This window comes from Argopecten irradians, chromosome 4 (genome assembly GCF_041381155.1).
Source record: "Argopecten irradians isolate NY chromosome 4, Ai_NY, whole genome shotgun sequence".
Classification (NCBI taxonomy): domain Eukaryota; kingdom Metazoa; phylum Mollusca; class Bivalvia; order Pectinida; family Pectinidae; genus Argopecten; species Argopecten irradians.
In genome coordinates, this window is record NC_091137.1 from 33,080,359 (window position 1) to 33,214,742 (window position 134,384).

At 34.8% G+C, this 134,384-nt stretch overlaps 7 protein-coding genes and 1 long non-coding RNA gene across 9 annotated transcripts; 4 read left to right on the plus strand and 4 right to left on the minus strand.

Moving 5' to 3' along the window:
- Positions 1-2,313: 2,313 nt before the first annotated feature.
- Positions 2,314-19,554, minus strand: LOC138322245 (snRNA-activating protein complex subunit 4-like). The gene is made up of 17 exons (XM_069266289.1): positions 19,329-19,554; positions 18,149-18,204; positions 17,128-17,313; positions 14,927-15,052; positions 14,417-14,495; positions 13,323-13,404; positions 12,816-12,929; positions 12,044-12,119; positions 11,476-11,640; positions 10,849-10,916; positions 10,318-10,400; positions 9,814-9,917; positions 9,470-9,668; positions 8,981-9,105; positions 8,247-8,303; positions 6,265-6,364; positions 2,314-2,426 (listed from the first exon to the last, which is right to left on the minus strand). The coding sequence occupies exons 1-17, from the start codon at positions 19,477-19,479 to the stop codon at positions 2,314-2,316; spliced, it is 1,884 nt and encodes a 627-aa protein (XP_069122390.1). The 5' UTR covers positions 19,480-19,554.
- A 238-nt stretch (positions 19,555-19,792) lies between these two features.
- Positions 19,793-42,853, plus strand: LOC138321356 (hamartin-like). 2 transcript variants are annotated; one of them, XM_069264999.1, is made up of 23 exons: positions 19,793-19,919; positions 23,366-23,508; positions 23,866-23,969; positions 26,545-26,697; positions 27,186-27,330; positions 27,691-27,845; positions 28,227-28,300; positions 28,908-29,071; positions 29,241-29,411; positions 30,296-30,378; positions 31,067-31,275; positions 31,809-31,972; positions 32,437-33,063; positions 33,605-33,745; positions 35,579-35,745; positions 35,942-36,072; positions 36,615-36,711; positions 37,033-37,128; positions 38,484-38,625; positions 38,933-39,021; positions 39,661-39,729; positions 40,269-40,401; positions 40,848-42,853. In XM_069264999.1, exons 2-23 carry the CDS (start codon positions 23,385-23,387, stop codon positions 41,270-41,272), a joined length of 3,663 nt encoding a protein of 1,220 aa, XP_069121100.1. In that variant the 5' UTR covers positions 19,793-19,919; positions 23,366-23,384; the 3' UTR covers positions 41,273-42,853. The 2 variants fall into 2 exon arrangements, with proteins under 2 accessions (XP_069121100.1, XP_069121098.1); XM_069264997.1 differs by having other exon boundaries at positions 27,186-27,329; positions 27,681-27,845.
- Positions 42,854-43,000: 147 nt separating this feature from the next.
- Positions 43,001-47,040, minus strand: LOC138321357 (uncharacterized). The gene is made up of 4 exons (XM_069265000.1): positions 46,828-47,040; positions 46,156-46,328; positions 45,525-45,709; positions 43,001-44,424 (listed from the first exon to the last, which is right to left on the minus strand). Exons 1-4 carry the CDS (start codon positions 47,035-47,037, stop codon positions 44,363-44,365), a joined length of 630 nt encoding a protein of 209 aa, XP_069121101.1. The 5' UTR covers positions 47,038-47,040; the 3' UTR covers positions 43,001-44,362.
- An 8,586-nt stretch (positions 47,041-55,626) lies between these two features.
- On the plus strand, positions 55,627-57,450 carry LOC138322480 (FMRFamide receptor-like). Its single transcript, XM_069266507.1, has one exon. It carries the CDS (start codon positions 55,674-55,676, stop codon positions 56,805-56,807), a length of 1,134 nt encoding a protein of 377 aa, XP_069122608.1. The 5' UTR covers positions 55,627-55,673; the 3' UTR covers positions 56,808-57,450.
- Positions 57,451-61,734: 4,284 nt separating this feature from the next.
- On the plus strand, positions 61,735-74,700 carry LOC138321358 (uncharacterized). Its single transcript, XM_069265001.1, has 14 exons — positions 61,735-61,849; positions 62,587-62,653; positions 63,314-63,525; positions 64,151-64,352; positions 66,059-66,208; positions 66,561-66,703; positions 67,002-67,227; positions 67,501-67,638; positions 68,200-68,346; positions 69,277-69,386; positions 70,934-71,135; positions 71,731-71,853; positions 72,830-73,018; positions 73,343-74,700. The coding sequence occupies exons 1-14, from the start codon at positions 61,760-61,762 to the stop codon at positions 73,660-73,662; spliced, it is 2,319 nt and encodes a 772-aa protein (XP_069121102.1). The 5' UTR covers positions 61,735-61,759; the 3' UTR covers positions 73,663-74,700.
- Positions 74,701-75,096: 396 nt separating this feature from the next.
- Positions 75,097-80,877, minus strand: LOC138321359 (probable manganese-transporting ATPase catp-8). Its single transcript, XM_069265002.1, has 8 exons — positions 80,825-80,877; positions 80,457-80,596; positions 79,911-80,028; positions 79,241-79,437; positions 78,820-78,959; positions 77,940-78,048; positions 76,795-76,938; positions 75,097-75,313 (listed from the first exon to the last, which is right to left on the minus strand). Exons 2-8 carry the CDS (start codon positions 80,532-80,534, stop codon positions 75,206-75,208), a joined length of 894 nt encoding a protein of 297 aa, XP_069121103.1. The 5' UTR covers positions 80,535-80,596; positions 80,825-80,877; the 3' UTR covers positions 75,097-75,205.
- A 175-nt stretch (positions 80,878-81,052) lies between these two features.
- On the minus strand, positions 81,053-84,386 carry LOC138322481 (uncharacterized). Its single transcript, XR_011208405.1, has 6 exons — positions 84,375-84,386; positions 83,742-83,886; positions 83,225-83,380; positions 82,769-82,842; positions 81,995-82,159; positions 81,053-81,220 (listed from the first exon to the last, which is right to left on the minus strand). It is a non-coding gene; the product is annotated as an uncharacterized lncRNA (long non-coding RNA).
- A 4,256-nt stretch (positions 84,387-88,642) lies between these two features.
- LOC138321360 (uncharacterized) lies at positions 88,643-119,157 on the plus strand. The gene is given in 24 exon segments (XM_069265003.1): positions 88,643-88,890; positions 90,451-90,506; positions 93,081-93,266; positions 95,352-95,477; positions 95,912-95,990; positions 97,963-98,044; positions 98,597-98,710; positions 99,408-99,483; positions 99,887-100,030; positions 100,033-100,053; positions 100,623-100,690; positions 101,131-101,213; positions 101,526-101,629; positions 103,021-103,219; positions 103,584-103,708; positions 107,917-107,973; positions 109,627-109,726; positions 111,391-111,590; positions 112,037-112,286; positions 112,848-112,933; positions 113,523-114,754; positions 115,841-115,962; positions 117,251-118,102; positions 118,533-119,157. Coding segments are annotated over 24 exon segments (4,761 nt in total). The 5' UTR covers positions 88,643-88,739; the 3' UTR covers positions 118,781-119,157.
- The last annotated feature ends 15,227 nt before the right edge of the window (positions 119,158-134,384 follow it).

A 134,384-nucleotide genomic window follows, 5' to 3' on the forward strand; every position in this document is an offset into this window, starting at 1 on the left:
GTCCTGGTCAAGCAATGTACAAAACAGTTGTTGTTATTATCATATGGTCAGAGTAATGCAGTAACAAAAACAGTCCATAGATACTGTTATGGGAGTATAAAAAAAAAAATCGAAGAGTTTTACAAGCAGTTAACAAAAAGTTTTTCCATCTACTGACTTCAAAAAGTCTGGTTTTTACGAGCATTTAACAGGCCATCTGCTTTATGGCCGTTCAAACTGGCACAAAACAACACAGTCCAGTTATACAGTGCTATACATTCAAAGCAAACAATGACAAAAAGTTGCTTTTTTTCCAAAAACATTGTGATGGCCCTTTGTTTTATTTTCAATACGCCTTTCAGTTTAACAAAACATAATCCATAGCCCTTCATTCTATACAGATTCAAAATATCCAGTTAAATATTGTATATTATTGACAGAGTAGTAACAAAAAGGTTCCATCAAATTGTTGTTGGTTAATAAAACAGTCCAGTATTTATACAAATTTCAAGTCCCCATAAATTGTAACCATTTTATAATCAATGGTAACAGAAATATTACAACTAATAAATCCATTATTTATATTTTCATTTACAAAAACTGATATAAAAACTGTAAAACCTTTTTATATGGGGTTAATCATAACAAATTATTCCAAAGTGATATCAATTTTAGAGTAGCCAAGTGGTTTTAAGTGATTACTGTCAAATATATTTAGGTCCAGAAAGTAACAAAACAATCCAGTAAGTGGTCTTATTGTATATTAGGTCACTACGTTCTGTAAATGTGATGTTATATGATAAATGGTCTGGATCTTCTTTGATCAGAAGGAGGTTTCCCATTGGTAAGGGTCACGTTCTCTGGAACTTATAAAGGTTTCCAGGGTACAGTAACTATAAACAGAAAATATACATATACACAATTATAATTAACAGGTTCTTTTTTTCCATTAAGCTTGTTTTCCAGATTCCTTTGATAATATATCTACTATTTGTCTATAGAGACAGTATTTTTTGAACAGTAGACAAAAAATAAGTACCGCGTACTATCAGCCCGACATAGGCTAAAGACAAAAAAAAGAAAGGCCAAAACCTAATAACCCACACAAAATTATTTGGTCAAAAGTGATAAGTTTATACTCTGTAGTTTTTTTTATTCCAAGTCAAGATTCCTATTGATAATTGTTTGTTTAATATAGGGGTGTATAACAATTGAAATATGCTTATAATGAAGTAATTCTTTATTGGTCCACAGTGATTTGTTTTTAACACATGTTTTACTGTATGTGCAAATGTTTTTTAAGAAATTGGTTATAAAGAAAAGAGAAACTTTCTTGACCTCCTGGTTTTGTTTTTTTTTTTTTCTTTTTTTTCTCTGTATTTGAAATTCTTGGATCATGTCCTATGAGAAATAAGACCTTCTAACAACAAAATCTTATATTGACTTCCATGCACCACTTTGCCATACCAGTGATGGTGATGGTTGTATAACAACCAGATATCTGCTACTACTTACAGATGTGGAAACTTTTTTGGACGGCCCGCACCACTACGAGTAATCATAGACATGTAGTTTTTTTCATTTGGAATATGTCGGTCCATTTTTCTTTCAATGCGGTGGTCCTTGCTGAAGCGGATTTTTCGCTTTTCCACTGCTTGCAAAATTCTGGGATTTTTGAAGTTGTTTGTTATGGCAAGTCATGTCGGATACCTTGACAGTACAAGGGTCTTTGTTCTTGAATAAGTTGTTCATTTTTGTTATCTGGTTTTTACTCTTCAAAAAAAATTTAAAAAGAAAAAATGTTATTTTTCTTTAAATTCATATTTCTACTGTATGGCAAATATTTATCACATAAGATTGAATACTTAGTAAACCTAATTCAGCTTTTCTCTGATTGTGTTTTATGTCATAACTGACCATAATGCTACTTGATGTGATGAATAGAATCTTACACTTGTTGACCATGCAATACAAAATATAATTAAACTTGTTCAATAGACTTATATTGTCATTCCTCCAAAGGATCTTAAACTAATTCACCCCATAAATTTCATAATGGACTGGTCTAGTCTTTGGTTTAGAAAACCATTAATATGTCTTTAGAGGCAGAATGAGTTAATTAGCATATCATATTTGATAGAGATTTTAGTTTTGATAATAAACATGTTACAAAGCCGTTGATATTAATATATTTTTTTTTAAGAAATTCACACAGAAAATGGCTTACCAATTTTTGAAAGGGCACAAAATCCTGTGCGCGAATCGCGCGGCGCTAAGGAATGAGCATCTTATCCTGCACGGTGGCAGACATCCCATTATTTAAATTCTTCTGTATCAGTGGTGCTTCACAATCTTCTTCAGCTGAAGTTTACGTTGCCACATATTTTCCATACTATTACGTGAGGAGTACTTGTAGCTGAGAGGAGGACGCGGCACCACAATGTCACCTAACAAAGAATTTTTTGGTTCAAGATTATAGCTCATCTCTAAAATAGAACAATTACACAAGACAATGTGTAGACACTGATATTTTGGTTAAAGATTATAGTTCATCTCTACAATTGTACAATTATACAAAACAATGTCTAGACATTGAGAAAAGCACTAGATCTTAAGTCAACATAACAAAAGAAATGTATAATTACTCCAACATATAATAAACGTAATTAATTTAACAATTATGGCCTAAGACAAGAATTCCATGGAAGTGGATGAGTCGCCTGCATAGTAGTTTAAAAAAAACAAAAAATATAGTAATTTCACATCTTGTTAAAAAAATAGTATTTACTAAGTGAAGTTATCAAGTCCGTAACTCTTGCAAATATTGACGGATTTTGACCAGCATCAAACCCATCTGAGATCTCATTGATATAAAGCAATAAACAACATTTGGTTAAAATCAGATAATAAACATTAAAGTTATCGCATGGAAACCAAGAAACTGTCCGTTTTGACGATTTTAAAATCCCGTAACTCTCACAAATATTGACAGATTTTGACCAGTATGAAACCCATCCAAGATCTCATTAATATGAAGCAACATACCAAATTTGGTTTAAATCAGACAATAGATACTGAAGTTATTGAGCGGAAACCATGGATTTATCTATTTTGACGATATCAAAGTCCCGTAACTCTTGCAAATATTGATGGATTTTGACCAGTATCGGACTCGTCGGAGATCTCATCGATATAAAGCTATATACCAAGTTTATTTGAAATTGGACAAACAAATACTTAAGTTATCGCATGGAAACCGCTTTGCGGACGCTGCCTAACAAAGTGTTACTTATGTGTCGCACTTGCGTTGCAGGCGACACAAAAAAGGAGCACTACTTGCTGTAGCCTTAGATTTTGTAAGGATTAGAACTTGTCTACCAAATAAATATCTTATAAGCACATCAAAATTAAAATAGTATTTGTATCTACAGCTGAAACATCTTAAATACTGAGATTGAACTGTGGTTGTCATTTTCAGTATCAATTTAGATCTTAAATTGATAAAAAATTAAATTTAAACAAGAGATCCCAGAGGGATCTTGGCGCCCACCAAAGAATGATCTATGTCTGACAATCGGAAAGAGGGATCTTTTCCCTGCTTTTCAAACTTTTTCAAACACATGACATATAAAATTTGAAGACAGATCGCTATAGTGAACTTTCTAAGAAATAGTTGGCTAACAAACTTCAACAATGAAATCTAAGATGGCGTCAACAAAACCGGTTGGCTATCTTGTTTACCGATCAGTCCCGAGTAAGGCATTATGCATCAGTCCTAAAACGGTTTACTATGCACAAACTATGGTACAAGGGGAAACCTACACATAAAATTTGAGAGAGATCCCTTCAGTACTTTTCTGAGAAAATAGCTGGTAACAAACTTAAACAATTCAAAATCCAAGATGGCCGTCGGTCGGCCCCATCTTGTTTACCGATCGGTCACAAATAACAATATGCACAACTAGGGTCCTTGGGGGAACCTTCATATGGAAATTGTGTGAATTGATGCCTTTATGTACTTTTTGATGAAATAGCGGTTATATAATCTTTAACTATCAAAATCCAAGATGGCCGCCTGTTGGCCCATCTTGTCATGAATTACGATCGGTCCCCAAAATGCAATATGCACAACTAGGGCCCTAGGAAGAACCTATATAACGAAATTTGAGAAAGACCCCTTCAGTACTTTTTGAGTAATAGCTGTAACAAACTTTAACTATCAAAATCCAAGATGGCCACCTGTCGGCCCCATCTTGTTTCTACGATCAGTCCTAAATGCAATTATGCACAACTAGGGTCCTAGGGGAACCTGTATATGAAATTTGAGAAAGATCCTTTCAGTACTTTTTGAGTAATAAGCTGCTGGTAAACAAACTTTAACTATCAAAATCCAGTAGATGGCCTGCCTGTCGGCATTCTTGTTGACCGATCAGTCCCAAAATGCAATATGCTACAACTAGGGCTCATAGGGGAACCTAACATATGAAATTTGAGAAAGATACCCTTCAGTACTTTTTGAGAAATAGCAGTAACAAACTTTAACTATCAAAATCCAAGATGGCTGCCTGTCGGCCCATCTTGTTGAACCGATCGGTTCCCAAAATGCAATATGCACAACTAGGGTCCTAGGGGACACCTACATATGAACAATTTGAGAAGATCCCTTCAGTACTTTCTGAGAAATATGTGGTAACAAACTTAAAAACAATCATCAATCCAGATGGGCCGCCTCGGTCGGCCATTCTTGTTTACCGATCGGTCACAAATAACAATATGCACAACTAGGGTCCTTGGGGAACCTTCATATGAAATTTTGTGAATGATGCCTTTAGTACTTTTTGAGAAATAGCGGTTAACATCTTTTAACTATCAAAATCCAAGATGGCCGCCTGTTGGCCATCTTGTTGAACGATCGGTCCCAAAATGCAATATGCACAACTAGGGCCCTAGAAGAAACCTATATACGAAATTTGAGAAAGACCCCTTCAGTACTTTTTGAGTAATAGCTGTAACAAACTTTAACTATCAAAATCCAAGATGGCCACCTGTCGGCCATCTTGTTCTACGATCAGTCCTAAAATGCAATATGCACAACATAGGGTCCTAGGGGAACCTACTGTATATGAAATTTGAGAAAGATCCTTTCAGTACTTTTTGAGTAAATAGCGGTAACAAACTTTAACTATCAAAAATCCAAGATGGCTGCCTGTTCGGCCATCTTGTTGGACCGATCAGTCCCAAAATGCAATATGCACAACTAGGGCTCTAGGGGAACCTACATATGAAATTTGAGAAAGATCCCTTCTGTACTTTGATGAGAAATAGCAGTAAACAAACTTTAACTATCAAAATCCAAGATGGCTGCCTGTCGGCCATCTTGTTGACCCGATCGGTCCCAAAATGCAATTTGCACAACTAGGGCCCTAGGGGAACCTACATATGAAAAATTTGAGAAAGATCCCTTCAGTACTTTTTGAGAAATAGCGGTAACAAACTTTAACTATCCAAAATCCAAGATGGCCGCCATGTCGGCCTTCTTGTTGACCGATCGGAGCCAAAATGCAATATGCACAACTAGGGTCTTAGGGGAACCTGTATATGAAATTTGAGAAACATCCTCTCAGCACGTACCTTGAGAAATAGAACTAGCGGTAACAATTAACTTTAAAAAAAGGTAAATGGAGCATTAAATTTGAATATCCTTTTTTTATGTCGCCTTTATTAATATAAATCATATAATCATAAGCCTTTGTTTATGATCTAGGAATCAAGTTAGTCTGCTAAACCTGCCTATATCATTAGCCGTTTTTTTTTCCTTGGTGCCAAAACACCTCCTAATATTATTCCCTTTTTGCACTTTACAGAGTTAGCTCCCTTGTGGGTCACAATTTTGTGAGCACAATTCACATCATTTTCTCCAAAAATTATGACTTTACGCTCATAAACACATGAAGTCACAATCAATACCTTCCCGCAAGTGCAGATAACTCTGTAATATGCAAATGCAGAATAGGCAGGTAAAGTGGACTTGGAATCCAGTATAAAACAAGCAGACATTACACACCCATGTCAAACAACCAGTACGTACCTATGTTACAATTTAGGATTCAGCATATCAAATAAATTAATGACATTAAAACTATACATGAATGGGCTGAACAAGTAATTGTTGTCATTGTAATTTTTACCATATGGATGCTGTACAATTCATAAAAGAGAGAGTAATTCTTCAGAATACAAAGAAATATTCATTCTGTAATTTCAGAACTTCTTTTATGCACATACCTTCCTGTTTATCGCGTATCTGTTTGAGATAATCATCTCGTTGTACACCTGAAGCAAATGTTCCAACAGGTACGTTAACGTTGATGTCTTCAACGGATGGCTATTTGAGAAAGAAGTAAAAAAAGTGACATGAAATAGAGGATATACAAAATGTAGACAAAACAGACATAAATGTATATAAAGGTAATTGAATTCTAGCCCCAAGATTGCTAGTTGGGTTTATCACTAGTTAAGAGCTAGAGAACATTTAGATCATCCTACAGTTGAAGCTGGGGGAGACTTCACTAAAACAATTAACAACAAGAGGCCCGGAGGGCCTATATTGCTCACCTGGTTTTTAAAAATATTTTTTTAATAATTCTGTTATTTAGTGATTAGTGATTCAAAAATCATAAAGACAAATTGACCCGATGATTTGTTTAATTTTGAATCCCAACCATAATGATGCTTTAGATACCATACGAATATGCTATCCAATACATGTACATAGTTTCAGAGAGGAAGTAATTTATATGAAAATAGTAGCCTAATTAACTTTTTTTGCCCCATGCCTTAAGCCAAAGGGGGTCAGCCCTATCATTTTTACAATTTTGAATCCCCATCCTATAAGGATGCTACCATTGCATTATGGGTGCTTTGCTATGCTTACTTTCATAGAAAAGTCATTTATATGGAAACAGTCAAATTGACCCCTTTTGGTCCTGCCCCTCAGGCCTATGGGGGGTGGGGGGGGTGGTTCAGCCCCATTATTTGTACAATTTTTAATCCCCACCCTAAAAGGATGTTACCATTGCATTATGGGTGTTATCCCATGATAAGTTTCAGGAAGAAGTATTTATATGGAAATAGCCTAATTGCCCCCTTTTGGCCCTGCCCCTCAGGCCCCTGGGGAGTCAGCCCCATCATTTGTACAATTTTGAATCCCTACCCTATAAGGATGCTACCATTGCATGTGTTTTCTCCTATGCTTGATTTCAGAGAAGAAGTCGTTTATATGGAAATAGCCAAATTGACCCCTTTTGACTCCGCCCCTCAGGCCCGCGGGGGGTCAGCCCCATCATTTGTACAATTAAGAATTCCCACCCTAAAAGGATGTTACCATTGCATTATGGGTACTATCCCATACTTTTTTTTTTAAAAAAGAAGTCGTTTATATGGAAATAGCCAAATTGACCCCTTTTGGCCCTGCCCCCCCCAGGCCCTCAGGGGGGGGGGGGGGGGGGGGGGGGGGGGGGGGGGTCAGTCCCATCATTTGTACAATTTTGAATCCCCACTCTATAAGGATGCTACGATTGCATTATGTGTTTTCTCCCATGTTTAGTTTCAGAGAAGTCGTTTATGTGTTTTCTCCCATGCTTAGTTTCAGAGAAGTCGTTTATATGGAAATAGCCAAACTGACCCTTTTTGGCCCCGCCCCTATGGCCCCTGGGAGGTTAGCCCCACCATTTGTACAATTTTGAATCCCCAACCAACAAAGATGCTACCAGTTAAATTGGGTCCAATTATTACCAGTGGTTATGAAGAAGAAGTCAATTGTTGACGGACGACGGGCCGACGACGCGGTATCCCATAAGCTCACCTCGGTCCTGCGGACCAGGTGATCTAATAAATAGGCATATTACATGGCATCCAGAACTACAGGAGTAAAATATAATGCCCATGGACATAACTACACAGGCCAGATCCTTTCTAATTCTCAATTCACTGAGCTACATATATCAGGTCTAAAAAAGTAATTCTTATACATTACTAATATATGCTTGCTACAAGTCATTTATTATGAACAACTCTATAGCTTCAAGTCACATTTCAAGTAGGGAAGGATAACAACCTTTACATTCAAGTAGTTTGCACTGACTATGACTCCTTCAGCAATATTTGAATAGGCAGTCAGCAGTTAAGTCTACGATGATTATGACAGAGAGTGAAAAATCACTGATTTGTTCTATATCACTGCTGACCAGTACTATTAGAGGTATTACCTTTACAACCTCTCCATCCTTATTGTATATGGTGCCTAGGTAAGCCTTGGTATCGTCCTGAGGAAAAAGTAAAATAGCACAAGGCTTGTCAAAATGGTAGAAATATCTCTTTATACACAGATTTTCATCAAATACAACAGTACCAAAAGCTGTATCATTAATACACATTTTTTCATATCTCGGTTTTATCACACAGCTACTATGTCATTATCAATGACTTTTTTTAAAGCATGAAATTGAAACTGAGATTTGTCAGAAAGGTCCCCACTCCCCACTAAGTTAACCCTTAATAGCTAATGTAAATTTATAAATCCTTGCTGTAAATCCTTCAAAGCTAATTATCACATACATAGTGATTACTATAGGGCACCTTTATGCAAGGCTTTAATAATTATGGTTATGAATTATTATATACATGTAGATTATTGATGACAATGGCAGTTGTTATAGAATACATTTGCAAATGTCCATAAATTGCACAAATAGTTCAGGTATTTCGAAACATTTCGTTATAATGACGCATATTTTCAGTGGAACCAACTTGATTTGGTTTACCGTTATATTGAAGTACTGCTTAGTTTGAAATGTATTTTAATTCCTGTTCACAACATTGTCTTTCTCTTTGGTTATATTGAAATCTGGATAATTTTAAGAAATTTCTCATTCCCCAAGGACTTCAATATAACTGGGTTCCAGTGTAGTTCCAGATGAGTTACCAGTAAACTATGACTTACATTTTGTGTATCAAGCCAATCAGATCGAGCCTTCCAGGATTTGAGTCGCTTGTAACGGATTAGCACCATGTTGTCTGTCCGGCCTTCCAACTCAGCAGCAACTTTAGTCCAACTTATAGAGCCATCTGTCCAACAGTAACATATTTCATATAACCAAATTATTCGAAAAACCGTTATGCGATTAGGTGATCATGATCAACCTAAGAAGCAATTACGAGAGCACTTGAAAAGTAGCAATAAAATAAATAAGAGACTACATGTACACAGTATTCATATTATCAGTCTACACTATATAAATATTTGAATTCAAGGTTAGTGAATTCCTGACCTTTGGCTAATGGTGGAATGTCATCATATCAATACCTACCAATATAAATGTTCATGGTCCCAATGCGAAGTAAAGTAAAAGGCTGTATCCTGTAATATTTCACGCCTTTGTACTATTTTACCCATAGATATTTCCTCTTCAGTCTTTGTTTCATAACTAACCTTCCTCATTGGTGTATTTGGCGGTCAATTTAAGTAGCTGTTTGTCCTCCTCGTACGTCCAGGTAGACGGTGGTTTGAGGTTGGGGTCCAGACAGTTATTGTAACGATCGCGACACTGGTAGGCAGATCGCCCCTGTACCATCTCATGGATCAGCTGCCAGTTGGAAGTTCCGTGGAGGTGAACAGCACTAAGTAATTTCTGCCAACATGTACAAATACCAGCCTTTAGCGTCATGAACTTAAATAACTATTGCAAAAATATTGTTTCTGCAAAAATAAATTTAGATATATCAAAACAAAATATTTTTTGTATTTAATGTAAGTATAAACATTTCATCACTCACAAAGTCCTCTTCCTGAGACCATCTTCCTCTTTTAGTTGCTGGATCCACCTGGGTCCATCGACGCTGACACTGCTTCCAGCTCCTCCCCTCAATGAAGTAGCATACTAGAACGTAATTAGTATACTCTTTTTATATACCGTAGTTAATGTTGTGTGCAATCAAACATACATTTTGTACTAATTTTTTTTCTCAAATATTTTTCATGAAATTTAACAATAAAGTGCAACTTGTCTAAAGCAGATGTCATCTTGGACCAGCATATTTTTCTGGTATAGCCAGGGTTCTGGATTATATAAAGATTCTAATGACTATAAATTTAGCCAGGGTTCTGGATTATATAAAGATTCTAATGACTATAAATTTAGCCAGGGTTCTGGATTATATAAAGATTCTAATGACTATAAATTAAGTAGGAAAATGACATTCAGAAGAGTTCACGACATATTTATCCAAAACCCTCAGAGAAAAATCAGTCCAGCACATAAATTCTTGGTATAAACTCACCCTGGTTCCATGATACCCTGGTACCAACTCTACAGTTTTCCACAACTTCCTTCAGTAAACTGTCTTCCTCTTCTGTCCATGGACTGTAACAAAAACACCCCATCAGACATAACTACTAAGGACACCAAAATGCAGAATAAAGTTTTCATCAATGGACAAGTATCTTTGTAAGGCAATGTCCTTGATATAGAGGATTCCTTAATACAGAGGTCAATTTGGAATTACTATGCTTAAGGTGTTCTAAATACCACTATCCCTTCACCTCTCAAATGCAAGTAAAAAACCGATATGGGATAGATATCATAGATCATGGTGTTTGGTTTCCTAATGTTCTTCAAACACTATTACGCCCTATTATTAATGAGATGTTACACAAAAATAAACCTAGACATTATAGAAGAGTCCAGAGGAACTTTTCTGGAATCAATTTCAAGGTTTTCTTTTCAACATGTTTTCAAAACTTGATTTGTGCTGTTACTAGATAAATTTCTAAAGAAACTGAGACATTTTTGGTAATTCTAGAAGACTGACCGTTGGGTGAAGTTTTCATTGAGGTTCTGTTGGTAATACTGCAAGCATTGATAAGCTGATCTATTTGTCTGAAATGAAATTGAAAAAAAATAGACAGGCATTTTTTTCCAAAATCCGTACATGAATTATCCCAAGCATTTTTTCAAATGATTTTTTCCCTACCAAATTTATTGAGGACTTTCAAAATAAGAAGAACTTGATGGGGAAATGAATATCAATTTAGTGGTTAATGTTGCATACTATTGTTATAGTGTGGGAGAACAATGATAAATAGTCATAAGTTGTAAAAATATGAAGGCTTTTGTGGTTTTGCAGTTTCCAATACATTATCAACTAAAACATAGATTCAATTCATGTTATACATCTATTTCATTCTTTGCATATTATCAAGTTATCTTCCTTGGGGTAGATATCAATTGTGAAGTCATTATTTTGTTAGCGAAACTCACATTGTTTTCTCTTAAAAGTATGATGTTACACTTACAAACACATGACATCACAATCAATACATACCCACACCATCAGATAAAATACCCACAAGGACAGATAACTCTGTAATATGCAAGTAAAGAATATTTCAATAATTTCCAAATGCCTACAAATGTAGCAAAACTGGAGGGAACTCACCCCTAATTCCTTAGCTATAACATCCCAGTTTCTCATGTTGTGTTTAATGGCCAGTTCGTGGAGAAGTTCTCTCTCCTCTGGAACCCATTTATCCTTGTTAATGTCTGGCTGTAGAACATTCACCCAGAACTTCTTACAGTCTTCAGGACCATGCTTCCCCAGGAACTGAAATAATTTAAACATCTCAAATAAAGCAAAATGACTTTCAGTTGTAAGTCTAAATACAAAAAGCAGCCAAACATTGCTATTTTAAAGTCAGAGGGACATTGGTAAACTGAGATTTGAGTTGTGTTTACTTACATGTAAGAGCCAACCAAATGTTTTATAAATACTAGAGTGTTGAGGTTGAAATGAACAAGATTCAATTACAATGATTTTTTTTCTTTGTACAGTAGTTGAAGGCCACATATCAAATTCTAAGATAGTTGACATTTAGGCATATCATTGGTGATATTTCTTCAATAATATTTTTAATGTTACTACATTGAGGTAAGGAAACCTTCACATAAATTCAGAGAAAGATGATTATCTCTTAGGGGGAACCAAACATTTCAGTAAATATACTTACATCAATTGTAGATATCTTCATCCAATCAATATCGTCTGTTTTGATTTCAGTCATGAGTTTATCGAGGGTGTACGACCTGGAATACCACAAAAAAAAAATATTTCATGAAAAAAACCTCCTACCAATAAGGCATCTGTTCATAAGTGACAATGAACATTAATTTTTTCTGAAAGAATAAAGAGATGCATCTAATAGAGATTACTAATACAAAGTCATTATATGAACATACTTGGTAGCCCTTTATCAAAGATTGTTAAGATGGCAAATATTATGTAATTTCTGATTCTTGAGAAAGTTGTTTAACAGTGACCAACTCTTGACATAAACATGTACACTGTCATTATATGAACATACATGTCCTTGGTAGCCCTTTATTCAAGATTGCTTACAGGGCAAATATAATGTTCTGGGCCATACGGTTCTTGAAAAAGTTGTTATATATATAAACAGCGACCAATTCTTACCATCACATGCGTATTTATATGATTACACTTCAATTTTCAAACAATGTTTTGTGTCAGAAGATGAATTTATTCACGGAAATTTGCAACTTACTATATAAAAATACATGCAACAGTAAGAAAGAGTACTTGACAGAAATTGGTTGATCGCCTGCCAGTAGGCATATTACAGGCCAAATATCAGATCTCTATTTTCCTGATAAAATTGGTGACAAATAGCCATTTGGTGGAAGCTGAAAAAAGCAGCCCAATAGAATATGTGATAGGTTCATTTTCATGCAGGCAAGTTAATCAACAGCTTGTATCTATACCTGATGTCTTCTATCTGTCTGTCAATATCGTCTAAGGTGGACTCAATCTCTTTCTTTATTATTGTCTTTCTATCTTTATCTGCTGCCATATGTTTTTCTGCTTCTACTTCCTTCCTGAAAATAGAAAAAAAATTATGGTGACTACAGACAAAATAATATTGTAGTGCAATAAATATATTTACTACATAATCGGCCCGATATTGAGTGACTTTGCTTGTGCAATATTTTTGATTAATACGTCACTAGTGTAATATAACCTTTGAGAGCAAACTGCTGCTAGAAAATATTCATTAGAGAAATATTGTGAAGTAATAGGTAATTGTTTTATGAAAGTGGACTCGTGTTTTCTAGAAAACAACGTTTCTGATTCTTCTAATCACTCATGTACATTTTTTTAGTATATTTTTCCAAATGAAATTATTTTTAGAGTAACTTAATGGTAGAATAAGACGCTGGATAAGCATGGATAATTAGCTAACTTTATTCATTTTACAGAAATATCTTTACTTATTCATTAATGGTCTGATGAGTTTCTCCTGAGCATCCCTTCTGACTGCCTCCACTAGAGTTTCTCTCTGGCTCCAGAACCCTGTAATATTACAACACAGGTCATTATTTGTCATATACAAAAGTCCATGAAGCATTGTTATCTATGGTTGGGTAATCTAACAACTAATTCTTCTATATTCATTTCAGTACATTATTTTCAAGTTTTGATTTTCTTGGATTTGGGCATCAACAAGACAGTTAAAAAGGTTTAACACAAAGTGATTCTACAAAGTGATTGTACCAGAAAACTGTATAGAATCTGTAAAATACTTCCTTGCAAAATGAGATGAAGTACTCAGTGTGATATGAAAAATGTTTCAATTAGAAATTTAATATTTGAACAAAATGGATCTTAGTGTTGAATAATGATAGAGCCATTGCTTTAATAGGGAAAGATATGTAAGTTTCATTTTTTGTAATTTTAATAATGATGCAAGAATTATTAATATAAGAATTTATAGCAGTTGAAAAGATTCAGGAGATGAATTATGAAAATAATAGACTTGAATGACTGGTTGTGCTGATGAAATAAAGATGGCAACAAATCACAGAGTGCGTTAAATATGTGTGTTGTAGGATTGGACAGGATCGATCATCAGTGACCAGGTAGCTCAGCTGTAGAGCATTTGACTAGTGTTCGGAGGTCCCAGGTTCGAATCCTGGTTTGGCTGCTACATTTTCTCCTCCCCTGTTATAAAATTGACGCCCAACTAAAATACCCATGGTGGTGGTGTTAGGGTCTTGGTGTCTTTGAGGGCAAAAAATTTGAAAAGGGAGAGAGGAGTGTAGCGGGATTGGACTGTATCAATCACCGGTGAACAGGTAGCTCAGCAGTAGAGTATTCGGCTAGTGTTCGGAGGTCTGGGTTTGAATCCCGGTCTGACCCCTACATTTCATTCCTCTCCTATTACAAATATATCATACATGAGAATTTAAATATAAAAAATCATGTAAATTGATCTTCCTATCACAGAACAAGTATCTCAGTAAAGCAGTTTATATGTGACTCCATAACAGATATGTCACTAAACTATAAAGGGGAGACAACTTACATACAACTGGAAACAGTTGGTCCTGTCTTATTTCTCCTAGTGAATTCTTCAACTTGACATCTTCATTCTGTGGTGCATGCTATTCAAATGAAAAACAAGCACATATCAATACCGAAGACAGAAACCAATAGGTATCTACATCTCAGATATGCATCTATTAAGTGATTTCAGAGACAATGAAAGTTTTGAAAATATAGCAATTGTGGAGTTATAAATAGTGATGATAGGAAATTTTGTTGTTATTAAATTTTAATATAAATATACAATTTATAAACTGTTTCTCACAGTCAAAAAAACTTGAGTCCAATCTGTTTATCCATCTGAGTATTTAAACTGATCAAAGTTTGAATATAAACACAGTTATTTTGTTGTCAGTGGGACAGCTAAAAGAAATTTTCATTTGTAATGCGTATTCAGGTGTTATATATTGATTCAAAATGTTTGGAAGAATGTTTTGGCGTTATTATTAAGATAACAAAAATAAACTACCTGCTACATATGTATACATACCCTTCCATCAACATCTTTGAAAAATGGAACCCTGAAAGCTGTGAGAGGTTTAATCAATGACTGCGGGTCTGATGAAGAGATGTTTTTCCTTGTGGTTTTTACACTTAGATCCTCTTCCATTGTAACCTGTAGATAGAAGTAAATTTAATTGATCTCATTCATCAAAAACTTTTCAATAAAGACCTTTTTTGGGTAAACATATTTACGTTCACTTAGGTTTCAGTTATACACCTAGATCAATATATTTACATCATGAAAAATGTCAAGAACTAATTAAGTCATTCCATTTTTAAGTGAACTTTTATCACTTAGGAACCTTAAACCTACTAGGGCAGCTGAACGATATGCAAAAATTTATTGTGATAATGAGGCTGTCAGCCAGCATGATGTCACTGGTTCACCGACTGGCCATGGCTCACCGCTGCTGATGAGACGGACACGAATAGAGCTAAACACCTAAACTTACAGTTATCTTATCCTGTGTTTCACAGGCTGTCATTATAAATTCAGTATGGTACAATGTGCTGCTTATGGCTGCTATAACAATCACAGAAATAAAAAAAAAGTTAAAATAAAATAAGTCTTTTAAAACAAGTTCTTTCGCTTTCCAAAGAAGAAGAGTATTCAAAATACATGGTTGCATTACATAAGTGTCAAGTTTGAGCTGACAGGAAATCATCATTTGTGTGAATGGGGTTTTATATGGAAGCATTAGATTACTTCAGGGTCAATTTGATTTATGTTTGAAAGGGTGATCTATTATCTATGACATGATAATGGTATTTATTGTACATTACTCAGTCCTGTTTGTTAGTAAACATTATACATGGAATGTTTGTGTTTCAAATATGTGTTTGCTTGTAAAACTTAAGGACAATTTATTATCATCATTGCCTGCCTACTACTCAATGACTCATACAAATGCTACAGTACTCATTATTAAATAAATAATTGCATAATATCATTAATAGTATCCGGCTGTATAGTCCTCACACAGAGTGTACATTATATCGAAAAAAGAATAGGTGTAATGTATATAAATATTGCAACAAAAGTAACAGTTCGTTAATAATAAACATATCAATAGGTTAAATTAATAACAATATAAACAATTTACAGACATGTTTTTTTATTGAAAACTATGCAATTGACATCATTTATCTCACAACAGCAGACCGTAGATTCCAATTCCGTAACCATAGGATCACAGAAACCATATGAGCACCTGTTGAAAATAATATCACTAAATATGTATCCAAAACTTAAAAAAGAAAAAATCCCTTTTAGTAATTGAACCATGTCGTTAGCTTTGTCTCACAGTAGTAACCAATGTCATTATTATACATTCCTCTATTGTTAAGAAGATAATCCTTATTTACTGAATCCTTCAATTTTTGTACGTTTGTAATATGTAGGTATGTAAAATTAGTGTAGTAATTATATAAGTCGTAAGTCACTGATATCAATCATGCAAATGCATTTAGGTTAATGCATTTATAATATAATAAAAGGAGAAATTAATTGTTCTCAATGGATGATTTTAATGTAAAAAAATTAATTCTAAAATGTAAGATATATTACAGATTATATTCACTTATTAAAAAGAAATTATCTGATGAATACCCTTGAAGGCATCCACATAAATATTTAATGCCAATAAATTAAAATAATGCTGTGTTTGTCAACCGATCCTCTTGATTACCTTCTTGGTTTTCTTGATCAGCATCTGAAACATCTGGCGATGTTATCCCCCTTCTTCGTAGAAAGAGAATTATCAGTGTTCATCAAAGACTCAAACTGGTATGGGAAAATGCCCGGAACAAAACCCAAAGCAGAGATATCACTGTCATTGATTTCCACTGTGGATATTTACAAAATACTAGAAGACTCTGTGTTTTTTCTCTATAAATATACAGTATCTACAGCAGATAGCAAAACAGGGTGAAACGGATGACGCATTGGTACCACGAGACCGGCTAGCTCATTTAAGTTTTCTCAGTCTCAGCCATTTACCCTTACTGCCCTTAAAGTAGATAAACAGCTTTGCGGAGTGCTGTGAAACGTGTGTGAGCCAACATTGATGGGGTCAAACTATCAGAAAATCTATAAAAAGGTTTCTTTGTCACAAACCCTTTAAACATGGAAATATTTTTACTTTTGTAGCAAGAGTAATACATTGAAAATCAGAATGAATATATTACCTGTTTACTCCTGTTTTCTTGTAGAGAGATTTCAATTTTCCTCAGCAGGTCCAAAAGGATTTCTTGGTAAGCTCGGTTCAAAGCCAGACATGTCTCTGGATTAATAACAATTTCACCATCCTCTCCCACCATCTGTAACTGTGCCACACCTGCTGTACCTGGCTGTTCGCTATCTTCATCAATATCCTTGGGAAAATAAACATGGTTTACCTAAAGAAACTATCGTGTTTTAACAAGTTTAAAAAGATTGATCAGGGTCTAAATTAATAGCAAATCAACAAAATCCTATTAAAAACATTTTACGATAATACACTTATTCTATAAGACATGTTTATGACTATATTAAAAAGATATGATTTCGACAATAATTGGTTAAGCAATTTTACATACTTTTTTATTCTTCAGATAGATAATCTCAACTTTTCGATGCTGCAGTTAATCTAGTGTAAAATTAATCATTTTGTTAATGAAGACAAATTTGATTAGAAAAAATGTTATCATTACAAGTGTATACATATAAGCACCTTTTATTTAAGGAATTCGCAGTAAAAAATTCTAATGAATTCAGAATAATTGAATTTATCACTACTATTTAATATATAAATATAGACAATTGTCATTTTTTCGATCATCAGTTTTGTGTAACCAATCAATGATCAATTAAAATTGATTTGAATTATGCTTTGGTCCCACTGAAGACCGTGTACGTTTTCCAGGAAAATCGTACAAACTACACATGTTGCTGTGTTCTTAGGTCACTTATGTTTTCACAAATAAAATCATACTCCTCTGAACGTTTACATTACTACGTACGCGTATGTGCTCTTCAATTCGTTTAGACGCTTGATATTTGAAATGATATGAGCGAAAACACACACAAGCTAATTATACACTTTCGTTTATCATGATGTCGGACAATTTCGCCAAACTCGATTACAGATTTCTTATTTGATTAATTGGTCAAACACCCCAACCAACGATACTCGGTGAACTTGATTAATCAGAACACCACTATATTTACCTGATCATCTTCATAGGTATCAATACCACTTGGACCAGGTTTGGTATCTGCATTGCCTGCAAAGAACAAAAAAAACCCATTAAAATAATAGTCATGACCTTCAGTATGTTATATAAATTAAGAAACTAAAATTTGTCAACACTTCTGTCATCGATTTATTTTAATAGCATGACAGGGTCGATTGGTAGCAACCTGGTGGCTCAATTGGTACTGGCAGGCGACCAGTTCTTTCCCAGTACCAATTCTCGCCATCGCATTTGTATCTGTACTATTTCCACAAAAAAATGTCTCAAAATTTGTCTGTGATCATACAAGTACATATGCGATGGCGATAATTGGTACTCAGCGAGGACTGGTCATTTGCCAGTAGAACATCCAAGTGTTCGAGGTCCAAACCACAGTCTGGCCACTACATCATGTCTACATAATATTATATTAAATTGTTCTGCACTGTATTAAAGGCCCACTACCTTTCCGGAGCAAAATTTAAAGGTTTCTAAAAATCATAAATAACATAAGAAAATATATATGGATGGCCTAAGATGAGGTTACAATGCCAAACATATGCAAGTTATCCTGCGTAATATATGATAACTGTTGGGTTTCATTCCGCTATTTTGCCTTCTGCTGCAGTGATAATCAACTACCGAGCGGTATTTAGCACGACCCACGTTATGAAAATTAATATTTTATTTATCCAAATTAAATTGTTCAGAAGACGATGATAAGTGTAGCATTACCGGTAAGTTGATAACTTATGCGACTCTATAAAATAATCGATCTCGTTTTACATTTCCATTTTAAAAATTAAAAGCTGTTTCGGAAAGGTAGTGGGCCTTTTAAGTAAAATATCTCGAAATAGTCAGAATAACATTTTATAACTTCACTGGTGTTTCTGTTCACTTGATGGGATAAATAATTTTGATTGTTGCATGTACTGTACATAATTTTTATCATGCTGTCAAACTATCAGAAAGGGGATTTCCATATTTTCCCTATCTGATCACATCACCATGGTCAAATTCATTTGCATAAAACAAGGGGAGGTAATCCAACTTGCAAATAAAACGTATTTGTACCTCTAAAATTCTTTATATCGAAAAAATGTTTCTGTCTGAATGCATAATCTATCGGACTGATACAAACTAATAGCATTTTAGAACGCTTAACGTAATTTTACCGGCGTAATCGGGAACATAATGCCGAGAAGTGTGCGTATTTTCATCGTCTGTCTCCTCGTAATTATCTCCTTCTCGCAAGATAAGTTCAAGGCGCTGAATGTCATCTTGAATTTGTTCTCGTTCATCCTGCTCACTGTCTTGTGACAGCATCTTGACAATTGTTTTCTTACTTCGTGTAATATGAAAACAATAATGCAACGACTCTCTTGATCGAACTGTTCGCCATTGCTCACGCGCTTTTACTTCCACTTCCGTCGGAAGTTAACGGTAATGTTCAGTAAAGGGGTGGTCAGGATGGATGTCTTAAACCCAAATTATACTTATAAGTTATATGTATATCTTTTGTTATAATTTTTCATAAAATTTAATAAATCAATTAAATATTGTTATATTTACTTGTCCAAAATATGTTTTGCTCTGAGCAAGAAAATTGCATAAAAATGAACACCCCTTTGAGCGGCGAGAAAGTGGACTGATCCACCTATCTCGTGATGGACTGAATAAAAAAGAGTTCCAGAAGGCATTTTGGTCTGCAGAGGGAACGGATTAGTATGACAAGTTGACAGTACCGACCGAGAGCATTATCAGAGGTATGCATGTGTCTGTTTGCTGTTTAAGTTATGAGTATGTATTTAAGTTAATCTAATTTATCAGAAATCGATTTAAAGGCGCTCGATTTCAACTCTGTCAGTCTGTGTTTTCAAAGAAGAAAATAATTTGGATCAGGATTTGCGTTGATTTGTCAACATTCGTGCAGTAACCGGTTAAAAAATAACTTACAGAAGGGGTTTTTAACCAGGTGTCCGTCAACCTGAGTAGACAGAGATATTTCAGCAACATGTAAGGTCCATTTACTGAGTGATTGATTACTCTATATCTAGTCTACTGGCAAGGTAGTGTTGCCCAGCATAGAGTTACACTTCCCTCACAATTCTTTCATCACCAAAACAACTATTGAAACCTCAGGGTTTTATAATCTTCTTACCTTCTGTGTCCATAGAAATCCACAGCGGAAGAAACAATGGTGTTTCTGACAAGAACTTTAACAAACAGCAGCCAGCTTCTCAATTATAATATTAGTTATAGGCTGGTCTACCTGTAAACTCACTTTGAGATCACACCATTAGTCTTGTAACGTGCCGAGGCACTCCGCACATCCACAAAAGCTAGCTAATGGACTATGGGGCTGAAATGCCCTTTTGCATAAATCATCACTTTACCCACCTCGTCAACAAGCTTAGTCCTGAAGTTTCCTAGGTTTAACATGGCATCATTATCACACACAACTGTCCCTGCTGCTAGTGTAGCAGGAGGGGGTTTCGGCAAATGGGTGAGCCTTCCGTGTATAGTGGAGATGGTAATTCGCGTTGTGTTTTAGTATATATGGCTCATTACCCATTCCTCAAGTTCTCCCTCTGCAATGTTCTTTTGAGATTCCAGCGGGACACAATGGAAAGTATAACCAGAAGATGAAATAAATGTCAACAGTTTATTATATAAACATAAATTTAAAGTAAACAGATAACAAAAGCAAAAAGTAGAAGAATTATCCTAGACTAAATTGGAATGTACAAAGTATTTGATTCGCATTTATAACCAAACTATGCATTGAAATTTCTTATAATGAATACTTCTGAACTGGATAAAATCATAAAATAAAGTAACCAAAAGATTCTCTGATTATTTCTATTAGCCCAAGAAAATATATAATATGTAGTAGCTTAAGAACTAATGAAATCTAATGAAATATGTAAATGATATTTATAGACCAATTGACTTAATCAATTTGTCTTCTTGATGCGTAGTAACCGCCCCTAACCCGAAGTACCAATTACCATATTCTAATGTCCCAACTATTGACCTTTAACCCTGAGTAACAGAACAGTCCGGCATTGTTAGAGGACAGGTTTAATTTAGATATGGAATTTAATAACTTTGCACAACATTTACAGTGAAATTAATATTGGAAGTTCTGAGGGTTTAACCAAACATATCCCTAGCGCACTGGGCCGACCTAAACCTACTTGTCTCACCCTAGCACACACGATACCCGTTCAACCAAGACGCTGTCAACGCACCCTCATCCCCCACTATCCCCGGTACGACAAAATTATATATAAGCTTGCCCACTGTTTGAGACCACAGATAGAATCACATGCGCTTCCCCATAGTGGCTAACAGTCATTATAATTACTTGTCACTGTTAAACACATTCCCAGTAAATAGACGATAAAAACCTGTCTTTCTCCCAGGTAATGTCACCCCAAAATATCTAATTCTCTTCTGAACTAGTTACATTATCGCCGACAAGAAGTAATTACGCTATATCTGGCCAACATACACAGGATTACCACACGGCCAGCTTAGTGCTTATTTATACTAGTTACAGTTGATACATGGTACTATCGGAATAATTTCCGTATTATTTCATTCAATTTCATATTTATATTCTATCGGAGTTTGGAGGTAATAAGCATGATGCACCATACTGACTGCTGGCACTTACCAGTGAATAGGCTGGCTCTACCAGACCTGTAACCAATCTGCTGTATCGCGTGCGCGCACAAGTATTTATACCTGCCGTGCGATAGAGACGATGGCTCACATTGCTTTAACGCCCCTCACAATAGACCAATCAGAGGGCTCGGCACATAGCTCCGCAGTCTGTAGCTTCTATCATGGTCGTCTGTAGTGCTGGTTTCGAACACCTAAAATGTTACTTGACTCTCTACAGCTCTATGAGATCGTAATTGATCGTAAATTAGTAACGATTTAAGTAGGTAAGCTTTATAGATATTAACTGTACCTTTACTTTACCAAGAGGCGATTATAATAGCTAGCAAATACACCATAGACATTTCCCGCCAAAGCCTGTTTCGTTACACTAGTACCCAACTAGTTACCAACAAGTACCAGGAACATTAGGCTTCCTGTGCTGTCTGAAGGACACCCTACAAGATGCCAGACCTGTTCGCTGCCACCAAATGTAACGTGCTGTGTCCCAAACTGGGTTGCACTTTTTTCCGTTGCTTAACTTGATACGTGCCGACACTTATCTGCACCGCCAAAAAAGCTAGTTTTTAAACTATGCCCTTATCCATGTATCACCACAGTCTGAGACTATACTATATATATATAGATGCATCATCTTCCATGACTAATTGTACCGGTATGGCTACTCTACTCTTGGTTGTGGTTTTGTACCATGATGGGCTGAATTTTGAAGGGTATTATTCCCAGGCAGTGTTCAGGCAAGATTTGAATGTATTCAGGGTTTTGGTATTAATATCAGCTCTTTACAATGATCTGTTGTGTGGCAATAATCAAGACAACAAACCTTGGACTCACTCTTCAAACTTGCTGGGATGCCGATTAAGTCTGCTCCTGAAAATTCAAAACACCATATCACAAGTTAAGTTAGATTGGGTATCTTCTTGCCAATGCTAATTACCAGGTATTTGAAGCAAGATCAATCCCAAAAATTATAGGATAATACCATCACACAGGTACAGTGTTATCAAACTTTGGTTGAGCCATCATTCAGTGGTTGCAAGTATACACACGCAGTCAATAATCTAAAACTTTGGCCTTAAATTGCCCACTTAATAAATTTAAATGGCAGACAAAACTGACCTTCAGATTATATTGTTCTTGCTCTAGATGTTAAGTCATTAGGTATGTGTAACTCAGTGGTCCAAATGATTAAAAATATTCAATGACCCAAACCCCACTACTTACATTTATAGACTGTGAAGGGAATTCAAGGAAAGTATCTTTGTTTTTTTTCAAATTTGAAAATTTATTAATATGGGAATGGGATACCATTTTTCATCATAATGAAACGCATGGAGTTCTTAAAAAAATAAATGAGCCTGCTAGATATGACTGTCTGCATTTACCAATTATAAGTAAATTAGCAATATGTTGATACAACTTTAAAAGGTGTGATAATCTGACAAATAAGACTCCTAATGTTTAATTTGAGGTTAATTTTTACAAATCATATCATAGGCTTTGCATTGTTTCTTTTTTAAAGGAATCTGTAAAGTGGCAAAATGGCGGCACAGTCAAGTGGAGCACAGAATGTTGATGTCCGTGAGCTGTTCAACATGTTAGAGTCAAATGACATCAATGTCTCCAATGACATTACAAAGCTAGTTCAAGAAAATCTTACATCAAGTACGTATAAAAAAACAGCTCTGGAAAGAAGTCTTTTTCAAACCAATATATTAACTACAATGTATATAGTTGTATCGGGGGTCCCATGTTTGTAGGATTGCCTCAAACTGATTATATTGAAATATATTCATTGACACTTTGAAAATTTCAGATCAAAAAGAACAAGATTAGTAAGACCGACAAGTCTTGATGTTTATCAATGGGCATATAGCAGCATCAATTAGATTGTTTATTCAAGAAGATGTTAAGTAGTAAATTGCAGCATTTTCAAAGCCATTACAAAACATGTTGCTAACATTTCATGTAATTAATTTTCTTCGTACATTTATGGGTTGTATTTATTTATGTCTTTTACAGCGAAAGAAGCCTGGCTTGTGTGCAGTCTTGTGGACTACTATTACATATCTCATTCAGAAAGGACACTCCAAATTATTAAAGAAGTCCGTGAACCTCATGATAAGGTATATACCTCTAGTAGACATTACTGACACTGTGACACAGGCCTTATAGATAGAAGTATATGAATCATATACAGAGGATTCCGCTTATTTGCATAGGTCATTTTCCAGAAGAAAATATGCAAATAACCGGAGTATTCGAATAGGCGGAGATGACATTTGCACCTCCGTTTGACCCCACACATATGTATGTGAATAGGCAAATAGATATAGTTTCGTTTTTTGATAAATACGTAAATTTTTTACACTTAAAACGAACAACAAGTAATTATTTTCGAAGCTGTAAATCGATTTTAATTGTTTAATAACAAAAAATATTCCAATATTAGATTCTTGTTTACGTTAGATCGACACGTGAATATTTGAGAAACAGCTAAACGATCGATATCAAATGCAATTAGATTCTACTAAACAGGATTGGATTTGTGTCTACAATTCTGAACCTAAGTAATAAACAAATTTACGTACATTTGCCTGGCAAAATGAACTTACGATCATGATTAAACTTCAAAGTGCCGATCAACTAGTAGTGTTGTTTTTAACATGTGTATATGAATTCGAAAATGGCGGCAGGTGATGAAGCCATGCGTTCACTCGACCTAAATGTGTTTTGAGAATTTTCCCTGTATAACAGATCTATACGGTGTATAGCTTGATAACATTTCAGAAATTAATGCATATTCAAGTAGCAATGAAACAACGTAGCAAATATCTTTTGTATCCTAAGCTTACATACTGTACGAAACTTGCGGTAGTCATTGCACGCCGACTTTGCATGCTTTTATGTCTCGTTGCTTGATACGCACATGTCTGTCGTAGTCAACAAGACTCTGGTTGAACGAGACTACTCATGAATGGCGATTGTTGTAAGGAAGCATGGTTTCTCCAACCGATCGCGAACTAAGGTACGTTACGTTAATAAATAAACATATTTGAAAATGCAAATGCTTTAATTAGATGTCTGAGTCAGTGAATATACTAAAGTTATGATCAACCGCTGCTGATGTAAATCGTAACAGCGTCGAATACCTTTGCAGATTCGTGCATAAAATAACAAGCCATACTCAAACGTTAATCTGTTACCAGGATGATTTCTAGTAAAATCGAAGTATCTTGACATATATTGGCGAATTTCGCTAAAAATATATTGCAACATTGAAAAATATTCGATTTTATTTTTAGAATTTCCCAAATATTTTATTCAAATAACCGGAGGTCATGTAAAAGTCTATGCAAATACACGGAGTTGAAAAACAAAGATAAAGAAGGAAAAAATCGGGACCGCAGAATTTTATGCAAATAACCGAAATATTCGAATAACCGTTATTCGATTATGTGGAGTCCTCTGTATATGCTAAGCAACTCTGCCTGTTGGACACTATGACTGTCACTTGTATTTTTTTTTTTTTTTAACCCCGCTTTTTCCGAAACGGGGGATATTAATTTGGGTTCGTCCGTCCGGCCATCCGTCTGTCTGTAACACTTCATTTCCATGCAAGAACTGTAACAAATGTAAACCGATTTCTCTTTTTTATTCAGTCCATCACCGACAAGGTTAAATGCCTTAGGGACTTGGCCAAGTTCGATCGCGACTGTCGATGGACCTTATTTAGCCGAGTTATGGCCCTTTGAATTACTAAAAAATGCTGTTTTCTGCCATTTCTATGCAATAACTGTAACAAATGTAAACAAATTTACTTTAAACTTAGTAACAAGGTTAATACCCTTAACGACTCAGCCAAGATCGATTGCGAATGTCGATGGACCTTATTTAGCGGAGTTATGGCCCTGTGAATTACTAAAAACATCATTTTCTGCAATTTTTGTGCAATAACTGTAACAAATGTATACCGATTTTCTTCAAACTTGGTGACAAGTTTAAATGCCTTAAGGGCTCGGCCAAGTTCGATCGCAAGTGTCGATGGACCTTATTTAGCAGAGTTATGGCCCTTTGAATTACTAAAAACGTCATTTTCTGCCACTTCCGTGCAATAGATCTTAAATTGAAGAGTTTTGCCCTTTTATTTAATAAAAAAAAAAAGTTATTTTCTGCCAGTTCCGTACAATAACTGTAATAAATATTAACCATATTTCTTCCAATCGCAACTTGGTAACAGAGTTAAATGTCTTAAGGGCTCGCCCAAGTCCGGTCGCAAGTGTCGATGGACCTTATTTAGCAGAGTTATGGCCCTTTGAATTACTAAAAATGTCATTTTCTGTCATTTCTGTGCAATAAGTGTAACAAATGTAAACCAATTTTCTTCAAACTTATTAACAATATTACATGCCTTAAGGACTCGGCCAAGTTCGACCGCGACTTTCAATGGACCTTATTTAGCGGAGTTATGGCCCTTTGCTTAAATAAAAAAAAGTTAGTTTCTGCCACTTCTGTACAATAGATCTTAAATAGTAGAGTTATGGCCCTTTTATTTAATAAAAAAAAAAGTTATTTTCTGCCAGTTCCGTACAATAACTGTAATAAATATTAACCATTTTTCTTCCAATCGCAACTTGGTAACAGAGTTAAATGTCGTAAGGGCTGAGAATTAAGACAGTAGTTTTTGTTTTGTTTTAACAGCACTTGGTAGATAAACTAAATGAGGGTTTGAAGAGTGTGGAACATCGCCTACCAGCTATGAAGATTTTATTGTCACTGGCCTGCAAACAGCCAATTTGGGTACACAAGCTTGTCACTCAACAGGTCTTCCACTCCATCATTAAAACTCTTAAGGTAATAATGTGTCCAATACAGATTAAATATAGTAAATTACTAGAACTTCTAAAAATGTTTTATTGAATTATTGTTTTACCAAGGATTTGTCAGGATGTTATACATATCCTCTTCCTAATTCTGTCTGAAGACTAGTAATTATAAGGGGCTTTTATGAAATCATGCAGCCTTAGAATGGTCATTCATTAAACAGAAATAGGAATGTACAAAAGATTAAATTGGTTTCTTTAAACAGCACTCATAATTTGGCAGTCAGATTTGAAGTATGTAGTCTATTCATTAAGTAGAGTTATTGTTTTTGAAAACAGTTGTTAATTAATATCAATATTTAGACTCTCCAGGATTGATAATTGGGCAGACATAACCTGTGGGCTCTGAGTTAGTTGTTAGGGTAAACATTTAGGAACTAGACTTATTCATAGAATTGACATGGAGACAGAATATATCTTGGATTATCTTTTGTTAAGAATGAAATGTTTTGTCATCAGACAGAAACCGACATTCCTGTGGTTATGACTGGTGTGATGGCCCTCACAGTATTATTGCCGTCTGTTCCTGCCCTGATTGGCAACCAGCTTACAGAAATCTTTAATATATTCAGTCGTCTTGTAGCCTTTAACGAGAGGAAACCAGGTGAGGGATGCTATTCCTAAATAGATCAGACTTCAGTCTATTTCAGCAAAATACTGAATTTGTTTTACATTACCTTACATTAAACATACAACTGGAATAGCAATAAATTTTAGAACTTTGGTTGACATATTATGTGACATCATTTTAATTGAGGAGATAAAGTAAATTACTGGGCATTAAAATACCTAGACAAAGGCTTCAGTTAACATTCTGTATCTACATACACATATGGAATATGCAAAATCGATCATTCCTCTGAATATTTTGTGTATACATCATTATGAAGAATATTACTTATAATGCTTCGAGATGAAGAAAATAGATTCTGTAATGCGTGTCTGCTGTGTTTTGGTATGACAGGAAATGTGCCGGATGTGTTCCTGCTCCACCTACAAGTAGCGTTGTATTCACTGTTCCACAGATTGTACGGCATGTTCCCCTACAACTTTCTTACCTACCTCCGTCATCACTACAATAAAAAGGAAAATGCTAAGGTCTTTGATGAATTTGTTAAGGTATTACAATTTTGTTTTTTATGAAGCAAAAATTCAAAACTGACACCAGTTATTCAATTTATAACAAATCAATTTCTTATTATGACTCTAGTTTGACACATGTAAACTTCGTTCATAATAATATTAAAGATATTTTGGACAATGGAGAAAATAAATGAGGTCATACAAGGTTACTTATTTTCTCTTTCCTATTTTTTTTTTAATCTTGATCCTTTCAATGAAGTACTGAGGATTATTTTCAATAAATTGATTTGAAATTTTGAAAGAGGATACTGTAAACCTTGTTGATTACCTGTATATCACAAAATTGAATTGATGTGAAAACGAAATTGATACATATATATAAATGTCTGTATTTAACATTTATCTCTACGTTTGTAGCCCATGTTAGACAGAGTAAGACTACACCCACACCTCATTACTAGCTCAAGGGATCATGAAGTCTCCTCTAAAAGGTAAGCTATCCTGACTGTTGATTGATGCTGGCTGTCGTTCCTTTATAACATTCGTTTGGTATCTTAAACTATGTCAGTTCCTGTAGAAATCCACTAACATATATCAAGTAGCTGGCACTTGTCCCAGGTTGACCTTAAACTTGTAACTGGGTCACGAAAGAATTCCTGAAAGCTTAATCCTAAGAAACTCTTTGAAATGCTCTGTTGTGACTTTTCCACCCTGGATGTGTAGATTTACATTATTTCTGTCTGTCTATTTCGTCTTTCCATTGCACTTTCCAAACTCTGTATCCTTTTGTCTAAATCTTCATGTTGGCTAAATGATCGGCTCGCCTAGGTGAGGCAGACAGTCATGTACAAGTACTGTATTAGACCTACAGTGTGACCTTTAGCATGTAGAAATTATTTTGAGGACTCAATATCACTCCTGACCACGATGGTTGTTATTTCTTTAATACCCCATTGTCTAAATTGGGGGTGGTGTATATTGTAGCACATGTCTGTCACATCCTGTCCTTTTCCAATCTGATATTAAGTCTAGGTGGAGTTTAGCTAAGAAGAAACATTCCCAATTCAATTATTATCTAGTATGTATATGTTCCTGTAGGTGGCGTCAGATGGAGGCCCAGGATGTTGTGATTGAGTGCGCTAAGATGTCGCTGGACATGACAGAAGGGATGTGGGAGGAGCTCACATGTCCCATCATCACTCCTCGCCCAATGCTGATCCAACCCCAGAAACCCTCTCTCAAACTTATAACATCTGAAAAAGGTAAGTTGTCTCATTATTCCCTGCCCAATGCTGATCCAAAAAACCCTTGCTAAAAGTTATTACATCTGAAGATTTATTGTCTTATACTGTCACTATAATGAAACGATTATACTAATCGTTTCAGCCCTACTTACACTGTCACTATAATTAATTTGTTTTACTTTAAAAGAAGACAGTATGCTGAATAAGAATCACCAACAGAACCCGCCGTCTCTCGAGTTGAGTCCTCCCTGTCTAACTGCTGATGGTGTAGGATTGTGGAGCCCCTCGGTAGTGGTTGGCCTATCTACTCCCCCACCGTCCCAACAGACCACGCCTCTCTCTCTTGATGCCAGCAGATGTAAGATTTTCTCTAGCACTGGTGTAGTAATTAGCGCTAATATTCTATATGTGGTGTAGGATTGTGGAGCCCCTCGGTAGTGGTTGGCCTATCTACTCCCCACCGTCCCAACAGACCACGCCTCTCTCTCTTGATGCCAGCAGATGTAAGATTTTCTCTAGCACTGGTGTAGTAATTAGCGCTAATATTCTATATCCATTAAACGTCTGGATGTATAATACTTTTAACATATAACATTTGTTAGGTCATCTGACCCAAAGGGTCAAGATGACCTTTTGTTATAGTGCACAGTCCGTTCTCAACAGATTTTAACCAAATTTGCCCAGAAACATCCATGGGGAAGGTGAACAGATTTTGAATGGGGTCCAATAGGGGAAATAGAGGAAAATTCCTCAAAATGCTGCTTAAGTTTTGAAAGAATTTAAACTAGATTTGGTCTAAATATATTTATGGGAAGGGGAAGAGGTTTTGTAGAAATGATTGCTCTAGATATGATCCCCTTGGAGCAGGAGACGTGGGGCCCAAATAGTAGAAGATGAGGAATTTGTTCTGAAAAAGCTAGTAGTCTTAAAAGTATCAATAAATTTGGGCCAAATTTTATCAAACATCCTTTTGGGAATGAGAAAAGATTTTGTATAGTGACTCGGCCTAACACCGTTGTTTCCGTTTCTATTTCACCAAATATTTGTTTTCTCTCCCTCTTGATATTATTTGTTAAAAAATGATTTTCAAATGACTGTTAAGGCCCAGAGGCCTTTTGTTAGAATGAAATTAACACAAGGTATAATTTTTTTAAATAGTAATTTAGCATGTTTCATTGCATAAGTATGATTGTCTTAACATGATTATATATTAACATGTAAATTTTTGTTTACCTATCACAGATACCTATGGTAACACTCCGTTAGCGACGCCCCCAGTGGATACCCCCAGAGCCATATCTCCTAGTAACGACGAACATGACAAAGTAAGTAGTTATATCTAAATTACCTGGAAATCATGATTTCTCAAATTTAAGTTTTTATCTATCAACCTGTAGCATCATTTTTTTCTTTCATTTGATATGCTTTTTCTACATATTTTGACAATCTTAGGGTTTGAGTACAATTAGTCACAACATCTAGTGATTGTGACGTCATATTAATAATGCCACAGTATAACTTCAAAAATACTGGAGCCCTTGCATCACATTACTGTTTTGAAACTGCTGTATTGTAGATTCATATCCTTATCTGTTTACATCACATGTTTAAGTGGAGTTATTTTAATATTTAGATGTGTTATTTATCTGCATTTTGATAAAAGTTTCGAAATAAATATGGGCTGGACTAGTTGTGGAGCAACAGTTTTTAACTATAAAAAGGGCAACAGTTCCACTATACAAGAAGACACAACATGAATATACCGCAGTCTCACAAAACACGCACCTCGCACAACATACACACAACACACTGCATACATGGGAGGCCGTCCTTAGATGACCATAGCTGTTAATAGGACGTTAATTAATCAAATAAACAAGTAACAGTTATAGTCTCTGCTGCTGTAAGAAAACAAGTATTGATTATATGATAGTAGTTTTATCAGCATGACAATTTCTTTTTGATGAAACAGATTGTTGTACTGCTTTATCAAGCAATTATTTTGTTTTTCAGAGTTTTGGTAGAAATAGTCGAGGCCTCCATGCAGCCAAAGGAAGTGACCTAAAGCGCCTGAGTACTGGTTCCATGGTGTCGGCTAAGGGGACTGGGACATCATCTGTCACTGAAGGAAAACCATCCAGTGTTCCTCCCTCCCCTCTCCGGGCAGAATTCACCTCTGACCCTCCACAGGGAATATTTAAACCTGTCCGCCAAGCCATCAGGTATGTACTATTCCGAATTTGCATATTACAGAGTTATCTGCTCTTGCGGGTTGGTATTGATTGTGACATCATGTGTTTGCGAGTGTAATGTCATATGTTTAGGTGAAAATGACGTGAAATGCACTTACAAAATAATGACATAACAATCAATATCTACCCACAAGGGAGCTTACTCTGTAATATGCAAAGATGGAATATCATATTGTTTTCACACTTTCAAGTTCAGATGGCATATTATAGTGCAGCATATGCTTTTTTGTCCATCCGCTTGTCAAGTGATATCATGTTCAAATTGCTGGACAATTTTAATTATCTAGGCAAAGTTTCTCAAAGACATAATTTTAAGCACCTTTGGAAATTGAACATAGTAAATAATTGAATATGTGTATGTCAAATAAAAATATTGTGCATGTATGTGGTCAGCAGAATTGAAGGCTACCATGGCAACATGAACTTGTGAGATGTTCTTTAATCACTGCAACACTATACTTGTTTTAAACAACTATTTAACAGCAATACTTGTTATATGTCAGGGAGCTGAAGTTTGATGCTATCAATGAGGGACAACAGACACTAGAACAAGAGAAATCGGAGACAACCAAGGAAGGAGATGAAAATGACAAATCTGATTTAATGGAATCATTTTCTATGGACACACTTCCCAAAGTCATGGAGCATTTGGCTGGCCAACAGCAGAGTGAGTGTTATAAATTCTCAGTTTAATGTTGATACAATTTAAAGGGGCAATTTAGTCTGCTTATATTGATAATAAACTAGTTTCTACTGAAAGTTGATGTAGTTGGTATCAATGTGACCTGCCCACTAATGTCTACTGTAATCAGTGTATGCAATGGAAAGAATGGCTTTCTTGCTACCATTGCAAATTGGTAACAGCTATGCCTGTCTCTTAGGCCAAACCTGAACAGGCACCTACTGTCTATTACTAAATGTACATGCATTAAAAATTTACTTACTCTGAATTTTCGTCAGATATTTCAACTGAAATATTTTGCCCAATCTTACAATAAACATTATGATTCAATTTCTTTTCGTTACTTTGGTAAAGGACTATGCATTGTTTTCAACTTGATAAATAAACATTCATGCATATGAAACATAACATTTAGCATTCATTATTTAATGAACTATTTCTTTCTAAAGATACAGACGATGATGATGAGGATGATGATGATCAGGAGGTGTCAGCACTTACTAGTCATAAGGTCACACTAACTGCCGAGTCTGTTCAACAGTTCATGAAAAAGGTCAACCGAATCCGCTTCAACAGTCTCACTGCATCCAACAGCATTCCAGAAAAACAGAAGTTTGGAGCAAGGTCAAGGTCATGTCCCCACTTACCCAAAATAGATTCTTTAGAATCAGAAGGCGATGATACAGATAGTGTTTCTCGGTCTGCGTCGGTCACTCTGAAAGTCATAGTTAGTCCAAATACAGGTAGTAAATCAAGTTCTGATCCAGACAAGTCACTATCAGCATATCCTACAGAAAAATGTCCAGTAATGGCTGTTAGAAACAGTGTGAAACACCCAGTGGATACAGGTCCGAAGACTGCTGGATCAGTCTCCGTGGCAGTACCAAAGGAAAAATCACCATCGTCGTGTCCTGTGATGTCGGCGGGAGCAGGACACGCCCCATCACCCGACAGTAGTAAGGTTGTGCCAAACATGTATATAGAAATGATGAAATCCCTGCTACAGCCAGGATCTATGTTAGTGTGCCAAAAGTGTAACCAGGGTAATTCTGATGGCAGCCCTTTGTCTGCTTTAGGTGAGAATTTATTAATGTCAATATAACAATAAAATATAAAAACATAATGTGGTACAGGATATTCTGTATTTGCATATTACAGAGATATGTACACTAGTGGGTAAGTATAAATTTTGATGTCATGTGTTTGCAGGGCAATATACTTTACAGAGAAAACGACGTTAATTTTGCTCACTTATCATCATGTCACATTGGACCCACAAGGGAGCCTACCCACAAGGGAGCCTACCCACAAGGGAGTAAACTCTGTAATATGCAAAGATGGAATAAGAGTTTGTTTCCGAGATCATGAAAAAATCATTATTCGAGTTAAAAATATGACATTTGATTACTTACAAAATAAGCATAATAACAAACCAAAAGCTTCATGGAAACACGAGTTCAATCATTACATCCTCTTGACTCCAATCTAATCAATGTGCTTAGAATGCAAAGGAGCACAGAAAAAGTAGTAAAATAAAATTCAAATTTTAAGTAGATATCTCAAACAATATCATTACCTATGTCTTGTACCTGAAACTTTTTGTTTTACCTGTTACAGGTCCTGCTGGTATGCCTACGTCTTTCTCTCCGCCAGAGTTACTGGACCGCCACCTCCGTCTGGGGGGAGAGGTACATGCTAAACAGCTATCCAAGATACCCATCACTAGTCATGACTCCATCAGCTGGACCCATTTTGGAGGTAAATATCAGGGACATATCCTATCACTCCACATTAGGGATGTCACGGTTCATGTTTTTTCAGCTCGGTTCGGTTTCAACTTTTTTTGATCGGTTTTCGGTTTTTTCGGTTCGGTTCAGGCAAATCTCAATTACACTTTTTAAGTCTATTTTCTATCAAAAGCAAGTTCTGCTTTAGATTTAAAGATGGTATATCACTTAAACAAATGTTTTTTTTTTTCTTTATCAAGATTTCACTTCTAATTAAAAACATATAATTTATTGCGCCCTGAAAAATAATCCACAGCACTATATCCTATATACATTGAAGTTCTAAAAGTGCATGCAGCAAAGAAATTCATTAATTATTCTATATCATTTTGTGTCTTAATTAGACATATAACACGATTAAATACCAATTTTTGTTCAAATATTGAGTATCATTTATGATCTCTCAGCAGTGGAACATCTTTAAAAAACATAATTGAACATTTTCTTATCTTTTTAACTCTTTCAGTACTATTGACACATTAATCAGTCACAGAGAGATATATGTCCTCGTATCCTTTATGATACATTATTTCGTCACTAAAACTTTTCCCGTATCCTTCATGACGCATTATTATGTGATGATTGACATGTGAAAATTTTACCGCAAATCAATACATCGGTATTATCTCAGAAAAAGTGTTTAAAAAGTATTATGCATTACCTAGAATTATAATAGAGATAAACATTATTACGTACCAGGTGCATGTTCAATCGTAAAATGGTTTAATTCACGGAATATTGGCCGACGGAAACGCGATTGTTTACAATCGGCAACACAATGGCGGCTTGATTTAGCTGCCGATATTCTGCGGGATTAATGTTATCGGAAAAATACATAATAAAAAATTATCAATTATAAAATATCAAACATTTAGTGAAATATATCATTTAGATATTATGTATGTGAAAAATCATGTCCGCAGACAGCAAAAAACGATCTTCTGAATGACTGAACTTGCACACGTGTTACACATATATGTCGGTCAACAGGTGTATTTCTCGGGATTCTGACAAACAACTTCGCCGTATTTTCAATGAAATAATCTACAGTTTATACACGTAAATTACAGGTATTATAGGACAGTTATTTTTTTAATGAACCGAACCGAAACTTAGAATTATCGTACCGAACCGAACTGTACGGTTGAATTTTTCGGTTAACCGTATTTTCGGTTAACCGTGACACTCCTACTCCACATTGTATACTGGACGTAATAGTACAATTTCTGTTATCACTACCTTATTTATTTTCCCCATGGATTTCCCTCAAAATGGACAGTGTATATGCAATCGGCGATATAGTTGTGTATCCTCTCAGTTTTATGTCTGCTTGACATTTGTAGTGAACAAAAGTATATGTAAGTAACATAAAGCTAACTTGATCAAATTATGTTTTAGATGAAGGAGTTGAAACTAAAGCTCTTTGAGATTAACAATGGTGATAATGTAGATAATTTTTTTCTTTTTACCCCACTTGTTCAAAATGTTGTATTTGAATGGCAAACCACAAAACTGTTTGATTTTGTAAGTTCTGGTAAAACTAATTTTTAACAAATGCATGAAATTCTGAAATATTATTTTCATTTCCTTGCCAATATAGAGGCAAATATATACTTTTGTTAAATTATAATTATGGTTTTGAATCATTTGGTGATTAAATAATCTTTTGAACAATTAAATCCAGAAATGATAATTTAATTTGAGTTACATCATAGTCTGTTTTTAAGATTGAGGTAGATAAGAAGGTTTAACTATGATTTGCTATAACGAGAACAACTCAATAGTATCATATGTTCTTTATCAGGGATGCCACCAGCGGACGAGGTCAACATTTTGCGGGGACAGATCTTTATGATACAGAATCAACTAATGTATGAGCGCCATAAACGGGAACTACATGCCAAGAAGAATCGGCGTCTTCTTCGTAAAATAGCTAATGCCAAAGCTGTAGAAGAGCAGAATAATGCCATGGTATATTTATATCTATAACAATCTTTATTACACCCAATGATACAAAATATCTTCAATTCAACATCGAAAATTGAATTTTTAGAAATATTTTCAACCAACCAAATACATGGTATTAAAGTTTCTTGCATGTATTTATACTACTGCAACATAGACGAACATATCTTTTATTAAAACTGGATTGTGAATTTGTTTTCAGGCTGACCAACTTACACAGTATGAAACAGAAATACAGCATTTACGAGTTTCTTTACAAATTCTCCAAGAAGATAATCGACGTTACAAAGAGTCCCAGGAGAGCAATGAATACGAAAGTAAAGTACAAATGAGGTAAGCTCATACAAATGACATAAGGACAAATGGCATAAGGTCATAAGGTCATGGAGTACAAGATTGTAATGAGCATGCATGCTTACAACATATTCATGGGTATATTAAACATAGTAGTTTTCATCTGTTGTCAATATCCCTGTAACATGTTAATTATACAGTCATGTATTTAAACAAACTATGTTTATAACAAAGTAATTTTGTTGGTCCCCAGGGTTTTATTCTAACTGTGTTTTAATGTGTTGACTTGATCATAGACTTGATTGAGATGACGTCATGTGGTCTAAAGTTGTGATTTTTATGTCACATGAGGATTAAACTTGTCAGTGAGTCAAATGAGATAGGTTAATATGAGATGTTTGTAATTTGCTAAACAAATTGTCATCTTACAATCCAAATCAATATTAACACAGCTGGCAACATAAAATCCTGCATATTTGTCAAAGAATGAAAAAAATAAGAAATTTTTCATGATTGATTTCGTCATCATTCAGTTTAATTTTCTTGACAATTTTTTTTTTCTTTGTTTATCTTTTAATTAGATCTTGCTTAGCGGAAAATGAGGATTTAAAATCTGCAAAGAGTGAGCTGACAACATTACTGGTGAGACAGAGAGAAGAACAAGACCTCCTCAAACAGGTAGGTTAATGTATATGTAATTATTTGAAGAAAAAAAACCCACAGTATTATTCGTAGTGAAGCCTCATCAATATTTGACTGTAAATGATTATGTTAATATTTATTTCTTTAAAACTGTCTATGATATTTATCAAATTTAGAATACAACCCAGGATTTCACCCATGGTGTAAGATTCCAATTATAGTATAAAAGGTGAAAAAAAAATGCACATACATGTTATTCATATATTAACGATTATGTTGAAAATAGCAGTGACCTGAAATATTGTATACACAGAAATAGAGTAGTTTACATTATGTGACCATTTGTTGTTTAAACAGAGGCTACAGGAAACCGAGTCTAAACTGTTTAAGTCCGACAAGGAGAAAAGTCATTTACAGGAAGAGGTCCAGTTCACACAAAAACTAAAGGAGCAGGTAAGTACAGGAACAAATGGTGATAGAGGAAAATAAAGTTTAATAAGAATGAAAAGAGTAAACAATCAATGAGAATTAAGTATATGTACTGTCAAACCTGTCTATAGACGATACCAAAGGATCATAAAAATATAACTTTGTAGATAGTTGTCCTTCATGCAGATGTTAATTACATATTAAATTGCCCAAAATATGGTTGATGACCTTTGTCTTTTGACAAGTGTCCTTTATTGTGTCGCCTGCAACGCAAGGGTGACACTTAGATATCACTATGTCGGCGTCAGTGGCGTCGGCGTCCGGGAAACCGTTTCCTTGCGATAACTGAAGTATTTATAGTCCGATTTCAACCAAATTTGGTATATAGCTTTATATCAATGAGATCTCGGATGAGTTTGATAATGGTCAAAATCTGTCAATATTTGCAAGAGTTACGGGACTTTAAAATCGTCAAAACAGAAAAATCCATGGTTTCCGCTCGAATACTTAAATATTTATCGTCCAATTTCAACCAAATTTCATAAATTGTTTTATATCAATGAGATCTCGCATGAGTTTGATAATGGTCTAAACCTGTCAATATTTGCAAGAGATACGGGATTTTAAATCGTCAAAACAGAAAAATGGTAGTTTCTGCTCGATTACTTAAATATTTATTGTCCAATTTCAACCAAATTTCATAAAATGTTTTATATCAATCAGATCTCAGATAAGTTTAATAATGATCAAAATCCATCAATATTTGCAAGAGTTACGGGACTTAAAAATCGTCAAAACTAATTAATCCATGGTTTCCGCTGGATAACTTTAGTATTTATTGTCCGATTTCAACCAAATTTGGTATGTTGCTTTATATGAATGAGATCTTAGATGGGTTCAATACGGGTCAAAATCTGTTAATATTTGCAAGAGTTACAGGACCTTACAATAGCCGAAACATGGCTTCCGCTTGAAAACTTTAGTATTTATTGTCCGATTTCAATCAAATTTGGTATATTGCTTTATATCAATGACATCTTAGATGGGTTCGATTCTTTTCAATATCCATCAATATTTGCAAGAGTTATGGGACTTGATTACTTCACCTAAATTATTAACAATATTTTCAACTGTAAATAACTATTTTTTGTGATGGTGTGCAGGCGACACATCCACTTCTGTGGAATTCTTGTATAGAGGTATCCTTTATAACAAGTCTGACTGTAATATTTTATATGGTCACTATCCCAACTTTGAAAAATTTACCCCTATTTTTGAGTTCATATCCTTTGAAACAGAAAGAATGAAGTCAAAATATGTTTGATCATCGTGAAGTGATAATCCTTGTTTGTATAGTATTATATATGGCTTTGTTACAGGTGTTCACACTACACAAAGAGGTGTTACTGATGGGAGAGCTTCATCAACACTACCAGGAGCAGATCAACTCGGCCAGAATTCACAGGAAAACCAAACACGAACAAGATCTACATGTGACGGCTCAGTCTGCTGAGATATCAGGTAACACAGTTACAACAATTTTAGTATAGATATTATAAAATTTAGATAAGGGATTGACTGTCTAGTTCTGTCTTAAGTAGAATGGATATATGTATCCGAACATGGGGCCATGGATCAATCAATTTTCTCTGAGAACTTTAACTTTCCATCACTACCAAAACATTTTATATGTTTAAGGACATCAGTCAAAACTATTCTATAAATAGTGAAGATTGAACCATTACTCCTTTACAGAGGTGATAGTGTTATATATGAGTTATTACCCTTTTCTGACTTCTGATTGAAGTTCTAAATATCTTTATTCCAGCATTAAAGAGGCAGCTAAAGAGTGTTACAATGACAAGTGAGGCTAGCCAGGCGCGTGCTAATCAGCTGGAGGCTAACATCAAAACTAAGGTAAGAAATTACAGAAAACAATGCAAGAAACAATCATAAAATACAATAACAGAAAAGAATACAAACACACAATAGGTAATAATTTGATCACTTTTAAAGCATTAATTTATCATAAAATGTTACAAATTGTACAAAAAGTTATGCAGCTGATACTATCATAACATAAGTTATATGGTTTAAATTGTCAGAACTGGCCCTTGTCTAATCTGAATCCTGTCTAGTCTGGCATTATTGTATGGAATTGTCCTTCTTAATTTATAGTAAATAAGACCTGTACAGTCCAGAAACCTGTCTATACCAGACAAGTATGCTGGTCCCTGTGACATATGGTTCATACAAATTATACCTTATATGAAAAAAGTACCAACATAAACTGATACCCTGCAGCTATTATAAAAAAAAAATTGATTTCAGTCTGAATTACTAAATAAACGTGTCCAAAAATAGAACTTGATTGTGTGTTGTTTGGAAGATACACTCTTCTCTTATTCATAAGGCATATTTTTTCGTGGGATCTATCTTGTACTCAAACGGAAATATGTGTAATGTGTTGTATACCTATTACAATATAATCTACATATTGAAGTATATGTGCCCCCTTGACAAATTTTAGGATTGAATATTGTTTTTGTTGAACAGGATATCGCCCTGTCAGAGATCAAACAAAGTTTGGCTGACGTGATCACAAACCATCAGGAAGAGCTAAAGGTAGATGACTTGTTAGTTTTTTTCATAGATATCTGATATTCATGTAATTAGGGTCTTAAGGGAATCTCAAATATATTGGTTATGCTTTAATAGAAATATCAATTAATGATCAACAAACTTCATAAAATCTTTTTTAGTTTGGCTTTGAATTGATTCTAAAACAGTGTTTTGGCTGTAAAGAAAATCAGTTATCAAACATAATCAAGGATCTTTAATTCAAATTTCAATGCTACAATTGTACACAATATCACAATGGAACTGGAAAATAGAAAAAGAATAGAGAAATTTCGACTGTTGAAATAATATTAAAAATTAGAAAGGAATATTCCAAGAAACGAAATGTTGAAATAATATTAAGAATGAGAAAGGAATATCCAATTAACGAAATATTAGCTATTATTTTTGTTTTTTATAAAAAACTGATAACTGAAAAAAGTATATGTTTGATGAATATAAGGGAATCAAGAGATATACAAATTAGATTTATTGGAGGATAATACCATAACAATGTATGTAAATGTTCCCTTTTGTATTGTTAGTCTATAGAAGAGAAATACCAGACAATGGTAAAAGTAAACCAGCAGTTAGAGGGGAAGATCTTGCGTCTGTACAGCCAGGTGGACGAACTCGGCCAACCAAGACAGTCGAAGGACGGTTCTAGATCTAAAGAAGGTAGAGCTTTATTACATAAACCAGATGTTATAATGTGTCAAAAGTAAAGGCTTATATCAGAATTCGTATATAAAGCAGAATAAGATTTGACTGTCATGGTGCAACTTAATCACTATTCTTTATTTAACAGACTTAATTACTTAATGTAGAAAAACAGCAAAGTTCATTGAAACAATTTTGAAAAATGTAATGCCATGTACGACCCAATAAGTGCTCTCCCTCTTTTTTTGACCTTATGTTGAATTTGATTATTTATTAAATGCAGACTTGAAACATGAATAACATCATTTTTTTATTCAATTTGCAAATGGAATGGAAACTTACTTTGTGCTCTAATTTTTTGAAAGGTCTTTAAACAGGATTGGTTGCATTAAGCCCCCCCCCCCTCCCTTCAATATTGCTTAAATTTTCAAGTGTAATTGACACTTACTGATATTTTTTAACAGAGTCACCAGACTCAACAGCCTCAAAAGAAGGATCCCCAACACGAGAAAGAACAGGATCAGATCCTACCATTGTGACAAACATTAGTAAGACACCTTTGTGTAAAATGACCAGTGTCCCAACGTATTGTGAAATGAGGGACCAGGATTCGGACATGTTAGCTGCTGGTTCTAGTCAAATAAAACATCAGCCAAAAGACACAAGTCATGTGAAGCATCAGCCAGGGGACTTATTACCACTTACAACTCCTCCACAGGAAGGTGACATGATCGAGCGACCAATGCGGACAATGGAATTAGATACAGGGTCTTTGTCGTCACGGGAATCAGGGATGTTTACCCCACATCGTAGTGTGTACAGCGAAGGGGAAGACCATTCTCTCTCATCCAGAGGAAGCAATCTGCTTGATAGTGGTTACAGCGCATAGGAGTTTATAGTGGGGTTACAGCGCATAGGAGTTTATAGTGGTTACAGCGCATAGGAGTTTATAGTGGTTACAGCGCATAGGAGTTTCAGTAAATATATTTCTAATGCCAATTTGATAAATTTCTTTTTCAGATTTATATGCTTTACTTCTGTTATTAACACAAAAAACATGGCTGAAAATTTTTACCACTTCTGTGTAATTTCCCCCCCTTTCATGGTTATATGATTGCTTTAGTTTGCTTTCCATGAATGGTTTACTGAATCCATTTTGTGACCCTCCTGCATTAAATATTGTGGGATTGATAGACATTTACAGTGATCATGTGTCCTTTATATACATGTTTCAGGATCTGAATAGTTTCATAGGAAACCATTTCTTCTTCCACTCGGAGATGCATCACAGCATTTTCCATGCACTATACGATACAAACATTCATACAGCATATTGTGGAGTCTATCGTTAGACTATCTTTTTGGAAAGGCCACTCATTATTTGAAACTCAACCTCTAAATAACTTCAGAATATAAATGATTGTGATACATTCTCTTTAGGCTTCCGTCCACATGTCTGGGTTATGCTCTTCCATGTTAAAATGACCATGAATTAAAGTGATAATTGAATAGTATATGTGCAATTACATTGGCATTCAAAGATGTGTTGAGACCAATGCAATTCAGATTTGTTTAATGATGTACAGTAGTGTACCCATGATAATCTGGACACTGATAGTTTGGAAAACTCACATCTGAACAAAATTATAAGGGAATGGATTTGATTTAATAAAATGCTGACTGTAGGTAATCGGAATTTGACAGTTCAGAAAATGTAATCCTTATTTGAGCCAAGAATGCAAGTGTTGGACGTATCAGGCTCCAGGATCATGAAATAATCTTAGACTTATGTATAGACTTAGCCAATCAGATATGACTTAACTTTATGTAGCGTCATCTGTGATTGGCTAAGTCTTAACTTAAGACAGTTTTGGACTTAAGATTGTTTCATGATCCCGAGACTAGGTATCTACTGTACATGTATATCTATACAATCTAGGATGAGGAGAAGGAGGCAGTTAAATAACTACCAATTAAAAAATATACTATCAGTGTCGTTATCTATCTAGAAAACTAAAAAAAAAAATTTAAAAATAACAGCCACATCTTTCAACTTCACAGTGATGTCAAAAATTCAACCCAATATTAAATTGTATTTTTTCCATTTCCCTAAAAGATGTTTACCTGGTATTTAAGAAATAATTGTTATGCACATTTATGTGGCTATAATTTGTGTGTGCTTCACTTCTGATCATTATCTCTATTAAAATTCTGGTCATTCTATAGATGTTCTTTATAATCGCATGGATACAGTTTGCTTGCCCCATGTTCGTTGAAATGGTAGATTTGTTATTTTTTTGCCTGGTTGCATTACCCCTTAGTGAGACTTAAAGCCTGCTTTCTTATGATCTATGCATTTGACAATCAAGTTGTTGTGACACTATTCACAAAGGTGGTAGTGTTTACTTAAACATCAAGTCCGTTTAAATTAAACTTAAAAACAAATTGGGTTGTATTTACTTTACTTTAACGAAAATTTGATTTATTTACCTCCATTTTCTTTCTAATTTATTAATGATACTACAATTCATGAAAATACTTTTGTTTAAAATATATCAGGTATTTTACAATAGACAATATTGATATACATATACATATACATATGTATGTCCAGAATTTTACTGTTTGAGATATATTCAAAACATTCAATCATATACTACTATAGGGCTATTTTCAAATTCCAACTAGTCAAGAAAAAAACTATTTTAACATGCATGATTTCACAAATCAAAAGATGAGTATTTGTCCCATATATAATTATGTTGCCATATAAATTAGCTAGCAAAACAGATTTTATTTAATTGTCACGTGTTTGATGATTGTCCAACCTAAAGTATTATGAAAATATTTATACAATTATGAATGTGAAATTAGGTGTAAATAAAAATATATTGCAATTAGTAAAATTGTTAGCTTTGTATTTTATTTCAAAACTGTTGCCCACCATGCTTGTTGACTGTTATGACGTGTGTACAGTGGCTGTTTTGAAAGGGCCTTAGTTGGAATTCCTAGCATTATCAATGAACAGGATAAATATCTTTAAAATTCCCGTTGACTCTGCTGAATACAAATGTGTCTGTTAATATTGTGTGTTAGTATTTAGCACCAAAATGGTCGTCTGCTTGTACCAAATATAAAGTGCTACTATGTATTTCATTTAAAGAATGATGGACTTTGTTTTTGTGCATAAACTGCTTTATGCCAAATTTGCCACATATATGAAAGAAGTTTTACAGATCAAGCAACTACTTATTTTATTTCACAAACAACAACCTTTATTAACAATTACAAAAAAGAACTATTTGATGTAACATGCTATGGAAAAGCCAGCAGTTTATGTGCATGTATTATAGTTCTATGTAAAAAAAAAGCAGTGCAAAAAGACAACAATGCATATTTCTGATGGAGCTGAAGAAGGCTAGTTGTTGCAAATTAAACTACCAAATAACATTATACAAATAATACTGTTTTGAGAGTGCTATATTGAATGATGATTAACTGACTATAAAACGCACAAATATATTTGTTTTGAAATGTTATTGACTAAAATGATGATTGTTTCGACACTAAACGTCGTCTTTGATTGTATATTGCCAGGGAAAAAGTAACTCTTGTAACACTGCTAGGTAAGCGATTCTATATGTGGATATGGACAGCATTCTGATTTATCACAGTTACCTCCCTTTGTTACTGACTCGACGAAGGGACATAACTCTGATAGATCAGTTACAAAGCATCACACAGTGAAAATGAATATTAAATCAAGCAGAGGGTATTTTGATTTATGGATTAACTTTGTGGATTGAAATGACTGGGAGAAGCAACCCAGCCAAAATCCTCTGTTTAGTATTGTTTATTGTACCTTCTTTCGCCTCAAAAACAAGCGGGAACTTAAGAACGGGGTGCTTTATTGAAATGATGATCTGATTGCCAAGCCCAGCTACGTGTATATCCTCTGTAGACCTTGCTATAGGTCGGACTAAACAGCATTCACACGCTTTGCTATCACAGAGATGACCAAAACGTCTGCTTCACGTTTAACTGGAAAATAGAAAGAACACATGTAGTATTGAATGTCTTACAAGTATATATACTCGACAATGGCACCAAAGGGAATAGCAATTCATATTCATATAACAAAAATTACTATCAAGTTTAGGTGAAGTGACTCGATTCAAAAGTTATTATTTATTGTCAATGGGACTCGATATTTATGCTTAACAACCAAGTCTTGAAATCAGAAATGGTTGTGTGAGCAACACATCTGGACGCAGCCCAAGCGGAGCACAGAATCACCAGTGTGACAGGTTTCTACGTTAAAAAACGGTGAAGCAGTCCTGGTTTACGGAAAGCTGAAGTTTCATGAACGACATGCTTGAAATAATCAACACAGCAAGGGAATCAATACATGTGAAAATCCTAAGTAGAATCCACATCAGGCACATGACCAGTGCCGCAATACAAATGAATGCAAGGTATAGTCAGCGAAGAATAGGAATAATTGATCTTCGAATCACATCACTTTATATTTCCACATTGGGACCATTGAAAACTAGTCGATTTGCGAACATCGGAGCATAGTCAATGGAAAGAAGGACACAGTTCAAGAACAGAGCAATACTGCAAGAGAAGCAACACATGACACTCCTTACCAGAATCCCCAGCAGGTTAACGAACAGTGTCGAGATAAATGAAATTGCAAGGAATAACTAGCGAAGGGTAAAAATCTTAGGTCAGATGTTCAAGGAATGTCCTTATCTAACAAAGCCGCCAGACGAATTTAACCACATGAAACCCCAAAACATCCTTACAAGTACCCCAAAGTGATAAAACACCAGAGCCCAGGAATCCCTTAACTTAAAATTCTCCATGGGAAAGCATTACATATTTTTTTAGGGAGGTTCCTTTACTTAAGATGTTTTCCTTATTTTTTTGCACATCACATATTTTTTATGGGAAAATTTAAGTTAAGGGATTCCTAAAAGTTAAGAAATGGTCATGAAACTGGGTCCAGAGAAACGATGACAAACTCGAGAGCAGAGTCTAGCTGCTTGCATGCTACCAAATTAGCCACACTTGCGACTAGTTATGTTCGATGATATGACCAACTCTGAATCGATTGATCCAAGAGACAGACTTACAGTCATCGTAGAAGTCTGCGTACGTATGTGGGTTGTAGAGGAAGACTGGGTAGGATAAAGACACCTCATAGTTACAGCCATTGCCTCGGTCCAAACCCTCTATTACCATCATCCAACCTTTGTGGAAGCTGCAGCCGCCCTTCCAGTGCTTGTTAATGTATAGGCGACGGTCGATGTCGTTGTTGCTGAAACAACGAAACGATCAACCACAACTTATAAGTTGGTATATATCAGATCTTGTGTATTTGGATTATCATACTCGAAGTTAACTTAACGATACATTTATAATGCAGTGTTGGATCAAAAAACATATGCCACATGTACACATTTATCACCAACAGAATGGATTAATTGTGGAGACAACGTAAAGATAACTAAGTTTGAGAAGTTCCGTTAACTCTTGCAAGAGACTATGAAAGACAACCGATAGATAAAAACTGTCCGTCGTCATACCACTACCCCATATGACTTGGTCGCGACGGCACGACTAACGCGATGTTGCCATGTACTGGTCATAGGGCGATGTATTCAATGGAATTATTGGTCTCTTCGGTAGTCCATGGAGATAACTCGTGCACTAACAAAACATACGTTTCTCAATCTGACAGTCTTTGAAAATTGTATATCTCACCTGTATCCGAAAAAGGAAAATTGTTTGCCTTCCTCTGTGTTGGGTTCCTTGAGGTCGAACCAGTTGGAGGAAATCACTCTGTCCTGACTGAACCAACTGGTCGATGTAGTGGCTGTGCCATTAAATACAATATGGGCGACCATTTGTCCGTCGTGGTACAGTTCAAGCCTCACCTACAGGAAATAAGTAAGTACATCCCATCAAACGGTACAACTTATATGTAAGGATAAACAAATAGAACTTGGTAAATTGCTATTACATTGTCGGGTCAAAAGTTTTGCCGCACAATTGATTTTATTCCTATATATTCTATGTTTCTATCTGGCTTTAGTAATTGATGAATTTTATCCAATTTTTGCATAATGATAACGAAAAAATTTAGTGTAAACTATTACTAAGCGAATCCTAATAAGGTATTTACACGCGAAAAAACTGGTTTACAGTAGTTGGGCGATGTGACATCGTCTGTGAAAGTTTTGATATATAATGGAGGAAACCAGCGTTTCAGGAGAAAAAAATAAATAAAGCTACCAGTATGAGTATGACGTAGCCAACCTTCAATACTTTTGCGATAGACATCATTATCCGTTCATGAATCTTTAAAACTACAATATCGCAGCTGGGTTATTGATATGAATTTCAAAAACTGCTATTTACATGTATCGTGCCTACCTTTTCAACTTTCGAGCTGTCCCATCTGTCAATCATACTATGCCTGTAATTTTTCCTACAGTAGTCCCGTCCGTTATTGGAAACACATGCAGAATTTTTCTCGGTCTGTTCGCTGGCCCCTCCTAGTTTCATGTAGCTCTTAACCACGGATTGACCATTCCTGCTTCGCGCCCGATAAATTACCTGCCAGTCGCCCACTTTTTTCTCCATAAGTCCACGAACTGCATATAAATTATATAGATAATGTTTGAATAATAATGATCATTACAATTAAAGTACATGACTGCAGCTGTGAATGTATGTATAAATTTTCTTAGTGAATTTATTCATCTATTGGGCTTTTTTATGTGCAAATTATAACAATATCTCAATTAAACGTAAGGTGTTTTAATTTAATCACCACCTAGTTAGACAGCTTCCCGATTCCCTTGGACTCTTGATACTTATACTGGTGCTGTTGAAGAATGGCGACTTACTCCAAAACTCAATTAAACAAAGAGATTGTCGATTGGAGGATGCAAAAAGACTCATTTTAGTCACGTGTATTACATTTCCATATGCTGGACCTAGTTCAGAAGGATGTGGTTAATTATAGCATGCAGTCGTATTGAGTTTAACTACTTAAAAATATAATTTGAATGTTTTATATGATGGGGTTTATAAGACAAAAACCATAGCAAACTCTAAACAAACCTCGAAGATTATGTTTATAAAGAGCTCAAAACATGAAATCTATCCAAGTTAGCCCTTATTATTTAATCTTTTGCCGTGAAATTCTAAATGCATTGAACGAGGCCTCCTTTGTTTCTCATAAATCATAACGCTGTTGTATATCAGTCAGTGTGACGTCACAAACATCAACGTCAATTTTTGCGTTATTATATAACAACATAAATGTAAAATCTAATGTTACAAACATGATTTAATTATTTCCCTTTAAAATCGCAGTCTTTATTGAAATAACTTGCAGACGTTTGTGAGCATTAACGTTCTTGCCGGCCATTATATGTCAAATTGAACAAAATAAATTTGTTATCTTCGTTCTATGCTTATTGTTATGATTCTATATCTCGTCTGTCGTGTTTTGTCGTTGATGGTGCAGTCGTGAGTACACAGACATGGAGGTCGTCATTTAAGTCTTACTAATTGCTTGCGCTTTAAAATAACTGACAGAGATTTGATATACTCCTTTGTTTCATTTTGCTTTGCATTGACCCAGCAAAAGCCAAGGTCAGTTGTGCACGGCTTATCCTGTATTCGAGAATTATTCCGAACTGAAATATAATTATTTGAATTATGCGACCAAAAATCATAAAATTGTTTTTGATATTTGTGGAGTATTCATCATCTTATATTACTGTTCCTGAACACAGAAAAAATATTTGTCATCATTGATGACATGAATGTTTAAATGGTTTGAAATGTTCATCAGGTTGAAATACAAAAACACAATAATTGTGGTGTAGAGTTATTGAAAAGACGAGAAGAAATCACCTTAGAATACATATACATTTACACATGTAATATCAAATCAGACTTGAATGTTATTTTAGATGCGTTTGATGGATAAAGTAAAAAAAAATATAGTCATCGAAAATATTAATAGTGAAAATTGAACGTACTGAATCTCAGTAATATGAATGCATTTTTTTGGAAAATAAAAAATAGAAATGAAATAAACTGAAATTAATTGAAATACATAAAAATAATGTCAACAGATATCATGAAATAAGTCAACTGAAGCATAACTTTAACTTGAAATAAGATATCAAGAGATATCCACAACAAATGAAATAGATACAAAATGTTTTCAATCAGAATAAAGATTAAATTGAATCTAGTAGTTAAATGAAATGTGGGTAATGGTAAACTTATCAATAATGGTAAAATTCACTGAAGTACCTGCATTAATAAATCAACTGAAATAAAGATACATTAAGTTACTGTTAATTAACAATTTTGTATATTTATATGATATGGACATAGAGGCTTGGTATTAGTATGTCCTAAATTAATACTATTTCATGAATTTAGCTGAAATGTAATTTGAAATAATTGAAATAAAGATGGCGTACGTTAAAGAATAAAATTTACAGCGTTAACCGAAATGTCATTTCAATAAATATAAATAAAGATGATACAGTATTAGTTCAATTAAATACATTAATATCAACTGAAACTGATTGATTTAAATGAAGTATATTTGAGTTGATTGAAATGCAAATAACTCATTTAAAAATTACATATATCTGAAATTATTGTCCATCAAAATATAGATGAAGTTAACAGAGAACATAGTTCGAAATTATCGTGACAGCTTTTTTAATTAGAAAAACAAGTTGGGGGAGAATAATATGGGGACTATATTACTACAACTTGTAAAATGTATATTGATAAAGGATCTAGCTAGCTTGTTAGACCAAAACTGAATACTCCATCACAAAATGAAAATGGAGTGCAGGAAAATTGTAATTATGATGACACGTCCGTTAGCGCTTTCGCCATGTAATGATGGCTATTCGGGATTTTAAATTTACTTTACACGTATAGTGCCAAAATCTTAACAAAATATTGTGCCTGCATAGGCATATAAGACACACAACAAAACGCTATACTTTCTATCAATGGATAACCAACTCGTCGTGTAAGCCCCAAATCTTTGGTAATTCTGTAATTTGCCAAAACTGGGCGGATTTTTTTTTCTTTGGGAATCAATTGAAAACTTTAAGGTTTGGTGAATTCTGCTGTGAAAATCGGCCCAATCCACAAACAAAAATGTATGATGCCTTATACACATCAGTTTCAAGACAGATTTTAAAAAGGTGAAAACATTTCTGCAGACGTCACTTTACAATTACTAATAACACCGTAAAAATGTTAAAGCCTATCCTATGCATTGTAAGTATTATGATTCTCAAAATGTTGGTAACTTTTGGTGGTAAATAACATATGAAAAGGTTTTTTTTAATTCCTTAGGTGGTAAATAACATATGAAAAGTTTTTTTTTAATTCCTTAGGTGGTAAATAACATATGAAAAGTTTTTTTTTAATTCCTTAGTATGAACATTACGGCATACATAATTTTAGATACTAGTACAGGGTAACGATGATATACAAAACTACATGTGTATTCACTGCATATAGCGAACTTTGTATCGTGAATTTCAGTTTAGACAAAATAACACAGTTTTTTTCTCATTTCGTTAGTCTGACATAAGTATATTTTTATAAGAAAATATTTACATAAGACAAATTACTAATTATATTCATTATTATAGAGGGATTAACTCACCTGGGTTTATATCTCCAATTAGCAGCACGTGAAATATCAGAATGCAACAAATCCCGACAGGTGCCATGGTTGTGATTGTCGCCGAGACGAGCGAGTAGTAACCAAGCGAATTACAACAGACTTGGAATAATTAATTCTTGGTAGAAACGCGAGGGCTCGAAGACGGACTTAAATACATACGTATTTCCTAGTTAATTTGATATTCAAGGGCGTCTTCCCTGTTTTGATATCCGTGGGCGTCCACAGTTGACAAAGACTATCATATGTGTTGTTTCGATTAATTAAAGAACACTATTGTGGAGTTCCATGGTCGATATTGTTTTACTAATAGATATTTTTTACGTTATATAAAATCATACAGATTATAATTTGTTTGTTCTGGCTTATAATGGACATTTCAATTGCCTTAAAGGCTATGTTCTTATTTCATGGCGTTAAAATAACGTCGGCGTTTTTAACGTGCAACTAACTGAATGATTAAACGGTGTTACAAAAGTCCATACAGAATTCGCATTTCCCGCGTATTAGATGAATGATAAGGATTTACTATTGTCTTAACACAAAAGTCAGAGTATGCTCTCACCTTACACTGCGGTGTGGTTTATTTAGATTTCACTCTGAATTTAGATATATCTCGATACCATAACGAAATAATTTCATGTAATTTATTAAGTTGGGTCTACCACTGCGTTATCATTGTCCCAAATGCTTAATATTCCATTTTGCTAGCAATATCGTTGAATTCCTGAACACGGTGTTTGCATGTCCATGTTCATTATACCAATATTCTAGGACGATCCTAGTAGAACCTAGTCCGCTAAACCTGTCTATATTGTTAGATTATTATTATATTTACTATTGTTTTTTAAATTATTATCATTTTTTGCCAATGCAATTTAAAAAAAAAACATAATATGATAGGCAGTTTTAGCGGACTAAGTAGAACTAATATCTGAATCATATAATACCAATCGGAGTTACCAGTCTCTTTTTGCTAATCTTCGCGAACGTGTTATGAAATGGAAATCGCGAAATTAAGTAGCCGCGAAAAAAATTTGGTTTGCAGTAGTCAGTATAACTGGTATGCCTCAATGTCTTTAACAGCAAGTGGCAGTGAAAATGTACTATAGAATTGTGACAAATAAGTTATGGACTATTACAGGAAAAAATTTTAATCGACATCATATCTTATTAGAAATAGTGTTTACTTTATGCAATATAGAATACAAGACATGCTCGTTGCTTCATATTTCTATAGTCATCAATGTCATCATTCGATACAGTAACAGACCAGTTTTTTATGAAATTATATTTCATCTCAAAAGTATTTTTATTAATACTATTAGCATGTTAAACAAGATATTGTCTAATAAATCAGATAGATACACTTGTATTTTCAAGTTTGAAATGAGAAATTGTAATAAAATATTGGAAAGATGGGAATTACTATCTGTCAAATATTTTATAACTTCAATACTACAATGATCTTCTGTTTCACTCACGATACATAAAAAGAGAAGAAAAAAATACTATATATAATAAGAATTTTAAACGAAAAATGGTTATAAATGAATAATTTTTTTCATGTTACACAGAATTGGTATTTCTCCTTTAATAAATATCAAGTAAGCTTACCAGACACCGGCATAAAATCATCTGCACAAATTTCACTTTATATCGGGATTAAGAAATACTGACTTTAATTGGGATTTCAAGCTTCTTAATCTTTTCAGAATTTTGAACTTGTTTAAACTATGACAGTAATTACATACACTTTATGCACAGGATGTCATGGACATTTGTTTTATGCATAATGCATAGAGTGTATGTAAAAAATGCATAAAATGCCGTCAGCATTATGAAATTCCATGTCCTATATACAGTTTAAATTATGAAAAATAATTTTTAACATCGATAGGAAATTGTGAAAGGAAGTGAGAACCAGTAAACTTACGCCCTAAATATCATGAAGTCTTCACGCATACAAATGTTAATTAATCTAAACTTTAGGTATTAGCATAAAATTTCATTGTTTGTGAAATAAAATGAAATTACCAAAAAAGGATGTTTTAGATATTTTTTGTGTTTCCGGCTCTTTATTTGAAAGATTTAAAATTTATAGCCACCTATCTTTCATAATAAATATTGTACTTTTGAACCAGACAGCTATTAGTTATCATTTTCTACTCCTGCAATGCCGGGAAATGATAGGTTTAACTGAGAACTCCGTAATTTTAACGATATAGTTTGGTGTTGAGTCTCTTTGGTAGCGTACGACAGTGATATAAAGCCATTTAGATTCCCATGTCATAAGGGGACATACCACAGTCCCTCAAAATACGCATACACAATTATCAAACGTAACGTGTCAAATACTGATGATTTTTTCCGCAATTACCTTTACTATTTCTATATTCTATTTTGAAAACTTTGCCTATGCATTTAAGTTTAAGCTCATTTAATAGGTTATTCTAGATTATATTTTGGAAAACAATACTTTACATATATCTCTATAGAAGTTTTATTAACCCATTAAATATGTTATTGTAAATTCCATTTCTTTATTCTTATTTAGAAAATAATATTCTATAGTGGACTGGAGAACAATACTTTTTAATTTTTTAATTTTTTTTTTGGGGGGGAGGGGGATTTTTATCCCACAAAATGTGTAGCAAATATCAGACCATCTGAGCTATTATAAGCTGCTCATTCTTTTGAAGTCTAGATTTAACTCATCATCATCATTCATTATGGCGTATGTAAGCTATGACAGTATGATGTGTTGGGTAATTATCCTTATGACAGATTTACCATTAAATACGTCTCCGCCATTAATCTGTTTGTATGAAGTACGGTGTATATCTCTCATTTTTATAATTAGGTGATGTTTCATGAACAGATGTAGGATAAAACAATATGCATTGTATGTGATGTGATGCAAACACAAAATTGTATATTGAACATGGAGTAAGGAGGGGGATTATAGAGGAGTTGCTTTATGGTTATTCATGTAGTTTTTACAATAAAGTTTCAATTATTCTACTATTAACACAGTTACGGCACTGGTATCTTTTTGTGTCAGATATCGAAAGTTACATTATCTTAATCGCAATTTAAAAAAACAGTCAAAGGGTAAACCTTAATTGAAATTTTCCAAAAAATCAAAGAACTGAAGTAACATACCATCTGAAGCCTTTTGGCATTGTTTTTATTTATAGATTATTTATTTGATATGGTATTTTATGAAACTAGTTGTAAAAGTGTGTGTATGTGTTGTTGTTTGTTTGTTTATTTGTGTTTCTTTTATTTTCATTATTATTACAACTTCAAGACAAGTTTCATAAAACATCGCATGAAAAAAAAAAAAAAAAAAAAAACAGAAGTAAGATATATTCTAGTGCATAACTACAACATAATATACATACATTCCGAAGCATTCAAGGTCAAAATGTCCAGCGAAGGAAGCCGTTTTGTCAAGATGTCCTCAATATCTGACGTCATGTCATTGTTTTCTAATATGATGACATTGTTGATGTCAGGACGACACAGTGGATTTCTTATCCGGCACAGTCAATGGAATTTTGTTCTAGGTCAAAGTACACCAGTGACATATTTAAAATATTACATAGTCACTGGATATTAATGTGATAAAATTTCGTGTGTATTTTCCATATAGATTCAATCATTCAACCTTAGGCGACAAGTTACAGTAAATTTAGTAACCATATTGCAGTTTCCTCCTACATAGAGGTTACCTAGCACACATTGTATATTAATTTTACAAAACATGAAAATACAAAAATAGAGACATTTCCTGAATGGACAAAATATATGGTACTAACATAGGTCGGACAATTTGCATATATTTACATATGTGACACCAGTGAAGTACAAAACTGCCTGTTAAAACCGTAAGAAAAATCTTCAAGTCTAATAATAATTCATTGAATGAAAACTATTTACATTTAACATTTATATGTTGAAAATTAGAAAATTTAATACACAACGTTGTTATGGCAAACTTAATTGAATGCTCGGTTTTTTTCCTTTTTTTTAATTTTTTATCATAAATCTGAGAGCTATTATGATTACGGTTCGTTTTCATCATCCATTTGTAAATGCATGTATTTTTTTTCTCTTTCATTTTTAAACCAACTGTTTCACTTTCCCACTGCACTTCCTGCACCTTTACCATCGGGATTCAATATCCTTTACACCATGAATGTACCTAAGTTGTTACTAGATCTTTACTGAGATCAATTCACAAAACTGATTTAAGTAATTAATTATTAACCAACAGCAGAACTTGAAGAAGGAAATAATATGCAACAAGAAAGGAAAAATTAAATCACTCTTCTTCATAGAACTGTTGTACTATACAGTATCACTATGTTACAACAACAATTACATTGTATTTCACAATAGCTAAGTAAAGGCAACGATGTTATCACTTACAGTAGAAATAGCCATTTTGATGTGAAAATACAACGTCAAATGGAACAATTTCATTACACCTTTATTGGACAAAAAGATAAAATAAAATCACTGAAGTCAATTGAACGAGGACATTTAAGCCCCTGAATGATTATGATGACAGGACGCCATACATTGTGTAGCCTATAGCTGCCTAATTATTAGATAAATCATTCGACATGTTTTGTCCTAATTTTAATGATCATTATACATTTTCTATTTATTTCATTTTTGTAAGATCAATTATCATTTTATAGTTACATTGCATATCTCATTAATTATCTTTTACCGTAAAAAGTTTGAAATGGAACACAAATATTGACGACATTTTTCAAATGAAAAATTGTGCTGCTTCATAATTGACTATATGTATATGATTCCGGGTTCGTTACACATTATTTCACGGTAAACAGGTACATTAATGAATCTTCATATTACACCTTAATTGATATTTCGCTGATAGGTTTACCTAGATACCACGTTTGTAATCGAAGGATAATATATGGAATAGATCATTTTCAAAACCATCACACGAACAAACACTATTTACGTCATTAAGAAGATTCATTAAGTGTCATTCCAATTTCAACAGGTAAATATCAGCACAACATCTCATCAATACCTGTACATTATGTATTTATAATAGTTATAAATAGGCGTCAAATGTCACTTCAAATTATGTTTCATTATCAATATACGTAAGTGAATAGACATTCTGTGATTCAATATACTAAAATAATCATAACATCAAGCAGTAATGTTGAAATAAATTACACCTTGATATGTACTTTATGTGTTCAGTTTATATTCAGTTTATATAATCAATGAATGGCCATAAAAGGTGGCCGATTCCTCTATAGGGATTATCAGAAGTTACCGTTTATAACCACAAACAAATATGTTTTGATGACTCATGATGTTCTGCTATCGAATGAACAGTGTAAGTGTTTTATTTGACGTCAAGCGCGCTAATGTTTTCATCAATAGTGTACGTCGAGTTAGTAATATATAAAAATCGGAGTAATGAACACGAGCTTATGTCGCTTCAGGAAGGCGTATACTGTAGATGCCTGGATGTTAGATGAAACATCAGTTCAGATTAACCATGAACTCATCCGAATTGTTTGTTGACAACATCAGTAACACAACTGGTGATAATGAAGAGAACTTATGGGACATACAGTTTGCCATATATGTTATTTGTAATCCCGTAGTTATCACTTTCGGCTACATTGGCAACATCGCAACAGCAATCGTTCTTTGGCAATCCAAGATGGCGTCCATCACCAATCTATTTCTAAGGGCTCTGGTGGTGTCTGACATGGCTTTGGTGACCTTTGCAAGTCTAGGCATGACCTTGCCTACTCTCGTCACCAAATTAGTAAACAAGGATTTAGGAATTCACGTCATAATTCCACACGGGTTCAAGGCCATCGACTACCTGACCATGACGTCACAGTTGTGTAACGTTTACGTAGTGGTTTTCGTGGCTATTGAACGTTATATTGCTATTTGCCATCCGATGAAACATGTTTATATCCATTCAAAGACAAAGGTTCTGTCCTCTATTGCTGGGATACTAATATTTGCGGTGTGTTACAACTTACCGAGAGTTGCTTCCACAGAAATCGCCCTAACATCGTGTTTTGATGAGAAATATCCTTATGACTGTTTCGAAATAAGAAATACAGATTTTGGAAGTACATTCAGCTACAAATCTGTGTATGCGGTGTGGATGTACACTGTAGTGTGTTTCGGTATCCCTATACTTACACTTATGGTGTTGAATATCATGATCCTCAGGAAACTCAGCGAGATGCGGATTCGACGACGGACATTGGAGGCGTATACTTCCCGAGTAAAGAAAGATAACACAACAATTGTTATTGTTCTCATTGTCACTGTGTTTACAATCTGTCAAACGCTTGGATTCCTGAACCAGTTCCAATATCTCATCGATGATACCAAGGACAATGCTTCTGTTCAAACAAACATCACTGTGATCATTAACTTCTTGTTCATGATCAATTCTAGTACGAACTTCATAATATATATTTGCGTTGGGAGAAAATTCAGACAAGTATTCATGCAGACATTTTGTTCCAAGAAGTGGAACTGCAGAGCGAGTTGTTGCTGTTCTTGCTGCTGTTGGAGTACGAGGGCCTATGACATTTCAAATGTCTCGTTGAAAAAACTTCATGTGGACAAATTCTGATAATAATGTTGAACGTCTGTCTATAAATGGGTTTGCAAAATTAATTTTATATCGTATTCAAATAATTGCATGCTTCTGTAAAGAACGGTCACTGTTTATTCCTTAAATAAACCATGACAAGGCAACTTTGTTCGTTGATACTTTATCGTATTGCACAAGTATTACTTTCTGTATAATTAAATATATCTAATTAGTGGAATGCGTAGAAACACACTATAAGTAAATTACCAACGGTGTTTTTTATTTGTCTTGTGAGGTTCAGATTGGTATGTTGTGGTCCTCGTATTGAAGGAGGTCAGCAGGGATATCCTTATTCAGCCTTACTATTTCCTGCTTATTATACGCCGTGTTCCCAAACGCTGGTGTCATTACGGTCAACAAGGTAGCAGACAAGAAGGTGGCAAACACACCATGTCCGTCCTGCCACCCCTTTTCCCTGAAGTGGGACAGCCAACCAAGAACCATATATGTGTATACCAATGATAATGCACAGGACCTGTTCACCAGGTCAGAGTGAAGGGAGGGTAAGACTGACAGGCGTGTAACAGTGGATGTGTATTATTGGTGTTTTTGGGCAGCTGACAATGTCCATTAATTATTTTGCATAATAATGCAATCTAATTAAAATTAGACTTGTAATTCCGCTCCCACTACGATACTCTACGTTACGCTTCAATACAACTTGTATTGAAGCGTAACGTAGAGTATCGTAGTGGGAGCGGAATTACAAGTCTAATTTTAATTAGATTGCATAATAATGTGATCAATTATTGATAACTTTACTATATATATTTAAAGTTTAAGCATAACTGTTATTTCCCAGTGTTCATCAATTATTTGTTAAACTTTTTTGGGGGTTTCATTTTCTTTTGAAAAAAACCACTGTACCTTGGCGGATTTGGGCAATGTTCTGTTCTTAGATGCAATTAATTTATTATTCAGATAATTTATTATACCATTTATTGTTGTAAACTTGCTGTTTCTATCAAAACATCTTTGCTTGTACATGTAGTAGAATTATTATTAAACAATTGCAATCCAAGTAATTAGTACTGTTATCCATTTTGCATGTAGGTTTAGCACTTCAGGATATCAATAAACCGTGTGTTTTATTCAATAACAATAAGGATAAAACCTCTATAATGAGTTGTAACACGTGCAGCACAGATGATACAATTAATTTGTTAATTACAATTATTAAAAAAATATGATTTTTAAAAACACAATGCAATAAAAGAGGAAAAATGATAGTTTTCCATTTTTTTATAATTTGAAAGAAAAACAATTTGTAGAATTTATGTATGATTTATCTGCTGCATAAAACAATTAAATCCTTGAGCTTGTCGTACCTTCAAACCTTATATCGTTGAATGGTTGAAAAGCATTACAGATACGTTTACTCCAACGGCAGGTGATGTATTTACAACTTTGATCTTGGAGAACCATTCAACTCGCTAAGGCGAATTCTATCTGTAGAGTCTACGACTAAATGTTTTTTATGCTTGTTTGACGCAGAATCAACTCATCGCACTTCAGACAGACTTACGCACGTGGAATTGATTAAGTAGTGTTTATTTTCAGCGTTCTGGTATTTTTTTTTCTTTGCATGCAATTGTTTATTTATTTTATTTTGTAATATTTACATAATAACTTTTCAGTCAGATTTTATATTACAAAATAAGAAAATTAAGAGTAAAATATCTGAAAGATACGGTATTTATTACAATTAATTAGCAGCAGAAATCTTGTCATTTATTGTCTACGCCACCGACAGATTTCAAGTTAAATCATCCAAGTTTAAGCTGTCTTGGAGAACATAAGAAAACATCCTGGATGTTTCACCGGTATGAGGACGACGATACTTATGGAAATATGATCAACAAGAAGTGAACAGGGGCGTATACGTAGTCAGGGTTGAAACAATGTGGATGCAATGTTATTCCCTGTCGAATCCCTTCAAAAGCAACTTGTCCCGTAAGAGTTGAAACAATTCAGAAAACCGGTTCAAATTTCTGCGACTCAGCTTTTGACATATTTTATAACGAGGCAGTATAAAATCCAAGTAAATACTAAAAATCGGGATTCCTGTCCGTGCATTTCTGAACAGTTTTAGTATTGTAGGTGTATTCCGAATGTAATTTAATTCGTTCCTCAGCATAACCATTATAAAGATATTTATATTACATGTTCATAGCACAAGTATTGTGTAATATCCAAGAGCGTGATAAATAGTGATATTTTCAAAATAGTCTATACATTACACATCAGACACCCTCTCTCTGGCTCATTCCACGCCATTACTTTACTCCCCTCTCTGAAGCTCACTCATGTACATCTATATTATATTTAATGCTCATCGTCGACTAGTCACTCACATATCAACAAATACTCCAAAAGAAACAATCGCTTGTAGGTATTAATATGGAACGCCAGAACTGTCTTAGGGGATCATGAACCATATTATATTCGGTGGTTTTTCCTTTATATTCAGTGCATATTTCTTTATATGTGGTAGTTACGTCGTTATAATCAGTAGTCACGTCTTTATATGCGGTAGTTATGTTGTTATATGTTATAGCATCCTCGATACTCCAGGGGTTACAATAACTGGCGTTATGTCCACCCCTGGACTATCTCATAGTAAATCTAAAGGCAGTTCAGAAGAAACAATCTGACCAATGACAGGCCTGCAAGGGTTTCTTTTGAAGACTAAAGAGAGAGCGACGCCCAACTTCAAAGCCACACAGTCAACCACAGTGTACCGTTATACAGCTCTTTGGATGTATATCAAAGGGCTGAATTATCTGTTCTATTCTGTTGCCTCCAGTTTTACTATGAGATAGTCCACGGGTGTAGAGATCGTATGTGATCGTAACCCCTGGAGTATCGAGGATAATGTTATAGATGTATCCTTATATGCAGTGGATTTTACTTTATATGCGGTAGATATGTTGTTATATGTTATATAGATGTATCATTATATGCAGTGGATTTTACTTTATATGCGGTAGATATGTTGTTATATGTTATAGATGTATCATTATATGCAGTGGATTTTACTTTATATGCGGTAGATATGTCTTTAAATGAGGTACATAATTATGTCTTTATATGCCAACCTCATATGACGGGGAATGTTTTTTACCCTACCCGCCTCGATTTCTAAACTGTGGTTGCTGATTCGCAGCTTTGCGAGCAATTTTCTTAATATCAAAATCCTTAATATAAAGATATTATCTGACTTATTAATCAGAAACATAGGTAGTATAATGTATAATGCACCACAGAAGTCTAAATTTAGCTAAATATAAATCAGTGATAGTAAATTATAGATGATACAACAATTAAATAGCAAACCAAAGACAATATCTGCCGACAACAGGAATAATGAATGTGGTTGGTAATGTCTGAAACGGTTTGCCAGAATCGGTCGTGAACAGGACACCATGCATAGTATTTGGACCTCAAATGTAATTAATCATTCACAACAAATAAATCCGTGTAATAAGTCTTTTGATGGACATATATATAGAGGCTGTCAGCCTACATCAATATTTGTTTTTTAATTAAATTAAATTAAATTCGATATACAATCGGTACCATATATCGTATTCCCTATCGATTCCCCTGCCAAACCCAGGTAACACCCCCTGCAAATTTTGAATAGTATTAATCCTTTCTCTAGCGATTCCCTGATTTTCCAAGAGCGAATTGTTACTTACTTTCGTATTTAAAATGTAATCTGTATAAAGTTGGGCCATTACAATTACATTTCTTTTTAATTTGCACTGGTTATCAGACTTTAGGCTAGACAGAATCATCTGTCTCTTAATTTATTGATACGCTCAAACGGTCACAAAAAGAAAAAGGGAGTATTCGGTCTAACAGTAGGCTTACACTGTACATCATACAAAATCATATTGCAATACTAAATGGTGCAAAAAAAGTTGCATATAAATGTACATGTAGTTATTTCTGTACAATAAGTTGGATTTACGACAATAGAATTTCGTAATAAATTAAAGCTACCCACCTTTGGAGACATTTTAATTTGTCGATCGGCAAACTTTTAGCGCGTGCGTCTGTCAATTTGCTTTTTTATGACTGCCTTTGAATATGATATACACATGTAACGGATTCTCAATACAATGGCACTATAATTTATGTTGCAGGTAACTTTTTTCTCATTTATTCTGTGTATACACGTTATCTGAAGTAAAAATATTTATCTACTGTCATAAATAAATAAATAATTATTTTGTTTAGTTTTAAATTAAAAAAAATAGTATCTACATCTACTGTACAGTAGAAAAATTAATTAATTATTATCTTTATATATTGGTAAAATTTAATATTGGTAAATGTGAATCTAGTTATGTACTACTTAATGCTGTATTTTTTTGTGTTTCCGTATTTAAGGAATCCGTTCTCCGTTTATTTATTAGTTAATTCAGATCGATCACATGATCAAAAAGATGGCGGCTTGCACCTGGCGGTTGTGTTTACATTCTGTTATTTATGTTTTGCTTTATTGTAGTTCCAGATGTTATGCGGTGGGTATATAAAGTCAGTTAATTATAACTGTGAATGTGGATATATATGTGGTCTCATTGAAACTAGTTATACAGCCGATTTTAATCAGTAGCCATGAGTATTCTACTTGCCTGTCTTTCGGTTTATCAAGTAGAAGTAACTGTTAACTAACCAGTTATTATGACAGTGGGTAAGCAGGTAAAGGTTATGTCAATGACATAGAAAAGTACAGTAGAAAAATTAATTAATTATTATCTTTATATATTAAAATTAATTAATTATTATCTTTATATATTGGTAAAATTTAATATTGGTAAATGTGAATCTAGTTATGTACTACTTAATGCTGTATTTTTTTGTGTTTCCGTATTTAAGGAATCCGTTCTCCGTTTATTTATTAGTTAATTCAGATCGATCACATGATCAAAAAGATGGCGGCTTGCACCTGGCGGTTGTGTTTACATTCTGTTATTTATGTTTTGCTTTATTGTAGTTCCAGATGTTATGCGGTGGGTATATAAAGTCAGTTAATTATAACTGTGAATGTGGATATATATGTGGTCTCATTGAAACTAGTTATACAGCCGATTTTAATCAGTAGCCATGAGTATTCTACTTGCCTGTCTTTCGGTTTATCAAGTAGAAGTAACTGTTAACTAACCAGTTATTATGACAGTGGGTAAGCAGGTAAAGGTTATGTCAATGACCTTCTGTGTTATGCACGTTTATATATATATCGACCACGACCTCTTAAAGCGTCATTACACTAATGCAGTCATCCTCGATACTCCAGGGGTTACTATCACTGACATATTTATATACACTCCACAACTGGACTAGATCTCATAGTGAAACTGGAGGCAACAGAAGACACAGGTAATTTAACTCGTTAATTTACATCAAAGGAATTGAATAATGGTACACAGTGGTTGACTGTTGCTTTGAAGTCTGGCGCCACTCTCTCTGCAATCTTTAAAGGAAGTCACTGCAGGCCTGTGATTGGTCAGTTATTTCTCCTAAACTGCCTCCAGTAATACTATTAGATGCATGAAGTCAAGGGGTGGATATAACCTCAGTGAGTGATAGTAAACCCTGGAGTATCGAGGATAGAATAGTACAGCAGGCTAGCATGCGATGTTTTCCAACTGTTTATCAAATAAAGATATTTTATTATGGAATGTGATAAATATATTTTTTTCAATATCACTTGAATTGTCCTTTAAATACTTTAATTCTTATATTCTAGGGTTTACCTAAAAGACAACATGCAGCTGAGATTGACACTGTTCATATGATCTTCATGACACATTTAGGTAAAAAAATCAAATTTATTCTTGCATTTGAAAATTGAAATTCTATAAAAAAATATCTGTTTTAGATGATATGCATCACAATCTTTTTTATTTAATTTGCCAGTACATATTTTCATTTTACAAATTTTATTTTCTCATAAATATTTCAAGTCTGGATTTGGTGTTTAAAGGCCCACTACCTTTCCGAAACGGCTTTTTATTTTTAAAATGGGAATGTAAAACGAGATCGATAATTTTGTAGAGTCGCAAAAGTTATTGACTTACCGTTAATACTACATATATCATCATTTTATGAAAAATTTAATCAAAATTAATAAAATGTTAATTTTCATAACGCGGGTCGTCTTATGTTTCCCGCCGTCGTCCTAAATACGACGCGGTAGTTGAATATCACTATACCAGACGGCAAAACAGTGAAATGACTCTCCACTGTTTTCATATATTACGCGGTAAATCTTACATATGTTTGGTGTTGCAACCTCTTCTTAGGCCATCGGTATATATTTTATGATGTTATTAATGTTTTTAAGAAATCATTATATTTTGCTCCGGAAAGGTAGTGGGCCTTTAACTATTGTCAGAGTATTAATTATCACAGACTCTTGGATTTGGTTTTCCATCACATAAGTAATACTTACATATTTCTGACTTGTTTTGAAGATGTTGGTTATGATGGTGTGAAGAAGACAGGATTTATCAACAATATTTTAAATACTTACTTCCATGAGTACTTTCCGCGGGCCATCAATCTGTCACAGCAGCTACGAACAGAGGAATATGTGGAGGGTTTTATATACACCACCCATCCTTGGCTTATAAGCCTCTACCTGGACTGTCCCCAGAATTTTGTCCTCAATAACATTACTCTAAAGGTAGGTAGGCCTATAGTTGATAGCTGTCTGATGCTTTTATATTAATGGATGCCACCTACAACCTCACACCACATGACCAATAATTAATATGTCCAAAACTCTAGATATTTTGCTGTCTGTCTCAAAATTGCAGTCAGACCTTGTCTTAGTGATTTTTCTGTCATTTACATATTTGTATTTATCTTGGTTCCCAAAGCGATATCAATATCTATAGATATATATATATAATATAAATTGTCTATACCAGATGTCAAGACAGTTTCTGGATAATACAGGTTTTAATTAGTATGAATTAAGAAGAAACATGCCATACAGTTACACTAGAGATCTGGATTAAATTAGACAAGGGCCGGTTATGATATGTTATACTGTATTTCTTTGAATTTTGCAAACAGAATATGACCATTAGATATTGCGTTTGTAGAACATCATTAACACTTGTAAGCACCTTGCATTGATACACTCATAGTATAATGCCTATTGATGATAGATACATAATAGAAGCAATCAAATGATGTTGATGTTTTGTTATGGATTACAATAATGAGTTACCTTTTTCTGAAGAAAACTGAAATTTAGGGAAACATAAGCACAAATATATAGCATACAATAAATATTGTTTCAGTGTCCAAATGAAACTGCTGTGGATCAATTAAAGGCTGCCATTGGTCGAGGTGACATCACATGGCATGCTGGTCCTATGAATATGCAGCCGGAAAATATGAATAAAATTCTGTTTGATCTGAGCCTGAACATCAGTTCTGATTTAGATGCAATGTTCAACATACATAGAAGATTTCCAACCTATAGTCAGAGGGATGTGCCTGGTGAGTATTGATTTACATTTACCTTAGGTTTGATGATGTAGAATTACCTCAGGTTCGATGATGTACATTTACCTCAGGTTTGATGATGTACATTTACCTCAGGTTTGATGATGTACATTTACCTCAGGTTTGATGATGGACATTTACCTCATGTACATTTACCTCAGGTTTGATGATGTACATTTACCTCAGGTTTGATGATATACATTAATAATATTTACCTCAGGTTTGATGATGTACATTTACCTTAGGTTTGATGATGTACATTTACCTCAGGGTTGATGATGTACATTTACCTCAGGTTTGATGATGTGCATTAAACTCAGGTTAATGATGTTCATTTACCTCTAATTTTGCTCATCCTCTATGGTATGAATTGAACTTTTCATAATCCTTCAGTGAATAAAATTCCTCACATGATACAGTGATAAATATGTAATTTTCATTATTTCTTAAGTAAATTTTGTTACTTTTTCTCAGATCTAAACCCATGGACTTTACATCTGCATTCTTAGAGAAATGAAGAAAGAAAACCTGCATTTCAGTTTTGTTACAAAATTCATTAGGAATGTGAAGATAGTTAGATTTGATATTCTAAAAAATTGAAAGGATATGAACCTTAAATAAGTTGTTCTGTATGCTTAGATATGGTTTTCAGATGTTTATTGAATATTTTATTACAATGATTGGTTATCTAAAATGACAGGAAAACGTGGGGAATACCTACCCCAAAAATGATAAATATAGACCGTCATATTCTAATTTTAGAAAACAAAACGAAAGCTGGTCGAAAGCGAGGTTATAATGACAACAAACTTGCTGACAAGACAAGGAATATAAGTTTACCACATTTTCAGTTTATTTTTGAATTTACGATGGTTGACATGAAGTATAAGCCATATTTGTTAATATTCGTAATAAAATAATTTGTATTTAGCGTAAGAATGATAAGTCAAAAGTCAAACGAGACTTTTCATTCGATGGGGCACCGTGAAGGGAGGTTCTTGACTTATTGCACATATGTACATCACACAAGTATAAAGTGGGAAGTTGCTCCTGTCTCTTTTCATTTCAGCATTCCATTTATATTTACCTACTTTCCCAATTGTGCACGTTACTGACTCTTGTCGTAATCCACTTTCTATTGCAATTCGTTTGTGTTCGCTTCAACCACGTTTTTGACCCACCATTTTGTTTACATTCATTTGATCTTTGCAGTGCATTGTGGGAGGTCACTAAGGTTCAACAAGACTATTCTATCACTCTCAGTCTACAAAATTCAACCATGCCTGTTCAAAATACTGAAAGATGGAATTTCCGTTATAATTATTTTTTTTGACACAATTGCACAATAACTTATATGTATTACTTAATAAGGTATCTGACACATCTTAAATATGTATTTTACTCAAATTTACATGGTTTATTTAGGTTTATGTCCCTTTAAAAAATTGTAGCCAATAAGGAGGCACTAAATAGATAACTTTGGACCAACCTTTCATGAAATTATTCGACAAAATAAGCCATAAATCAATTTGCAAAAGAAATAGTAAGAAAACCAACACAGTTTCGTATTTACAGTCTGCATTTAATTCAAAGTAAGTGAAATTGAAGCCTAAAAAGGGGAGAGGGGCACTTTTAGGGATGGCGGCACTTATTGGGTCAAATACAGTAATTGTGTAAAATGTTTGTCTAATTTCTGCCAGGACTGACTCAAGCCGTGATCCCGAGTCTGGTACAGAAGGGGATTGTAGCGGTCTCTGTCGGAGTAAATCCAGGCACCAGTCCTCCCGCAGTTCCCAAACTGTTTACATGGAAATTTGAAGACAGTGCTGTCCTTGCCACTTGGCATGCAGGTAAACCATCATCAGTACAAAGTTACAAAGTGTAAAAGCACTGTGATCAGTTTGAGAACCTCTTGCTAACTAATGTACCTGATAATGCATAACGGAACAAGATAAAGAGAACATCTCTATATATTTGCATGGTAAGTTGTTGCTCGTCTTTATGAAGGTTACAAATATTAATACATATGTATGAACATTTTCATTTTTTGTAAGGAATTACATAGTATATTATCATAACTGCATTGATAAATTCAAACATAGTTTGGTTGACTGCTTATTCTTTTCTATATTCTCCATAGATAATTAGATATGTTAAGTTGATAAAACAAGAAACATTAACAATCAAGTGTCTCTATGTTAGGTGGGTATCCCCTGGGACCCGGAAGCAATCCCGCCAAACCCGGAGGTCTGTCCAGGAAGGATTGTGTGACTGTGGAGGGCTTTAACCATGCCATGTGTTACGCCTTTATACAGGATAATGGGGGTCCACCACAAAATATACAAGTATGTATTGGGCATAACATGATGACCTCTTTAGATTCCCACACATACCTGGTACATGTGTATTTAGTTTCAGTATAGTATAACACTTTTGTATTTAAGTAAGTCAAATTTTTTTTGTAAGAAAAGTTTAGTTTGAGCTTGATTTAGCCAAATTTATATGATTTTCTCTTGTTGATAACCATGAAACACAGTACTGATGAAAAGAAAAATTAACATAAAACATATTTCACCTTATTAGTGTTACATATTCACTTTGTTATAAATTTACATGACATTTTGTCTGTATTTTTCACTTTAGGACATTTTGAACTACTATGAAATCATGCGCAAAGAATTTCCTGGGGCCAAAATAAAGGCCTCCACGTTTGATGAATTCTTTGAAGCTGTGCAGCCAATCAAGACTCAGCTCCCTGTGGTTACCAAGGAGATAGGAGACACCTGGATACAAGGGATTGCATCAGACCCAAACAAAATGGCCAAGTACAGAGCCTTTACCAGTGCTTTAAGTAGCTGTTTTATGACTGGTAAGATAACTATTTATGTTAATTATATACAAGTGCCTAGATATATAAATGATGCAATGACATTGATCATAGATAAGTTTATTTTCTAAATATATGAATATAATATAAAAAAGGATAAATTGGTGATAAAAGTTGGCATTCACCTTATTGTTGTACTTCTTGTTAAAAAAGCAATTGAATATTTGCTTACATGCAATTGAATATATCAAATTAATTTACCAAGTAATAGTACATGTACTATTATTGGTGTTTTTTTATAACTGGTGTTTCCAGATCAATGTGACTACAGTGACAGTAGGATCAGAGAGGCTGTCCGTTACATCATCAAACCCCCAGAACACACCTGGGGTCTACCAGGAGTTGGGGATAATGTTAACTGGTCAAACCCACTCTTCCTCAAGGCCAGACAAGGTTAGTATAGGTCAAAGGTCACATTCACTCCACCTCAAAGTTAGACAAGGTCATATATGTTATCAAACTCACTCTTGTCTCAAGTCCATACACGACCAGTTAAGGTCATAGATTTAAGCCATTTTTCCACAAGGCTCTTTTTACAAGGTCAGGATACAAAGTCAAACATAGCACCTCAAAGTTAGACAAAATCAATAAAAAGTCAACTGTCAAAGACTCTTTCTCAATGTCAAGTGGCTTTTTACGGTCATTTCAAACACAATTCAGTTACATGTTAAACACAGTTCGTTGAGACTAGTATTTAAAATGTGTAAGGTCACAGTTACTGCAGTCTGGACAAGGTTTGTATAGTTCTTGCTTTGTATTAGATGAATTAAGTGTCAATGAACATATAAGAAATGTCTTTCTATATCTGATTTTGAATTTTGGTCCCTTGTTCGACATCAATCACATGTTGGCAGATAATTACATTAATATATTGTATAAAACTTTTGTAATGATAATATGCCATGTACATAACCAGTGAATTTAATATCAGCATTTCAAAATTATCTGATTTAGGTAATAACTTCCATAACTGTGAAGATGCCTGGTTGGAGCAGAGACAGTTTATTGATATCGCCATGGAAAAGGTTAAAGGTCTCCCTCTAGAATTCATGGCTCAGGACAAAATCAAACAACTAACTCCTACAGAACCAGATTTAACAGGTGGGTATTAGTTAGATGTATAAACTTTGATGTATGGATTAATAGCACTTGAGCTCACTCCAATAATTTCTAATCTCTCTGAAATAGGCACTGTTTGATCTCTGCAAATTGTTATGGAAGAACCAGCTCCAAGATGTAGAATCTGTTTTAGAATAACTTGTTAGTTGCCAATAATTGGTTAACATATTTTCAGGTGTTTGATGTATTTGTTTTTTATGCTCCCATCATGAAATGATTGGGTATTGTTTTCCACATGTTCGCCCGATCTTGTAAAATCCCCTCATGGCCTGTTACAATTCCATATAATTTAAGGCTTATTTAGTAATATAAAGTTAAGAAATACTTCAAACCCATATAATTATTTTTTCTTTGTTTTTAACCAAATCTGGGTTTCTGACTGGCCAATACTTTTTTTGCATACCACTATGGGGAAAAAAATCCGAGAATGGCATGAAATCCCAACATATCGTGACACAACAATAGAGATATTGACGTTGCGTATTGATACTGAAAAAGAATCCCTTGAAAAATCACTATAATGGTACATTTAAACATACTTCATTTTATCAAATATATTATAAAATTAATTATAAGCATTGATAGTCACAATTTTTTTAATTTCATCGGGTTATGAAAACAATTTTGTTTGCAAACTTTTGTGACAAATTTTGTTTTTGAGAATCAAGTTCCTTTGTATCTTTAGTACAGAAATTGTTTCATTTACATTGTATAGGAACAGTAAATCTTATACAGTGGACATTGATATCTGCAGTTCTGTAAAAACAAAATAAATGGTTAAAAAAAAGTTTTACATGAAAACCTTATTTGAAGTAATTGAAAAAATTAAATTTGTAAAGAGCAAAGAGTGACAGATGAACTGATTCTTACCATGGGTCAAAGGTCAAACAATATCCCTTTTTCTGTTGGCAGATTATAACAAAGTAGCGGATGTTACACAAGTATTCAGCTGTGAAGATGGCGTTCAGATTCAGTTCTCCAAAACAGGTGCCATCAGCAAGCTGTATGATCCCTTTAATAGGGTAGGACAGCAGATGCTGACTTAATACATATTTGATCCTCAATGAAACAATGAGAATAAGGACCTGGATTTTAATCAGATTGGTTTTCACCCTTATTCTAGGTGCTGGGGTAAATTAAATGGGAGGGCTGCTATATATATATATATATATACACTAAAACCCCTATAACTCGAACATTAGGGGACCAGATCAATTGTTCGAGGAATACAGAGTATTCAACTCATCCGAGGTTGATCACGATTGATCGCCTACAGTCAAAATGTCCAGTCTCAAACTGTGTCAAACAATGAATGTCAATTACATTTTAATTACCGTAACTTTCAGTATTTTGGAAATCTTATGAAAAGTGTTTTTTGAAAGTAATATCAAGTTGAAAAATATGTATTACATAAAATGAGCGTTTGAAAATGCTGACAAGAAAGTAAATCAAATGTCACTAGCAGCAGAGTAAGGGATCGTCATCTATGTCTGTACATGTTTCTCTTAAAGATATCATACGAAATGAGTAAACGTTTTTCACAAGTTACATTTATTAAAATCATTATTATATACATACATCTACTTGCATTTTGTATCGTTTACATCTTTCGATAAATATAATAGTGTTTGCCTGTCGAATAAACACAACATAGAAAGTAAAAATTATTGAACATATATACTGTAGGTAGGCCGACGTCAGCTATTTCTTCCACCTCTTTTGTCATTTCACAATCCGTATTTTCTATTAACACGATTCAACAATTTTCATATTTTCGTATTTATTGGAAGATTATTACGATAGAAACATTATTAAATGCCATTTCTGAAATGTTCAAATACAGTTAACAACAACCACTGACAATCGTGTAGATAGGTAATACGGACACTGTTAATCTTTAATTATCTGAAGGCCTGTATAAACACAGACCGTGGTGAGGTGATCCATGTCGGTTGGTGCAGTCAGGTGCCCAGGTAAAAATATTCTCAAATATTCGACGAATACATTGGTTAATACTATGTATTTAATGAAACAGGGATATACTACTGTTCGTGGAATAAGGGGTATTCGACGAATAGCTGTTCGAGCTATCCAGGGCTTTGTTACATAGATTATATAGGGACACGGTCTGGACTGTACGACCAGTTTGACGAATGGGCGTTATTCGAGGAATTTGGGTTTGAGTTAGAAGGGTTATACTGTATATATATATACTAGGGCTGTCAACAGTTAACTGGTTACTTGATCGGCAGTGTGTAGTCATGTTAACTTATAAAGTTTGACACATTTTCACAGTATTTGATATAACTTGGTTGGAAGATTTTCTAAATAACTCGTTAGAGAATTCCAACTGGTTTGACGACCCTAATATACACACACAGAGTGTTACCTAAACCTTTCCCCTCCTGCTTTGATATAAGGAGGGAGGGCTGTTTATGTCTCAAAGACAGTTCCCTAAGATTTGAAAGTTTTGATATTTATTCTTTTCTCTAACTTAATATGTTATAAACATGTGGAATGTTTACCAGTAGTACATATAATGATTTAATTTATCTGGTATGAATTACAGATAGACTGGGCGAGTGGTCCCGACACATTTGGGGAGATTAGATATTATACCTACAATGAAACAGACTTCCAGAACATGGCCTCACAGTACGACTACTATGGAGGTGCTGGCTATGACAAGCCAAACTCGACCATATACGCCCACCCAGACTCTCGTCAGTGGTCGACACAACTCACCGCAATCTATAAGTCACGTACGTCAGGTAAGTATTTCAGCATACTGTGATTGACAGTGATTTTTGTATCCATCATGAAATGGGGAGATGTGGCATATAATGTTGCCTATTTTCAGCCCATTTAACTTACTGTAATCCAACTTTCTTTCACATACAAATTACTTTTGTGAATCTCACAAAAGTTTGTCTATACAAATTAACATTTACATCCTTTATGTTGATAAGAATTTCCATTGATTTTTTAAATCTGCAAAAGTTAATCTTCTCAAAGTTCTTTTGAAATTAAGTAACCAATAAAGCAAGCAGGATTACAGTATTCTGTCATATACTTCTTTGATATATAGAGACAGGAACATTTATGGCATATATACATATCTAGTTTTGATCGATTTGTCCATCTATGTGTACGGCAAATACTACATGTAAATATCAGAAAAAAAGACTTGGTATAAAAAGGCATGTCTACCTGCAATATGACTTGCTATTCTTATCCAGGGGCAGATACAGAAATGGTTAAATTTATTAGAATAGCAACTGTATACAAACCACAAATAACAATATCATAATTGAGTATAGAAGTCATATTTCCAATGAAGATACAATAATTCCCTATGTGCGATAGCTCCTGCTTGTGACATCCTTCTGAGGATAGAGATGACCGATACTTCGGCCACTGACCGGTACGGAGCTCCTCCTTTATACTGGTTACACTATGTCTGGCACAAATCGTCCAACAACTATGGAGGTAAGTTTATTTATTAAGACAAAGTCGTCAAGGTTTATAAAGATAAATACTCTGAAGACTGATGACATGAACTGTACATACCTCAATACACAGATCGCCATTGTCCCTGTAGTTTATCTGTATGTATTTATGTGTTCATTGTTTATGTTTTTGTGAACATTCGTGACCATCCTTAATACTGTGAAATCATTAATTTTCGTGGATTTCGTTTTTTGACCAAAGTCAACGAATTTACATCCCCACGAAAATATATATACCTATACCAATGTCATGTAAGTTTATGCGTTCATACATTGTAGGATGATTAGTACCTCACTACATGTACATAAAATCTATTTCGGGGACAAGCATGACAAGTTCAAAGTTTGAAAATATTGTTCAAACAAAGATAGCTTTCAGAATTTCATAGACTTCATCCACATGTACCAACAAATAATTGATTTAGTATATCATGAATCTATCAATGTGACACGATAATTGTTTGTTGGACACATCTGTATAAACACTAGCCGAGTACCGACTCTAGCTTGTGATTGTAACTGTGTTGTGTGGTAGAGCTTAGTTCCGGTTGAGCGATCACACAGTACATGTGACAGTGTCGACTGTGTATTTTTAACAGTGATGTGTAAATAAGGTCTCCTCCACGAATTAAAGTGCCAACGAAATTGTAAAATTTTAGAATCCACGAAAATTGAGCCCAACGAAAATAAATGATTTCACAGTATGTAGTTTTATTTGTTAATTTTGTGTCTTGACAAAGGGGCAGATCAACTTGAAAATTCGGCAATATTTTGTCCACACTGTTAGAATTACGTCTTTGCCCAATATATACCTCTAAGATAATATTTGGTAAGATGTGTTCAAAAGGGACCCATATTATGAGGTGTATTATCAATAATGCATGTTAAATATATAAGATATATGTACACAAATAATATGTTATTAACAGGACGGTAAATGGAGGTCTCTTTTTCAGAATTTGATGTCACGCTCCAATGGTTTAAGAAGCCTCCTACCCGCCTGGCTGAATCCATCATGTACCACTTTGCTCCACGCTCTCCCGGAGGAGGAACCGCTGAGCCTGAGTTCATGTGGCATGTGTCTAAAGTAGGTCACCTTGTAGATCCAGGAAATGTTGTACTGAATGGGAGTCAGTATGTTCATGGTAAGTACTCAATGTATTTATATAACCATATACTATATCCGCATGTATTTTATGGTTCAGTGGAGTTTTTGTTGTCTGAAGACAGTCCAACCTGGCATTGGTTAAAGGTTAATTTTCAGAACTTGGCCAAACTGTCAAGGCTTTTATAACTTTTTTAACCTTTATTAAAAAAAAAAAATCATGGAATACAAGTAGATCATGAAAGTAGGCCTAATATGGAGAATTCAATTTTGTCCTTGTTACGTGCTACTTCCTGTAAATTTCAAATTTTATAGTTGAAGCAAACATGTTGATAATGTGGTAATTTTGTTATTTCTTACACAGCTGTGGACAATGGAGTGTACTTCTCCAAGTTTAACGGCAACGGTTTACAATTCCACACATATGATGTACCGTTGGTATCCATAGCAACAAAGACACATCCTCCATCACCGTTTCCAGTTCCTTTAAAACCCATTGCTCAGAGTGAAGTGACAGGCGTGTCGTTCAATCTATACAACAACATCTGGAACACCAACTACATTCTGTGGTATCCTTACTTATCGCAGGACCAGAACTTTAAAGCACGATTCCAGCTCAAACTTTACTGTGACTGGAACACCTGTAGTCACGATGGTCAGATTAGGCTCGACTCAATTGCATAACTACAAAATGTTAACTTAAAATTTCATTTCATTATTGGTATATGTTAAAAATGAACTTTACATATAATGTAAACGTATTTATTTTTGTCAGAGTTTAGCTAAAATGCAATTATCATTTATCAGTGTGGATATAAACAGAACTACCCTTTTACAAAATTAAGTGGTATACATGAATTAAACCTTCAGTGACAGTGCGAAAAGCGCTAAAATAGAAATACCGCTAAAATAAATATGTTTACAGTATAAGTTCTATACATTCAGAAAAAAACATAACACTTCATTTCCATAATACTTATGCAGTAAATCGCCAATTCATACTTCAACTTTGTTGGTATGTATATTGTACATTATGTACATGTAGTGTATATATTGGACAAGGAAGTAATTCCAACCATGTGGACAAAACAAATGTCAAATTTCAAGACAATCTGCCCCTTTATCAAGACACACAAAACGAACACGATTACATAATATGACACGAACAGTAAAACGGGACAATGAAGGAGACAAATATTTAATAACGCAATTAACCCTTCGGCAAATGGCAGCATATGTATTCATATTTTGAAGGGAAAAAAACTTGAATATTTTTTGAAAAGGTTCATAATTAGACAAAACCAGGGCTATTATAATATCAAGTGTGTGCAGGGCAGGTACTTTTATTGTGAATACTCTTAAAAAGCATACTGTTAAATATTCAAGTGATTGTCAGTAACTGTGTTGCATAATTCCATGATTCTATGTAGATAAGAATTGTTGTTTTTGTAAAGGAATTGCTGATGCGTCGAGACAATGTATGAAGTACAGTAAACTGTAAAGAGAAGGAAATGATATTGTGAAGTAAAGATATAGTAAGATGAGTATTGCACATCATTTTCCTCAAGGAAGTGTTAATTATCATAAATACTCAACCAAAATGATCATTATTATGTGATGTTATAGAACCTGTGTACTTTCATCCCATCGGTTATATTTTTATAAGAACTCTGTGATATTTTGCTAAAAAATAAAATAAAAATATACACTCCAGGAGGGTTATTAATGGTTTTTTGTTTTATGTAAATTTAAAAAAAATGATATTAGAGCAGTAAAAATCTATGATCCTTTTAACAAAAGACTCATATGACTGCTATCACATTCAGGTTACAGTATTGTCCTATTTCTATTTCTTTTTTTTTACATTGCAAATTTTATGTTTTCAGCAACTACAAACATAGATGTGGCTGCATTTGATGATCCCACTTTCGTTCTTACTAAATTATAAGAATGCTCTAACTACATAAGTACAGTACTCTAGCAGGTATGTGATGTGTATGTAAGGATATATTCAGGACAAATCTTTCAGTCAAAACACATGCCTTGTATTACCAGCTGCAATTTAAAACACTTCCTAACAGATTGCTTTAATCATTAAACAAATTACGAACATCAAAGTGTGATCCCATAATATATTTAATATTCATCATCATCATGTTCGATTAAATTAAAAAGTACATATTACAATACAATAATTTCAATTTGTTAAAATGTCTCTAATTTCACATCATCCCTGTCGAAGTTTTCCTCTTCCAAATAAAAAGAAACATATCCTGTCCAATAGTAAAGCACCCGCGACATCTGCCAATAACGTAGAGAGAACAACATTGCGGAACTGAAACAGAAGGGAAACATGTTGGACATTACATTTAGAAATCTACTTGCAGCTGTTGTTTTATGAAGCTTTTTTATATTCTTTAACACTGCAGTATTACCGCTAGCCACTATGTATTTGAGTACAAGTACCTGACGTGTATACAGTAGTTCACGTCACCTTTAATTTGTGATCAAGGGCTTGGCTCTTACTGACAATGGTGCATTCATAATATATATATATATATATATATATATATATATATATATAAATAAAAAAGAACAATGTCCATGTGATGGTTTCCATATACATAAAAAAAACACAACTATAAAACAGTTTTTTCTCCCTAGCGCTTTCTCGGCTCATGCCGGTCTTCAGGGGTTTGAATTCTTTTATTTGTAAAACATGACGTCATAGTACAATGACGTCATAGTAAGATTACGTCATGACATGGTACATAAAGATATTGTGAATGGTTCTGGAAGAAAATAACAAAAACATGAGGACGAAATAAAAACTAATATGAAGTTCCTTTGTCCCGTTCTGAATTTAGCACAGGTTTCATAAGTTGAATAAAATACATTTCTTTATTTTCTCTTTTTAAAAGATCTGAATTGGACATTTGATATATTGGTAAAATAAAAAAAGTATCATTAGCACACATATGACAATGTTCGTTTACTGTTAAATATCTGAGATGGTCTGTTTTGGTTTGTAAAACTAATATGAATTGTACATCCAAAAATGTCATATACGCACTTATTTGTAGCAAATGCTCAGATTTTTATATTGGTCAGACAGGAATGGAATTGAGAAAGAGAGTTACATTACACCGACAACAACACAATATCTTTATGTACCATGTCATGACGTAATCTTACTATGACGTCATTGTACTATGACGTCATGTTTTACAAATAAAAGAATTCAAACCCCTGAAGACCGGCATGAGCCAAGAAAGCGCTAGGGAGAAAAAACTGTTTTATAGTTGTGGTTTTTTTATGTATATATATATATATATATATTTATAATTTATGTTTCTATCGTTATTTGGAAAACATTTGAATTTGCATTCAACCTCTCTCCTGAAAATACTATAGTTGAACAACTTATTATAAAAGTATTCTCATTCAATATAAATTTGAACTACTATCAGGCAACCAGTTCTTGCCAAGTACCAATTCTTGCCATCACATGTGTTCTTATTTGACCAAAGACAAATTTTCAGATAATTTTTTGTGGAAATCAGCATGGTAGTGTCTTCTATCAGAAGATGGCTTTATTGAAGTAAATTTTCAAGGCAATCCTATGGATACAGATGCGATGGCGAGAATTGGTCCCCTGCCAGTACAGTAGTAAACTTTAACATTTTTTGTAGGCTTACTCATCATTTCTCCAAGAAATTATCAGATGAAATTGTTCTGTCTTTGTTCATGCTAAAAAATTTACAGAGAGGTACTTATATAATATAGATGCATCAGATAATTTGTGTCAAAGCTCACCTCATCTGGTAATGGAACAAGTTCAAACTGTTCTGTTATTTCTGGAAAGATACCACTGGCCAGACCGACTATAGAGCCAGCAGATATCAGCAAACTGTACAATAGAGGTTTGTTGTTACGTAGGCTCTCCATGAAGGGTTCACCCTGCAATCAAGAGAGAATAAAATATTTAAATAATCCTTGGATCGAGGGAAGACAATAACATATTTACCAATATCTTATCCCATAGTCAAGAGGAGACAATATGGTTTCTAACAAATTGTTTTTGAGACAACAGTAGGCAGACTTATTTTTAACAAACTAAAATTCTGGTATTTACTAACTACATTGAAATCAAGGGGAGACAATACATAATTTTTAATCATCTCTAAAGTAAGGGAGACCAACTTGCTAAATACCACCTTATTCAGTAGGAGTGACTATCGCCTACAATTTTAACTATTGCAATGCTATTGCTATAGAGGGAAACACTATTGCGATAGTTTTTAACTATAGCAGAATAAAAACTATCGCAGAATACAATTGCAATAGTATTGTGATAGTATTGCACTCTGAATTCGATCACAATCCGGTCAATGAATTGGCCGCCACGAAGTACCTCTAGTGCAGTATTGGTTTAGAGTTACTTCCCTTTACCTGCTAACGTCAGTACCAACTCAAACGCAATGAAGATCGTTATTAAGGACACTGGCGTGTTTGCGTTTGGATTGAAAAGCATGTAAAAGTGACATTTTATCGCGACTGCTAGTCTGTTACTGTATGAAACCTCTGTGTCTGTGAGTACATGATTTTAATCCAAGTTACAGAAATAAAACTATCGATAGTTTGGCATACTATCGGCGATTGTTATGGACTTTTTGAAATTGCCATCGATTGATCGAGTTGAGAAACATACAATCGCAATATATCGATAGTCCCATGTATTGTTACACCCCTATTATACAGGGAGTTAATAACAACCTTACTCTGTTAGGAAGACAATATTTAACTTACTCATCATGATTAGATATTTAATAAGCTAAATCACAGTCAATCTGTCATAAAGTCATAAACTGACTCCCAGGTGAAAATAGTAAAGCTACAGCAATGACAAACAATAGACGAAGAATTTACAAAATACCATGACGATCGACTGTATTACTTACCCTATAATTAACGGCAAATGTGGATACTTGTAGAGCCATTGATATGATATATACTGTGGTGTTTAATAAACTTGGTGAAAATTTGGCTTCTAAATCTATCTTGTCCACTCTGTGAATAAAGCAAGTGAAACCATGAACTGTACTTAGTGATTTGGAATTATCAGCTAGTTAAAAGGCCCACTACCTTTCCAAAATGGCTTTTAATTTTTTAAAAATAGGAATGTAAAACAAGATCGATATTTTTGTAGAGTCTTAAAAATTATTAACTTACCGTTAATACTACATTTATCATCTGCACGATTTCATTAAAATAAATAAAATGTTTATTTTCATAACGCGGGTCGTATTATGTTTCCCGCCGTCGTCCTAAATACCGCGCGGTAGTTACCTATCACTGCGCCAGACGACAAAACAGCAAATTGACTCTCCACTGTTTTCATATATTGCGCAGAAAATCTTGCATATGTTTGGTGTCGTAACCTTATTTTAGGTCATTGGTATGCATTTTCTGATGTTATTAATGTTTTTTAAGAAACCTTTATATTTTGCTCCGGAAAGGTAATGGGCCTTTAATAGAAAAGTTATATTCATATTTACAGAATTCAATAGATGTGTCTAATAAAGATTAAGTTAAAGCTCTGAGGCAATTAATCTTGCGACTTATCATTTACAATACTTTTTCTTCATCTGTGTTTTTGCCTCAAATTAAAAAAAATAATATGAAACAAGTGAAGACTGTTTTAGTATGTACTATTTTTACATCAATATTTCTGGATGGACAAACAGCTAAGCAGATTCCTGAACAGTACTGCATATTTCCAGCTCCCCTAATTTTGGAGGTGAAGATCTATTCGAGGAGAATATATAATAGTAAACTTACGATGGAGCTAATTCTTTGGCACCCTGCACTAGGTATACGAGGCAGGTGAAGTGAACAAAGAACTGTAGCAACACTGTGAGCAAGGTGTACAGGTTCAGTATATTGGTAAGTGGCCGCTCCTTAGATAATATCTTCAGGGGCTGTAACAGAATAGTTTATTTATCAAATCACCATATTTACCAAATTTTATCAATGAATTATTTTGATGATTCAGACATAAAATAAAAGACCAGATTAATTTTTTAAGCCTCTACATTAGTTTTCTGGAACTGATATACTTATACCATTATTTAGAAGATGCCAGAATGTACCTAAAAAGTAAATATTTCTTTCAATTTAAGTTTAAATGAGCTTTGGTGTTTTTTATATCTCCCATACAAGACAATATAACTCATCTCTGTTTAAAGTTTGACCTCCTAACCTTTGACCTTGATATAAATAGAAAACATCCAGCCAATAGCAGACCCTGCATTGTAGCTTGGCTGTCGCTGAACTTGATGCCGTCCAGGTACAGGACGCTCTGGCTGTAGGCCAGAATCAGGGCATTTAGGGCAAGAATTTTAAACATCTGTAGAGTGGTGACCAGAGTACAGCGCCCCTGTTTTATCACATGGCAAACTGTAAATTAGAAACAGAATAATCACTGTAAAACACTTTGTTTTCATTAGATGCGAATTGTCACCATAGAGGTCAAGCTCAAAGTTAAATGTTTCACGCATGATTGTATCATGAATGCACAATTATCTCAAAAAGCACTTGATAAATATTAAAATTAACATGAAAACAAAGTGATCTAATACAGTACACAGTGAATATAAGAGTCTAGTTCTCTGATGAAGGCACAGATACTGTAATATAATTAGATCAGAAATTTGTATACATCTCAAGTCAAATATCTGGACAGAAGATTGTAAACTAATAAACTTATGTACATGGTGGCCCTCAATCTTGTAAATAGTATAATATATCTTGTATTTCAGTTTAGATGTCAATTATGATGATTCACTTCCATTTTTGACTCATCGGACATAGCCATGACAAGTGGGGTTAATATCTGATATACTAAACTACATGCTGTACTTCATACTTACTACACATGGTGGTTGATAGTTTTGATGTAAATGGTGACGCTATGCTGGCATCTCCTAATCTTATAACTTGAGCTTTCTCCTCCTCTTCCAAATCTTTTAGCATGCTAGCAAGCTTTTTCTACAAAGCATTGTCATACTGAATGTGATTAAAGCAGAAATTTTCATGACGTCATAATAGAGACGTCAATGTTGCATAAAAGATTTAGAACAAATAATCCATTGGAAAATCAATAGAATCGTAGGCTTAAATGTATTTTATGTTATCAAGTAGTCTGAAAATTAATTAAAAGCATTGATGTAACTATTTTTTAACTTCATAGGGTTATGAAATAAATTTTGTTTGCAAACTTTTGTCAGAATCAGCTATGCGGATTCACACAGTTTACAAACAAAATTTCTTTCTTAATCAATGCTTAAATGAAAAACTGTCAATTTTAACAATAGAAAAACAAAAGAAATATGAAAGTTACATTGTGCCTAAATTTCTTCACAACTGTACAAACTATATAGAGCTTCAGGAATAAGTTTACTATGGGATGGTCATACCTGTGCTGGAGCGAGGTTGTCTCCCCTGGCTATAGCTCTCTGTTTAGCTGCCCTACTTCCTCCTTTAGATCGGGACATTGCGGAGTGTTTATCATTTTGGTTTTCATTTGATCCTGCTTCTCTCCATCTACTGGTGATCCCTAATAAAATGAAGTTTATAACATTCCTTAAAGATTAAGTGTATCAATTTCTTTAAAGATTCTTTTCAAAACTTACATTTTATAGTTTTATTGAGCTATTATATATACAAAGCGAGATTCTAATTCTACAAACACTGATGACTATATTTATTATAAAATCAGAACAGTAGGTCAACATTCACTAAACTGACAATATTTCAGACCAGAGTATGTAATATGTTAAATTACCTCATCAGCAGGTCTACGCCTTTTCCTCTCTGGTGGTTTTTCTGGAGCGTTACTTTGGTTAAAATCCGTTGAGAACGGACTGTGCACTATAACAAAAGGTCATCTTGACTCTTAGGGTCAGATGATCTAAGAAATGTTATGTGTTAAAAGTATTATACATCCAGACGTTTAATGGATATAGAATATTAGCGCTAATTACTACACCAGTGCTAGAGAAAATCTTACATCTGCTGGCGTCAAGAGAGAGAGGCGTGGTCTGTTGGGACGGTGGGGGAGTAGATAGGCCAACCACTACCGAGGGGCTCCACAATCCTACACCATCAGCAGTTAGACAGGGAGGACTCAACTCGAGAGACGGCGGGTTCTGTTGGTGATTCTTATTCAGCATACTGTCTTCTTTTAAAGCCAAATTAATTATACAGTGTAAGTAGGGCTGAAACGATTAGTAATTTTTTGTATTCGATTATTGCGGTCACATGTAATCGATTACTAATCGATTAATCGTTTGAATTGAAGGCAACTATATTGAATGAACTATAATCAATGAACTTTTTTATTTCCGTGATCAAAAAAATAAAATAAATCAACAACTCTTATATTCAATTAGAATATGAACAAAAACATTCTTTTTTATATGATAAACACATGCAATAGTAAAATTTAAATGTTCAAGATTACTGCTCCTTCCGCTCCCGAGCGTCCCGGCGGCGATTAGGCCTCCGTGACGTAACAACATGGAGTCGATAGCTAGTGAAAATTGGCGAACAGCGTGTTGCAAGCTTTCTCATGACATCCACTTTTTCATTGATTAATGACTTTAACTTCCACAGAGACGTAATTTAACAAGTATTTCTCACATCATATATGCTTTGTTGAGTTCAAAACATGTACATAAAGAGATGAAACTCCAGTCGGAATGGCTTACTCAGAAATCCATGATCTGTCAACGTGTTTAGTCAGCTTACAATGCACTGGCTATGCATGTTACGATTAACGATTAATAAAATCTTTAATCCATTATCAGCAATTAGCTTCATTAATCTAATCGTCTCCGATTATTTGACTAATCGTTTCAGCCCTAAGTATAAGACAATAAATCTTCAGATGTAATAACTTTCAGCAAGGGTTTTTTGGATCAGCATTGGGCAGGGGAATAATGAGACAACTTACCTTTTTCAGATGTTATAAGTTTGAGAGAGGGTTTTCTGGGGTTGGATCAGCATTGGGCGAGGAGTGATGATGGGACATGTGAGCTCCTCCCACATCCCTTCTGTCATGTCCAGCGACATCTTAGCGCACTCAATCACAACATCCTGGGCCTCCATCTGACGCCACCTACAGGAACATATACATACTAGATAATAATTGAATTGGGAATGTTTCTTCTTAGCTAAACTCCACCTAGACTCAATATCAGATTGGAAAAAGGACAGGATGTGACAGACATGTGCTACAATATACACCACCCCCAATTTAGACAATGGGGTATTAAAGAAATAACAACCATCGTGGTCAGGAGTGATATTGAGTCCTCAAAATAATTTCTACATGCTAAAGGTCACACTGTAGGTCTAATACAGTACTTGTACATGACTGTCTGCCTCACCTAGGCGAGCCGATCATTTAGCCAACATGAAGATTTAGACAAAAGGATACAGAGTTTGGAAAGTGCAATGGAAAGACGAAATAGACAGACAGAAATAATGTAAATCTACACATCCAGGGTGGAAAAGTCACAACAGAGCATTTCAAAGAGTTTCTTAGGATTAAGCTTTCAGGAATTCTTTCGTGACCCAGTTACAAGTTTAAGGTCAACCTGGGACAAGTGCCAGCTACTTGATATATGTTAGTGGATTTCTACAGGAACTGACATAGTTTAAGATACCAAAACGAATGTTATAAAGGAACGACAGCCAGCATCAATCAACAGTCAGGATAGCTTACCTTTTAGAGGAGACTTCATGATCCCTTGAGCTAGTAATGAGGTGTGGGTGTAGTCTTACTCTGTCTAACATGGGCTACAAACGTAGAGATAAATGTTAAATACAGACATTTATATATATGTATCAATTTCGTTTTCACATCAATTAAATTTTGTGATTTACAGGTAATCAACATGGTTTACAGTATCCTCTTTCAAAATTTCAAATCAATTTATTGAAAATAATCCTCAGTACTTCATTGAAAGGATCAAGATTAAAAAAAAAAATAGGAAAGAGAAAATAAGTAACCTTGTATGACCTCATTTATTTTCTCCATTGTCCAAAATATCTTTAATATTATTATGAACGAAGTTTACATGTGTCAAACTAGAGTCATAATAAGAAATTGATTTGTTATAAATTGAATAACTGGTGTCAGTTTTGAATTTTTGCTTCATAAAAAACAAAATTGTAATACCTTAACAAATTCATCAAAGACCTTAGCATTTTCCTTTTTATTGTAGTGATGACGGAGGTAGGTAAGAAAAGTTGTAGGGGAACATGCCGTACAATCTGTGGAACAGTGAATACAACGCTACTTGTAGGTGGAGCAGGAACACATCCGGCACATTTCCTGTCATACCAAAACACACAGCAGACACGCATTACAGAATCTATTTTCTTCATCTCGAAGCATTATAAGTAATATTCTTCATAATGATGTATACACAAAATATTCAGAGGAATGATCGATTTTGCATATTCCATATGTGTATGTAGATACAGAATGTTAACTGAAGCCTTTGTCTAGGTATTTTAATGCCCAGTAATTTACTTTATCTCCTCAATTAAAATGATGTCACATAATATGTCAACCAAAGTTCTAAAATTTATTGCTATTCCAGTTGATGTTTAATGTAAGGTAATGTAAAACAAATTCAGTATTTTGCTGAAATAGACTGAAGTCTGATCTATTTAGGAATAGCATCCCTCACCTGGTTTCCTCTCGTTAAAGGCTACAAGACGACTGAATATATTAAAGATTTCTGTAAGCTGGTTGCCAATCAGGGCAGGAACAGACGGCAATAATACTGTGAGGGCCATCACACCAGTCATAACCACAGGAATGTCGGTTTCTGTCTGATGACAAAACATTTCATTCTTAACAAAAGATAATCCAAGATATATTCTGTCTCCATGTCAATTCTATGAATAAGTCTAGTTCCTAAATGTTTACCCTAACAACTAACTCAGAGCCCACAGGTTATGTCTGCACAATTATCTACCCTTGAGAGTCTAAATATTGATATTAATTAACAACTGTTTTCAAAAACAATAACTCTACTTAATGAATAGACTACATACTTCAAATCTGACTGCCAAATTATGAGTGCTGTTTAAAGAAACCAATTTAATCTTTTGTACATTCCTATTTCTGTTTAATGAATGACCATTCTAAGGCTGCATGATTTCATAAAAGCCCCTTATAATTACTAGTCTTCAGACAGAATTAGGAAGAGGATATGTATAACATCCTGACAAATCCTTGGTAAAACAATAATTCAATAAAACATTTTTAGAAGTTCTAGTAATTTATTATATTTAATCTGTATTGGACACATTCTTACCTTAAGAGTTTTTAATGATGGAGTGGAAGACCTGTTGAGTGACAAGCTTGTGTACCCAAATTGGCTGTTTGCAGGCCAGTGACAATAAAATCTTCATAGCTGGTAGGCGATGTTCCACACTCTTCAAACCCTCATTTAGTTTATCTACCAAGTGCTGTTTAAAACAAAACAAAAACTACTGTCTTAATTCTCAGCCCTTAAGACATTTAACTCTGTTACCAAGTTGCGATTGGAAGAAAAATGGTTAATATTTATTACAGTTATTGTACGGAACTGGCAGAAAATGACTTTTTTTTTATTGAATAAAAGGGCCATAACTCTTCTATTTAAGATCTATTGTACAGAAGTGGCAGAAACTAACTTTTTTTTATTTAAGCAAAGGGCCATAACTCCGCTAAATAAGGTCCATTGAAAGTCGCGGTCGAACTTGGCCGAGTCCTTAAGGCATGTAATATTGTTAATAAGTTTGAAGAAAATTGGTTTACATTTGTTACACTTATTGCACAGAAATGACAGAAAATGACATTTTTAGTAATTCAAAGGGCCATAACTCTGCTAAATAAGGTCCATCGACACTTGCGATCGGACTTGGGCGAGCCCTTAAGACATTTAACTCTGTTACCAAGTTGCGATTTGAAGAAAAATGGTTAATATTTATTACAGTTATTGTACGGAACTGGCAGAAAATTAACTTTTTTTTATTATTAAATAAAAGGGCAAAAACTCTGCTAAATAAGGTCCATCGACACTTGCGATCGAACTTGGCCGAGCCCTTAAGGCATGTTTTAACCTTGTCACCAAGTTTGAAGAAAATTGGTTTACATTTGTTACAGCCTTATTTATTGCACAAAAAAAATTGCAGAAAATGATGTTTTTTAGTAATTCACAGGGCCATAACTCCGCTAAACAAGGTCCATCGACATTCGCAATCGATCTTGGCTGAGTCGTTAAGGGTATTAACCTTGTTACTAAGTTTAAAGTAAATTTGTTTACATTTGTTACAGTTATTGCATAGAAATGGCAGAAAACAGCATTTTTTAGTAATTCAAAGGGCCATAACTCGGCTAAATAAGGTCCATTGACAGTCGTGATCGAACTTGGCCAAGTTCCTAAGGCATTTAACCTTGTCGGTGATGGACTGAATAAAAAAGAGAAATCGGTTTACATTTGTTACAGTTCTTGCATGGAAATGAAGTGTTACAGACAGACGGATGGCCGGACGGACGAACCCAAATTAATATCCCCCGTTTCGGAAAAAGCGGGGTTAAAAAAAACAAACAAAAAAAACCTACAAGTGACAGTCATAGTGTCCAACAGGCAGAGTTACTTAGCATATATATAATTCATATACTTCTATCTATATGGCCTGTGTCACAGTGTCAGTAATGTCTACTAAAGCTATTTACCTTATCATGAGGTTCACGGACTTCTTTAATAATTTGGAGTGTCCTTTCAGAATGAGATATGTAATAGTAGTCCACAAGACTGCATACAAGCCAGGCTTCTTTCGCTGTAAAAGACATAAGTAAATACAACCCACAAATGTACGAAGAAAATTAATTACATGAAATGTTAGCAACATGTCTTGTAATGGCTTTGAAAATGCTGCAATTTACTACTTAACATCTTCTTGAATAAACAATCTAATTGATGCTGCTATATACCCATTTATAAACATCAAGACTTGCCCGTCTTACTAATCTTGTTCTATTTGATCTGAAATTTTCAAAGTGTCAATGAATATATTTCAATAGAATCTGTTTGAGGCAATCCTACAAACATGGGACCCCCGATACAATTATATACATTGTAGTTAATATATTGGTTTGAAAAAGACTTCTTTCCAGAGCTGTTTTTTTATACGTACTTGATGTAAGATTTTCTTGAACTAGCTTTGTAATGTCATTGGAGACATTGATGTCATTTGACTCTAACATGTTGAACAGCTCACGGACATCAACATTCTGTGCTCCACTTGACTGTGCCGCCATTTTGCCACTTTACAGATTCCTTTAAAAAAGAAACAATGCAAAGCCTATAATATGATTTGTAAAAATTAACCTCTAATTAAACATTAGGAGTCTTATTTGTCAGATTATCACACCTTTTAAAGTTGTATCAACATATTGCTAATTTATTTATAATTGGTAAATGCAGACAGTCATATCTAGCAGGTTCATTTATTTTTTCAGAACTCCATGCGTTTCATTATGATGAAAAATGGTATCCCATTCCCATATTAATAAATTTTCAAATTTGAAAAAAACAATGATACTTTCCTTGAATTCCCTTCACAGTCTATAAATGTAAGTAGTGGGGTTTGGGTCATTGGATATTTTTAATCATTTTGGACCACTGAGTTACACATACCTAATGACTTTACATCTAGAGCAAGAACAATATAATCTGAAGGTCAGTTTTGTCTGCCATTTAAATTTGTTACGTGGGCAATTTAAGGCCAAATTTTTAAATTATTGACTATGTGTGTATACTTACAACCACTGAATGATGGCTCAACCAAAGTTTGATAACACTGTACCTGTGTGATAGTATTAATTATCCTATAAGTTTTGGTATTGATCTTGCTTCAAATACCTGGTAATTAGCATTGGCAAGAAGACACCCAATCTAACTTAACTTGTGATATGGTGTTTTGAATTTTCAGGAGCAGACTTAATCAGCATCCCAACAAGGGCATTTAAAGCAGGGTATTCACATAAAAAAAGCTCAGTCTAAAGCATTGTCTTCTAGCTTAAGAGTGAGTCCAAGGTTTGTTGTCTTGATTAGTGCCACACAACAGATCATTATAAAGAGCTGATATTAATACAAAAACCCTGAATACATTCAAATCGTGCCTGAACACTGCTGGGAACAATACCCTTCAAAATTCAGCCCATCATGGTACAAAACCACAACCAACAGTAAGTAGCCATACCGGTACAACTAGTCATGGAAAATGATGCATCAATATATATATAGTATAGTCTCAGACTGTGGTGAAAATTGGATAAGGACATAGTTTAAAAGCTAGCTTTTTGGCGGTGCAGATGAGTGTCGGCACGTATCAAGTTAAACAACGGAAAAAGTGCAACCCAGTTTGGGACACAGCACGTTACATTTGGTGGCAGCGAACAGGTCTGGCATCTTGTAGGGTGTCCTTCAGACAGCACAGGAAGCCCAATGTTCCTGGTACTGGTTGGTGATTAGTGGGGTACTAGCAGCAGGGACAGTTGTGTGTGCCAATGATGCCATGTTGAACCTAGGAAACTTCAGGACTAAAGCTTGTTGACGAGGTGGGTAATGTGATGATATATGCAAAAGGGCATTTCAGCCGCATAGTCCATTAGCTAGCTTTTGTGGCTGTAGGGAAAGCCTCGGCACGTTACAAGACTAATGGTGTGATCTCAAAGTGAGTTTACAGGTAGACCAGCCTATACCTAATATTATAATTGAGAAGCTGGCTGCTGTTTGTTAAAGTTCTTGTCAGAAACACCATTGTTTCTTCCGCTGTGGATATCTATGGACACAGAAGGTAAGAAGATTATAAAACCCTGAGGTTTCAATAGTTGTTTTGGTAATGAAAGAATTGTGAAGAAAGTGTAACTCTATGCTGGGCAACACTACCTTGCCAGTAGACTAGATATAGAGTAATCAATCACTCAGTAAATGGACCTTACATGTTGCTGAAATATCTCTGTCTACTCAGGTTGACGGACACCTGGTTAAAAACCCCTTCTGTAAGTTATTTTTTAACCGGTTACTGCACGAATGTTGACAAATCAACGCAAATCCTGATCCAAATTATTTTCTTCTTTGAAAACACAGACTGACAGAGTTGAAATCGAGCGCCTTTAAATCGATTTCTGATAAATTAGATTACCTTAAATACACACTCATAAGCAAACATACACATGCATACCTCTGATAATGCTCTCGGTCGGTACTGTCAACTTGTCATACTAATCCGTTCCCTCTGCAGACCAAAATGCCTTCTGGAACTCTTTTTTATTCAGTCCATCACGAGATAGGTGGATCAGTCCACTTTCTCGCCGCTCAAAGGGGTGTTCATTTCTATGTAATTTTCTTGCTCAGAGCAAAACATATTTTGGATAAGTAAATATAACAATATTTAATTGATTTATTAAATTTGATGAAAAATTATAACAAAAGACGTACATATAACTTATAAGTATAATTTGGATTTAAGACATCGATCCTGACCACCCCTTTACTGAACATTACCGTTAACTTCCGACGGAAGTGGAAGTAAAAGCGCGAGAGCAATGGCGAACAGTTCGATCAAGAGAGTCGCAAAAATTGCATTATTGTTTTCATATTACACGAAGTAAGAAAACAATTGTCAAGATGCTGTCACAAGACAGTGAGCAGGATGAACGAGAACAAATTCAAGATGACATTCAGCGCCTTGAACTTATCTTGCGAGAAGGAGATAATTACGAGGAGACAGACGATGAAAATACGCACACTTCTCGGCATTATGTTCCCGATTACGCCGGTAAAATTACGTTAAGCGTTCTAAAATGCTATTAGTTTGTATCAGTCCGATAGATTATGCATTCAGACAGAAACATTTTTTCGATATAAAGAATTTTAGAGGTACAAATACGTTTTATTTGCAAGTTGGATTACCTCCCCTTGTTTTATGCAAATGAATTTGACCATGGTGATGTGATCAGATAGGGAAAATATGGAAATCCCCTTTCTGATAGTTTGACAGCATGATAAAAATTATGTACAGTACATGCAACAATCAAAATTATTTATCCCATCAAGTGAACAGAAACACCAGTGAAGTTATAAAATGTTATTCTGACTATTTCGAGACATTTTACTTAAAAGGCCCACTACCTTTCCGAAACAGCTTTTAATTTTTAAAATGGAAATGTAAAACGAGATCGATTATTTTATAGAGTCGCATAAGTTATCAACTTATGTATCAAGTGTAATGCTACACTTATCATCGTCTTCTGAACAATTTAATTTGGATAAATAAAATGTTAATTTTCATAACGTGGGTCGTCTTATGTTTCCCGCCGTCGTGCTAAATACCGCTCGGTAGTTGATTATCACTGCAGCAGAAGGCAAAATAGCGGAATGAAACCCAACTGTTATCATATATCACGCAGGATAACTTGCATATGTTTGGCGTTGTAACCTCATCTTAGGCCATCCATATATATTTTCTTATGTTATTTATGATTTTTAGAAACCTTTAAATTTTGCTCCGGAAAGGTAGTGGGCCTTTCATACTGCAGAACAATTTAATATGATATTATGTAGACATGATGTAGTGGCCAGACTGTGGTTTGGACCTCGAACACTTGGATGTTCTACTGGCAAACGACCAGTCCTCACCGAGTACCAATTATCGCCATCGCATATGTTACTTGGATGATCACAGACAAATTTTGAGACATTTTTTTGTGGAAATAGTACAGATACAAATGCGATGGCGAGAATTGGTACTGGGCAAGAACTGGTCGCCTGCCAGTACCAATTGAGCCACCAGGTTGCTACCAATCGACCCTGTCATGCTATTAAAATAAATAGATGACAGAAGTATTGACAAATTTTAGTAGTGTTGGACCGATTCTCGATTTTAATCGATGATCGATCGATTATGATTTTTCCAAAGACTATCGATTATGAAAGGTAATAATCGATTATTAAAATGGGAGATAACTCATGCTTATCTCATACTGTTCTGAACCTTTATTATGATATATATCAGGGCAAAATCACTTATCAAAATATTTTAAACATCATAGATACTCAAGAATTTGAATTAAAAAAAAAAACTTCTTCATGACTGTTCGTTCAGTGGATATCTTTTTAAAATTCTTCAGAAAAACTAAAAGGTGAAATATATAAATATAGGAGAGCTTTCTATAAATAGTATCCGATTATAAAATCGATAATTAGTAAATTGTACTAAACCGATGATCGATTACCATTTTACAACCGATTCCCAACACTAAATTTTAGTTTCTTAATATATATAACATACTGAAGGTCATGACTATTATTTTAATGGTTTTTTTTTTGTTCTTTGCAGGCAATGCAGATACCAAACCTGGTCCAAGTGGTATTGATACCTATGAAGATGATCAGGTAAATATAGTGGTGTTCTGATTAATCAAGTTCACCGAGTATCGTTGGTTGGGGTGTTTGACCAATTAATCAAATAAGAAATCTGTAATCGAGTTTGGCGAAATTGTCCGACATCATGATAAACGAAAGTGTATAATTAGCTTGTGTGTGTTTTCGCTCATATCATTTCAAATATCAAGCGTCTAAACGAATTGAAGAGCACATACGCGTACGTAGTAATGTAAACGTTCAGAGGAGTATGATTTTATTTGTGAAAACATAAGTGACCTAAGAACACAGCAACATGTGTAGTTTGTACGATTTTCCTGGAAAACGTACACGGTCTTCAGTGGGACCAAAGCATAATTCAAATCAATTTTAATTGATCATTGATTGGTTACACAAAACTGATGATCGAAAAAATGACAATTGTCTATATTTATATATTAAATAGTAGTGATAAATTCAATTATTCTGAATTCATTAGAATTTTTTACTGCGAATTCCTTAAATAAAAGGTGCTTATATGTATACACTTGTAATGATAACATTTTTTCTAATCAAATTTGTCTTCATTAACAAAATGATTAATTTTACACTAGATTAACTGCAGCATCGAAAAGTTGAGATTATCTATCTGAAGAATAAAAAAAGTATGTAAAATTGCTAAACCAATTATTGTCGAAATCATATCTTTTTAGCCCACCATCATCAGATGGTGGGCTATTCAAATCGCCTTTCGTCCATGGTCCGTCGTCCGTCCGTCCTTCCGTCCGTCCGTCCGTCCGTTAACAATTCTTGTTACCGCTATTTCTCTAAAAGTACTGAAGGGATCTTTCTCAAATTTCATATGTAGGTTCCCCTAGGACCCTAGTTGTGCATATTGTATTTTGGGACTGATCGGTCAACAAGATGGCCGCCAGGCAGCCATCTTGGATTTTGATAGTTAAAGTTTGTTACCGCTATTTCTCAGAAAGTACTGAAGGGATCTTTCTCAAATTTCATATGTAGGTTCCCCTAGGACCCTTGTTGTGCATATTGCATTTTGGGACTGAACGGTCAACAAGATGGCCGACCAGTCGCCATCTTGGATTTTGATAGTTAAAGTTTGTTACGGCTAATTCTCAGAAAGTACTGAAGGGATCTTTCTCAAATTTCATATGTAGGTTCCCCTAGGACCCTAGTTGTGCATATTGTATTTTGGGACTGATCGGTCAACAAGATGGCCGCCAGGCAGCCATCTTGGATTTTGATAGTTAAAGTTTGTTACCGCTATTTCTCAGAAAGTACTGAAGGGATCTTTCTCAAATTTCATATGTAGGTTCCCCTAGGACCCTAGTTGTGCATATTGCATTTTGGGACTGAACGGTCAACAAGATGGCCGACCAGCCGCCATCTTGGATTTTGATAGTTAAAGTTTGTTACGGCTAATTCTCAGAAAGTACTGAAGGGATCTTTCTCAAATTTCATATGTAGGTTCCCCTAGGACCCTAGTAGTGCATATTGCATTTTGGGACTGATCGGTCAACAAGATGGCCGCCAGGTAGCCATCTTGGATTTTGATAGTTAAAGTTTGTTACCGCTATTTCTCAGAAAGCACTGAAGGGATCTTTCTCAAATTTCATATGTAGGTTCCCCTAGGACCCTAGTTGTGCATATTGTATTTTTGGACTGATCGGTCAACAAGATGGCCGCCAGGCAGCCATCTTGGATTTTGATAGTTAAAGTTTGTTACGGCTATTTCTCAGAAAGTATTGAAGGGATTGTTCTCAAATTTCATATGTAGGTTCCCCTAGGACCCTAGTAGTGCATATTGCATTTTGGGACTGATCAGTCAACAAGATGGCCGCCAGGTAGCCATCTTGGATTTTGATAGTTAAAGTTTGTTACCGCTATTTCTCAGAAAGCACTGAAGGGATCTTTCTCAAATTTCATATGTAGGTTTCCCTAGGACCCCAGTTGTGCATATTGCATTTTGGGACTGATCAGTCAACAAGATGGCCGCCAGGTAGCCATCTTGGATTTTGATAGTTAAAGTTTGTTACCGCTATTTCTCAGAAAGCACTGAAGGGATCTTTCTCAAATTTCATATGTAGGTTCCCCTAGGACCCCAGTTGTGCATATTGCATTTTGGGACTGATCGGTCAACAAAATGGCCGACCGGTAGCCATCTTGGATTTTGATAGTTAAAGTTTGTTACCGATATTTCTCAGAAAGTATTGAAGGGATTGTTCTCAAATATCATATGTAGGTTCCTCTAGGACCCTAGTTCTGCCTATTGCATTTTGCGACCACCATCTTGGATTTTGATAGTTTAAAGTTTGAAAAGCAGAAAAAAGAAGTGTAAGTTTGAAAAGCAGAGAAAAGATACCTCTTTCATTTGTCAGACATAGATCAATCTTTGGTGGGCGCCAAGATCCCTCTGGGATCTCTTGTTAATATAGTCATAAACATGTCTTATAGAATAAGTGTATTATCGTAAAATGTTTTAAATAGGATTTTGTTGATTTGCTATTAATTTAGACCCTGATCAATCTTTTTAAACTTGTTAAAACACGATAGTTTCTTTAGGTAAACCATGTTTATTTTCCCAAGGATATTGATGAAGATAGCGAACAGCCAGGTACAGCAGGTGTGGCACAGTTACAGATGGTGGGAGAGGATGGTGAAATTGTCATTAATCCAGAGACATGTCTGGCTTTGAACCGAGCTTACCAAGAAATCCTTTTGGACCTGCTGAGGAAAATTGAAATCTCTCTACAAGAAAACAGGAGTAAACAGGTAATATATTCATTCTGATTTTCAATGTAGTACAAGATATTACTCTTGCTACAAAAGTAAAAATATTTCCATGTTTAAAGGGTTTGTGACAAAGAAACCTTTTTTATAGATTTTCTGATAGTTTGACCCCATCAATGTTGGCTCACACACGTTTCACAGCACTCCGCAAAGCTGTTTATCTACTTTAAGGGCAGTAAGGGTAAATGGCTGAGACTGAGAAAACTTAAATGAGCTAGCCGGTCTCGTGGTACCAATGCGTCATCCGTTTCACCCTGTTTTGCTATCTGCTGTAGATACTGTATATTTATAGAGAAAAAACACAGAGTCTTCTAGTATTTTGTAAATATCCACAGTGGAAATCAATGACAGTGATATCTCTGCTTTGGGTTTTGTTCCGGGCATTTTCCCATACCAGTTTGACTCTTTGATGAACACTGATAATTCTCTTTCTACGAAGAAGGGGGATAACATCATCAGATGTTTCAGATGCTGATCAAGAAAACCAAGAAGGTAATCAAGAGGATCGGTTGACAAACACAGCATTATTTTAATTTATTGGCATTAAATATTTATGTGGATGCCTTCAAGGGTATTCATCAGATAATTTCTTTTTAATAAGTGAATATAATCTGTAATATATCTTACATTTTAGAATTAATTTTTTTACATTAAAATCATCCATTGAGAACAATTAATTTCTCCTTTTATTATATTATAAATGCATTAACCTAAATGCATTTGCATGATTGATATCAGTGACTTACGACTTATATAATTACTACACTAATTTTACATACCTACATATTACAAACGTACAAAAATTGAAGGATTCAGTAAATAAGGATTATCTTCTTAACAATAGAGGAATGTATAATAATGACATTGGTTACTACTGTGAGACAAAGCTAACGACATGGTTCAATTACTAAAAGTGAATTTTTCTATTTTAAGTTTTGGATACATATTTAGTGATATTATTTTTAACAGGTGCTCATATGGTTTCTGTGATCCTATGGTTACGGAATTGGAATCTACGGTCTGCTGTTGTGAGATAATGATGTCAATTGCATAGTTTTCAATAAAAAAACATGTCTGTAAATTGTTTATATTGTTATTAATTTAACCTATTGATATGTTTATTATTAACGAAATGTTACTTTTGTTGCAATATTTATATACATTACACCTATCCTCTTTTCGATATAATGTACACTTTGTGTGAGGACTATACAGCCGGATACTATTAATGATATTATGCAATTATTTATTTAATAATGAGTACTGTAGCATTTGTATGAGTCATTGAGTAGTAGGCAGGCAATGATGATAATAAATTGTCCTTAAGTTTTACAAGCAAACACATATTTGAAACACAAGCATTCCATGTATAATGTTTACTAACAAACAGGACTGAGTAATGTACAATAAATACCATTATCATGTCATAGATAATAGATCACCCTTTCAAACATAAATCAAATTGTCCCTGAAGTAATCTAATGCCTCCATATAAAACCCCATTCACACAAATGATGATTTCCTGTCAGCTCAAACTTGACACTTATGTAATGCAACCATGTATTTTGAATACTCTTCTTCTTTGGAAAGCGAAAGAACTTGTTTTTAAAAGACTTATTTTATTTTAACTTTTTTTTATTTCTGTGATTGTTATAGCAGCCATAAGCAGCACATTGTACCATACTGAATTTATAATGACAGCCTGTGAAACACAGGATAAGATAACTGTAAGTTTAGATGTTTGGCTCTATTCGTGTCCGTCTCATCAGCAGTGGTGAGCCATGGCCAGTCGGTGAACCAGTGACATCATGCTGGCTGACAGCCTCATTATCACAATAAATTTTTGCATATCGTTCAGCTGCCCTAGTAGGTTTAAGGTTCCTAAGTGATAAAAGTTCACTTAAAAATGGAATGACTTAATTAGTTCTTGACATTTTTCATGATGTAAATATATTGATCTAGGTGTATAACTGAAACCTAAGTGAACGTAAATATGTTTACCCAAAAAAGGTCTTTATTGAAAAGTTTTTGATGAATGAGATCAATTAAATTTACTTCTATCTACAGGTTACAATGGAAGAGGATCTAAGTGTAAAAACCACAAGGAAAAACATCTCTTCATCAGACCCGCAGTCATTGATTAAACCTCTCACAGCTTTCAGGGTTCCATTTTTCAAAGATGTTGATGGAAGGGTATGTATACATATGTAGCAGGTAGTTTATTTTTGTTATCTTAATAATAACGCCAAAACATTCTTCCAAACATTTTGAATCAATATATATAACACCTGAATACGCATTACAAATGAAAATTTCTTTTAGCTGTCCCACTGACAACAAAATAACTGTGTTTATATTCAAACTTTGATCAGTTTAAATACTCAGATGGATAAACAGATTGGACTCAAGTTTTTTTGACTGTGAGAAACAGTTTATAAATTGTATATTTATATTAAAATTTAATAACAACAAAATTTCCTATCATCACTATTTATAACTCCACAATTGCTATATTTTCAAAAACTTTCATTGTCTCTGAAATCACTTAATAGATGCATATCTGAGATGTAGATACCTATTGGTTTCTGTCTTCGGTATTGATATGTGCTTGTTTTTCATTTGAATAGCATGCACCACAGAATGAAGATGTCAAGTTGAAGAATTCACTAGGAGAAATAAGGCAGGACCAACTGTTTCCAGTTGTATGTAAGTTGTCTCCCCTTTATATTTTAGTGACATATCTGTTATGGAGTCACATATAAACTGCTTTACTGAGATACTTGTTCTGTGATAGGAAGATCAATTTATATAATTTTTAGCTCACCTGGCCCAAAGGGCCGGTGAGCTTATGTCATGGCGCGGCGTCCGTCGTCCGTCCGTCTGTCCGTCCGTCAACATTTCCTTTAAATCGCTACTAGTCATAGAGTTCTGCATGGATTGTAACCAAATTTGGCCACAAACATCCTTGGGGGAAGGGGAACAGAACTTTGTATAAATTTTGGCTCTGGCCCCTCGGGGGCTGGAGGGATGGGGCCAATAGGGGGAAATAGAGGTAAATCCTTTAAACCGCTACTAGTCATAGAGTTCTACATGGATTGTAAACCAAATTTGAACATCCTTGGGGGAAGGGGAACAGAACCTTTATAAATTTTGGATCTGACCCCCCGGGGGCAGGAGGGGCGGGGCCAATAGGGGAAATAGAGGTAAATCCTATAAATCACTACTTGTCCTAGAGTTGTGCATGGATTGTGACCAAATTTGGCCTTAAACATCCTTGGGGGAAGGTGAACAGAACTTGTATAAATTTTGGCTCTGACACCCCGGGGGCAGGAGGGGTGGGCCCAATAGGGGAAATTGAGGTTAATTCTTTAAATCGCTACTAGTCATAGAGTTCTGCATGGCATGTAACCAAATTTGGCCACAAACATCCTTTGTGGAAGGGGAACAGAATTTGTATAAATTTTGGCTCTGGCCCCCCGGGGGCAGGACGGGTGGGGCCCAATAGGGGAAATAGAGGTAAATCCTATAAATCGCTATTTGTCCTAGAGTTGTGCATGGATTGTGACCAAATTTGGCCACAAACATCCTTGGGGGAAGGGGAACAGAACTTGTATAAATTTTGGCTCTGACCCCCAGGGGGCAGGAGGGGAGGGGCCCAATAGGGGATTGAGAGGTTAATATTAAAATTCCTTCAGAAAAGAAACAATGAACCTGTATTCAGAATATTACTTGGCATTACAAACCAGGTGAGCAATATAGGCCCTCTGGGCCTTTTGTTTATATTTAAATTCTCATGTATGATATATTTGTAATAGGAGAGGAATAAAATGTAGGGGTCAGACCAGGATTCAAACCCGGACCTCCGAACACTAGCCGAATACTCTACTGCTGAGCTACCTGTTCACCGGTGATTGATACAGTCCAATCCCGCTACACTCCTCTCTCCCTTTTCAAACATTTTGCCCTCAAAGACATCAAGACCCTTATACCACTACCATGGGTATTTTAGTCGGGCATCAATTTTGTAACAGGGGAGGAGAAAATGTAGCAGCCAAACCAGGATTCGAACCTGGGACCTCCGAACACTAGTCAAATGCTCTACAGCTGAGCTACCTGGTCACTGATGATCGATCCTGTCCAATCCTACAACACACATATTTAATGCACTCTGGGATTTGTTGCCATCTTTATTTCATCAGCACAACCAGTCATTCAAGTCTATTATTTTCATAATTCATCTCCTGAATCTTTTCAACTGCTATAAATTCTTATATTAATAATTCTTGCATCATTATTAAAATTACAAAAAATGAAACTTACATATCTTTCCCTATTAAAGCAATGGCTCTATCATTATTTAACACTAAGATCCATTTTGTTCAAATGTTAAATTTCTAATTGAAACATTTTTCATATCACACTGAGCACTTCATCTCATTTTGCAAGGAAGTATTTTACAGATTCTATATAGTTTTCTGATACAATCACTTCTGTAGAATCACTTTGTGTTAAACCTTTTAACTGTCTTGTTGATGCCCAAATCCAATAAAATCAAAACTTAAAAATAATGTACTGAAATGAATATAGAAGAATTAGTTGTTAGATTACCCAACCTTAGATAACAATGCTTCATGGACTTTGTATATGACAAATAATGACCTGTGTTGTAATATTACAGGGTTCTGGAGCCAGAGAGAAACTCTAGTGGAGGCAGTCAGAAGGGATGCTCAGGAGAAACTCATCAGACCATTAATGAATAAGTAAAGATATTTCTGTAAAATGAATAAAGTTAGCTAATTATCCATGCTTATCCAGCGTCTTATTCTACCATTAAGTTACTCTAAAAATAACTTCATTAGGAAAAATACACTAAAAAATGTACATGTGTGATTAGAAGAATCAGAAACGTCGTTTTCTAGAAAACACAAGTCCACTTTCATAAAACAATTACCTATTATTTCACAATATTTCTCTAATAAATATTTTCTAGCAGCAGTTTGCTCTCAAAACAAAACATATCTTTTCAAAACTATTGTTGCAATGATCTTTCTTATCCCACCATCCTTTGAATCTTGATGTCATGATATTATTTCATGATGTCATTTCATTGTTTCTGGCATGATGTCACAACAAATGTCTTGCCTAGCACACCACTGCAAATTGCTTCAGGTTATGTTACACTAGTGACGTATTAATAAAAAATATTGCACAAGCAAAGTCACTCAATATCGGGCCGATTATGTAGTAAATATATTTATTGCACTACAATATTATTTTGTCTGTAGTCACCATATTTTTTTTTCTATTTTCAGGAAGGAAGTAGAAGCAGAAAAACATATGGCAGCAGATAAAGATAGAAAGACAATAATAAAGAAAGAGATTGAGTCCACCTTAGACGATATTGACAGACAGATAGAAGACATCAGGTATAGATACAAGCTGTTGATTAACTTGCCTGCATGAAAATGAACCTATCACATATTCTATTGGGCTGCTTTTTTCAGCTTCCACCAAATGGCTATTTGTCACCAACTTTATCAGGAAAATAGAGATCTGATATTTGGCCTGTAATATGCCTACTGGCAGGCGATCAACCAATTTCTGTCAAGTACTCTTTCTTACTGTTGCATGTATTTTTATATAGTAAGTTGCAAATTTCCGTGAATAAATTCATCTTCTGACACAAAACATTGTTTGAAAATTGAAGTGTAATCATATAAATACGCATGTGATGGTAAGAATTGGTCGCTGTTTATATATATATAACAACTTTTTCAAGAACCGTATGGCCCAGAACATTATATTTGCCCTGTTAGCATCTTGAATAAAGGGCTACCAAGGACATGTATGTTCATATAATGACAGTGTACATGTTTATGTCAAGAGTTGGTCACTGTTAAACAACTTTCTCAAGAATCAGAAATTACATAATATTTGCCATCTTAACAATCTTTGATAAAGGGCTACCAAGTATGTTCATATAATGACTTTGTATTAGTAATCTCTATTAGATGCATCTCTTTATTCTTTCAGAAAAAATTAATGTTCATTGTCACTTATGAACAGATGCCTTATTGATAGGAGTTTTTTTTCATGAAATATTTTTTTTTTGTGGTATTCCAGGTCGTTCACCCTCGATAAACTCATGACTGAAATCAAAACAGACGATATTGATTGGATGAAGATATCTACAATTGATGTAAGTATATTTACTGAAATGTTTGATTCCCCCTAAGAGAAAATCATCTTTCTCTGAATTTATGTGAAGGTTTCCTTACATCAATGTAGTAACGTTAAAAATATTATTGAAGAAATGTCACCAATGATATGCCTAAATGTCAACTATCTTAGAATTCGATATGTGGCCTTCAACTACTGTACAAAGAAAAAAAATCATTGTAATTGAATCTTGTTCATTTCAACCTCAACACTCTAGTATTTATAAAACATTTGGTTGGCTCTTACATGTAAGTAAACACAACTCAAATCTCAGTTTACCAATGTCCCTCTGACTTTAAAATAGCAATGTTTGGCTGCTTTTTGTATTTAGACTTACAACTGAAAGTCATTTTGCTTTATTTGAGATGTTTAAATTATTTCAGTTCCTGGGGAAGCATGGTCCTGAAGACTGTAAGAAGTTCTGGGTGAATGTTCTACAGCCAGACATTAACAAGGATAAATGGGTTCCAGAGGAGAGAGAACTTCTCCACGAACTGGCCATTAAACACAACATGAGAAACTGGGATGTGTTATAGCTAAGGAATTAGGGGTGAGTTCCCTCCAGTTTTGCTACATTTGTAGGCATTTGGAAATTATTGAAATATTCTTTACTTGCATATTACAGAGTTATCTGTCCTTGTGGGTATATTATCTGATGGTGTGGGTATGTATTGATTGTGATGTCATGTGTTTGTAAGTGTAACATCATACTTTTAAGAGAAAACAATGTGAGTTTCGCTAACAAAATAATGACTTCACAATTGATATCTACCCCAAGAAAGATAACTTGATAATATGCAAAGAATGAAATAGATGTATAACATGAATTGAATCTATGTTTTAGTTGATAATGTAGTGGAAACTGCAAAACCACATATAAAATGTATAGCCTTCATAATTTTATAACTTATGACTATTTATCATTGTTCTCCCACACTATAACAATAGTATGCAACATTAACCACTAAATTGATATTCATTTCCCCATCAAGTTCTTCTTATTTTGGAAGTCCTCAATAAATTTGGTAGGGAAAAAATCATTTGAAAAAATGCTTGGGATAATTCATGTACGGATTTTGGAAAAAAATGCCTGTCTATTTTTTTTCAATTTCATTTCAGACAAATAGATCAGCTTATCAATGCTTGCAGTATTACCAACAGAACCTCAATGAAAACTTCACCCAACGGTCAGTCTTCTAGAATTACCAAAAATGTCTCAGTTTCATAAGAAATTTATCTAGTAACAGCACAAATCATGTTTTGAAAACATGTTTAAAAGAAAACCTTGAAACTGTTTCCAGAAAAGTTCCTCTGGACACTTCTATGCATGTCTAGGTTTATTTCTGTGTAACATTCCATTAATAATAGAGCGTTTTGAGGATCATTTGTTCTATAATCAGTGCCTTGCCATTATCCCATATGGGTTTTTTACTTGCAACTGAGAGGTGAAGGGCTACTGGTATTCAGGACACCTTTAGCATAGTAATTTCATATTGACCTCTGTATTAAGGAATCCTCTATATCAAGGACATTGCCTCACAAAGATACTTGTCCATCAATGAAAACTACTTTATTCTGCATTTTGGTGTCCTTGGTAGTTATGTCTGATGGGGTGTTTTTGTTACAGTCCATGGTCAGAAGAGGAAGACAGTTTACTGAAGGAAGTTGTGGAAAACTGTAGAGTTGGTACCAGGGTATCATGGAACCAGGGTGAGTTTATACCAAGAATTTATGTGCTGGACTGATTGTTCTCGGAGGGTTTTAGATAAATATGTCGTGAACTCTTCTGAATGTTATTTTCCTACTTAATTTATAGTCATTAGAATCTTTATATAATCCAGAACCCTGGCTATACCAGAAAAATATGCTGGTCCAAGTTGACATCTGCTTTAGACAAGTTGCACTTTATTGTTAAATTTCATGAAAAATATTTGAGGAAAAAAAAATTAGTACAAAATGTATGTTTGGTTGCACAAAACATAATTTACTTTATGTACAAAGAGTATACTAATTACGTTCTAGTATGCTACTTCATTGAGGGGAGGAGCTGGAAGCAGTGTCAGCGTCGATGGACACAGGTGGATCCAGCAACTAAAAGAGGAAGATGGTCTCAGGAAGAGGACTTTGTGAGTGAAAAAATGTTTATACTTACATTATATACAAAAATATATTGTTTTGATATAGCTTAATTTATTTTCGCAGATATAATATTTTTAGGTCATCTGACCCAAAGGGTCAGGATGGCCTATAGTCATTATGCACCGTCCGTCGTCGTCCCCGTCCGCCGTGCGCTGTGTGTAAACTTTTTATTCAAACGACTTCTTCTCATTAACCAAAAGGCCTAAAGTACTCAAATTTGGCCTGTAGCATGCTGGGATGGAGGGCTACCAAAGTTGTGAAAATGAATGACCTTGACCTATTTCCAAGGTCACAGGGGTCAAATAGGCTAAAATCTTTGAACGACTTCTTCTAACGAACCGAAAGGTCCAGGGTACTCATAGTACACCTGTAGCATGCTGGGATGGAGGGCTACCAAGGTTGTGAAAATGAATGACCTTGACTTGCTTTCAAGGTCACAACAGGTCAAGTAGACTAAAATTTTTGAACAACTTCTTCTTACTTACTGAAAAGTCCAAGGTACTCGTATTTTGCCTGTAGTATGCTGAAAAAGAAAGCTATCAAAGTTGTAAAAATGAATGACCTTGACCTACTTTCAAGGTCACAGGGGGTCAAATAAGCTAAAAGCTTTTAAAACGACTTCTTCTAACTAATCAAAAGGTCCAGAGTACTCATATTTGGCCTGTGGTATGCTTGAATAAAGGGCAACCAAAGTTGTGAAAATGAATGACCTTGACCTACTTTCAAGGTCACAGGGAGTCAAGTAGACTAATACTTTTGAACGACTTCTTACTTACTGAAAGGTCCAGGGTACTCATATATGGCCTTTAGCATGCTGGAATGGAGGGCTACCAAAGTTTTAGAAATGAATGACCTTGACCTACTTTCAAGGTCACAGGTGGTCAAATAGGCTAAAATCTTTGAACTTCATCTTCTAACTAACCAAAAGGTCCAGGGTACTCATATTTGGCCTGTGGTATGCTGGGATGAATGGCTACAGAAGTTGTGAAAATGAATGACCATGGCCTACTTTCAAGGTCACATGGGGTCAAGTAGACTAAAATCTTTGAACAACTTCTTCTTACTTACTTACCGAAAGGTAAAAGGTATTCATATTTGGCCTGTATCATGTCGGGATGGAAGGCTAACAAAGTTGTTAAAATTAATGGCTGAAACTTGCCTGGAATGACCCTGATATGATCAAGACAAAGTGTTGTTACAACAGTTACATCTCTGGTTGATCCCAAATCGAAGATGGCTACCATGACACCATATCTAATTAATTTCCAATACAGCTATTGCCAAGGTAGTCAGCTAATAGTTAAGGCCCTTGGGGCTCTTGTTGCAATAGTTATTTAAGTTCATGACGCTAAAGACTGGTATTTGTACATGTTGGCAGAAATTACTGAGTGCTGTTCACCTCCACGGAACTTCCAACTGGCAGCTGATCCATGAGATGGTACAGGGACGATCTGCCTACCAGTGTCGTGATCGTTACAATAACTGTCTGGACCCCAACCTCAAACCACCGTCTACCTGGACGTACGAGGAGGACAAACAGCTACTTAAATTGACCGCCAAATACACCAATGAGGAAGGTTAGTTATGAAACAAAGACTGAAGAGGAAATATCTATGGGTAAAATAGTACAAAGGTGTGAAATATTACAGGATACAGCCTTTTACTTTACTTCGCATTGGGACCATGAACATTTATATTGGTAGGTATTGATATGATGACATTCTACCACTAGCCAAAGGTCAGGAATTCACTAACCATGAATTTAAATATTTATATAGTGTAGACTGATAATATGAATACTATGTACATGTAGTCTCTTATTTATTTTATTGCTACTTTTCAAGTGCTCTCGTAATTGCTTCTTAGGTTGATCGTGATCACCTAATCGCATAACGGTTTTTCGAATAATTTGGTTATATGAAATATGTTACTGTTGGACAGATGGCTCTATAAGTTGGACTAAAGTTGCCGCTGAGTTGGAAGGCCGGACAGACAACATGGTGCTAATCCGTTACAAGCGACTCAAATCCTGGAAGGCTCGATCTGATTGGCTTGATACACAAAATGTAAGTCATAGTTTACTGGTAACTCATCTGGAACTACACTGGAACCCAGTTATATTGAAGTCCTTGGGGAATGAGAAATTTCTTCAAATTTTCCAGATTTCAATATAACCAAAGAGAAAGACAATGTTGTGAACAGGAATTAAAATACATTTCAAACTAAGCAGTACTTCAATATAACGGTAACCAAATCAAGTTGGTTCCACTGAAAATATGCGTCATTATAACGAAATGTTTCGAAATACCTGAACTATTTGTGCAATTTATGGACATTTGCAAATGTATTCTATAACAACTGCCATTGTCATCAATAATCTACTTGTATATAATAATTTATAACCATAATTATTAAAGCGAATAGTCGGGCAAGTGACTGTAAAATCGGTAAAAATGGTATTAATATATCCGGTATAATTTCTTATGAATTAGAAAAATAAAACTTTCCGTCAAAATCGCTGTACATGCGAAGAAAATAATAATATCTATGGGAATCCTAAAAGTCCTCCCGACCGGCTATGAGTGCAGTTCAACCTTAACGCATGCGCAACACCCACCACTCTCCGTAGTAAACAAAACATGGCTACCGTAGTTTTGAACCAAACTGTTTCCGCCAAAACAACCAACTGACTCACCTAAAATGCGAAAGGAAAGGCAATGGAGCAGCGACAATCCCAACAACTGACTCGGTAAACATTACAACGCATGGACAGTGTTAATACAACTTGTTATAGTGAAGAGAACAGTTCAAACGAGCACGCGGCTCCGGACCGCTACTGTACGTACCTAGGCCTACTACCCGGTACTCCCTGCTCAGCTGATAGTGAGTGAGTCTTCGTATTTTGATCATTATGTAAATAGTCCCTAGCAGTATTTTTTCATAAATGAGTGGTCACATATGGTCACATGTTTCATACCTGTTCCCCAATCGCGTAAAACGTAACCCTGGGGTAAATAGCGGTTCTTTAGTGGGGCCTCTTTAGGGGTAATGAATGCCCTGTATATTTATAAAATGTACTGTTGTAATGCATGTACAGTTAGAATGTAACCGCTAGTGCATTATCAAGCTAAGATTTGTTTCAATTAATCTATAATATTATGCTACCGGTCAATTCATACAGTTCTGATGTATATATTTATAGATTTTTAATTTGTAAATTTTTGTTCTGTACATGTTCTGGTAGTGTTATACACATATATTGTATATAGGATTTACATTGTAGGTTAATTGGTAAAATTGTATTGTATATGTTCTGATATACACATATACATATGTACATGTAGGTTTTAGCTTGTTCTTTAGATATATTTGGAGGACACATACAGTATTATTTCTGGTCATAATAATAAATAGTGTTTGTACATGTGTATAGACAAACTTTACAGAGTTGAAATGTACTGCAGCCATGTATCATTTATAATTATTCTGAATTTTTGTTGGAACTATAGATAATGAATTTTGTATCTTTTTTGAAACAATATTGATTCTATCAAATGCATCAGTGACACATTCACAACTTATAAAATGTTTTCTCTAAAATAAAAAAAAAAACCTGTAGAATGAACCTACATTTATTCATTTATATATATTTTAAATTGATCATTTCAATTTTTGTCACATTCAACAGATATAAAAAATCGTTGGTTCTTTTTTTCAGGCACCATGCATGCATAGTGACATGAATACAGAAAGTTCATCCCTTGGACCTGTATACAAGTGTATGTATACATATACATACAATTAGCATCATATGAAGACTGAAGAATGTTGATTTGAGTGCTCTTGAAAGTAAACTTTTCCAATATGGACCTAGAAGATCATGAACAGAACATTTAAACAGTATTAATTTATTAAATGTTCCTTTCAACTGTAATCATTAAATAAAATTATGATGCAATACTTTTTCATTGTTTAACTTTGTAGAGATATTTGTTTATATTAGTCCTCTAGATCCAGTGATTATAATTCTTGCATCCATATGCCTGCCCATTTGTTTGTCAGGGCTTGTGAGATAGCTTTTCAATTACTTTTAAAATATAAGGATTTTTTTTACATATAGCAATATAGATACCATTGTCTTAGGATTTCTAAATTCTACTTTACAAGAGAGTAGACTCAACATATAAATAAAACCATAAAACTAGCAAGTTATCTGAAATGTTAAAAATCTTTTTGTCTGAACCAAATTTCACATTTATTGTCTATGTGTAACTTGTACATAGACCATTTATGTATTAATTACTGTAGTAACAGTGATTACAAACACATAGACTAAAATGTAGTATGTAGTACTATGTACATCTGTCTTTGATTTGAGTTCTAAACAAAAAAGTGGTACCTATTTGGAAGTTGTGACTTGGGCGAAGGGTGAAATACAGAAGAAATAGCTACACATGGAAAAAAGAAAGATATACAGTACCATATGGATTCAAAGTTGCTCCAAAATCAATGAGACTAAATAACCAAAAAAAGCCATGTAAACCCCAAATATGCAATGACCAGATCAATGATAAAGCACCCTTCCACTTCCAGTTATCTGTAGCTATTCTATATTTCAACCCCCCACTCAAGTTACAACTTCCCAACCTCATGATTCTTCTGTCTTTTAGCCCCCCCACCCCCCAACACACACATACCTGATTGATTGTCATGTTATTTCAGGTTCCTATTCAGGTATTATTCCTAAAAACCAAAAAGGGTATACACACTGTGCACTCTCAAAGGAGGGGAACCACCTTCATTCAAAAATGGAATTTACAATTTCATCTTAATTTTGAAATTTTCAATTTAATTATTAATTACTGGACTATTAAAACAGTATAGAACCCCTCGGCTACAGACAAAGTACTGTGGTACACATTTCTCTTAATTAATTACTTTTCTTCAACTCAATCATCTTTTTCTCCAGAGCACAAAAAAGAACAGGAAACAACAGAAAAGGAAAGTAACATACATGTAGGCCTATATGTTTTCTGGAAATATATATGATGTGTTAATTCTCACAGCATAGGCCTACATGAATGTGAAGAATTAAATATTATCAATGTTTGAGAGAATTTCCTAGTTGTAATTCTATAGCAGCTACATGGAATGTACGTTTACATATATACATTGTACGATACATATACATCATAAAAGTTTCTGTCCTTCCAGCTGGACATTCATGTCATCTCTCTCCAGAACTCAAATATTGTTTAAAAAAAAAAAAAAAAAAAACAAGTCATAGATAATTTAATTAAATCTCTGCAAGAAACTACACGAATAATTGAACACATATATTGTACTTGTAAAATATCTATGTATGAGCTAATTTATTTTCACGTCTTTGACAGCTACATGCATGGACGTTCTATGGAACGTTTACGTGTGGTTTTAAATGGGAAATTATGTTACGATTATTTGTACTTAACCTTCATGATTCGGTTGATGTAAAATACGACGAATGCAATGCTGCAATAATTGCCCCTTGCCGGGGCCCCATCTCTGCATCGGCCGAATATTTGTGTCGATTTCCATGTACAAGATGCTTTTATCGAAAAATTATTACAAAGCATTGTCATTAATGTAAGAATACTTCATTTGCATCAAATGTATCATCTCAAAACAACAATTTGCATACCGCATTAGTGGTTTATCACACGAAACGAAACCGACACGACTGAGAAACACATGTCCATGTTGACATTTCCACGCAGCCTCGTTTTCAAAGAGTTTGGCGAATTTATATTTAGAACTGTGCTAAATTTACACGGGCTTCCCCAAAATTTCAATGGTCAAAACTGGACACCGTAAGCAGAACTTGACCATCATTATGGTATACAATGACTTTTGGAAGGCCAAAGAACGCATTTAGACTGGTTTCCTTTGCCCGACTATTCACTTTAAAGCCTTGCATAAAGGTGCCCTATAGTAATCACTATGTATGTGATAATTAGCTTTGAAAGATTTACAGCAAGGATTTATAAATTTACATCAGCTATTAAGGGTTAACTTAGTGGGGAGTGGGGACCTTTCTGACAAATCTCAGTTTTCAATTTCATGCTTTAAAAAAAGTCATTGATAATGACATAGTAGCTGTGTGATAAAACCGAGATATGGAAAAATGTGTATTAATGATACAACTTTTGGTACTGTTGTATTTGATGAAAATCTGTGTATAAAGAGATATTTCTACCATTTTGACAAGCCTTGTGCTATTTTACTTTTTCCTCAGGACGATACCAAGGCCTACCTAGGCACCATATACAATAAGGATGGAGAGGTTGTAAAGGTAATACCTCTAATAGTACTGGTCAGCCTTGATATAGAACAAATCATTGATTTTTCACTCTCTGTCATAATCATCGTAGACTTAACTGCTGACTGCCTATTCAAATATTGCTGAAGGAGTCATAGTCAGTGCAAACTACTTGAATGTAAAGGTTGTTATCCTTCCCTACTGGAAATGTGACTTGAAGCTATAGAGTTGTTCATAGTAAATGACTTGTAGCAAGCATATATTAGTAATGTATAAGAATTACTTTCTTAGACCTGATATATGTAGCTCAGTGAATTGAGAATTAGAAAAGATCTGGTCTGTGTAGTTATGTCCATGGGCATTATATTTTACTCTTGTAGTTCTGGATGCCATGTAATATGCCTATTTATTAGCTCACCTGGTCCGCAGGACCGAGGTGAGCTTATAGGATACCGCGTCGTCCGCCTGTCATCCGTCAACAATCGACTTCTTCTTCATAACCACTGGTCATAATTTGACCCAATTTAAATGGTAGCATCCTTGTTGGTTGGGGACTCAAAATTATACAAATGGTGGGGCTAACCCCCAAGGGGCCATAGGGGCGGGCCAAAAAGGGTCAGTTTGGCTATTTCCATATAAACGACTTCTCTGAAACTAAGCATGGGAGAAAACACATAATGCAATCGTAGCATCCTTATAGAGTGGGGATTCAAAATTATACAAATGATGGGACTGACCCCCCCTGAGGGCCTGGGGGGCGGGGTCAAAAGGGGTCAATTTGGCTATTTCCATATAAATGACTTCTCTGAAACTAAAACTAAGCATAGGAGAAAACACATAACGCAATGGTAGCATCCTTATAGGGGTAGGGATTCAAAATTGTACAAATGATGGGGCTGACCCCCCAGGGGCCTGAGGGGCAGGGCCAAAAGGGGTCAATTAGGCTATTTCCATATAAATACTTCTTCCTGAAACTTATCATGGGATAGCACCCATAATGCAATGGTATGGTAACATCCTTTTAGGGTAGGGCTTAAAAATTGTACAAATAATGGGGCTGAACCCCCCCCCCCCCCCATTAGGCCTGAGGGGCAGGACCAAAAGGGGTCAATTTGACTGTTTCCATATAAATGACTTTTCTCTGTAAGTAAGCATAGCAAAGCACCCATAATGCAATGGTAGCATCCTTATAGGATGGGGATTCAAAATTGTAAAAATGATAGGGCTGACCCCCTTTGGCTTTAGTCACGGGGCAAAAAAAGTTAATTAGGCTACTATTTTCATATAAATTACTTCCTCTCTGAAACTATGTACATGTATTGGATAGCATATTCGTATGGTATCTATAGCATCATTATGGTTGGGATTCAAAATTAAACAAATCATCGGGTCAATTTGTCTTTATGATTTTTGAATTACTAATACTAAATAACAGAATTATTAAAAAAATATTTTTAAAAACCAGGTGAGCGATATAGGCCCTCCGGGCCTCTTGTTGTTAATTGTTTTAGTGAAGTCTCCCCCAGCTTCAACTGTAGGATGATCTAAATGTTCTCTAGCTCTTAACTAGTGATAAACCCAACTAGCAATCTTGGGGCTAGAATTCAATTACCTTTATATACATTTATGTCTGTTTTGTCTATATCCTCTATTTCATGTCACTTTTTTTACTTCTTTCTCAAATAGCCATCCGTTGAAGACATCAACGTTAACGTACCTGTTGGAACATTTGCTTCAGGTGTACAACGAGATGATTATCTCAAACAGATACGCGATAAACAGGAAGGTATGTGCATAAAAGAAGTTCTGAAATTACAGAATGAATATTTCTTTGTATTCTGAAGAATTACTCTCTCTTTTATGAATTGTACAGCTTCCATATGGTAAAAATTACAATGACAAGAATTACTTGTTCAGCCCATTCATGTATAGTTTTAATGTCATTAATTTATTTGATATGCTGAATCCTAAATTGTAACATAGGTACGTACTGGTTGTTTGACATGGGTTTGTAATATCTGTTTGTTTTATACTGGATTCCAAGTCACTGCATTTGCATATTACAGGGTTATCTGCACTTGCGGGAAGGTATTGATTGTGACTTCATGTGTTTGTGAGCATAAAGTCATAATTTTTGGAGAAAATGTTGTGAACTGTGCTCACAAAATTGTGACCCACAAGGGAGCTAACTCTGTAAAGTGCAAAAAGGGAATAATATTAGGAGGTTTTTTGGCACCAAGGAAAAAAAAACAGCTAATGATATAGGCAGGTTTAGCAGACTAACTTGATTCCTAGATCATAAACAAAGGCTTATGATTATATGATTTATATTAATAAAGGCGACATAAAAAAAGGATATTCAAATTTAATGCTCCATTTACCTTTTTTTAATTTAATTTTATCAATTTAAGATCTAAATTGATACTGAAAATGACAACCACAGTTCAATCTCAGTATTTAAGATGTTTCAGCTGTAGATACAAATACTATTTTAATTTTGATGTGCTTATAAGATATTTATTTGGTAGACAAGTTCTAATCCTTACAAAATCTAAGGCTACAGCAAGTAGTGCTCCTTTTTTGTGTCGCCTGCAACGCAAGTGCGACACATAAGTAACACTTTGTTAGGCAGCGTCCGCAAAGCGGTTTCCATGCGATAACTTAAGTATTTGTTGTCCAATTTCAAATAAACTTGGTATATAGCTTTATATCGATGAGATCTCGGAAGAGTCCGATACTGGTCAAAATCCATCAATATTTGCAAGAGTTACGGGACTTTGATATCGTCAAAATAGATAAATCCATGGTTTCCGCTCAATAACTTCAGTATCTATTGTCTGATTTAAACCAAATTTGGTATGTTGCTTCATATTAATGAGATCTTGGATGGGTTTCATACTGGTCAAAATCTGTCAATATTTGTGAGAGTTACGGGATTTTAAAATCGTCAAAACGGACAGTTTCTTGGTTTCCATGCGATAACTTTAATGTTTATTATCTGATTTTAACCAAATTGTTGTTCATTGCTTTATATCAATGAGATCTCAGATGGGTTTGATGCTGGTCAAAATCCGTCAATATTTGCAAGAGTTACGGGACTTGATAACTTCACTTAGTTATTAACATTATTTACACCTGTAAATACTATTTTTTTGTGATGTTTTAAACTACTATGCAGGCGACTCATCCACTTCCATGGAATTCTTGTCTTAGGCCATAATTGTTAAATTAATTAGGTTTATTATATGTTGGAGTTATTATACATTCTTTTGTTATGTTGACTTAAGATCTAGTGCTTTTCTCAATGTCTAGACATTGTTTTGTATAATTGTACTATTTTAGAGATGAGCTATAATCTTTAACGAAAATATCAGTGTCTAAACATTGTCTTGTGTAATTGTTCTATTTTAGAGATGAGCTATAATCTTGAACCAAAAAATTCTTTGTTAGGTGACATTGTGGTGCCGCGTCCTCCTCTCAGCTACAAGTACTCCTCACGTAATATGGAAAATGTGTGGCAACGTAAACTTCAGCTGAAGAAGATTGTGGAACACCACATACAGAAGAATTTAAATAAGTCTGCCACCGTGCAGGATAAGATGCTCATTCCTTCCAAATCCGCACAGGAGTTTGTGCCCTTTCAAAAATTGGTAAGCCATTTTCTGTGTGAATTTCTTAAAAAAAATATATTAATATCAACGGCTTTGTAACATGTAATTTATCAAAACTAAAATCTCTATTAAATATGATATGCTAATTAACTCATTCTCCTCTAAAGACATATTAATGGTTTTCTAAACCAAAGACTAGACCAGTCCATTGTGAAATTTATGGGGTGAATTAGTTAAGATCCTTTGGAGGAATGACATATAAGTCTATTGAACAAGTTTAATATATTTTGTATTGCATGGTCACAAGTGTAAGATTCTATTCATCACATAAGTAGCATTTATGGTCAGTTATGACATAAAACACAATCAGAGAAAAGCTGAATTAGGTTTACTAAGTATCAATCTTATGTGATAAATATTTGCCATACAGTAGAAATATGAATTTAAAGAAAAATACATTTTCTTTTTAATTGTTTTTTATGAAGAGTAAAAACCAGATAACAAAAATGAACAACTTATTCAAGAACAAAGACCCTTGTACTGTCAAGGTATCCGACATGCTTGCCATAACAAACAACTTCAAAAATCCCAGAATTGCAGCAGTGGAAAAGCGAAAAATCCGCTTCAGCAAGGACCATCGCATTGAAAGAAAAATGGCCGACATATTCCAAATGAAAAACTACATGTCTATGATTACTCGTAGTGGTGCGGGCCGTCCAAAGAAGTTCCACATCTGTAAGTAGTAACAGATATCTGGCCGTTATACAACCATCACCTTGGTATGGCAAAGTGGTGCATGGAAGTCATAAGATTTTGTTGTTAGAAGGTCTTATTTCTCAGTATGATCCAAGAATTTCAAATACAGTGAAAAAAAGAAAAACAAAACCCAGGAGATCAAGAAAGTTTCTCTGTTCTTTATAACCAATTTCTTAAAAACATTTGCACATACAGTAAAACATGGTTAAAACAAATCTCTGTGGACCAATAGAATTACTTCATTACAAGCATATTTCAATTGTTATACACTATAACAAACATTATCAAAGGAATCTTGACTTGGAACAAAAAATACTACAGTATAAACTTATCACTGACCATAATAATTTTGTGGGTTATTAGGTTTTGGCTTTTCTTTTTGTCTTTAGCCTATGTAGAGCAGTAGCCGGTACTTATTTTTCTTTGTTCAAAGAAATACTGTCTCTATAGACAATAGTAGATATATTATCAAAGAATGGAAACAAGCTTAATGGAAAAAAAACTGTTAATTATAATTATATGTATATTTTCTGTTTATAGTTGACCCTTATGGGAAACCTCCTTCCAAAGAAGTTCCAGAGAACGTAGTGCAACTCACCTCATTATCAACTACTCTTATGTTGTCGGTAAGTAAAGAAAGAGTCAAAGAAGAAGAGAGCTTGAGAAAGAGAGAGGAAGAGAGATTATGCAATAGTGGGTACTTAAATGAAGGAGTGCAATAAAATATGAGAGAAGGTTACAGTTGCTGTTGATGTAAATTGAACCAGCCTTAGTGACCACAGACCTACTGCTATTACAATAAGACCACTTTCTCAGGATCCCTAATGGTTAATTTCAATACAATTTGACCAGTGTATAAAAACCACTTGGCTATAAAGACCACTTTGACTTGGTCCCATGGATTTTTTTTATAGGCAGTTTAATTGTAAATGTAAATTTATAATAATGATTTATTAGTTGTAAATATTTCTTTTAAATTGATTTAACCATGGTTACAAAGTCATTGAAATAGTAAAAATACAACAGTTGATAAAACAAATTTGAAGGGAACTTTTAAAATGATCTTTTAACTGATGGAATCTTATTGAAGATTCAGATGTTAAAATATTGAAAATAAAACAAAGGGCCAACAGGTGTAACAAAAAAAGGAACTTTTGTTGCATTGTTTCATGTCTTTTAAGTGAAGCACTTGTCATCTCTTTTTCTGTTGTTTAGGCTCTTGAAGTGAACGGCCATAAAGCTTTGCAAAATGCTCAAAGAAAACCAGAAAAAAAGATGTCGGAGTCAGAGAAGGAAAACTTTACAATGCTGAAGAAACTCTTCCCTCCCATACCAGCATCTATGAGAGTCCCACCCGCTTCCAATATACAGTTAAAGACTGGTCAAGGGCAACAGGTCATTTCTGTTGGAAAAACTCAACCAGCTCCATCCACGAAAGGAAAGTCTGGCTCAAAAACTGGGGTGATGGCAGTGGATAAATTACAGGGACTTCGAGTATCAGTGACTAAGAATCCATCTCATTTACCTGGCGTACCTGGATCAGTGAAGACTCTGTCTTTTGCTAAACCGAAAACTGTGCAAGGAACAGTGACTAAACCTCTTCCTTCTTCTAAGGTCACTGCTGTCCCTGCCAGTTCACAGTCTGCAAGTGTCCGCAACAACCAAGAAAATGCAGCACAGCTTCCAGGGACTAGTAAAACCCAAGGAAATGCAGCACGGCTTTCTGGAACTAGAACAAACACAGGAAACACAGTACAACTTCCTGGAACCAGTAGTAACCAAGGGACAGCACAGCCTCCCAGAGTTGTAGTTGTACAAAAACAGGGAGCACCAAATCCTAATAAAATCCCACTACTCCCTCCAGGAGTAAAGAACTTGGAAGCATTTGCTGGACTTGTAGTTCAGTTTCAGTTGCTCACTGCTAGTGCAGGGACACTGTATAATGAGAAATATTATACAAACAGGACTAGGCACAATAGATCTTCATTGATTTCTCCACTTACCAAAGAGGAAAAAGAAGATGAAAGTTATGTGAAAAATGTGCTGAACTCATTTAAGAACAGGTCCAGTGCTGCTGTGATGCGCGGAGCAAAGCACGTAAACAAAAGTCAGTTCACAAAGACCTCTGAAACATCTTCCTTGAGGGATTTTCTGAGTGATGTTAGGGGTGCGCCAGAATACCAGTTGCTTCAGAAGCGATTTGAAAGTCTTTTTACATGGCCAGCATTACTATCCACAGCCAAGGTTAGCCGTGAAAATGAGATACCTAGTAATTCATTAATATCAGGTAAAAAAGCGAGGGCAGAGCAGAGAAGGAAGTCCATTGAACAAAGAGGAGATATGCCAGAACCAGATATAGACTTGACAGATCTACTGGATGCTGGAGAGACAGGGTTTGCTACCAAGATGAAAAAGGCTCTAGGAAAGCAAGAATATAAAAAGAGAAGGTGAGAATGTGGATACCTGGTCATAGATGAAATAATTCTATATTTGGGTTATCATTTCTCTGGTGACTATTGAGTCTATAGACATACATGGCAAAAAAGAGACATTTTCTCAAATTGAAAATGTTTTATCTATTTTATAAATAAAGACTTAATAAGCTGTGAAATATTTTAGATATGGTTGTGATTAAAAAGTCCAGTGGGTCCCCTCATGCCAACACTCAAGCATTAGCCATACTCGTACATTGTATTGTTTTAGCCATTCTTGTACAATGTATTGTTTTAGCCATACTTGTACATTGTATTGTTTTAGCCATACTTGTACATTGTATTGTTTTAGCCATACTTGTACATTGTATTGTTTTAGCCATACTTGTACATTGTATTGTTTTAGCCATTCTTGTACAATGTATTGTTTTAGCCATACTTGTACATTGTATTGTTTTAGCCATACTTGTACAATGTATTGTTTTAGCCATACTTGTACATTGTATTGTTTTAGCCATACTTGTACATTGTATTGAAAACAATGTTATAGTGGTATAAATTGTAGAACTATTAAGCTATTATCCAACTGATACCCTGTACGGTAATTGTAATACTGAGGCTCTCATCAATGACTACACACTTTCATGTTAAGACAAGAGAAAGTTATACCATTTAAATAAACATTAAACTCAAAGAGTTATCTTTTAAAATGTACAGAAGTTAATCAGAATAATACATTAAAGTCTATACGAATTTAAATGAAATGGATAATAGAGAATAGTAATGTCAAATATTTATCTTTTTATTCTGATTAGGAGTTTATCACCAGATTAAAATTAAGGCACCATACCAAACTTGAAAGTGGTCTGTATGCTAAGAGTCTTTGATTGCAATATACAGGCATAATTTACCAATTCAAGTCAATTTCAGGTCAAGATTAAGATGTATTACCTGTGTACAGATTGAATTAGGAACATTGTACCCAAAAGGTTATTGGGGTATAATGAGTTGAGATCTAGCTATTGCTCTGTATTTTCCAGTTTGTTTCACTTAAAATACAAACCTGACACATTCCTTACAGTAAAATAATTGATGTTTCAGGTATGCTTGCTCCAATGGTAAATTCTACTACCGTAACAAACTGATCAATAAGGAACACAGACAGAATATGGTCCGTAAAAGGCTGGTAGCCAGGCGTCTCAACAAGGAACTTCGTGAACAGGGTAAGTATTACCTGTCATTGAAGTCAAAGTTAATGTGTACTGTGGAACATGCACACTACTGTTTGGTATCATTTCATAATTCATTTTGGAGAGGAACAACTATTTTCTATAATGTAAATTTAAATAGTACAAATAACAGAAAATAGTATGTATTTACAACATTTGATAAAACAATATTTAAACCATCATCACATTTAAATTTATAAAATAATAAAATAACCATACCTATAAATTCACACATTAATTTACACAAACATGATATATAGTTCACAAACACTGTATAACATATATGTCTATACTAAAATGGTTTGGCATCTTTGGGGTAGACTCAACCTGACACTTCTACATGTGACACCATTCCTTCTCTCGGTTTAGGCAGTGGGTAAATTTGTAGCTGTGTAGACTAAGTCTCACAGATTACTACAAATCGTATACGTAGCAGATTATATTGTGGCTGTGCGGACTTTGCGGCGACAGATTACCACAATACTGCAAGCATATCGCAATTTGTTCAACCAAGCTTCACTTGGGTTGCAAACCTAATCCAGAGAAGAAATAGCACCTTATATTGTCACTACCAGAGACCTCAACTACCCCTTAGACTCAGACTGGTTTAGCACGTTGGGCTTGTCACCAGATGTCAGCAGGGTAGTAAGAAGAGTTATATATGTACACAATAGAATCATGATCATAAGCTAATAAATTTTTTGGGCAATTTGATGAGGAATAATCAGCTAGTCCTTATTCCGAATAAAATGAATCCCAAAACTCAGACATATTTAATGATATGAAAATAATATGGATGAGTAGCCTAAAAAAATTGGATTGTGATTTAAGATTTGGCCCACTCAATCTTTTTTATTATTTTGTCTTTGGTTGAAGTTCCAATGGAAGATTTTATAGTAAAAATTTAAAATGAACTTGACATAACAGTTCTTTGATTCAGCAATTTACTCTTGTGAAATTATATTGGTTGCTTCATCAAGATGTGAGAGATACATGACTTTCTTACATGACGTTTGTGACATTGCCCTCAATTATACAAAGAGTTGATTAAAACCCTGTCCATAAGGTGAAAATGTAATTTACATATTTCAAGTACACTTTATCAAATAACAAATATTCTCAACAGTAATATGAAATATTGTTGAGTGTGGGAAATCATTAGTGATTGGAATAAGGTTTTGACCTGTTGTATTCTATACTATGTCATTTGTTATGCATATTTTATTTAAATGAAAAAATATTTGCATGTTATGATATCAGTTTTTCTTTTTTTATTACCAAGGTATTTCTGTGAACAACATGAAATCAAAGGAGAGACCTCTGAAGAAAAGATTGCATCCAACACGGCAAAGTTCTAGACTCGCCGAAAAGGGGAGTGTGCCCCAGCCGGAATTACCACCTGAAGCAGCAGCTAGTCAAAAGACACAAAATGTTCGGGCTAAAAAAAGGAAAAGGAAAATTAATGTTGCTATCAAAGAGGAGAAAATCGAAGAGACAGAAAATAATGGAGTAGCTCTGGAGGAGCATTTAGTGGGAGATTATACCCAAAGTGAAGGAGTGTTGGAAGGCACTAGTGATGTCTGTACTGACGCAGTCATGGAGCAGGCTCCATTCCAGTCAGAAAATGGAGTTAGCAACAATTCTCTTGGACCAACAACTGTTAAAAGAGTGAAAACAACAGAGAAGTCTAATATCAGAGTTAACAGCGTTGATACATCTACAGGGGGTAATCAGACTTCAGTTGGCAATGTGGCACCCACTCAGCAAAACTTGGTGAATATTGTGGGACTTAATTTACCCAGTTCTAGTAGTGTCACTGGTAGTGATCCATCCAATGCTCGGGGAACAGGACTGCAAGCTTCCACATCAATGGGACCGTTTACTATATTCCCAGGAATAGTAAATCCATCTCCTCAAGGAGGAGGTTCTGTACAGACTGCTCCTGTAGCAACTGCTGTAAGTGCATCCATAGCAACAGGGTTGCCTCTAGCAACAGGTTCACCTATAGTGGCAGGTTCACCTTCCAATGTAATTGCTCATCCTGGACTTGAAGGTCATGTTGTATTTGCTATTCCTGTAGATCAACTTACCCAAAGTGCTTTGCAGTATGCCCCTGGAACTTCAAACCAAAATGGTAAGTATAACCTTGAAATCGATTTACCACAATTATACTTTATATATATGAATTGTAAGAGTGTCAAACTGGTTATATTGACAGACATATAAAATACCTCTTCAGTGCTTACGTCATTGAACTACCTGAGAAACACAACAGGGCTTTAATTTTAACTCATTCACCCCTTACAGTTGTCAATGAACTCTTCTAGCCTTTGTATTGGAATAGTTTAAATATGTCTTCAGGGGTGATTAAGTTAATGCAAAATAATGAAACAAAATACCACTTTATCTGATTACAGGATACTTTTTATCTAATTACATGTATAAAAAGTCTAGCTGTATATAAAGATATCTTTAACATCACTAGTACCAATTGTTGGAAAAGTTATCTTTTGTAAATGGAAAACCTCAAACTCTTGTTAGATTGCTTTCTGGTTTGATTATAGGTGTTTTCCCTGTGACCCTGTTCCTCAATGCCAACACATTACCAATCTCATCACCAGTAAGGACAAATCAGCCATCACAAACTACTCAAACTTCAGCTGATAGTGAATCAGCCAGTAAGACAGCAGAGAGTGGGTCAGATATCCTGGCAACTGGAAGTGAAGTAGCCAATCAGAGAACTGAAGATTCAACATCCAATCAGACACTAATGCCCAATCAAATGGGGCAGCTCAGTAGATTAAAGAGATAATTATCCAATAAGATAGATGCATGTCTTTTCATGACATTATGATGATTTTTTTATATCAAATCTATAAGCTGAAGGATCATGAAAAGGAATAAACATTTCATTTAAAAACAATAAAAATGAAACAATTTGGACAGCAGAGATTAAGCCAGGCATGCATGCTGCTTGAGGTGTTAAGATTTGTATGTACTAGGAAATAATCATGGATATGGTTGTAATAATTATTCAATGATTTGATCAATTATCTTGACTTTTATTTTGTAATGTGATCATATTGTCAACAATTTTGAAGTAGGCATTTCAAAATATCAAGTGAGGTACTGTTGTTATGTAAGTTTTAGTTATAAACTGTTTTTGTTATTAAAGAAAAACAAAATTAATTTTGGTGTTTGTTACATAATTTTTACAGGCATGGTGTTGGCTTTTCACCTTAAAATAATGGATAAATTGCTACTTTACAGTCAAAATAGTAAGAGGCAACACAACATTAGTTCTTGTCTTTAATATTTACACTCCACATTCACAGAGTAGGCTCTTCTCTTTTCTGTATAAATTGGCTGTAAATTGACTGGTAAGAGTGTCCTGCTGTGTGTCTGGCTAGTCTATATATATATATGCTTACGGGACGATAATTACAAAGAAGACAAGAAACAGCGAGAGATTGGTTGGTTGGGTGTTTACTATACATTCTATTAACCGCCAGTCATTTAAGGGTGACATCTCCTGAATGCGATGTGTATTTGTGACTGTATTTGTGATTATTTTGGGAGAATGCATTATGTTCATGTTGTGTCTCTTTGCAATACTGGAAAATCTTGCCCATTTTATATTGCCTTCTCACTGAAGAATACCCCTAGGACACCAGACAGTACACCCCTACCAGTCACATTATACAGACAAGGACAAACCAGTCGTCCCACACTCTTTACACGGAATGCTAAGCAGGAGCAAACACTATTATCAACAACTGAAGGCTAAAAGGGACAAATACACATCAGTCTCATGTGCATTCGTGATCTCCAAATAAATACATATTACTTAGTACTTATATGGGAGATCCTTAGCTGTTGAAAGAAAATAAAGTTAAATAAAACCAAACTGAATTTAAGTTTGCTTCTGGTGACTGTCGATGACTGGCCCAAATAGGAGTAAAAGGCATTATACACTACACATTGAATACCCATGCTGTAGATAATAAGTCATCTCTGACCATAGTCGATATTAGTGGTCGGAAATGGGCTGCAGGTGCTACAGTGCTAAAAGCTGAGAGAGCATAGGAACTGCATGTCATCGCGTAGAAACACGTGTGCAGATAGACGAGGAATTGCAAGAAGTCATATAAGCGTAGAGTAAATAAAGGGTTAACGTTACTATACAAAAAAGAAAATAAAAAAATCAAGAGTTCGGTCAGCAAAGTTCTTATTGAGGATCTAGCCTTATCCAAAGGGGTGGCAAAGGACTGGCTAGGGTAAATACTTTAGTGGACATCGATAAAAAAGCCAAAAGAGAAAGGTTGGCAACAACTTATCAAAAAAGCCATTTAGTAGTTTGTGAACATTGGAAGATTTGTGGCAACCCATTGTCACTTGGAACATTTTCAGCTAATTATATATACATTGTATGTAACCATCATTGTAGTTCACACCAGACAAGTGAAGAGACATGGTCACAGCAACATCGAAACATACTAATGGAATTCACTTTGACATGAAGTGAAATGGCTGATTAGCGAAAGTGAAGTGCAGTGCAAAGCGAAGGGACTTAACATTTGATTGTTGGCGCCTTAAAGGGTTTCCCATACGATCAGGATGACAGTTATTATTTACAACCACAGAAGAGAAGACAGAGTAACCGGGACTGGCAGATTTGGGGACCAAACATCAATAAGCTATAACTGATCACCACGGCTGACCCGCCAACCAAGGGGCGTCATAGAATAAGAGGAATCGAAAAGTTTGATCTCCACAGAAATTTTCGATAATGTCGGCGAGATACATCAACATTAGACTCATTAGTATGCTACTATCGTCTCTAGATCTAAATTAGAATCTTATTGAAGCCGTATACCATAAATGACGAAGGTTTGGATCATAGTCAACACCGTAACCATCTTCATGAAATGTGAAGTGAACAAACCGTGACTATGATAACAGGATACATATTTACCTCGGTAATGACATCACTCGTAAGACAGTGGCGTAGGAAGATGAAACGTAATGGGGGGGAGCAATGGTCCTCAATATTTCGTAACACCCCCCCCCCTCGCGCGCTCCGCACCCACAGGAGATATACTTTTTCATGTATAATTACATATAATCCTTGTACACATCTAATAGACAATGGCTGCGCTACCTGGAAATAATGAATACACAAATTAGCGTGCAGGTTTGGGGGGTCTGGGGTTTCCCTTGGAAAAACATTACGATTTAGAATGACAGATGAGTTTTAACATGTATTTTGATGCTTTTTCGAGCGCCGAAGGCGCGAGATATTGGTGTTTTGGGGGTCCGGGGTCTCCCCCGTATGGTGGCTGATTACGGCCATCTCGTGTTGTTGTGTTGTCGCCTTGTCGTGTTGTCGCCTTGTCGAGTTGTCGCGGTCTCAAACTGCGACAACCCGAGATTTAACAGTTAAAATGTCGACTTGTCGCGTTTTCGAACCGCGACAACACGACAAGACGACAAGTCGACAACACGACAAGTCGACATTTCAAACACGCTAATTAGCGCGTACAGAATATCGTGTTGTCGCGGTAAATTGTCGACTTGTCGTGTTGTCGAGTTGTCGTGTTGTCGACTTGTCGTGTTGTCGAGTTGTCGACTTGTCGCCTTCCTGTTACTCATGCGCAAATCATATAAAATAGCCACTATCTTTGAATATAGAAAACTGAAGTCAGTGCTTGTACCATAGACCATATTGGTGGCATATTTCTGCCATCGAGTTGCCGACTTACGACTTAATGATGTCGACATAATTGAGGCATTAAGTCGACATCATATCGGAAGATGTCGACATAAACAGAAGACTATGTCGACTTACCACATGAACCTGCCCACATAATGATTCCAAGATAATTATGTAGAAAGTCGGTAACTCGGCGATTAATCGTGTTTATGCTCGGGTGTGACACCGACTTGTCAGTAATTGATGTCGACATCTGGTCATGAAAGTGGAATTCAAAGGCCATCCTTTCATAGGGCACTGTGAATATGCAGCAAGGCGCCATACAGCAGAGTTTGACGTTGATTTTGTTAATTCAGAAAAGTTATTATATATTTGATTACAAAATTAAAAATTGTGATCCTGCATATCCCGGCCATGCAGCTGTAGCCTGCGTGTACGTACACATTGTAGCTGTTAGTCCGAGCTGAGGAAGTTAGAGTGCAAAAGGACTCTGCTTTGTACAACGAATTTCCATCCTCTTGGCCATAATCATTTATTAATATATATAACCGTGGGTTGAAAATTCGTTTAAAAGCTCTTCCCTGCAGGTAGGGCGTAAGAATTGTACCTGCTGCCCCTATTGCATGATCGTAAAAGGCGACTAAATTTAGGATCTGATCTTTTCTTTCTCCCTAAATTACTTTGTTCTTCCTATAGTCTCCCTTGACACCACCTCACTTTTGGCCTTTGGTTGAGCGCTCGCCCCTGTGAGGAAGGCTCTGGGTTCTGTCCCCTGGCCGAGACACACCAAAGTCTATAAAAGTGGTAGTTTCTGCTCCTGCTTAGCGCTCAGCATAACGGGAGTGGGACGACTGGTTTGCCCGTTGTCAGTATAATGTGACCGGGATGGGGTGTGTTGCTTGGTGTCTTCGACGGCATGCTTCAGTGATATAGCACTATAAATAGGGCAACAGTTCCACTATACAAGAAGACATAACACGAATATACCGCAGTCTCCCAAAACATGCACCTCGCACAACATACATGCAACACACCGCTTACATGGGAGGCCGTCCTTACATGACCATAGCTGTTAATAGGACGTTAATTAATCAAACAAACAAACAAAAAAGTTTAAAAGCTGTGTGTTTGCTTTGTGGATTAGCATTCGTATTAAGTCCATGTGGTACATACCGTACTATACTACATTACAATTATTTTTTCAAGATTTCCTTTTTTTGAATCACGAAAAATACTAGTTACGTAATTTAAAAGCCAAAAAGGTCACAGTACAGATACGCAATACCCATTTGGAAACCAGCTTTACTTGTTAGCTTGCCCTGTCCAATATTTACATCCCTCGATACACTTATATAAAGGCACAACGAATTTTTGTTACGGTCTTAATGGCCAGATTCAACCTTTGGGCTGAAAATCCTCCCGCGGGACGCAGTTTTAGCTCCAAACTCGGGATATATCTGCATCTATTTTTTGTAGTAAAAACGTAGTAAAAAATGTCACGTGCTTATACCTCATTCATGCCATTGGCCGGGATATACAATTGTATTATGGGTAACTAGTGATCACGTAATTATGTGTTTACTTCCAAATATGGTGATAGTTTGCTTGCCATTTCTTCGGAGAAATTGATTTATTTGAAAATATTTAGACTCCAAAATGTTATTAATATTGCATGCATATCATTTTGACTTGCACATATGTATTATTTTACTATAAATAATGATCTGAAATGAGTTATAAAACTGTCATTTTCACGTTTTGTAAATAAATGATATAATGCGAATTGACCAATTCAATAGGTCTAACCGTCTAATCTAGGATCAGCGAAGATCGGCTACTCCCGGCTAAATTCGTAGAATTCTAAATTTATATTTATTTATATTATTACCTGCTTTATGTTTCAGAACATATACATGTACATATAACACAGAGAAAATAAGATATTCTTCAAAAGGCCTAATTTATGTATAAATACCAGGTCAGAGAAATCACTCTATTTGGAAGTAAACACACACTCATGTGACCACTAGCTACCCACTAATACAATTCCATATTTATTTCGGCCAATGGCATGAGGTATAATCACGTGACTTGTTTTACTGCGATTGACTACAAAGAACGCGTGTTTTGTGCCATTATTGGGAAAATCCCCCGTGGACCGTGGTTTCATTTCCACCATTTGAAACAGAAGGCTTAGAGTAGACTTTGATTGTGAAACATTGATAAATTGAAGATTACATGTTGTGCCATGGCAGATGTCAAAGTTCATGTATATATACTCGACAATTACTTGAAATATCATCTAATAAATTTGTGTTGAAATTATAATTGATGTTGACCAGGAAATGTACCAGTCTAAATTTTGGTTGAATAATGCATGGAAAGTGAATTATTCAAACACTCTGGATATCGAATTTTTAATCATTAATTTCTTTTGAACTCGGGACTTTTTGGGTGTGTAATTAGGGGAAAGTTGATAACTTTTTATAATATATGTACCCTACTTTTCTTTTGTTGATTTACGGACCGTGAAAGATACGGATTATGCGGCTTTAACTTTTCCACTTTGTGGAAAATCCTTCAAATCGGATTTATCTCCCTTGATTAAAATGACAAACTATGTACCTTTGCTATGTTATAAAGTTTTTTAATTTTTTTTTAAATTCAATAATGAATGCAGATCAAATATATTAATCAAATATGTGTATTAATTTAATTTGAAACATGTTTGTTTTGCTGAAAATTTGCAAAAAAAATAATATCAATACAAAATATTCATGATTGTAATTTGATTATTGTTGTTTTTGTACTTGCTGTAAAATGAGAAAAACCGTGTTGTGGAGAAGAAGTTTGTTAAAATTTGAATTTTTTACAAATGAATGAGAGTTGAGAATATGCACAGTTATGAATAATGTTTTGCTTTTAAACAAACAAATAGATACCGGTATGTCTCCTATATAAACTATGGTAAAGACCCTATCCCCTGGGGAAAATTCCGAGACCCCAGGGCCATGAAATTCACAATATTGGTAGAGGGCCTTGAGACCTGCCATGTAAGCACATAAGCCCGTGTTTCTTAGTATATGTGTACATACATGTATGTTAGATTCCCAAAAAGCTAAGTGGGCTATGCGGAAGCTTATAACTATTTGTTTGGAAATAATATGGAAAATAAACTATGATATGTATGGTGGCATATTTCTGCCATCGAGTTGCCGACGTACGACTTAATGATAATTAAGGTATTATGTCGACATCTTATAGGAAGATGTCGACATAAACAGAAGAATATGTCGACTTACAACATGTACCTGCCCACATAATGATTCCAAGATATTTATGTAGAATGTCGGTAACTCGGCGATTAATCGTGTTTATGCTCGGGTGTGACACCGACTTGTCAGTTATTGATGTCGACATCTAAACTAAAAGATGTCGACATCTGGTCTTGAAAGTGGAAATCAAAGGCCACTCTTTCATGACGCACTGTGTATATGCAGCAAGGTACCATACAGCAGAGATCGACGTTGATTTTGTTAATTCAGGTTTTTATTTATTTGATTTCAAAATTAAAAATTGTGATCCTGCACATCCCGGCCATGCAGCTGTAATTAACATACGTGTACGTAGCTGTTAGTCCGAGCTGAGGAAGTAAGAGTGCAAGAGGACTCTGCTTTGTACAACGAATTTCCATCCTCTTGACCATAATAATTTACTAATATTGGGGTATAACCGTGGGTTGAAAATTCGTTTAAAAGCTCTGTGTGTGTTTGTTGATTGGCATTCTTACCAAGTCCATGTAGTACATACCGTACTATACTATATAAAAAGAATGAATGAAAAATTAAAAAAAAAATGCAAAACAATGATTTTTTCATGTTTTGTTTTCTTGCGAATCACGAAAAATACCAGTTACGTAATTTAAAAGCCATAACGGTCACAGAACAGGTACACAATACACATTGGGAAACCAGCTTTACTTGTTAACTTGCCCTGTCCATATATAAATACATAAATATTTACATCCCTCGATACACTTATATAAAGGCACAACGAATTTTCCTTACGGTCAACCTTTCGACTAAAAATCCTCCCGGAACGCAGTTTTATTAGGATTTATTAGGACAAATTGATGGATGCAGGCTGGAAGCCTCTATATCCATATCAACAATATATACATTCATAAAATAAGTGAATAAATTCCAGTATATCAATGGCTATTATCCTACAATATAGACTATTTGATTTTAAAACAAATGTTTTTCTAGTGTTCATCTAACATTACTTCAAAGTTGTATACAGTATCTGCATCTATAATGTGTTGCGGCAATTTATTCCATATGTCTACTATTCTGTTACTGAAGATATTTCTATCTTAATTCTAAATTGCAACGTTTCTTAAAAATTTTCTCAGAGTGACCTGTCGTTCTGCCTGTACTGTCCATTTGCAAAAAGTTCTCAGTTACTCTACGATCATATTATAATTTTTTATTTTAAAAACATTTATAATGTCCCCTCTAGTTCTCCGATGTTGTAAAGTTGGAAGATTTAGTCTTTCTAAGCGTTCCTCGTATGTTAGGTTTTTGAGGTTTTAAGCTCCAAACTCGCGATACATAGATCTGCATTTATTTTTCGTAGTAAAAAACACGCGTTCATTGTAGTCAAACGTAGTAAAAAAAAAAGTCACGTGCTTATACTTCATTCAGGCCATTGGCCGGAGTATACAATTGTATTATGGGTAACTAGTGATCACGTGATTGTATGTTTACTTCCAAATATGGTGATAGTTTGCTTGCCATTTCTTCGGAAAAAGTGATCTATTTGAAAACATTTGAACTCCAAAATGTTATTAATGTTGCATGCATATGATTCTGCCTTGCACATATGTACTGTTTTACTATAAATAATGAACTGAAATGAGTTATAAAATTGTCATTTCCTCGTTTTGTAAATAAATGATATAATGCGAATTGACCAATTCAATGGGTCTAACCGTCTAATCTAGGATCAGCGAAGATCGGCTACTCCCGGCTAAATTCGTAGAATTATAAATTTATCTTGATATATATATATAATTACCCGCTTTAGGTTTCAGAACAGATACATATAACACAGAGAAAATCAGATCTTCGTCAAAAGGCCAAATTATATATACTAAATACCAGGTCAGAGAAATTACTCTATTTGGAAGTAAACACACACTCATGTGAACACTAGTTACCCATTATACAATTCCATATTTATTTCGGCCAATGACATGAATGAGGTATAAGCACGTGACTTGTTTTACTACGTTTGACTACAAAGAACACGTGTTTTGTGCCATTATTGGGCAAATCCCCCGCGGATCGTGGTTTCATTTCCACCATTTGAAATTGCTAAGCAATACTATCATATAATTGTTTATTTTCTTTACAAACAAATAGTTATAAGCTTCCGTGTAGCGCACTTAGCTTTTTGGGAATCTAATACATGTGTACACATACTAAGGACACTGATGTGCATGCACGGGCTTATGTGCTTACATGGCAGCTTCACGCCTGGTAATTTGGGACCTAGGACCTAACTCATTGTGCTTCGGTAGGTTCCGTACGAAAATGTATCATTTTGTTTGTCAGAAATACTCTTCATATACTGAAAGGTCTCAAGGCCCTCTACCAATATTGTGAATTTTATGGCCCTGGGGTCTCGGAATTTTCCCCAGGGGAGAGGGTCAAATTTACCATAGTTTATATAGGGAAACACATTTATGAGCATTATTTGCTCAAATTTCATATGAAATGTAACAGATATAATGGAATCAAATACTCTTCATAGATTAAAAGGTTAAATTGATATCATCACTGACTGATTTCATGGGCCTGATAGGCCAATATATGGTGCTTATATACGGTGTATGTCTTTGTTTCACTCTGTATCCGAACTCAGGTGACCAATCAGAAAAGACAAAACATGGCTGACAGGTGGCTATTACTGCTATTTAAATAAATAGACTTCATTTTTAGTTTTCCCATGTTATAAAACATTTCCAAGAGGAAAGAAAAAGGTAAAGAATTACAGAAATAGAGAATAGATCCATCTTTAATTGGCATGATTTACATCAGTCAGTAGTGGGTACCAAGTTAATTAAACTTTAATGTGCAACTGCAGGGGCGTAGGAAGAAAAGGGTTCTCCTGCACATTTTTCGTACTTCATTTTAGAAATTTTTGCAGCTTTGCGGCACATTTCCTAAAACGTTCAATCACGTTGTGTTCAAACCTTTAACAATAAAAATTCAATACACATGAACAAGACTAAAAATGTCCATCAAGGGATTCTACTATTTCAAAAATGTTTCTTAAAATTTTAATTTGTTTATATGTCTTAGCAAGACAATTAAATCAACTCATTATTTTTTTAGTTAATCAACAATGTGCTGAAGGTGTGAAACCGGTAATGATATGACGGCATTAACAATTACAATTTCTAAAAGCAGGTAACTTTAAGTCGCTTTAAAATCCTCAAAATACATCGTAAAACTCATCTTGGCCATTCTAAATCGTTATATTTTTTTTTTTCCGGGGGAGACCTCCGGACCCCCAAAACACCAAAATCTCGCGCACTCGGCGCTCGCAAAATCATCAAAATAGTATTTTTTTTTTTGTTTCCGGGTGAGACCCCCGGACCCCCCCCCCCCCCCCCCCAACACCAAAATCTCGCGCATTCGGCGCTCGCAAAAAAAATCATTACAATACATCGTAAAAATTACCTCAACAATTCAAAATCGTAATATTTTTCTGGGGGAGACTCCCGGACCCCCAACACCAAAATCTCGACCCTTCGTCGCTCGCACGCCATTTTGCTTATTCATTAATTTCCTGTTAGCATCGCCACTGTCTAAAGATGTGGATGTGTACAAGGATTATATGTAATGATTTATGAGAAAAACATGAAGTGTTGAATTAATCTCCTCGTGTGGGAGTGAAGTCTCAAGTGTCTTTTGACCGGTGTAACGTTGAAAATGGACCCCCGTTGAAAACTGACTTCGGGTCATTTTTCAACGTTGAAAAATGACCCCGAAAACCGTTGAAAACTGAACTTCAGCGCACTTTTCACACCGACCCGTTGAAAATGGACCCCGTTGAAAAGTGACACTTCTCAGGAAAAGACAAAGATAGGCTATGCCTGTTGTCTGATCCCATTGACACATAACATCTTTTGTACAACAACACCACACAACACAACCACACCACAACACACAACACAACAACACCACAACACACAACCACGCAACAACAATACAACACCACACAACAACAACACAACACCACACACAACATCACACAACACAACATCACACAACAACACGACACACAACAACACAACACAACACCGTACAAAACACAGCCACACAGCATCCAACAACACACAACACACCAATAACACACAACATAATAACATAACACAACAACACAAAACACAAAGCACAACGATGATAACAATACAAAATTTCATTTCAAATCGCGGTGATTACGTAATTCAGATATCAGTACATAAGTGGGGGGGGGCTTATATTAAGAATGGCGATAACAGAATTCGAGAATTATGTTTGTGCAACAGCTACATATGTGAATGCACTAAGGTCATTTTCAAGAGACCGTCCGTTGAGAGTTTGCCAAGGTCATTTTTCAACGGTCATTTTTCAACAGACCTGCCGTTGAGAATTGACCCTAGACGCTGTCAATTTTATACGGCATGTTAAATTTTCAACGGCATTCGGGGTCCGTTTTCAACGTTGAAAAATGACCCGACGTCAATTTTCAACGAAGGTCCATTTTCAACGTTACACCGGCATCTTCCAGTGTCTGTTGTAAGCAATTTACAATCTTCTTAATAACCAAGAAACCTCATACATGGACATGATATTGGGCCATAGCATGCTGGGATTAAGGGATACAAAGTTTGTTCAAATCAATGATCTTGACCTATGTGCCAAGTCACAGGGCTGAGACATATCTATTATTTGTTTAAAAGTAAAACATTATTTATAACTGTGCATATCGAAATTCAGGTGACTGTTAGATATATATATCCTTATTGCCTTCTGCTCATTCTCAACTCTCATCCATTTGTAAGCAATTCTAACAAACTCCTTCTCCACAACATGGTTTTTCTCACTTTACAGCAAGTTCAAAAACAACAACAATAAAATTACGATCATGAATATTTTGTATTATTTTTTTTTTTTTTTTTTTTTTTTGCAAATTTTCAGCAAAACAAACATGTTTCAAATTATATTAATACACATATTTGATTAATATATTTAATCTGCATTTATTTTTATAATTAAAAAAAAATGAAAACAAGGAGCCGCAAAGCTTGGCATTATCCCCCGCGCCCAGTTGTGTATGAAAGCTCAAACATAAAATAAATGAAGCTCATTGTAACTAAGAGTTTAAATCTTGATATTGTCATCCATGTAGGTTTAACTATTTGAACAGAGCTTAGTATTGTCCTTGAATAAATTCATACAACAATATATCCGCTCTCCAGTAACATGACATTTAAAAGAATAAAAGAACACAGAATTGATGTAACATGTTTAAGTAATATGAATATGATATTTTTTATGACACAAACATATCTAAATATATACATTGCATAATTTACATCTCATTATGTTGATGGAACTGCATCAAAGCAATTGTCCAAATTCGCAAGTAACAATATATGGGTATTCTAAAACTGAAAAACAATATGACAGCTGGTGGTGTACATGGATAACACTTTATGGAGCATTCGGATACCTAATTTATGAGGTAATTATAAATATAAGATTACCTCCTATAACCTTGACAGCTTTCCCCACACAATATGATGATCTGAATAGGGTACAGGGAAATTGACAATAAGCAAAGTACAGTCATGACGGTGACTTATTATTATCTACCGTAAGAAGTTTTTTGGAAATGAGTTGAATAATATAGCCCAGAATAGAAACTGTAATATGGTATTTTTTTGAATAAGTTTCCATGGTAACAGAAAAAGTATTGAAAATGAAAGATTCCCATTAGCAAAAGGCACAACTAGAGCACTAGCCTAACATGTACAGAAAGTTTCGTGTAGCCAAGTTGAACGGTTTTTGAGTTATAGCCTGAAATAGAAAGGAAACTTTAATAATATGGTATTTTTAAATAAGTTTCCATGGTAACAGAAAAAGTATTGAAAATGAAAGATTCCCATTAGCAAAAGGTACAACTAGAGCACTAGCCTAACATGTACAGAAAGTTTCGTGTGTAGCCAAGTTGAACGGTTTTTGAGTTATAGCCTGAAATAGAAAGGAAATTGAATAATATGGTATTTTTAAATAAGTTTCCATAGTAACAGAAAAAGTATCGAAAATGAAAGGTTCCCATTAGCAAAAGGCACAACTAGAGCACTAGCCTAACATGTACAGAAAGTTTCGTGTAGCCAAGTTGAAGGTTTTCGATTATAGCCCGGAATAGAAAGGAAACTTTAATAATATGGTATTTTTTAATAAATTTCCATGGTAACAGAAAAAGTATTGAAAATGGAAGGTTCCCATTAGAAAAAGGCACAACTAGAGCACTAGCCTAACATGTACAGAAAGTTTCGTGTAGCCAATTGAACGGTTTTCGAGTTATTGAATAGAAAGGAAACTTTAATAATATGGTATTTTTAATAAGTTTCCATGGTAACGAAGGTTCCCATTAGAAAAGGCACAACTAGAGCACTAGCCTAACATGTACAGAAAGTTTCGTGTAGCCAAGTTGAACGGTTTTCGAGTTATAGCCCGGAATAGAAAGGAAACTTTAATAATATGGTATTTTTGAATAAGTTTCCATGGTAACAGAAAAAGTATCGAAAATGAAAGGTTCCCATTAGCAAAAGGCACAACTAGAGCACTAGCCTAACATGTACAGCTAACATGTACAGAAAGTTTCGTGTAGCCAAGTTGAACGGTTTAGGAGTTATAGCCCGGAAACGATACTCGGACGGACGGACGCACGGACGGACGCACGGACGGACAGAGCCCAAATCAATATCCCCCGCAAACGCGTTTCGCGGGGGATAAAAAAACTATCCTAGCAAATGTACATGGTTTGTCATTTCAATCAAGGGAGATAATCCGTTTTGAGGGATTTTTCACAAAGTGGAAAAGTTAAGATTATAATTCACTTTCCATGCATTATTCAACCAAAAAATTAGCCTGGGACATTTCCTGGTCAAGGTCAATTATAATTTCAACACAAATTTATTAGATGATGTTTCAAGTAATTTTCAAGTATATACATGAACTTTGACATCTGGCACAATATGTAATCTTCAATTTATCAATGTTTCACAATCAAAGTCTACTCTAAGCCTTCTGTAAGCTAACACAAACTCCGCCTTTGTGTGATATAATTCAAACAGGGTTCAAAACACAATGGAACACAGCTCTATTCAGCTCTATCTCACCTGGCCCACAGATTTTGGTTCCCGTTGGATGGAAGGTGTCCTAAGAAATGTCTCGTTCACAGGCGCTGAAGGTTGTCTCCCTTCTTCCTACCTTTAGATTCTGGTCCTGTAACATCAGCCTCCATGAAAAGATTGCAGATAATTTCTATTCTGAAATTGTGAAATTAATAGATTATGAGAATGTTAACTTTCATGACTTCACACAAAAAGCTTTTGATGTAAATATTTTATGCTCCCATTTAAAGATGATCCACCGCTGACAAATGGTAATTTTTTTATTTATCAAAAACAAAAGCAGATGAGTTAGAATTTTTCTTCAGTTGCAAAAGTTACTGACTTTACATCATTACCACCATTGAAAAGTTTCAGCTTTTCATTTTACTTGAAGATAAAAATATTAAAAATAATTAATTGCATCCCGAAAAAATTCCGTCGCACTATGTCCTATATGAAATGAAGTACTGGTTGCAGAGTAATTAATTATTTTATTTTTTTGTGTGTTAATTAGACATATATACACACGATTAAACACCAATTATTGTTCAAATGATGTGTATCATTTATGTTCTATCGGCGATGGAGCATCTTTAAAACATTCATATGTACTTGATCACAAAGTTCCGGATTCTTTATTGTTTTTTTTAGCATTAAAATGCAACTTCAAAGCCCAAATTATTGAATCCTTAAGAATTAAGACAGATATATATTTCTTTTCCATAGTACATATGCTTCATCAGCTGACGTTATGTGCTTGTACTTGTATTTCATCACCTTGATACCCTTTGAACAGAAACACATATACATAATATTATATATATTTCTGCTTTGAAGCACTGGGTGATGACTCATTTCTTTGTAAAGACTGCAATGTTAAGGACATGAAAAAAACTTCTTCCACCATTTCAATGTCCAACTTAGGAAAAACCGGCAACAATGCTTTAAAGAATTTGAAATAAAAATAAACTCATTTACTGACGTGCGCATCTCCTAGCATTGGTGATATAGTATTTACAATGTAACCAAATCTTTTTCAACAGATTAAATTTTAATGGCTCTCATATTATTGATCTATCAACAAAGTGTTTATCTGTAAAAATTCAATTTAGTCTGACTATTTGACTGACCTATCTACTGCTCACATGCGCTTGTGTACCTCAAAACACAGTCAGACGGACAATTCTGTTGCCATTATGTTGATTCCATTACATCTGCTACATTTCCTATGAAAATCGAGCAAATAATGCTCGTAAATGTGTTTCCCTATATAAACTATGATAAATTTGACCCTCTCCCCTGGGGAAAATTCCGAGACCCCATGCAGGGCCATGAAATTCATAAAATTGGTAGAGGGCCTTGAGACCTTTCAATCTATGAAGAGTAATTCTGACGAACAAAATGATATACTAATAACCTGTAGTATCTAGGCATTTTCGTACGGAACCTACCGAAGCATAATGTAGATCCCAATTTAGCACATTAGCCCGTGCATGCACATCATTTTCCTTAGCATGTGTACAAGTACATGTATTAGATTCCCAAAAAGTTAAATGGGCTACGCGGAAGCTAACCATATGTTTGGAAAGAATTTGGAAATTAAACTATGAAATGATAGTATTGCTTAGCAATTTCAAATGGTGTAAATGAAACCACGATCCGCGGGGGATTTGCCCAATAATGGCACAAAACACGTGTTCTTTGTAGTCAAACGTAGTAAAACAAGTCACGTGCTTATACCTCATTCATGCCATTGGCCGAAATAAATATGGAATTGTATTATGGGTAACTAGTGATCACATGAGTTTGTGTTTACTTCCAAATAGAGTGATTTCTCTGACCTGGTATTTAGTAATCTTATTTTCTCTGTGTTATATGTATCTGTTCTGAAACCTAAAGCAGGTATATATATATCAATATAAATTTATAATTCTACGAATTTAGCCGGGAGTAGCCGATCTTCGCTGATCCTAGATTAGACGGTTAGACCTATTGAATTGGTCAATTCGCATTATATCATTTATTTACAAAACGAGGAAATGTCAGTTTTATAACTCATTTCAGTTCATTATTTATAGTAAACAGTGCATATGTGCAAGTCAAAATGATATGCATGCAATATTAATAACATTTTGGAGTTCAAATGTTTTCAAATAGATCAATTTTTCCGAAGAAATGGCAAGCAAACTATCACCATATTTGGAAGTAAACACACAATCACGTGATCACTAGTTACCCATAATACAA

Bases quoted from the DNA above. Each gene is read 5' to 3' on its own strand.
- LOC138321358 (XM_069265001.1), top strand. From the start codon at position 61,760: ATGATCAAAAAGATGGCGGCTTGCACCTGGCGGTTGTGTTTACATTCT. The intron at 63,526-64,150 runs GTAGGTAGGCCT...ATATTGTTTCAG, and splicing joins TCAATAACATTACTCTAAAG to TGTCCAAATGAAACTGCTGT. The intron at 71,854-72,829 runs GTAAGTTTATTT...TCTCTTTTTCAG, and splicing joins ATCGTCCAACAACTATGGAG to AATTTGATGTCACGCTCCAA.
- LOC138322245 (XM_069266289.1), bottom strand. From the start codon at position 19,479: ATGCTGTCACAAGACAGTGAGCAGGATGAACGAGAACAAATTCAAGAT. The intron at 11,641-12,043 runs GTAAGTATATTT...AAATTATTTCAG, and splicing joins TGAAGATATCTACAATTGAT to TTCCTGGGGAAGCATGGTCC. The intron at 10,917-11,475 runs GTGAGTTCCCTC...ATTTCATTTCAG, and splicing joins TTATAGCTAAGGAATTAGGG to ACAAATAGATCAGCTTATCA.
- LOC138321359 (XM_069265002.1), bottom strand. From the start codon at position 80,534: ATGTCCCGATCTAAAGGAGGAAGTAGGGCAGCTAAACAGAGAGCTATA. The intron at 76,939-77,939 runs GTAAGTAATACA...TCTTGATTGCAG, and splicing joins CATTTGCCGTTAATTATAGG to GGTGAACCCTTCATGGAGAG. The intron at 75,314-76,794 runs GTGAGCTTTGAC...CTTCTGTTTCAG, and splicing joins TTGTTCCATTACCAGATGAG to TTCCGCAATGTTGTTCTCTC.
- LOC138321357 (XM_069265000.1), bottom strand. From the start codon at position 47,037: ATGGAGAAAAAAGTGGGCGACTGGCAGGTAATTTATCGGGCGCGAAGC. The intron at 46,329-46,827 runs GTAGGCACGATA...TATTTCCTGTAG, and splicing joins ACAGCTCGAAAGTTGAAAAG to GTGAGGCTTGAACTGTACCA. The intron at 44,425-45,524 runs GTAAGTCTGTCT...TCTATTTTCCAG, and splicing joins CGCAGACTTCTACGATGACT to TTAAACGTGAAGCAGACGTT.
- LOC138322480 (XM_069266507.1), top strand. From the start codon at position 55,674: ATGAAACATCAGTTCAGATTAACCATGAACTCATCCGAATTGTTTGTT.
- LOC138321356 (XM_069264997.1), top strand. From the start codon at position 23,385: ATGGCGGCACAGTCAAGTGGAGCACAGAATGTTGATGTCCGTGAGCTG. The intron at 37,129-38,483 runs GTAAGTACAGGA...GCTTTGTTACAG, and splicing joins CACAAAAACTAAAGGAGCAG to GTGTTCACACTACACAAAGA. The intron at 40,402-40,847 runs GTAGAGCTTTAT...ATTTTTTAACAG, and splicing joins CGGTTCTAGATCTAAAGAAG to AGTCACCAGACTCAACAGCC.